Source organism: Grus americana, chromosome Z (assembly GCF_028858705.1).
Source record: "Grus americana isolate bGruAme1 chromosome Z, bGruAme1.mat, whole genome shotgun sequence".
Classification (NCBI taxonomy): domain Eukaryota; kingdom Metazoa; phylum Chordata; class Aves; order Gruiformes; family Gruidae; genus Grus; species Grus americana.
This window is the reverse complement of record NC_072891.1, coordinates 67,494,912-67,617,825: the sequence shown is the minus strand read 5'-3', so window position 1 is coordinate 67,617,825 and position 122,914 is coordinate 67,494,912. Positions and strand designations below refer to the sequence as shown.

Here is a 122,914-nt window from a genome sequence, read left to right as displayed (position 1 = left end):
ATTCTTTAAAAGCTGATATATAGGAAAAGCTGATATAACAGGAAACGCCACAAGAATGGATTTTATCAAAAACAAGGACTGGGCGAGCCTGGCAAGTTGCAAGGTATCAGTAGCCAAAAGATTATCATTCCCTAGTGGATTAATTTTTATAATACCAACTCCATTTTATTTTTGCTCTGGTGGAACATGAGCTATATGCCGTTGCTGGGAAGGGATACTGTAGTTTGAAAACAAGGACAAAAGCTCCATGGCAAGCAAAAGGCTGTTTGCTGAGACTGAGTTTTGGTTGTTTGGAGCACTCCAGGAGATTCTGATCTCAGCTCTGTCACTAGGGTGCCATTTAACTTTACAGAAATGTAGTGCTTCAGTTTCCAAGTGAGATACTACCACTCAGCCTTCCCAGTGATCTTATTTCACATACATTAACGAGGGGATTGCAGAAGTTTTGTTTACAGTGCTGCTGTTGTTAGTCACGAAGCATAACAAGCTAAAGTCATACCACTTTCTGGTGCCACTGAAATGACCTTTTCCATTCTTTAGGGCCTAGAATTTTATCTTTGTATCTGTTGTGCCTTTCTGTAAATAAGTCTTTGTAGCAAAAAAACCTAAAGCTAAAATCCCGACCCTAGAAGCCAATCAAAAAAAAATTTGCCATTGATTTTGTTGGAGGCAAAAGATTCTAGGGCATTTACCTGAACATAGTTCTCTAATTGAGTTGTACTGTATTAGTTGATTATTCTGCAAACATTAAAATAATATTCTGTGTTTCCAGCAGGGAAGTAGCCATCATTTTCTTCTGTGGCACGGAGTTGCAAAACATCTTGGCTCATCACACAAAAGAAGTTATGATGTGTTAACAATAAATGCTTAACTGAAGCAACTCTTTAGATCTGCAAAACAATACTCATAATCTGGTTATTTTTGAAGGTTCAAATTCTGCTTTTTCCTGTGGGTCCAAATTTCTTGCCTTATCATTTCAACCAGTCTTTTAAAAATTGCTGTAATTATCTTACCTCATAAAGACATGTAAAGTGTTTTGCCTATGTGAATAGTTGCCCCTTTAAGCCACAAATTCAAATCCTAGAAGCATCAATTCACCTCTTCTTTCCAAATCAAACCAGAATTTCATGCCCTTTTCTTTGTTAGAAGACAATGAGTTATATTAATCATTTTCTGGCATTTCACGCAAGAGATTTTTCAGTACCTTTGATCAATCTTCCTTTCTTCTCTTTATTGCCTAACGTATTTCACGTGCATTAGTTTTCTCTCCTTCATGGCAGAGAAATAAAACAACTGGTGATGCTGCACAGCTATAATCCCTAAATTGCTTTGTAATAAAACACAAACAAAAGAGTCACTGCTATGTGAAATAAATGTACAATACTGGTCTGTATTAAAATGTTTTTGTGGCACATTAAGAAGCTTCAAAAAGAACATTTTTAAAAGGCAAAACAAAAGAGGGCTGGTGAAAGATTATCTCAGCATTTTCCCAATGCACCAGTGCCCTGTATGACTCATGCCAGCCTGTAAAATACAGTTCTGATTTCATCCTTTTTATTAGGCTTTTTTATATTCCTAATTTACCAGTGTGTATAGGAATTGTATTCATTAAAGGTTGGAAATGAGTTAGACTTGTTTTCCTTTTATGCTTATACAGTGTTTATGCTGCCTTGGAATGTTTATCCAAAGCATACTTGTTTCCAAAGGATAATGGCACTTGGTCCTTCCTTCAGTGAAGAGGGCAAACCAAACAGCATCATTTTTCACCATCAACAAAAATAAAAATATAAACATTCTGTGGAAAGTACCTGATTTCACTGTTCAGTCATTCTGACTCATTCCTTTTAGGAACTCATGTTCCTTTCTTCTGATTTGAATTTATGCCCACTAAGACCTCAGTTCTGCAGTGCTCTGTGTTCAGGCACCAACCCACAAGAAAATGTTAGCACAGCAGAAGTCATAGCACCCTTTTTCTCTATATGCAGTATTGTGCATGTACATTAGCCTGTCATATTTGAAACACTCCATTTACAGCATATGAATAAAAAGTTTTATAATTGTGACTAACGTCTGCATTTTGTGGAGACCAGTGATGAGTGGCATTCCTCAGGGGTCGTTACTGGGACCGGTGCTGTTTAACATCTTTGACAGCAACATGGACAGTGGGATTGAGCAAGTTTGCCGATGACACCAAGCTGTGTGGTGTGGTGGACACGCTGGAGGGAAGGGATGCCATCCAGAGGGACCTTGACAGGCTGGAGAGGTGGGCCCGTGTGAACTGCATGAAGTTCAACAAGGCCAAGTGCAAGGTCCTGCACATGGGTCAGTGAAATCCCTAGTATCAATACAGACTGGGGAATGAATGGATTGAGAGCAGCCCTGAGGAGAGAGACTTGGGGATGGTGGTAGATGAAAAATTGGACATGCCCCAGCAATCTGCACTTGCAACCCAGAAAGCCAACCATGTCCTGGGCTGCATCAAAAGAGGCATGACCAGCAGGTCGAGGGAGGTGATCCTGCCCCTCAACTCCACGCTCATGATACCCCATCAGGAGTACTGCGTCCAGCTCTGGGGGCCCCAGTACAAGAAAGACATGGACTTGTTGGAGCAAGTTCAGAGGAGGGACACAAAAATGATCAGAGGAATGAAACACCTCTCCTATGAAGCCAGGCTGAGAGCATTGGAGTTGTTCAGATTGGAGAAGAGAAGGCTCTAGGGAGGCCTTATAGCAGCCTTCCAGTACCTGAAGGGGGCCTACAGGAAAGATGGTGGGGGACTGTTTGCAAGGGCATGGAGTGATAGGACAAGGGGTAATGGCTTAAGCTGAAGGAGGGCAGATTTAGATCAGATACTAGGAAGAAATTCTTCTCTGTGAGCGTGGTGAGGCACTGGAACAGGTTGCCCAGAGAGGTTGTGGATGCCCCCTCCCTGGAAGTGTTCAAGGCCAGGCTGGATGGGGCTTTGGGCAATGTGATCTAGTGGAGGGTGTCCCTGCCCATGGCAGAGGGGTTGGAACTAGATTACCTTTGAGGTCCCTTCCAACCCAAACCATTCTATGATTCTATGAGTCTATGATTTTGGCAGACTTTCAATAAGAATTACATGGAAAATAATTCACAAAAAAAAATTACTCTCTTTTTTTTCTAGATTTGGAAACCATTTCCAAGATTCCTAGATGAGAATTTATATTATTGCCATGGCCCTCATTTAAGCTACGAGACGTGCAGTTATCTTTACTCCAGCTAATGTCTTCCCCTGGAGTGGCCAAAAGCATTTTGTGTGAACAGAATTAGACTTACTGTATAAAACATTAAGACCAGAGAGTAAAACCTGTCCTGCAGCTCCTTTGTGTCAAAGTACTGATACAAAATAGCTCTAAAGTTGCTGTAGCTTATCACAGAAGCCCAGTGTCTAGTACTTAAGAATGACAGGCAAGACTTGACATCATCCTAGCTTGGATGGACCTAAAATAGATGAACCCAATAAAGACAAATATATTTGGAGTTTTCTTGGAAAAAAAAAAAACAAACCTCCATACTCAGTGTTTAATATTTCAGGGTGTGTTTTGTAGTTAAAAAAAATCCCAAATCAAACCAAAACCCACACTTGTGAGGAACAATGGATTTCCATTTTGGAGCGTTTTTAAAACTAATAAACCAGGAAAAGATATGACAGGCTGGGCTGGCTGACAGCATCCTTTCCTTATGGCAGCTCCATTAGCAGAAAATCCACCAAGACATAGCAGCTCAAGATTCAGTCATACCGCCTGCCTGCAGGGATGGAAACCAACAGTTCCCTTTAGTGTATCCCAGGCACCATACAATACAATACCTGGGAAGGCTGGAAAAGGGTTTGTGACCAGTCTTATTTTGAAGTCTTCCGCTTCGTATAAAGCGTGAAATAGTTGTTGGAAGACAAAGGTTCTTTCCTCCAACAGAATGTCAAAGGCATCCATGAATGCAAAAAGCATCTGTGTCCTCCTTTGCGAAGGAAGCATTCACACAACATGAATGGTCTCTCTTGGGAGGAGACGAACTTTCTCATTTGGCTAATCTTTGCTGAGCTGAACCCAAATTAAAATCTATTTTCTGCCTGAATAGTGTCAAGCTGAACTCATCAGCCATTTCAGGATGAGCTATATGATATTTGAGGGAAAAGGATAATACTACTCACTTAGTGCCACACTAATTGTGACATTGCAACCACTGATCAAATCTCTAGAATTATGCCTACTAGCCAGTAACAGCAGCAGCCAGGTGCCTGTGCTCACAGGATGCTGGAAAGGCACAACAAACCTTGGAAATGGGGAGTGAACAAAGGATGGAAAAGTACTCTGCTTTTTGTTTTTCCTTCTGATTTTGCAACATAGTTGAAAACCTATCATTTTCCTCTTTTATTATTATATTATTAAATAGGCAGTGCATAGATAAACTAGCTGTTTAAAATGTCAAGCTCCATCTTTTCCTTCATTTTCTGTGTTCAGGTCTTCAGTAAGTCTCTAACATAAAAGCCAGCATATCAAGTTAGTGCTTCTTTCTCTCAACCCAAAGGAAACTAATGAGGGTCTTGATTAAGCCCTGCCTGCCAGCCAGCTGACACCATACCAATGCCCACAGGCAAGGGGGAACCCAGCTGGGAGGCTGCCTCACACCGGGAATAGGTGGGCAGCTGCAGACCTGGGCGACAGACATGGAGTGCTGACCATGGGCACAGCAGCACCGAGGGTGTCAGGCAGAGCTGGGCTGAGGATCCTGAGCCCCTATCAAGCTGCTGGGCATAACGAGCCTTCTATCCCCACCAGTGACAGCAGCATCTGACAGAGCTAGAGAAGCCCAAACAAGTCCACTTGTGGCCTCCCATACCTGCTTTTAGGAAGTGAGGGAGCTCAGGGCAAAGGAAAGTCTCAGTGTACCAGCAGGAAGGTGGTGTTGTTGCTGCATGCTTCCCACACCATCCATCTCCTCTTCTCCCACTCTCATCCTTTCCACCTTGATCTATGGATCTGTCCCTGTGTTGGCTGCACAGTGGGATTTCTGGTCTGTGCTGGGTCAGAGGCACTAAAACATGACAAATAATATTACAATAATGTAGTGAGTAACATAAAAAGGACTTAAAAGCTGTTTTAACTTGTCCTGATATAACCAGGCACTGTAGATATTCCACATGCGAGTACCAAAATGACTGACATTAAAAGTATCTCAGTTACGACATAATTTTATATAGTGTGTATACTGAAATACCCAGCCAGACCAGGGTGAATTAAGGATATGGCTTTGCCCTTTTAGGTTTCAAAGAGACAATTAACTTTAATTAGTATAGTTTTTCCTTACTTTTGCACATAGCATCTTCAGTAAACAAAAGACTATTCTTATTGCCGTTATACAACTTCCACAATCCAGAAGGATCAGTTATATCTGTAGGAAGCAAACCCCCTGCTATTGACACTGTATCCTGCCTGCAGCTTCTTTGGATCTGATACATCTGTGGAGCCATTAACAGTGAGTGCCTTTTATGAGACATTGCCTCTGATATTATTATCAGGCTCTCCAGACATGATATCATGAGAGCACTGTCAATGTGGTGCTGTGATACAGTATATCACCGAATTTTTCCATAACGTAGCTGAAACTGTCACAAGAAATAGCTTAGTATGGGTGGTATGTGAGTGCACACAGCTTGTATGCTGGGGGAGTTGTTTAAAGTAGTGAAAAGCATAATTTTGTAATAAGAACTCAGGAACTTAGTCTGCATTTCTGCTGTTGTTGCCAATGGCAGCTTCTTTTATCCAAAAAGATTAAAATATGCTTTTAAGTGCTTGCAAAGCCCTGGAATGTATGGTTTACAACAGCATTAAGAACTGACCTATAATTACAAATAGACTTGGCACTAGTAATTTATTTGGTAAGCTTCTGAAATGCTGACTGTTTCATTCCTTCTTATAGATTGAATTTAGGTTGTACAGAAGCAGGCAAAGCAGAAGGTCACTGTTTCCCCCTGCCTGCCCTTTCCCCAGGAATTCAAACAAAGCATGTTGTTTCTGGACGCAGTCTGGATCTAAATGTTTCCTTTCCTTCAATCCATGATACCAAAGCATCCCTGGCTCTGTCTAACCCAAGCCAATGCTGGTCAGTTGTTTTTTGTATGATACTTAATGGCAGGAGTTGTCCACTTTAAAACAATGGTGTCCTCATATAAAGAAAGAGGTCAACAAGGTAACTTTAAAAAGATTGTGAATAGCTTATTGACACCACCTTGCTTCAGAAGTCCTGTCTTGGTGGAAAGCCTTGCCACCTTTACAGGCATCAGAAAAGCCCAGACACTAATTCCTTTCTCTGTGCTGTGTGAAAAGACTTTAGCAGAGACTGCCAGCAGAGAATGGAGGCCTTTGTCTTTACAGTTCATTTGATGTACTTGCTCAACCCTTCGTGTGAGACTGAAATGTACCCATCATCACCTATGACCAGAGGACTGCCCTCAAAACAGAGTTTGAAGAGTAAAAGTGGGAATTCTGCCTCATATGGATAAACTGATGATTGACTTTATTGCTATTATTGTAAGATTTATAACTCAGCTCAAGTCAGTTTTTTTTAAGTAATCAAATTTTCAGTAGTATACCAAATATTGCGAAGTTAAATCCACTTGGCTTCTTTTAAATCAAGGTTCATGCAAAACCTGTGAAAAATTGTTGCAACAAAAGAAACTTGTAATTTTTCATCAGACTGTCGTTATACAAATGGCATTGATTCTTACATTTAATCAAGCTGTGTAAAGAAAAGGAATGAGAGGGGCTGGCCAACTGTGCTTTCTTGAAAGAATTTAGAAAATGTTATTTTCATTGCATATGTTGTAATCATAGAATCAAAGAATTGTTTAGGTTGGAAAAGACCTTTAAGATCATCAAGTCCAACCGTTAACCTACCACTGCCAAGTCTACCACTAAACCATGTCCCTAAGCACCACATCTACACATCTTTTAAATACCTCCAGGGATGGTGACTCAACCACTTTCCTGGGCAGCCTCTTCCAGTGCTTGACAACACTTTCAGTGAAGAAATTTTTCCTAACATCCAATCTAAAACTCCCCTGGTGAACTTGAGGCCATTTCCTCTTGTAACTTGGGAGAAGACACCAACACCCCCCTGGCTACAACCTCCTGTCAGGTAGTTGTAGAGAGCGAGGTCTCCCCTCAGCCTCCTCTTCTCCAGGCTAAACAACCCCAGTTCCCTCAGCCACTCCTCATCAGACTTGTGCTCTAGACCCTTCACCAGCTTCTTTGGGGACACTCCAGCACCTCAATGTCTTTCTTGTAGTGAGGGGCCCAAATCTGAACACAGTACTTGGAGGTGCGGCCTCACCAGTGCTGAGTACAGGGGGACGATCACTTCCCTAGTCCTGCTGGCCACACTATTCCTGATACAAGCCAGGATGCTGTTGGCATTCTTGGCCACCTGGGCACACTGCTGGCTCATATTCAGCTAGCTGTTGACCAGCACACCCAGGTCCTTCCCCACCAGTCAGCTTTCCAGCCACTCTTCCCCAAGCCTGTAGTGTTGCATGGGGTTGTTGTGACCCAAGTGCAGGACCCGGCACTGAGCCTCAATACGGTTGCCTCGGCCCATCGATCCAGCCTGTCCAGATTCCTCTGCAGAGCCTTCCTACCCTCAAGCAGATCAACACTCCCACCCAACTTGGTGTAATCTGTGAACTTACTGAGGGTGCACTACATGTCCTTGTCTAGATCGTTGATAAGGACATTAAACAGAACTGGCCCAAATACTAAGCCCTGGGGAACACCACTTGTGACCAGCCACCAGCTGTATTTAATTCCATTCACCACAACTCTTTGGGCCCAGCCATCCGGCCCGTTTTTTCCCAGTGAAGCACATGCCCATCAAAGCCATGAGCAGCCAGTTTCTCCAGGAGAATGCTGTGGGAAACAGTGTCAATGGCTTTATTCAACTCCAGGTAGACAACATTCACAGCCTTTCCCTCATCCACTAAATAGGTCACCTTGTCATAGAAGGAGATCAGGTTAGTCAAGCAGGACCTGCCTTGTAAATGAGCGTCACATTTGTCAACTTCTAGTCAACTAGGACCTCCTGGTTATCCAGGACTGATGAGAAATGATGGAAAGTGGCTTGGTGAGCACTTCCACCAGCTCCCTTAGTACCCTTGGGTGCATCCCATCTGGCCCCATAGATTTGGGTGTGTCTAAGTGGTGTAGCAGGCTTCTAACCATTTCTCCTTGGATTATGGGGACTTCATTCAGGGGACTGGGTACCCAGAGAACTGTTTCTGCTATTAAACTCTAAGTCGAAGAAGGCATTAAGTGCCTCAGGCTTTTCCTCATCCTATGTCACTATGTTACCCCCCAACATCCAATAAAGGATGGAGATTCTCCTTAGCCCTCCTCTTGTTGCTAATGTATTTATAGAAACATTTTTAAATGTCTTTTACTGCAGTAGCCAGATTAAGTTTTAGTTGGACTTTAACCCTTCTAATTTTCTCCCTGCATAACTTCATGACATCCTTGTTGTCCTCCTGAGTTGCCTGCCCCTTCTTCCAAGGGCCATAAACTCTCCTTTTTTTCCTGACTTCCAGTCAAAGTTCCGTGTTCAGCCAGGTCGGTCTTCTTCCCTGCTGGCCCATCTTTTGGCACATGGGGATGGCTGGCTCCTGCACCTTCAAGATTTTGTTCCTGAAGAATGTCCAGCTTTCCTGAACTCCTTTGCCCTTCAGGACTGCCTCCCAAGGGACTCTGTCAACAAGGCTCCTAAACAGGTCAAAGTCTGCCCTCCAGAAGCACAAGGTTCTGCTGACCCTCCTCCTTACTTCTCCAAGAATCAAAAACTTTATCATTTCATGATCGCTATACCCAAGATGTCCTCCAACCATCACATCACCCACAAGTTCTTCTCTGTTTGCAAACATCAGGTCCAGTGGGGCACCTTTCCTAGTTGGCTCACTCACCAGCTAGTTCAGGAACACACTCCAGGAACCTCTTGGACTGTTCTCTGCTGCATTTTATTTCTAGCAGACATCTGGCAAGTTGAAGTCCTCCATGAGAACAAGGGCTAGTGATTGTAAGACTTCTCCCAGCTGCTTGCAGAATATTTCACCTGCCTCTTCATCCTGATTGGGTGGTCTATAAAAGCATCCCACCATGATATCTGCCTTGTTGGCCTTTTCCCTGACTCTAACCCATAAATACTCAACCCTTTCATCACCATCATCAAGCTCTAGACAGTCAATGAAATTACACTAGTCAAAACTCTGACTCTTGCAAAATACTTTTTCTTTAAGCATGAGAATTTGTCTTTACAAATATTACAACAAGAAAAATTATAATAAAACTGCATGATCTGTTTAAATTGGTGTTTACTATAGGATTAAAGTGTCATAATGCGGTATGCTAAAAGTAGCAGCTGGAAATGGCAGATGCTCATAACATTAGAAAGAAAGCTAGAAGTGTGTCTTCTTATGCAGGTGCAAACCCCACTGCCTGTGACCCAAGATAGGTGGTGATGGGTCTGTTCCAATCTGGAAGTGATTTTAGTAGTGGTAGTCAAGTGCTGTAACTAATTCAGCAGGGCCTGCTGAGAGTTTTGCTTAAAGGCAAACATTATCTCAGGCCCACTGCCATGCTAAAGCACCATATAGCTTCAGCTATCCAGAGTAACCAGAGCAAGTATTGGTCTCCTTGCAGCCACTCATACAGACATGCTCTGAGAGTCAAACTCAGAAATGTAGACCTAATTTTGCCATTCATTTGGTATTTTTAACTTTAAGAAATGGCAACTAGTACATCACAGATTTTCCCAGGATTAAGAAAGAACAGAAGCCATTTGAATAGTAGAAAGGGTTTACAGAGAATAATTTAGGTTGGAAGTGAGTTCTGGAGGTGGACATGAAGAGTTTTTTAGGCTTGCCAAGTCTTAAGAAATTGCTGCTTTAAGTAATTTGGACATACAGACAGATAGATATAGATATGTCTATTTTAAGGACAAGAAGCAGTGGAAGGAGCAGAAAGTTTCAGTGAATTAACCATGTGCTAACCTACATAGCAATAAGACACTTTACCCCAGCCTCTGGCCAGAGACATGGTACTGAAAAGATGAATCAAGACACACATAAATCGATGAGCACTTCACTCAAAAATGACCAAACACTTTCAGAAAAGGGTACCAATTTTCATAAATGTGACAAGAGAAAAGTTAATTTACATTTTTTCTCTATAGATTTTTTTAATCTTGTTTTCAGTGATTCTTGACTTTCTGTCTCTCTCAGTTGAGAGGCAGAAAGGTGCTTTTGATTCTGATAATCATGTCATCAGACAGCATATAGTACACTTGCAGAAAAGGAAAAGGAAAAGCATGTTGTGTTCTTTCTGGTACTTACCTCCGTTTTATCTCACTTAAATGCTCTAGACCTCTCTGTGAATGGACAAAAGAACGGACTGATCACGTAACTCAAACACCAGACTGTGACTGTCAGATGCTTACAGCAGTCTTTACAGAGGACAATTCACAAGTAAGCTGTTGGCTGTAGTATCTTCTTACAAATCATTTTACATTGGTTACTTCCTGAACAATGGGCATATTCACATAGGGTTTTTAACAGGAAATTCACACCAACAAAAAAGAGCTGAATTTGATGGTTATTTGTTATAAATAAATAATGAAGATTGGCCAGCAGCAGCAGAGGAAAGACAAACTTCATCATCTTTTCTTCATGGATATAAAGGAGTTAGCATGACAATCTTTACAGAAAAAAAAAAAATAGATCACATTAAATTTGCATTTGTAAATGGGGAAGTAACAGGAGAGATTTAAGTTACAAAGAAAACATGTCAAAGACTTCCAGAGTCAAAGAGCTTTAGGTTCTGAAATATGGAAAAGCCTTACTCATTCCAGTTACAGGCATGAAGAAAAGCTGGGTGATAAGAACAGAGAGTAAATCCCCATGCCTTATTCCATGTGCCAAAGGGTAGTACACAAACAGCAATGCGGATATTTTTACCTCCATACTGTCCAACCTTGGTCTAAAATCTTCTATAATGTATTTTTTATTTGGTATCTTTTCTTTCATTTTACTTCCCATTTTGCTTGTGGCCTGCTTACTTTGGCTGGTTATCCCTTTAGTCTTCTCTACCACCCTATGAACAGAGATCCCTTCTTCTCTAGTCTATAATAACCTAGTTGTGATTGTATACTTCATGGATTTCACTCTGAATCAAATTTCATGGAGAATATAGTGAAAGACACAATGAGTCATTTTTTGGATACTGTAACTGGATATTTTATACTTTCAGAAAAGGTGAACTTTCCATCGTTGCATTTTTGTTTTCCAAAGGCACACCAGTTTGCTGTGGTTGTTACAGTTGACCAGAAAGTACATAAATTCTGCTGTGCTTGCAACACCTCAATACTCAGGGGTATTAACATTTCAGGAGGGGAGCTGGGGGAGGCAGTAGTGGTGTTCCTTCTGTTGTTTCTCATCAACCCCAATAACAATATGTGTAATGCACCAAACAATTAGGGTCTTCAAATATTTCAGCTTATCATAGAGTACAAGTTCTTGAGTTTGCTCTTCTTGTGTAAAAGCAAAATTCTTTGCAGCAAAATAAAAGATTGGTCTAATGTTCTGTTTTGTTGGGGTTTCTTTTTGTTTTGTTTTGTTTTTTAAATAAATTAAATTATTTACATGTTCAAACATGAGCTGATAGATCTAACTCCTGCCCTACTTTTCAGACTGTGCTAGTCTCCTAGAGTGAAAACCTTATATGATAAACTTTTCATGAATTGGACTTCCAGGATTATAACTGAGAAAAACACTGACTTATAATGGTGTTCTTTCATGTGTAAGGAGAAAGGTTTATCCAGCTTGATCCTATTATAGACTCTGTTAGCATAGCTTATACTATTACCATAGCAGTGCTCCCTGATACTTGTGTAGCTAAAAATCTGTCAGCATTTCTCCCAACACTTATCTCTTTCAACAACACCCTCCTATTCTTTTATCTCTCTTAAACTTCATAAATACATGTGTTTTAAACAATTTGCTTTGGCTAAACTAGGCACATAGATATTTATAACTGTAGCTGTGTGAGATTGTAGGCTGAGTTATGTACATTGAAAATGCGCAATAACATCAAAAGTATGTGAACAAAAAAGTATAGTGGTGAAGAACTTATTCCTTGGTTTTAGGAATGACAGCTTCATGGAATAAATAAGTGACTATTTCCATCAATTACCTGCTTTTTCTTTCATACCACATAATGTCCTCCCGAAATCTAAAAAAAAAAAAAAAAAAAAAGAGCACCTAGACTTATTTCACCTTGAAATAAAGCATTTCTTTTAAAACTGTTTGTCTAGCAGAACTTCAGGATTAATTTGCAAGCTAACCCCATTCCTACAAACCTGAACATGTGTTATTTTAAACAAACAGTTTGATTTCAGAAGTATAGAATTACATCAAATAAAAGATTTCCTATTTTAGCAGTTGTTGCACTCTCTGAATCCCTCAAAAAGATCTGAACTTTATGGGTCTGCCTCACAGGATATGCAAAAAGCAAACACAGGTTAAGTGGCAAATGACTTGACTTTTGCAATATGGAAACATGTCATCTTTCAAATAAAATTCTGACCCTAGTGAAGCCAGTGGAAAGCTTGTCTTTTTCTTTTCAGTAGAGCCAGAATTATGCTCTGCATGGGAGCTTGCAACACTTCAACAACCCACTTTGAACCCCTTTTATCTTTTTTTTTTTTAAAAAAAAGAAGAAAAAAAAAAACCCAAACCCAAACCAGAAAAGAAAAAGAAAAGAGCACACCAAAAAGGGTTGTTTTCACTTAGTTGGTCCCACTTCTTTTCACCATGGATTTAGTGACAGTGTGCAGTCTACTTTGAACAGCTGTGTCAAAACAACAAAGCAAACAACAATTAACAACAGAAAACTGATAGTAGGTAGTCCTTGAGAGGTTGAACTGGTCCATAAAATATTGAAGATGGAGTTATGTTACTATATGAGGGAGGGGAAGGGAAGGGCAAAGGGAAAGGGGGAAAAGGGAAGGGGAAGGGGAAAAAGAAGGGAAAGGGAAAGGGAAAGGGAAGGGAAACTCTTCCATTACCTTCAAGCATGAAAATATTCAGAAACAGTGTACTAAAATGCACCAACTGAAGATTAAGAGAACTCAAAGAAACTTTATATTGTTTTTGTGTACTTACTTTTTTCTTGAAATCTTAAAAATAATCAGGTTTCTGTAGCCATCCGTAACTCTCACCTTAAACCTTCATGCACCTACCTAATGGGATAGTTTTTCAGTGTATCATGATGTTCACAATATATGTAATACGTTCTGTACTCCTAACTGCTTATGTTGGAAGTCTAGTTTGGCTCTAGCTCAGAAAGAAATGGTGATAATGGACAGGGCTTTCCAATGGACATGAGTATCTAAAAATATGATGAATTTGCCTTGTCTGTTGTTGATGAGATAGTTGATGGAATAGTTGAAGTAGGTTAGAAATTAAATTTATTCCACTGCAGCACGTTCATCAAACACTTTATGCATCCTTAGCACACTTAGCTTAAGCCACTCTGAAATAAGAATGAAGTAGAGATTCAGCTCTAAGTGGCGTGCGTACTTCATCATTACATGACGTGTCATGATGCTAACTGTGCACGAAAATGCAGGATACATACAAAATGAAAGTATGGAAATGCAGGTTCCACAACTGAGATATCAAAATGCAAGGAGCTAAAGTAAGGAAAAAGAGAGAGAAGATGAGTGATTAATAGATCATGACCACCCCAGGGAAATTAAAAGTGGCAAGTAAATTTTCATTTTTATATAACTACGCAGCAATTACATGTGTAGTTATATACAGGTTTTTGGATCAGATGAGGTTATTTTCTTTGTTTGCTTTTTCCCGATGATAATCTTATTGAGGTTCCTTTCATGTTGTTTATCCCTGGTTAGTGTTACATATGAAAGAATGACATGAACTCAAAACAAGAAGCAAATAGAGCCAACAGAAGGGATACATCAAGTCAAGGATATTAAATCTAAAATAGCAGCTGTTTAAGAGAATGTTTGGCAAGGGGAAGAACAGCGCAAAGATGCATGCAGAACAATGCATCTCCATCCTGGGTCAGGATTAGTTCATATTCAACTGCATTAAATGTTTCACTATTTCCTTTAAGTCAATAAGCCATCCAGCAGTCCAGGGACATGCTATTTCTATGCAATGTCAGAATATATGGTTAACAACGAGCTAACACTGGCAATGACGTGGGATTGTCATGTAAAAAGACAAACAAAAACAATACATGGAAGAGTTCTTTATAGATGTCAGTTGGGTATCTATGCGGGCACTACTCTGTTCTCACCAACAAAAGAACAGGACATTTTGTAATTACTCCATATGGTCTGAAATTCCTTGAAGGTATTTCTCTTGCAGTTAACACCACTCTGACCTATTTTCTCTCTGGATTTGCTGACTGTACTCCCAACCTTCTTACATTACATAATCAAGTTCTCACCCACCCACACTAGACCCAGTATAATCCCTCTTCTGGGTGTTTCCTATTTTTTCTGTTCATTGTGCCTTCCTTTTCTGCTTTCAGGATTCTCTCCACGTTCATTTTCCAACCTATGCTTGGAAAATTTTTGCGAAGTCAGAGTGTTTAACCTTGATAGGTGCTGAGACTGTAAATTCCCCTGCTTTTCTTAAATGAGGTGGCTTCAAAGAGAGATGAGGGGTTCTGGCACCTATCAATGTCAGCTCAAAATTACTCTTGTTTTGTCTATTTTATCCTTAAAATTCACAAATCCTTCTTAGCTAATTCATAATTACCTCCATGATATCATAGAATCATAGAATGGTTTGGGTTTGGAAGGGATCTCAAAGATCATCTAGTTCCAACCCCCCTGCTACATGCAGGGACACCCTCCACTAGACCACGTTGCCCAAAGCCTCATCCAGCCTGGCCTTGAACACTTCCAGGGAGGGGGCATCCACAACCTCTCTGGGCAACCTGTTCCAGTGCCTCACCACCCTCACAGGAAAGAATTTCTTTCTAACATCTAATCTAAATCAACCCTCCTTCAGCTGAAACCCATTACCGCTTGTCCTGTCACTACACTCCCTGATAAACAGTCCCTCACCAGCTTTCCTGTAGGCCCCTTCAGGTACTGGAAGGCTGCAATTAGATCTCCCCGGAGCCTTCTCTTCTCCAGGCTGAACAACCCCAACTCTCTCAGCCTGTCTTCATAGAAAAGGTGCTCCAGCCCTCTGATCAGCTTCGTGGCCCTCCTCTGGACTCTCTCCAACAGCTCCATGTCTCTCCTGTACTGGGGCCCCCAGAGCTGGACGCAGTACTCCAGGTGGCATCTCACCAGAGTGGAGTAGAGGGGCAGAGTCACCTACCTTGACCTGCTGGTTATGCTTCTTTTTTATGCAGCCCAGGACACAGTTATATATGTAATTATTTATCCATTTGCCATCTCTGATGTCAAACACATAGTTATTTAATGTACTTTGAACTTAAGAAGAAACAATATCCATATCCAATGCTTGAACTTTCACTTAGATTTTACTTTTGCTGATATCATCCTTCAGTGAAAGAACTGACTTCAGACCCTTAGGTCTGATTCTAAACTTGTCCTTTTCATGCTTCACCATTACTAGATACCCAAAAAGCAATAGCTGGCAAAAGTACCTTGTTTTTTTGTGGTTGGCCAGGAGACAGCCTGTTTTGGCAGATGGAGATTTGGCTAGGATGACCAATGAGCTTGTGAGTCCTCAGGCTTCATTATTGCAGTGTACCATATCTGGCCTAGAATAATTTTCCACTGGGTGAAGGATGTGACAGCCTATCACTGTACAAATTCTTATAATACAGATACAGCATCTGATCCAGTAGGTTTCTGGGTTAAACTCCAAATTCTTGATGCACATTTTCTGAGGCATTCAATTCGGACTTGGCAATCACATAAAGGGGTGTGTGGGGAGGAGGGCTGAATAGCCTGATCCTCATGTTGGTCCAATGCCAGCTCCAAACAGTTTAAAGCGACCAAAAAGCATTTCTAAACTACACCAGCTGCTAGTTGCTCCAGAGGAACCATCTGCCAGGTTACCGCATCCCAATGCCTTGATTATGCATCTTCCAGTTCTTGCACTGGGAGGACAAATTGTGTGTAAGAAACAAGGCAGATGTTAACATGAGGTTTCCTTGGAAATTAGGAAATTCTGTCCTGGCAGCTGAGAAGTTTCAAGCCCCTTTGTACTCCTCTAATAAGGCAAAGACACTAGAAGGAGAGAAGATATAATTTCACATCTTCATTTTCCAAGTTCTCAACAGGCTAAATACTCTGGAGTTGTCCTCATCATGCAGGCACACCACAATAACAACAAATATCTAGAACAATGGCATTGTCACTAAGCACAGAGGCTGGTACTTTCATGGTGGCCCATGGGTGGGGAACATGCTGCCAAGAGAGATTCAGACAAATCTGGTTTTTTCTGAAGGAAAAAAATTGGAACCTGTTTCTTTGCCAGTTCAAATAACAATAATAGCTCAAAGGAAAAGGCACAAAAGAAAGAGGAGAAAAGGAAATGTCTGGAGAATAGAGAAAAATAACTCTAGTGTAGTGCACAATACTAAGAGGACAAATACAAAGAAAATACGAATACAATGTAAGATGTGTTATCATTGGCTACTGTTATGATCCTTACTGACACATTGGAAGGAAAAAAATGAAAGATCAGAGTTAGAATCTCTGCGGGTGTAAATCAGCATCATTCTTCTTTGACTGCAAAAAGCTATGACAATTTAGCACAGCTGTGATTTGGCCCATATTGGTTTTTAGAGGTTTTTTCTGGTTTTATTTTTGTAAGTCACAGTGATGATCATGGGACAGAGGATGAATTGACAATATGAGCTGTGAATCCCATGGGATAAGTCTGCTGTTTCGAGTTTTCGAGGTCTTTTGAATGTTTAATGAAATGCTATTTGAATAACTAACAAAGTTTTCTTTGGCAGTAACCCTATTTGGTATCAGAACAACTAAATGATGACTTCAAATGATAATTACCAAATTGTGTTATTGCTGATTCATAATTGCACGTTTGAGTGTTGGGAGAGGGAGAAATTAAATTCTGTATCATTGGTCATGTCAGGAAAACTGGTATTCTGAGGTTAGAAGGAGTTCGTTCAGACTTCAGATCAGCTTTTGCTTTGAAAATATGTTTTCTTCCTTGTGGAGAACAACATGTTGTTTCTTAATTAGGTTTTGGTCTATTTTGCCCACAGTCTCTATCCACTCGTCAAGGATATTTACAAAGAGTACTACAATCCAATATGCCTTTATAATTGTGATTCTTTTATAAATGTTTTATTGCAGACAAATAGGAATATTTATTACTTAGTAGCAATGGCAGAGTTGTAGAAAAAGGAACACAAATTGTTTCTTCTTAAGTTCAAAGTACTTTAAATAACTGTGTGCTTGACATCAGAGATGGCAAACAGATAAATAATTACAACAGTGAAAGAAAACAACTGTGAAATACAACATAGCATAGCCAAAGGAAAACGCCATCTGAAATAAGATTGATTGCAACTGCCTCTGTACAAGAGTAAGAAAAACAGGCTTTCCCTATATGGTCATCAAGCAGTCAGGTTGTCAGTCTAAAGATTCACAAACCAATTAACTTTATAAGGATAACACCAAGTAAAAATCTTTAATTCAAAATGTTAGTTATGGTAAATGAAAGCATGATTCTCCTGTGCTTTTCTTTGTTCACATTACTATTTCAGATCTTACACGCAGAAGTTCAGGCAGGGAGGTAGTTTTAATAAGCTCTGGTGAACACAGATTTGCTAAATAAGAAGTCATGTGAATGGGATTTTTTTTTTCTTAAAGTGAACTCTAATGCTCAGAAGCATCTTGTCAGCCACTGAGGAGGTGAAAACCCTCAACACCTGATCACAGAAATGAGACTCCTTTTACTCTGATGCTACAGGTGAAATGGCTGTTTTCCACAACACTTTTAGTGAATGTGGCTGTAGCTTCTTGTCAACGCTCATACACAAAATCATAGAATCATAGAATCATAGAATCATAGAATGGTTTGGGTTGGAAGGGACCTCAAAGATCATCTAGTTCCAACCCCCCTGCTGCGGGCAGGGACACCCTCCACTAGACCACGTTGCCCAAAGCCTCATCCAACCTGGCCTTGAACACTTCCAGGGAGGGGGCATCCACAACCTCTCTGGGCAACCTGTGCCAGTGCCTCACCACCCTCACAGTAAAGAATTTCTTTCTAACATCTGATCTAAATTGACCCTCCTTCAGCTGAAACCCATTACCCCTTGTCCTGTCACTACACTCCCTGATAAACAGTCCCTCACCAGCTTTCCTGTAGGCCCCTTCAGGTACTGGAAGGCTGCAACTAGATCTCCCCGGAGCCTTCTCTTCTCCAGGCTGAACAACCCCAACTCTCTCAGCCTGTCCTCATAGCAGAGGTGCTCCAGCCCTCTGATCAGCTTCGTGGCCCTCCTCTGGACTCACTCCAACAGCTCCATGTCTCTCCTGTACTGGGGCCCCCAGAGCTGGACGCAGTACTCCAGGTGGGGTCTCACCAGAGTGGAGTAGAGGGGCAGGATCACCTCCCTCGACCTGCTGGTCACACCTCTTTTGATGCAGCCCAGGACATGGTTGGCTTTCTGGGCTGCAAGCGCACGCTGCCGGCTCATGTTGAGCTTCTCATCAATCAATACCCCCAAGTCCTTCTCCTTGGGGCTGCTTTGAATCCATTCCTCGCCCAGCCTACAGTTGTGCTTGGGATTGCGCCAACCCATGTGCAGGACCTTGCACTTGGCCTTGTTGAACTTCGTGCGGTTTGCACGGGCCCACCTCTCCAGCCTGTCAAGGTCCCTCTGGATGGCATCCCTTCCCTCCAGCATGTCGACCCCACCACACAGCTTGGTGTCATTGGCAAACTTGCTGAGGGTGCACTCCATCCCACTGTCCATGTCACCGACAAAGATGTTAAACAGTGCCAGTCGCAGTACCGACCCCTGAGGAACATCACTCATCACTGGTCTCCACTTGGATATTGAGCTGTTGACCACAATCCTTTGAGTGTGACCATCAAGCCAATTCCTTATCCACTGAGTGGTCCATCCATCGAATCCATTTCTCTCCAATTTAGGGAGAAGAATGTCATGCAGGACAGTTTCAAATGCTTTGCACAAGTCCAGGTAGATGATGTCAGTTGCTCTTCCCTTATCCACCAATGCTGTAACCCCATCATGGAAGGCCACCAAATTTGTTAAGCACTATTTGCCCCTAGTGAAGCCGTGTTGGCTGTCACCAATCACCTCCTTATTTTCCATGTGCCTGAGAATACTTTCCAGGAGGATCTGCTCCGTGATCTTGCTATGCACAGAGATGAGACTGACCAGCATGAGTTTCAAAAGGAATGTCAAAAATGCCTGTACTCAACTTCTGTGCAGCTGCGATGTTTGTTTGCTATCATGCATCTCAATATGTTGAAACTCTGTTATTATTTTTACCCAAAGTAGTCCTTTGATTTTGACTGGAGTATTTTGAGAGGTTGTTTAAGAAGGCATCACAATGAGAGTGGTCTGTAACTGTGTAGTGTGGCCACTTCTAGCACCCTTACTTTTACAAGAAGCAAAGCAGACTCCTGTATACTCTTATTTATTGAGCTAACCCAACAAATGAATCCTATCTTCTAAGTGATTCACAGAGAATAAAGAGGGATAAAGAATTGGTGTTTACTTTCCAGGACTGATTTTCAGGGCTAGTTTTAGCTATCACTGTGACAAGTTCCTTTCATATAGACATAGATGCAAATAGATGTGTATGTCTGTGTGCATGTCTGTATCAGCATGAGTTGTCTGAGATCAAATGGAACAAGAAAACAGGAAACAGCCACTTGTCTAACTGCTTAGAAACTCCTCATCTTGTCTCTGTGGCTCCCAAGTTGCCTTCACAGAGAATTACTGCAGAACTCTTTATTTCAGCGGAGAAGTACCAAGCCCCAATAAAGGCATTTGGTCAACTCCCAAAGTTGAAGCTTTTCCACCCTAACTTTTTGATGAGAAATAATCTTCCTTTCTCATGTAGAGAATTATTATGAAGTAGTCTAGAAGTTTTACTTTGCCTTCCTTGTAGGCCTTTCTTATGCAATCAGCTGGTTTCCAGAGATTTCTCCAGACAGTTTTTTTAATATCATTATTTTAGCAATTATTTAAAGATGGTTTGAAATGTCTTGCTTTGACCTAATTGAGAAGATGCAGCCTTCTGCCAAGAGATTGACAGTAAGCGTAGATTTAAAATTTCTCAGAATAATGTTATCAATGGGGGCATCTTCAAAACAGTTGAATTAATAGTGATGTATTGGTTACAGCTTTAAAGTTTTTAATTAATTCGTAGGGTTGCTGTGATTAGAATTCACTTCTAGCACAATAAGTTTGTGGTGGCACAGATTTTGCTTGAGGCTCAAGTGAAACATAATATTTGGTCTTAATCCAATTTAATGTGCTGCCCAGTCAGGATTTCCTCTAATGACTCATTCATAGCCCTACTGAATTGAAAAGGATATGTGTAAATCGACATTGAACTTAAACTGCAAGACTTTTGAGTTTTTATCTTATCTCTAAATTGGCACCACACAACATCTTTATATTCTAATCATATAAACAACCAACTCTTCCTTTTTTCCTTGTTTTTCTTATCTAATGAGGTCACATTGAAGAATGCAGGTCACACATACAGGATGGGACAAAAGCAGAGTGTAATTCTGGACAGCCAACTGCCCATGTATTCCTAGTATAAACCAGTAATTGAGTAATCCCACAAGCAAACTATAATACTGTAAGCTAACACAGGATCTGGTGGGGTTCAGTTACTTTATGGGATCTGCTTCTGTGCATGCTCTTGCCTTCTGATGAGTGCAAGCTCACTTGCTCCTTAAGAGCACATGCCTTATGGCAACTTGCTTATGTGGCCATACCCAAAGGCGGTCTTTGTACACATAGCAGAGGAATAACAGATAGAAGAAAGAAGATATATTACCACCTGTAATTTTTTTGAGGACCATGCTTAAAAGCTTTCTAATTTGTGAACATTAATTTTCAGAATTAAATTCCATGACATCAAATATTCACAAATTCAAAGTCGTGGGCTTGTATTATTGTTAAAATATCAGGGAATTAAAATAAATCCTTTATAATCTATCTGCAAAAATTTTGAAATGGGGCTTGAAAATGTACTGGAAATACATGGATGGCAAGAAAATCTATGAGAATGGAGAGCTTCTTATTTACAGCAGGCAAAGGCAAAACTAAAGCCAGTGTCAGAATTTCAAAACTCAAATAGCTGAATGAGAAGCTGGACCAAGCATACATAATTTAACAGTGAAGCTAATTATCTATCACAACAATGTTGTTATGAGTGTAGTGATCAGGATTAGATCACTTTCTGAAAAACATTCTCTAGTTCAACCAGGAATTATGGAGCTTTATGCCAGAAACTAGAGTAGCTGCTGCTGATAATTGTCCCTGAACTTTTCATCCAGTAATGCCATGTACTAGCTTTCCAACCATACATACTACGTTCAGTTCTGCAGTTGTGGTGAATGTGTGAGCAGGATGTTGGATTCATATTGTGAAATTCTCTGTGCGGTTCACACAACAGAATAGATCAAATCAGTAAGCATTTAATAAAGCCTAGGTTTGAGACTTCTCTCTCCTCATGCCAGCTGCCAAGTAAATGGCCTCTTAAGACTGCAGAAAATACCTTCCTGCACAAGCCCAGAAACAGAGCTGCATGCACTGAAACATGTTTTCAAACTAATTATTCAAGTTTTCTTAATCCTGTTTCTTCTTATGGATGAGGATTAAACCTGCATTCCTTTTTAAGGCAATGTCTTGCTTTCTGAAATTTATTGACAGCAGATTGCCCCATTGTGGGCTAACAGATCAGGTTCAAACATTATAAACACTGAAAACAGTACAAAAACACAGCAGAAAAATAATTCCTTTTTATTGCAGTCCCAGGTATGCAGTCTCACAGTTCCTTCAGGTGTAGCAATTTCATGAATCTGAGATGGCAGACTTATTCATCAGCACGTGTGTGGTACTGTTTGTTGTAATCAAAGCTAAACAGTAAGTCAATACTTCTAACAGCCTATGCAATGTTGTTGTCATTCTCTCAGTCTAACAGAATTATGTCTATACCTGTATTTGTTTTCTTTTTCCATGCTTTTCAGAATGAAAATATTTTTCCAAATTGAATAAAATATTTGATATGTTGTAAAGCAAACTGAATATGGGAAAAAGTAAAAATTAAGGGTATTGAATATTAGAAGCAAGGCTGACTTGATCTGTGTCCTATTTATCTCCACTCAGAATCTGAAGGTGAAGACAGGAACAATGCACCTGGTTTGGGCTCACTCTTTTGAAATGAGTACATAAATCCAGTTGTGCTCTAAAAATGGTAGTTATTCATAGAATCATAGAATCTTTAAGGTTGGAAAAGACCTCTAAGATCATCAAGTCCAACCATCAGCCCAACACCACCATGTCTACTAAACCATGTCCCAAAGCGTACATGTTTTTTCAATGCCTCCAGGGATGGTGACTCAACCACTTCCCTGGGCAGCCTGTTGCAATGCCTGACCACTCTTTCGGTGAAAAAATTTTTCCTAATATCTAATCTAAACCTCCCCTCATGCAACTTGAGGCCATTTCCTCTTGTCCTTTTGCTAGTTACTTGGGAGAAGAGACCAACACCCACCTGGCTACAACCTCCTGTCAGGTAGTTGTAGAGAGCGATCAGGTCTCCCTTCAGCCTCCTTTTCTCCAGGCTAAACAACCCCAGTTCCCTCAGCTGCTGCTCATCAGACTTGTGCTCTGGACCCTTCACCAGCTTCATTGCCCTTCTTTGGGGACGCTCCAGCACCTTTCTTGTAGTGAGGGGCCCAAATCTGAACACAGTACTTGGAGGTGCAGCTTCACCAGTGCTGAGTACAGGGGGACGATCACTTCCCGCGTCCTTCTGGCCACACTATTCCTGATACAAGCCAGGATGCTGTTGGCATTCTTGGCCACCTGGGCACACTGCTGGCTCATATTCAGCTGGCTGTCAACCAGGCTCCTTCTTATTGGTTCTCAATGCTGAATGGGATTATTTTTTTTTTTAAAGAGAACATCTAAGTGCCCTGATGACTGCTTTGAATGACTGTGAGTCATCATGGATCATCATATGACTGAGTTAAAGCTTGCTCTTTGTTATTCAGGAGATACACTTACTCTGTAATTGCTAGGTTTTGCTTAATATAATGTTCGTGATGTTCCTTGGTGGAGACATCACACGTCAGCAGTCCTAGTTCATTATCTGGAAGTCCACAGGCTGCCTTCATGTATGAAGTACTTTTTAAAAACTGTACAGTGTTAGTGACTGTTTAACTTACCTGTACAGCAGAACACTGATTCCCAGCTTTGCTGCTCTGAAAAAAATTGGCAATCTACTGCACCTTACTGGACTCATCTCTTCCAGGCTCCTGCTGCCTCCTTTCTGTTCTGGCCCACCTTTTCCATCTCAGCACTGCTGCACATTTCCAGTAGCAAGTGTAGAGGCACCAGAGTTGGTCCTGCACAGGAACAGAAAAGCTCCTGCAGGATGTGGGACATACTCTATGGGCTTTGTGCCTTAACTAAAATGTGGTCGTGTCTTCATAAGCAGTATTATCAAGCACCACACTTTTAAATCTGTCTCAAGGTCATCTTTTAGAGGAGTTTCAAAATGATGGAGGGGTTTCTCTTGTATTCATTAACATCAATGGATATGATCACTCATGGATGCTGTGGTTGCTGGCTGCTGACCGCCATGGGCCCTTCATGGGGGCCACAGAATTCAGTTTTGCAAATGCTGCTAACCCACAGAATATCTGTCTTTTCCCATGTGCATCCAACTGTACACTGTGCAGCTGATGCAAACACCAGCCTCGGCTTCATCAAGTAGTAATACTGAGGTTCAGCAAATCATTAAATGATCTTGGAGAAACATACTAGAAAAACAATGTGCAACACATTTTCGAACCACTTTACTCCATTGGGAATAGGATAACCAATGAGAAGTTGTTTCTATTTCAGCAAAATTTTGTATCTGCACACACAGTAAGAAAAGAGCAAGTGTTCTGTGACAAAAAAGAGCTATGTTGCCATGTAACTGGCAGTAAAAATTCATCCTGAAATTCTTACAAGAACTGAAGCTGTAGATCATAATTTAGTTTTTGTATAGCCACATAGCCTAATCAGCACTTCTTATTCAAACAATATTTCCAGCAATGAGTTCAGAAGTAGATATATAAACAGAGTTATCAGCTCTAATTGAGATACTATCATATATAACACACACAAAGACACTTGGCAAGCTTTTATCTTACAAGATGTATTTGCATATGGATGGTATTTATAGCCTCTAAATTAAGATTTTTTTGGTTTTGGTTTTTCATCAACGCTGTTCGTCAAGCAGGCCGTACTCCTATATGACATTGTGTTCTGGAGCTGACCTGCATTCCTTTCAAACCATTTAATCACACACAGCTGACCAACATTCCTGTATAAAACCACTTAATCAAATGCATTACAAATACCCCAAATGGTTACTTAATCTCCATATATGTACAAGTGTGAAACGTGCAGTGTCCAGATATGCCCTTTCATAAAAGCGAATGACATAAAAGCAAAAGACTTTTCCAAAGTAAACCTTCCGCCCCACCACCCTCAATCAGCACAGACATTTTTAAGGTGGTTAAGATACTATTGCTCCATGTAGTTGGCCTTGCACATGAAGATTGGAGTTCACTGCAATTCATATTCGAGCTTATTTTTCACACATCTTAAAAATGCAGTTTAAGAAGAAATAAATATAACAGCTTTCCACTTCTGGGCAAGTATGTCAAATGAGCTGCAAAATATTTGAAAATGCATGATGCAGCAGCACAGAGATAGCTCAAGGAGCATATCACAGAAAACTGTATTTCCTTTCATCTCCAAGTCGCTGGGTTCAGATGAAAAGCTTCTCAAGGTTGTTACTGTCTGATGACTGTGTCTCGGGATTAAGTGGAATGAGGGGTTTTTTTATGTCCAGTAGCCACACTTTGATTAGCACTTTCACTAGAAATCCCTCTAGGAAAGACAGAGACCCACTGAGCTGGAGACTGAACTGTTTTCCCCGTTTCCAGAGATACTCGTCCAGAGCAGCGCTGTGAGCTGACTGATGTGAGCATACTTGCGGTACTGCTGAGTGTGCTCGATGTGTTCTGCAGGCAACAGTTTTCCAAATGCCAAACTAACATAAATTCACTTTAATTTCCTACATGCATCTTTTGGGCTTTTGCAGTGTTTGCTCATCAGAGATAATGAAATCTAAGTTCAGTGTTCGAAATGTAAAAGCACACAAAAGCAGGGGGACATGGAAAGGTACGTAAAGGGATACATTTAAGAGACTGGATGGAAAATGTGCCTACGAAGAGTAAAGGAAAAAAAAATCCCTGCTAATGCTGTGAAAGCACAGGACACAGAACAGGCTACATCACAAGGAAAAAAACCAGCCAAAGGTTCACTTTTCTGCTGTTCTCCCGTTGCCATCAGATGCCCGGTGGCAGGGTGTGACTTGGCCCGACCCGTTAGGAGGGCTCCTTTCCTGCAGCCTCTGCAGCGTCTGAGGAACAGCCGGCGGGTTTCTGGCGGGCTTGCCGAGCGTGCAGAGCGGCTGGTGCGGGAGCACCCTTTGCGGCTCCGCTGACGCGCAGCAGTGTAAGAGGGAACACAGGATTCTCGCCAAGGCAGGTGAGAGTCGCTCAGTGGGATGGTGTTCAGGGGTGCCACCGGCTCCACACGCGTGAACCAGAGGGAAGCAGCGACGCTTTCCAGGTTTTACAGCAGACCAACCCCCCCACCCCCACTCCCCAACCCACCAAGTTTTTATTTTAAACAGATGTGAGCGGATTGAACTCAATATTTTCAGGTATTTTTAGTGCAGCACAGTGCCACGCGCTTAGCATTTGACTCGACGGCGCAGCATTTTCCGATGCCGCGGGCATCGCTTTACACGTGCGTAAAACCCGCGTGGAGCACTGCCAGCAAGCCGCGGCGCGGGAGGAGGCACCCACCGCCGGCCGCGGGGCGGGAGCTCGCCCCGGGGCTCCCGGCGGGGCAGGGCTGCCTCCGCGGAGGGGTGCGGCGCCCCGGCCATCCCGCGCCGGCAGACGCGGCCCCGAACCCGCCCCCCGCCCCGCGGGGGCCTCTCACCCCCCCCCCCCCGCCCCGGGGGGGCGCCACCGGTACCGCCCACACCCCCCCTCCCCACGCCGCCGGTCACGTGGCAGCGCCCCCCGCGCCCCGAGACCGCGGAGCGCGGCACGGGCGCGGCGGCATTGTGACGCAGCAGGCCTCCGCCGTGGCGGCGGGAGGAGGCGCGGGCGCGGCGGGGCGGGTGAGTGCCGTCCCCGGGAGCGCGCCGCCGGGCGGCCCGGGAGCCGAGCGTGCGGCTGGGCCGCCCCCCTCCGTTCATCCCTCCCTCCTCCCGGCCGGTGGAAGGGCAGGGGCGGAGGGCGGGGCAGCGGGAGCCGGGCAGCTGCCGGAGCCCTGCCTGCACCGGCGGGGAGTGGCGGGGGGCGGCAGCCGAGAGGCGGCACCTGGGTCCTTCCCCCGTCTCCATCACCCCGCGGCTGCCGTGAAACAGCCGCGGCCGACCGGAGCGAAGGGAGGTGAGGCAAGCGGAGCGGAGCGGGCGGGGGGCTTTGTTGCCGCCGCCGCCGGAGTCCCCCGGGGCGGCGGGAGCGGGGCGCGGAGCCGGGCCGGGGTCCCCCGCGGGGGATACAGGGGGTGCGGGTAGCGCTGGGGGCGCCCGGCGCGGCTGCGGGCTGTCCCCCGCCGTGCTGTCCCCGAGCGGTGCGGGAGTGGGGGTGCCGGGGCGGCGGGAGAGGCGACTGGGGGGGCGGGAGCGGGGTGGGGGGACTCGCCCCGGCCCCCGCCAGCCCGCCCCGGGGAAGTGCTTTCCGCATGAAATCAGGGCTGAACGCGGGGGGGGTTTATTGGGTCTGAGCACATACGTGATGTCAGCTCTGCGAAGTGCTGCTGCAAAACCCCTTGTAGCGCATTGAAACCCTCTGACACCCGAAGCCGACGCAAATCTGCTTCTGCTCTGCTCGGAGCCGGGCGTCCCTGGCCGGGACGCAGCCTTCAGCACCCTCCTGTCCCACCGGGGCATACCTACATCTGGAAGAAAATCAAGTAGGACTTGCATGTTTGTAACTGTGGGGAAGCAAATGCAAAGTTGTCTAGTAGAAAAACTGCGCCTTGGTCAGTCCAAGATCGTGTTTTTGCAGCACCAGGGATCAAACCTTTTTCATACCCGTATCAGCGTTTTTGTGCAAGCAAATGCAATTTATATGAAGAACAGCTCAAGGATCAGGTCCTGATGGTACTGGATACAAACCAGCTCCTAAACAGTCTCAGTCTTCATTGTCAGTGTTATCACCTCATGGCATTTTCAATGGCTGGCTTTAAGCCACAGCTCTTAGAGAGATATTAAGCAGTCACAACTGCTTCTCAAAAAGCCACCCCCCACCCCAAAGCCCACCAAAAAACTGCTAGTTCCTATGGTTCCATAGAAAATCTTGTTGTACATCTCAGCGATCCAACCACAAAAGATAATGAAAAAAGTTTGTTAAAAAAAATATTCTGAAACAAATTACTCGATTGTTGGACCCTTTTGTGATATTTAAACAGCTGAAGGAATACAATTGTAGCACTGGAAAATCAAAATTACTTTATATCTTGTGCAAATAGCTCTGATCCTGCAGCCAGGAATTATGTTGAACGACGTGTACATGTTTAAGCCTTGCACAGCATGATGTAGCAGACTTTAATAGTGTCCTGCCCTTACTGAATTCAGTAGGTATATGTACTGCATGTACTCCCAAAGAGCCATAAATAGTATGACCTGTTGCCCTTCTACCACCCATAAACAAGAGCTTCTTCACCCTAAAATCCTCTGCAGCTAGCTCATGGGCTGCCCAGTGAACATGATAAGCCACTTCTCTCTTTGTACTGCTAAGCCTGTGAGTATGCCAGGTGCCATACTGGAGCCATGTTTTGAAGATTTTGCATCTAAGCTGGAAACCTGGTCTTGAGAGCAAGCTTGAGGGGTCACCCTAGAGGGAGTTCAAACGCAGTGAGAAGAGGTTTTCATGTGAATAAAACAATTAGAATTTGACTGTCCAGTCGTCAAGAAGAAACTTACCTTACCACTCTAGTTACAGTTTAAAATCGTATAGTAGCTTTTCTTTTAGATAACTCCTTCAGTTAACACAGAGGCATAGCACCCATGCCTGATGTGAAAAGGGTCCCTTTGTAATGTTTCATTTCTGCACGTTTTCATGTGGCAAAGACTGACTCACGCCAATGGACTGTTCCACTTCACTCAGTCACTAAAGGTGTCTTAAACCAGCAGTTCAGTCATTTTTCAGATCTTTGTGATTTCTGGTCTGTGTCATTGACTCAATGTGCAGCAGAAAGAAACTGTGGCTTGTAGCTTGTTGGAAAAGTGGGTAAAATAGAATTATATCAGAGTTATCTCCAAATTTGAGGAGCCTGCAAGGGACCAGTCTGCTAAAACACTTCCTTGTTTGAATGAGTAGTCCAGTGTGGACTACTCAAAATACTTCCGGTGGCATTTTGGCATAAGGAGATGGGCAATCTTTCAGGTAAGGAAGTCCTATAGAAGAGAGTAAATTATATTAGATAGAAACTGCTCCTCTTCTTAATGTTTTTTTATCTAATGTCAGCGATGTGGTAAGTACTATGTGATTTCTTTGCGGCCAGCTTCTGAGTTTACAAGGAGCCACATGTGAAAGATAGACGGTTGAACAGGGTGACTGAGTGGTACCTTTGGAGATGCAGTCTCTCTCCTGAGTACTGTGAATAAATGATAGGTCACTTTGCAGTTTGGTTTTTGGTTTGGGCTTTTTTTCTCCCCCGTGATTGGAAAACCATAATCCCAAATATCTACCCATTTTGTAACCATTTTTGACAAGGCATCAGCAGAGCTTCAAGAAACCAGAAAGTGCCTCTCACTGCCCCTCTGCTTCCCAATTGACCAGTCTTGCTGGGAGCTGAAACCTCTTCCCATACGAACTCTGTAGGTGCGAGAAGTCACCTCTTCTTCCCACATGTACTTGAGGGAAGTAAGTACTTGTGGGTACCATACCACCTGCACTGGTACAGCTCTCCTCCTTGCATAGTCCTCTTCCAGGATGTCCCAGGCCCCTGTTGTCTCTGCTCCTACAGCAGCTCCATCCTGCTTGGATACTTGCCTGATTACAGCCAGGAAGGAAAAAGCATGACAGCCCTGCTTTCCACTGTAGTTTCTGTCCTCTGAAATGGAGACATGGGTAGCACTGCCTCCACACTGTGATGAGATGCCAGCAAGAAAGAGGAGCACACAGACAGAGGCAGCCTTGTGGGGAGAGGACTTGACTGTCACAGAGAGCAGCACAAAACTCACATTGGCAATAATGCAGGGATGCTCGTACTCAAAGTTGTGGCGTCATTTGGTGTCATGTATGCATGGAGTGGCAATGTTGGTATCAGCATCCTGCACTTCACAGGCACAAAGACCAGTAGTTCCAGCAGCCTTTGTGGGATGCAGCATGTTATCTTGCCTCACTCGGCTTTCAAACGTTTCAGCTGGCTTGATGGGATGTGCAGCAGAGCTCTATTTTCACCCCTCTCTGTCTCTGATTGCCTGTATGAAGCTCCAGAAGCAACCTGTGAATCACTAGCATGGCTACAGGAGCAAGGAGACGAAGAGAGGGGAAAAATTAGAATTTTTATTTCAGTTTTATTAGAATAAACCTACATGTATTTCATGTTACAGTTGAAGGTAAAATGTCAGAATAATATTCTTATCCTTTGTTATGCAGCCATGTTAATTAATGCTAAGTAGAATAAAGAAAAGTTTGTATTTTTCAGGTGAAAGTCTTTGTAAGGAAGCTTTTTGCCAATGCTTTACTGTACAATGCTTAGAAAATACAGTGATTTTGTACAGTTGAAATGTATATGTTCACTGTCAAGATGAAAAATATGTTAAAAAGCCTTGAGAAGTATTGGATTTTGGAAGCGCAAGTAGTTGTTCTTGTTAACTGTTGTCAGACTAGGACCATAACTAAACTAAAGAAGATAATGCTTAGATAATTGGCAAGAAGACTTGGAGGAGTGCTGTGTCTGTGCTTTCTCTTTTTCTGGCAGATATGCCTGTTTCTCAAAGGAGGCAGAGAAGATAGGCTTACATGGAGCAGGTGCACAGTAAACACAAGGGAATTTCTCTTTAAATGCAAATGTGGTTGTATGATAGATTTATATGCACAGTGGAACCATTGGTAACAAGAAAATAGAACATATGCATCAGATATCTGATTGATTTAAGGTCTCAAGAGAGTTTTTTTAATGAGGGGAAAAAAATAATTATTGTGGTAGAAATATCACCTGCTGCTTACCTGTCTAAGGTGGAACTGTAATTTCATCTTCTAAGATAAAGCTCCAAGTGATTCAGAGGTCTGAGGGTCTTAGAGGTATCAAAGAGAAGTACAATTCAGCTGTCATACTTTGGCAGTTGAGGCAATCCTTCATTAGGTATATTTTGTTGTATGTTAAGGAGCATTTAGAAAAGCTTATTTTGAATATGAATGTGGTTGATTTGCACTTAATGAAGAATTACTGAGTATCACTTGAAAATGTTTTTTTCTGGTTAAAATGTAGCATTAGGTTTGTAAGATTTGCTCTAAGCATTTCCTTTGCAGTTCCGTTTCCTCCCCAGTACTTGTTTGCAGTCGAACTGCTGGCATTATTTTTCTTTGTTTATACCAGAGAAAAAAGGCATTGTCTCACTTATCTTTTAAATTCAATACAGTGTATTACATGACCTCTCCTTGTCTATAAATGCTCCCCCCCTCCCCCTCCATCTGTTTTATTGTTACTGTATCAATCTGGAACTTACCATTTAAAATTAAATTCTAATCAGGAACTTAACACTTCCCTTCAACCCCCCCCATCTTAGCAAACTTGTTTACATCTGTGAGTAAAAATCAGGCTGTGCTGCATAGCTTTCTCACATGTGCATGACAGTGTTATGCACATGATTATGATTTGAAGCTATACTGCTCTGCTGGTTATTCATCCATGTAGTTCTTTTGCAGGATTTGGCCATACTGACTGTCATTTTTCTTAAGAAATAGGAAATACCTTTAACTGTCCAGACTAACAACATATAACTGCTAGCATGTTTATACATGCATGTACATATCTCATGTTCTCTTTTACTAAAACACGACTGTAAATATTCTGCCTTTTGTATGGTGCACTGTCAGTTCCAGTTGAGTCACAGTAATAAATTTATGAAAAGCCCAAAAATTGCTTTTGAATTGGCTCAGATTTTAAATATTGAAGTTGTCAGAATGATGAGAGAGTTATTTTAATATTTGTAAATGCTGTGACCAAGATGTTTTTTAAAACAAACAAAGCAAAACAAAACTGGGAAATATGGTGTGCACAGAAGCAGAAGAGTGCAAGCAAGGTAAATAAGCCTCATGTTGTATTCTTTGATCCACACTTCTCATGTGGCTAGACTAAGGTTTACTCATTTCTCCTCTTGTACATTCAGATAGTCTTAAAGTATGTGTCGTAATTATGCTAAATCCTAGGATAGTATCATTTCAGAAACTCGTATGTTGAGCACTGGGTAAAGCACAGTATTTGTGCCTGTTGCTAGGACAAGGGCAAAAACTTACCTTGAGTTACACAATGGAATCACCAGGAAATGGAGTTATACTTACATCATTAATTATTTGCTTTTCATTAACCTAAACCAGATTTTAAATTAGAGGTAAAGGAATTTATGGTGGCTAAATGTAAGCAACTTTGAATAAATACTGTAATCTTGAATTCCACCAATGCTTTTCACTTCATATCTGCAGAATCATAGTTACCCAGGTCCTTGACTTAACATTGTTTGTGTTTAAGTTAATGGGCATCCTTGTGGTCGATGTGAATGGAGGGAGGCAATGTACCCCATGGAACAAGCAACAGCTTAGAAAAAGGAAGATTCAGCTTTTCACTGTCCTTTTGAATATGATACATTATACAACATCTTGATGTGATATTTGCTTAAAGCAATTTGATAGCATAATTTTCAGGAGGCTGAGGTTGTTTATATTCTTCTGTATACATCCTTGTATTAGATATTTGTGTCTGGCATCTTAAGTTTTACATAGGAAAAGGAGGACTACCTTTTGAAGTATAATTATGATAACAGTAGTTACTGTTATGATTGAACAGGCCAGATCTTGGGAAAAAATGCTGGCAAAGCAATTACCTGCGAGTTAAAAGAGAACCAAATTTGTGATATACTGTTACAGAGCACATGATGCAGTTCCAAAAATGAATGTTGGAGTTGTATGTAATATGCATGTAGTTCAATATGTTTCTGTTAATGTTTGTGTTAGTGTACCATGTTGTATCTTTGATAAATGGTAATGATACTGTTTTTGGTGATAAGTTGACCCTTAATTCTAGGTTCAGGAAGCCTTCGTTTAGAAATAGCTCAATACAACAATTCTTGGGAAAGAGTTTTGGGAGGACCAATATCTGAGATATTAATAAAAAAATCATTACTTATTGTTCAACATTGTGAACCTGCTGCTGATATATATGACACAAATTTAGCAGTTATCTCAGCTGCTCTCTAGTGCTTGAAAAGCATTGATTACGTCAGTCTAATGAGTAGGTTTTTCACACCATACTTGGCAACTTGAGCTGTCATTCTCTAAGACCGGACAGAGAGAGCAATTAAATTCTCACCCACCTCCTTGCAGTTCTTCTAGTGGGTCATATATGAAGCACCTTAGCAAACAGCATAATGGACATTGTATTTCTGCTCTTTACTGTGATGCTCCCAACGTGGAGGAGTTAACCACTGCCTCTCTGCGCTTCCTATTGAAGCACTCCACAAATGAGATCTGAGATGAAATGGCTGAAGCAGCACTGCCTGAGAGTTTCTGGAGGTTTAGCTGTGGTCATGTGTGGAGAGGCCCAGGTCCAGACAGCTCAGTGGAGCCCGACTGTGCACACGCTCAGGGTTTTCTCAGAGACATGGGCAGCAGCATGGAATTTTTATCCTTATGCTCAGAACTTTCTTTATTTCACTAGCTCGCTTCTTCCCATGGTAACTTAGCCTGTATGTAATCCTGATGCTGTGATCTGATTCCTACCAGAACGTTAATTGTCTGAGTCAAAACTAGCTTGTTTGTCTTTATCCTCTCCTCATAAGGCTGCTAAGCGTGCTGAAGAACTGCATTCCTTCTTGTCTTCTGGTTGTGATTTAGCAAAATGCACACCAAATCTCCCTGAAGTGAATCATTCATTACACAGTCAGTTTCAGCACTTATGCATAAATGCCTTTGGTCACTTGCTGGACAAAGGGTAGTAAGCCATCCTTGAGAGGATGTAGTGTATTGTAGCAGTTTGTAGCTTGTAGCTAGTAGAGGATGTAGTGTTGCAGCTGTACAGCAAACCACCGTTTGAGGGTAGGAGGTCCTGAATTTGAAGGACTTTATCAGCTGCTGGGTTTCTGCATTGCAGTAAGTTCTGCCCGTTAGCAGGAGTAGTGGATGAAAGCATTGTTGGAACCTTGATGTTCTTCTGAAATAAGTGGCCTTGAAACTGTAGATAACTAAAGTACCTCCTTAGGTTGGGGTTTCAGCATCCTACATTAGTACTTTTGAAGATGAATGAGTGCCGTTTACATGTAACACAGTTGCCTCTAGCTGCCTGTACAGTGTAACAGTGTCTCTTCATTACACAGTAAAGCTAGATGAGTTGCTGTACCTGAAGGATCAGGTTAATCCGGCCTGACCCTGTGAATCCCCGGAGGAAAGGCCGACCAGCACATGTTATGGTGTCCTCCAGGAGTACAAGGGCAGTGGGTTGTGTCGGGGAAGGAATTAGCCCAGCTGATACAATTTAGCAAAATGGACACTCTCCCCAGCATGTGTTCCTCATCAGGTCCCATATGCTTTAGGATGTGTTCCTAGACTTTGCTTTTTGCAAATGCAGTTTTTAGATGAACATATCTACAGTAGCACTATTTCTGGATGTGTCTACATGGCAGTCGAGTAATGTGCAGGACATGCAGACAGATCTATACTAGCTTTAATCTATATGTGATGTGAAGACATGCCAGCCTAGACTTAAGAGAGGGCTGTCCAAGCCTTCTGGACAGATTGTTAAGCCATGCTGAAGTCTGCTTTCATCTGTCTTCACTGCTATTTTTAACTGTGCTGTCTAGATTAGCACTACCATGAGTACTCCTACACATGCTGACATAAATTCACAATTGCATGCCCACTGCTTCCCTATAGCATTGTGGGTGGATGCTCTGCATCTGGGAGTGCAGCCCTTCTTCTTTCTACTGAGACACTCTAGTTTTCTTTTCCACTGAGTTTAGTTGTTTATTTCACAGTTTAATTCCCCCCTATAAGGAATTACAGAAAAGGCAACAGAGTGTAGGAGAGACTTCTGGCAATTTTCTACTCCAAACATTCATTTTATAGTCTCTATTCCACGTTTGATTATTAAGGTCAGCCTTAAAGAACCTCCAGACCCAGGCCACAGGTTTTTGCAAGTGTTAAAATCCAGATGAGAGACCAGGCTGATGGAGCAATGTTAGAAAGTTAGCATTTTTAAATGCTTTTAATGAAAGCATTTAATCTAGAGCACAATTATGTGAAAAATTTCGTGAAAAATATCAGCAATGACAGTAAGGTGGTTGTCATATATAAAACACAGTCCAACTTTATTAAAAGTTGAATGTATTTTTAAGAGAAGTAATGTGTATGGGTTTTGAACATTTCAAGGAAGAGCCCTGCACTGCTAAGAATTTCTTGTTGTTGTTGGGGTTTTTTAATGCAATAAGGGTAATTCTTGCTTTGTCAGTCAGATTAATTGTTAAGTTACTCCACAGTCTTGTCAATGAAGTGTTCTTCTAATTAAGGTACCATGTTGTAAGAGCAAAGTTTGATGACAACAGGAAGTGTACTTCCACATCAGATTTTAGTATTTTTTATTCAGAAATAGACTTTCCTTTCCTCACTAAACAAACAAACAAACAAAATGACAGAAAACAGCAAAATTTATATGTATCTAAGGATATAGTCTGGAACGATCTGTCAATTATCCAATTCTCTTACTGTGCAATTTTCATGCTATTTAACAAAGACAAGGGAGAAAACATGGCTTGGAAATTGAAGTTAGGACATAAAAAATGAATTAATGCAAATTTTTTTCATGCTACAAAAACATTTCACATGAAAGCGAGTACTGTCAAACAAAGAGGAATACAAAATAGACTCTAACAAGGCATATGTTTCTGTGACATGAGACACTGTAGAGGAGTAAGGTGAAGCTTGAAGCTGAGCTTTTCAGCCTTGTGGAATGTTGCAGCTTACTTATATGCCAAGAAAAAAATTGTTTCTGGATAAATGGTTGAACTGAAATAAATTAAATATTCCCTCATCTTTCCTTAAATAGTTCTTTAAAAAAAGTATTTCTTATGACTGTCCTCGACACCCTTCTGAGGAAAAAGAACAACCTTGATTCACCGCATGGAGTACAAGATGCAAGTGGAGACCTCTGAGTCTTGTTTTGACTTGGAAAATAAAGAAGCCATAGTTGGAAATTACATGAATACTTAAAAGATTTGTGATTGTTATGAAGTCAGGTGCTTTGAAATTAAAAAATGAGAGAAGTAGAGTTTACTGTGCAACTTCATGCTGTCCTCACTCTCCCCCTTTTTGGCAGGTTGCATGGTGCTCAGAGATAGGTAGAAATGAGACGGGGAATGTCGTTAGAACATGGAAAAAGTGGAAGTACTGAGTGCCGCCTTTGCCTCAGTTTTGACTAGCAAGACTGGCCTTCAGAGGGGAAAGGTTGGAGCAAGGATGATGTACCGCTGGTGGAAGAGGATCAGGTTGGGGAATACTTCAGCAACCTGGGCATATGTAAATCCATGGGCCTTGACGGGATGCACCCATGAGTACTGAGGGAGCTGACAGATGTCATTGTGAGGCCACTCTCAATAATTTTTGATCAACCATGATGACTGAGAGAAGTCCCTGAAGATGAAAGGAAAGCAAATGTCACCCCTATCTTCAAGAAGGGCAAGAAGGATGACCCAGGGAACTACAGGCTGGTCAACCTTACCTCAATTTCTGGGAAGCTATTGGAGCAGCTATTCCTGGAAACCATTTCCAGGCACATGAAAGTCAAGAAAATCGTCAGGAGTAGTCAGCATGGGGGGGAGGTCATGCCTGACTGACTCAATAAATTTCTATGATGAAATGTCTAGCCTGGTACATGAGGGAGGAACAGTGGATATTGTCTACCTAGGCTTCAGTGAGGCCTTTGACACTGTCTTCCATAAGATCCTCACAGAGAAACTGTTGATGTGTGGTCTGGATGAGCAGACAATGCGATAGATTGAAAACTGGCTGCATGGCCAGGCCCAGACAGTGGTGATCAGTGGCACAAAGTCTAGTTGGAGGCCACTGACTAGCAGCGTACCACCAGGGTCAATACTGGGTCCAGTTCTGTTTAACATGATCATTAATGATCTGGATGGTGGGGCAGAGTGAACCCTCAGGTTTGCAGGTAACACAAAACTGGGAGGAGTGGCTGATATGCCAAAGGGTTGTGCTGCCTTCCAGAGGGACCTCAACAGGCTGGAGAAATGGGCTGACAAGAACCACTTCAGTGCAAAATCCTGCACCTGGGGAGGAGCAACCCCACACATCAATATAAGGTGAGGGCCATCCAACTAGAAAGCAGTTTGGCAGAAAAGGACCCAGGGATCCTGGTGGACATCAAGTTCAATATGAGCCAGCAACGTGCCCTTTTGGCAAATAAGGCATAAGATATACTGGGCTGCATTAAACAAAGTATTTCCAGCAGGTCAAGGGAGGTAATCCTTTCCCTCTACTCAACACTAGCGAGGCCACACCTGGAGTGCTGTGTCCAGTGCTGGGCTTCCCAGTGTGAGAGACACAGGCATATTGGAAAGAGTCCAGCAAAGGGTCACAGAGATGATGAAGGGACTGGAGCATCTCACATGAGGAAAGGCTGAGTGATCTGGGAGTTTTCAGCCTGGAGAAGAGAAGGCTCAGGCGGATCCCATTGATGTATATAAATACCTGAAGGGAGGGTGCAGGGAGTGCAAAGCCAGGCTCTTTTAAGTGGTGCCCAGTGACAGGACGAAAGGCAATGGGGCACAAATTGAAACACAGGAGGTTATGTCTGAACATCAGGAAACACTTTTTCACTGTGAGGGTGACCGAGCACTGGTACAGGTTGCCCAGAGAGGTGGTGGAGTCTCCATCCTTAGAGATATTCAAAGGCTGCCTTGATGCAGTCCTGGGCAACTGGCTTTAGATGTCCCTGCTTGAGCAGGGGATTGGACCACATGACCTCCAGAGGTCCTTTCCAACCTCAACTGTTCCGTGATTCTGCGAAACACTGCGAAAAGGCATCATTGGAATTCATATGAACAAGGCAACACTGACTAGCCTGTGTCTCTGCCTCTGTGATGCTGATCTGGTATGGTGCTAAGCATGAAACCCAAATCATTATATGGCAGGTAGCCAGAAAAGCTGTATGCTTTCAAGTTTGGGTTGTCTATGTTGAGCCTTTTGGCGTATGATACGTAGAAGAACGGCAGTGCGAGCTGTCTCCCACTTCTGGCAGCGATGAATGCAGTCTGGAGATATGGACAGATATACAAGTACTCCCACGTGCCATTTCTGATCCTGTGTTATCCTGTGGCTTCCCGTAAGTCCCTTTGTTTCCAGTTTCTGGATGAGGATGATAATGCTTTCTCATCTTGTAATGGAGAGTGAATGAACTAATGAATGTTTGTGAAACATTTTGACAATACTGATGAGCGTCCTTGAAAAAGCAGTAAAGATGAAAATGATCTTCCATTCACTGTAGGGCTTAGGCTAAAATAAGTAAGATTTAGACTAGCTAAATGCTGGGTGGGGGAAAACAAGAAATGGAAATAGCCACCTGATATTTCTGACTAGTTTTGGTTGTGCCCTGCATGAGGTAGATATCCTTTTGTAAAACAAAGTGTGATCCTTCAGTTAGACTCTGTATCAAAATCAATGCAAGGAAATTAATGTTTCCATACATAATTTTTGTAACATTGTGGGTTTTGATGTAGTGAGATTTATTGCTTTAACATAGTTTCAAAAAGGTAATTCAATCTTTGTAAAGGGTTTTAGGAATCTCTAAAAGGAGACACTACAATATTACAGCTGTTCTTCACTGAATTTTCCAGTTTCCACCAAACTTTGACTGAAACAAAAAGTTCTTGTTCGACAGTCTTTAAATTTACAGTATTTTGTGCTGTTTAACTTCTAAGAATTTTAGCAAACAATATTCTAGGCTCTGTCTAGAAAATGAGGTACGAAAAATTGTCATGTTTTTGTCCTTTATCAATTTTAATTTTATCAAAATATAGATGTTAGTGGTCAAATGCCATTCCTAATTATGAGAAAAATTAATATTTGCAGTGAAATTTTTGAATGCTTTTTAATAGTATTTGTTTGCTTTGAAAGTATATACCTATAATATATGCATACAGTTAAATTTGTGTAATTCATCAAGTAGTCTCAAATGAAAGTGGGATGATCTGAGTGACAAGGAGAGTGAGGTTTTATGAGTGAGTTTTTGACTTCAGGGTTTGGGGTTTTTTGGCCTGCAGCCACCATATGTGCAGATAGATGCTCTGCGTAATGTGCCCTGCCTGAGACAGACCCACGTACCAAATGGAGGTGTAATGCTCTTTTCCCACCAGTGCCCCAGATCATGACCATGAGTAAAACCCACTTTGCATCAATGGGAGGTTTGAATTTGAAATTTGGAGTATTACAGTTTCTTACAATTTAGCCGTTGAGTATCCTAGTGAATTTCAGTGTGCAAAGGATGGGACAGTAGACTTGATTGTCCAAAGATTAAAAAAGAGGGGAAAAAAGGGTGCAGGTAGAAGATAGAGTAGGAGAGAGGTTTGGCCCTCGTTGCAGAGAAACAGGTCTTCCAGACGTGAAGAGGGCAGCGCAGAGATTTCACACAAATGGTGGATATACTCGACTTATTGTGACCCTTGCGGGGAATGTTACTTACATACGAGTTTTCCCTTGAATTTATAATTAAAGCTCACATGAAGCAAAAAAATCATCATGGGACTAAATGCAGGATATATGTTTTGGCAGGCAAATGTAAATGAGGCACGTTCTAAATTTCTAACTTCAAATACAGCATTCGAATGTTACAAACTTAAGAGAGTACTGTTTGGCATTAGTTCTTTCCCAGGATATTTCTAAAAGTAATTGAACAGACCACTATGGGAGTACAAGGTGTTGAAATTCTAATGGATGATTATTGAATTCGGGTTGAGGAATTTAAATGAGAAAATGAAAGATGCAGGGAAGATTTTGAAAAATGCCTTTTTCTTATTTTAAAAATAATAATAAAAACCCAACGTGACCTAACATGCTTTCAGCATTCGAAATATATTGAGCAAAGATATCTCAGATTACTTGGTTTATTGAAACAACAGTTATAAATGAAATGTGTTCTTAATGAAAAAAGCAGCTTAGGAAGATTTATGGGGGTGGTATACTGATTAAATTAATTCCACATTTTCCTGTGATCAGTGCCACTGCAGAAGATAAGGTGAATAAGGGTGTTGTGTGGCTTTAAGGAGACAAACCAGGGCTGGGGTTTGAGCACTGTGTCACAAAACTACACTGTCAGATACTATGTTTTAATTGAACTGATTTTACTGTGAGTGGAAACTTCCAAAGGATCACTGCACTGGTGCTAGTGCCCCCAGTGCTGCTGCCGTTGATTCAGTGGAAAAAGGAGACATCTCAGTTTCTGATTTTAAATGAGAGTGCAATGAGTCACATCTGCTTTATTAAAGACGTTGACACAGAATTCCCCACCTCCCCCAAACCAACGCATGGTTTGGAAAGGCTGAGCTCTGCTATGCTTGATTTCATCCTAACATAAGTGCTGGAGCCTACATTAGCAGTGGTAGTTGCCATAAGCCCTTTGCTGCTCTGTCTTACTTTGGGGCCAAGTATCTGGTTCCTTGTGGATGCTGTTACTAGGGTGTATTATTTTTGGATTTTTACAGAAGAACTAGGTTACCAAAAGAAGGCATCTTTTTTTATTTCTGTAGTTCATGAACTTGCAACAGCCCTGCAGATGTTGAATATTCATTACCTTTGCCAAAAGACTTTAGAAGTTGTGAACGCTCTTATGGCACAGTACTTTTCAAGCTGTACCTGGAGTAAACTGTTGTTAAAGCAAAATATCGTGCGTATTTGTATGTATCACCTTCTTCTCAAGTTGATTGGAAATCATATGTAACCATTCATTTCCTGAATGTTATGTGTAATTCTCCTGAAAATGCATGTGTCTAAAGTCTTACTCAAGTCAATACAAGGACAGTATGTGTGCTCACACACGCTTTCTCACATGGTGTTTCTTTACTTTGGTAAAGTTTTATGGAGTAGTTTTAGGCCACACATAGGCTTTGTACTTTCAGGAGCCATTCAGGATATAATGGTTGAATTTGCATTTTTCTGTGTGTTTTCCATACAGAACGAGTCGTGGTGGTAGTCTTGTCGTGATGGTAGTCTTGACTAATGGCTTGATAGGGAATGTGGAAATGCAAAGCAAGATATTGTTAGTATTCCAATAGTTAATTCCTTCTTACTTGTCAATGTTACCAAATAGTTGCACAAGGCTCTGCTGTTTCTTTGGTTACATTATCAGTGTACTGATTGTGTCAAATAATTTAGGAGTCCTGTCAACTGATCTCCTAATTGTCATTTAGTAGTTGCCTCCTGAAGTAAGGAAAAGGAATAAGCTTTGGCTTTAATGTGGAGTGCACTGTATTTCAGTCACTAGTATTCTTTGAAATAATGAAGTGAACTGCAAACGGTCTTGACATGAAATAGCACAGCATTTTATGTCTCTCTTTCACTGTTCCAAGCAACCATGACTTGATCCATATAAGTCTTTGGTTCAGTCTCAAATCTAAGTTTAATGGAGGATTTACAGAAATGTTGAACAGCACTAGTACTTTTACATGATTGATGCAGTGTTCTATATATATTTTACAGTTCTGCATTATAAATTATTTGGTGTTTTAGTATTAAAAACAGATGACAACCTATTGCTTTAGCATTATGTATGCATAGAAGATGGATATATACCCATACATACTCTCTGTATTTGTGATGTTGAACCTCTATACTATATTAAAATGTATTATTCATTTATGCCAACAGCCATGAGTCAGTGGAAAATAATGGGCGCAATCATTTGAAAAATGCGCATTCACAATTCGCTTGTATTCATCTCAAAGTTCAGACTGCAGATGTGTAACCATTCATTTTACTGTTCTCAGTGATGCATGTAAGCCTCCTGAGGATTCACATTTATGAACTTCCTGCATTGCCATTGGTATTTAAAGTAGAACAGATAGGTAACATGAAATAAAATTTATTTCTGCCATAGAATTTACTGATACAAGAGGTAGTTATAAAAAAACATTAAGACTCAACCCGATTATATAAAATACAGCTGCTATGTTTTCACTTGTAAAGTCATAAATTCAATTTGCAGTGGGCTTTGTCTAGTAATTGCAGATATTATATGTGCATTTTCTCCTAGGAGTCACACTTTGGATTAGAAGCAGGGTTTTTTCCTAAAATTTTGCGGAAAGTAGAGAAAAAAGATGAGTATCTTTTAAGCTTACTCTGTTAAGCAAGCTTTTCTGGTCAGATTTCACATTTCTAAAAATGATTGAAGAACAGAATTGTTAATTCCTGATATTTCTGCTCAGTTGTAATTTTCCATGGAAAGTTATGTCATACACAATCTCCTGATCTGTATGTGAATGTATTATTTTAACCTGGGTTTAGTGTTAGCGTTAAATTACTGATACTCAAAACAAATGTATTTGAAGACGACTTTGGGTAGCTCTGCTTAAGAAAATATTTTTAAAGCACAGAGGAGGTACAATGAACTATTTACTAGCTGCCCAATTTAAACTTGAGCTTTTGTACATTCAGTGCTTCAAAATACATTAATGGCAGATTTCCCACTGTTGTGCATGTTCTTTTTTATTACTGATTGTTCCAGATTGTGCTTCTGGTCTAATTTAATCTTATTCATACCTTGATAAGGTATGTAATTTTTTTTCCCTTTGATTCAGTTGTTTTTGTTTTGTTTTAGTACATTTTTATTATGTCCTTTATGTTTTTTCAGCATTTCAATAAGCAAAGGAAAAAGCCCTTTCATGGACATTCTTAACAGAGCTGCTTTCTACTTATTGTTGAGATCTTGCATTTCAGAGGTTGTTTTGATTATGGGGATAGTGCAATGTGATGAATCATAAATTCAATCTTATTAGAACCTGCATAAGAAAATACTGCAGTATCAATCCATTGCTGGAAGTTTTATTCTTGAAACCATTCAGAATCCAAGTTAAATTTTTTTTTTAATTTTTTTTTTTTTTTAGTTTTAAAAACATGTTCAGGTTGATTGCTGTGATGGGGGAGACGCTGAAAATGATGTTTTAACTACAGGTATAGTATAATATAGTGTTTCCTACGTGTATTTTAGATCTACAACTGCAACGTGAAAAATGTGAGTTTTGCCAGGACCAACTGACACAAAAATTCTTTTCCCGTAAATGGAGTGGTTTAAACCAAACAGGATGCTTGAAAAATTACAGCACTTACAAAATCTTTTAAAAATATTTGCAGATTACAGTTCTTCTAGACATGGGCCTCCAGGATGGCAACATAATAAATAATCTACTTTGAGGGAAATTCCTTCCATAAAATTGAGAAACTGAAAAAATCACCAGTGCTGTATTTACATCACCATAATTCTGCAGGGAGAAGGAAGTAATTCTCTTTCTCTTTCTAAATTTGAAAACTAAATTTAGTGTACATTAAGAAAGAGAGAGTAATCTTTTTTTTTGCACCCCTTAGTCACAGTCTATGGTGTACTCTAAGGTGCCCTGTCCTGGCTGAGAGAGGTGGTGATTTGGAGCCAGCACAGCTGATGCCAGAACTGCTACATTATTCATTGGTGAAAGCAGGAGGATAATCAGTGCTTGCTCTTTTCCAGAATCATAGGGAGCTTTTCAGATTTCTGAACTGAGAAGTGCACATATGGCATGACCTCTGGGGACTAAATTATCTTCCCTGGAGTTCAGGTTTGGAGACTGGCTGATTTCACAGCACTGGTTTTCAGGCCGGTAGGTGAATCTCATAGCAGCAAATCCTTTCTGGTTGTTCAGTGTAAATCTGAATTGTAGGCTTTGTAGTATATCAAATAGAGCATGATATTCTGTACAATTTTTTGTTATGTACACTCTTAATTTCTGTATATACACAAGTATGCAATGGTGTATATTCTGTCCTAGTGAGACTTCTGTTTCTGAAAGATCTTACTTAGATCTGACTTCAATTAATGTTCCTTAGCATGGGAAAAACTGCTTAAAAGGTCCTGCTGCATTTTTAGAGAATTTATACAAGCCTTAACTAACCTGCAGGCAAGTGTGAAGTTAAGTAATCTTGCAGGGAAGAATGTGGCTTCATAAGTATTTTGGTGATGGGCTCTGTCACCGTTCGAATCTGTCAGAGGAGAGATTATTGTCTTTACCAGTTACAGTTCTACAGATGTGCCTCATCTCTTATCTAAACTCCCCCATAAGCTGCTTAGTAGTTTCTTTGTGTGACTTTCCAGCACTTCCTATGGCTCTGCATGTGTTTCTGCAAATCCACAGAGAATGGTACTGCTACAAAACTCAGTTTCTTATCTGCGCTTATGACTGTGTTGGATCTTTGAGCGTTTGAACAGCGAAGTGACTGAAATTCTTCATAAACGGTCAGAACTTTGCGAACTCAGCTATTAGGATTGGAGACTCTGTTGGATCCAGGAATTCAGGCAGATTCAGAATTTACCTGACCGTGTTATTCTACCTTCTCTAAACTTAATAAAGTTTTAGGACAGTAAAGTTGCAAAATTTATATCTGAATAACTGCCTGTTCAGCACAGTATCTGTTCTGTCATTCACCTAAGGTTTCAGTATGATATTGCAACTATTCACAAAAAAAAGCTGATGATGACGACATGAGGGACATTCATATTTTATGTGAGCCTGAATCAGTAATTAGCAGAGTACTCTGACAGCTGCAGACAATGCAGTCTTGTCTTTGCCGAGCCAGGGTTCTTCTGGAATTATGAAACATCATCTCTCATCTTATAAGAGCATTCGTGAGAGCTACAGCTGACTTTTGAGTAGCAAAAATACGCTTCTTGGAAGATAGATTTGCTAGATAACAAGCAACCTAGGATCATATTCATCAGTAGCAGCTAAGTGCTGAACTGACATTGCAACCCAGAGTTCCTTTTCAGACTGTACAGCTATGATAAAGATCAGTGAATCATCTGTATAATTGAAGCACCATATGAACATAAGGTTCCTAACTTTGACAGTATTCCACAATGCAAATTCTGGAGTTGGCAACACTTTCTTATGTGTAATAGGATATATGAACCAGGAAATCCGTGTTCCTCCCTGCTCACCAGATGTAATGCCCCTTTACCTTGCAACAAGTGAATGGAAACGATTGGAGCTGGCTTAAAAGGAATAATCTCTTGAACAGTTGCAACCGGCACTGATTTGTTCTGAACAGTATTAAAGCTGTCTTCTCTTCCTGGAACTGGGACAGATCCTACCTGGAGTGTTGTTGCTTTTTTCAGTGTATGCGTGCGTGGGAAAAAGAGGCAGTAAAAGAAATATTCCTTTGTTCAAAAAATGGAATAACAGTCATACAACACTGACTAGCCAACTGCATTTAATCCCAGTGAAGTAATTACACTTGTACCTTGGTCACGTGCCAGCACTGATGATGTGCTTTATAGATGCAGAAAATTATCTTAATAAAACTACAAATTATAGTGCTACTATCCACAAGCGCAAGCTTTCCTCAGACAATATTGTTTACTTAAAAACTAAACATCGTAACATTGATGCTAAATTACTTACGCAGATTTTAAACCAAATCTAGCCAATCAGTGTTTCTGCTTACTTGTCAGTTGCGGATAACTAAATATTTGCTTGTGAAGCTAAGCTGCTGTCTGCCAAATGTTCTCAGTTTGTTTTTTTTTCCTCAGTAAATAGATGTATTCCCAGTTTCTAATTTTATTCTTTACACCCTCCTAGAACTAGGAGAAGAAATGTTGGTTGTTATAATTTTTAGTGAAAAAACAGAGATTGTGGTATTTGGCCGTACATTCTTCCAATAACCCCTGTCAACAGATTGTGCTAAATGTAACAGCTGTTTCTGATGGGCCCAATAGTCATTACTAGAGAAGAGTTCAAGAGTGCAGTACGGGCTATCTCAGTGGAGGTGGAGGAGTTGGGAGGACTGGAAATGGAGATGGTAGCTCAACAGTGAGAGCTCAGTCCTTCTCTTTGTATGATAAGCAGCTCAGGCATACAGTTTCTGTATCTTAAATTACAGTCTCTTTCAGAGGTCATCCTAAGTGATATGGTTGCATAATTTCACTTGCGAAGGCTGGCAGCTAGAAATCAGAATTGGGTATTAGTAAATAGTTACCAGAGATCAGAACCATCTGGTTTTGGCATGCTTTCTTGTTGCCTTGAACAGAAATGTAGTTGGTGTGGAGCTAAAATGAAGCTACCGCTGAGTAAAAAACTTAGTTACAAATCAGTCAATACTTAAGTGTATTTCTGTTGTCCCATTCTGGTTCATCACCAGGCCCTATCTGATCATCATTAGCTATTAAACTTCCCAGTTTTCACTCTCTAGCTCACTACATGGTTTGATAGCTTTATGAATCACTTCTTGTTCAGTGAAGTTTGAGTAGAATATATAAAAAGAAACTAAACTGTGTTTTTAACAGTTTTGATAGGCTGATCCTTGTTAATATTTTTGTTTTTCCATTACCTTTGAAACTTTGAGGTCATTGCCCCAATTTTTCATTCATTTGAGGCTGATTTTTGAGTCATTCAGCTTCTTCGTATGCTTGAACAAGAGGCACTAAACAGTTTCTCTCAGCTGCAAACATTTCCTGTTATCCAGCTCTGATTTCTCCTACTGTTGTCACCCATATCCATGTATTCTGGTGTTTTTCCAGACAACAAGGCTGCTTTTTGGCTCCCTCATTTCCTTTCCATGTGTCCTTAATTAACAGTGACACCCACAGAAGTAGCTAGAGTCCTTTAGGCAGAGCACTTAAAATCTTGAACTTTAAAAGAGTCACATGTATTGGAGCAGGGGAGTCTGAATAGTTGTCTGGAGAGTAGACTCCTGGATGGAAATAAACAGAAGTGCAAATGAAAAGTTTTTCTGTTTGTTTTAGTAATTTATAGTGTGGAGTCAAACCCAAGAGATAGATTTAAACTTTAGCGGTAGGACATCTGTGGTCTGGTTTCCAACTGTAGTAGCAAGTCATTGTGGCCAACTGACATCCAAAAAGTTAAAAATACTATTGCAATATTTTTGCATGTGGTAGAGGAAAGCATACTGGTTTAAAAACTAATCGTATCATCTGTGATCCTTCCACATGGAGGACATTAGTTGTAAATTTCTGTATGTTCATTGAAGGTCTGCTTTTTCCTTTCTCTCTCCTGTGTTTTCGGCAGCTATTTTTACCAATAAAGTGTCAGTAAAATACTGGTAAATCAGAATGGAGGAGTTCTAAATCCACTTTTTACAAATGTAGTAAATTACACAGGATGGAAGTGTACCCACTCCCTTTCCTTATCTGTGTTGTCTTTTAAACATGTATATTAAAGTTGCACAAATCATAAAGGTCGGTATTATTCCAGTGAGTGGAAGACAATGAGGCGTGCTTTTTCATCTGTCTGGTAAACAATTCTGGAAAAAATAGCAGTTGAGAGAAGAGATGATAGATGCTTTCAGAGACAACATAGACAGTAGTCCTAGCAGAGTTCTGTCTGCTACTGGTTCTGGTTTTGGTAAAAATAGATAATTACAGTAGGTTATACAGGATCACAGGGCTCTTCATGAAGACTAATTGCTAGGTGTCTGATTTGGAATATGAAATAACTATATTTGGAATAAAAAGTTCAAGATATTTCTTACATTTTCCTATAGTTGCATTCAGAATGTTTCCATGTCTAGTGTGATCTCATTTTCTTTGACTGAATTGCCTTGTTTGATGCAAGAGGATTAAAACTCAGAAAAGAAGTAGTGAACAAAAAATAGCTGAGGAAATCATGCTGTCCATTTTAGATTGTAAAGAATGATCTGCGTTTTTAAACTGGTGAAGTTTTCTAAAATTTTCATCAATGTTAGTGTTCCCCATCCAGAAATTTGTGACTTTTATATGTCCCTAATGGCTTATAGATATTTAGCTGAATGACAATTAGTAGGGGAGCTGTGTTGATCTGTTTGTGTTCTTTTTGACGTATCAGTCAATAGTAATAAAAAAATGGTAAGATCAATTTCAAAACCTCTTAGCAACCACATAAAAAATAACAACTGTATTGATTTTTCTGATAATTGTCCTGGAAGAATGGTGGGAGCTTAATGGTATGAATGTAATGAAATGCATTTATCAATAGACTGTGTTGGATATACTGCATTAGAAGCCTACAGTAAGATGCTGTCAGTGGGGGGTCTAGATGTAAACTTTCATGGCCTCTTTCACAGACTGATGAAAGTGCAGAAATAATGAAAATAGGAGAGAAAACAAATACTGGAAATACTTGTAGCAAAAGGCAGACATTTGAAAGGAAACGCAAGAGTAAGGCCCTCTTCATTAATCTAGCAAGTTCCTTAAAAGGACGTGAAACTTAGTCTGTCATACATATGTTCTAGATTTTATAGAAGAGACTTTGTGAGAAATATTTTCAGAGCCTGCTGAGACGTAGTCAGGATTATGGCAATTTCCCATAAGAACATGTGTTTACCAGCTCCAGCTTCCTTTTGAAACACTGTAAAGAATTGCTTTCATGAATAGGGTTTGGGGTTTTTTTTCTGTTTCAACAGGCAGAACAAACAGGATATCTTGGTCATAATGAGCAGCATAATGAAATGATAAGAACATCCTAATTGCAGCTTGTTTATATCATGATTATGCAAACAATTATTTTGATAGGTATTTCTGTTTCTATACACCCTAAAAAGTCTTTAAACAGTATTGTCTCTTTGTTGTTCTTTTCTCTGTTAAATACTTCAATATATAAGAAGGACACTAAAATTAAAAAGCATTGAAGCCATGCCAACCTGTAAAAATGTATATAAAATGCAAAATTAGTCCTCGTCTCTCCCTCGGATTTATTTCTCAGTGTTGGATATCCTACATTACTAGCATTATGATATGCAGTGTTTGAAATGTAAGCTTCCTTTTATTTAGTTTCACACAAATTTATAAGCTTGCAAAGTAATAGAAAATAAGTACTTAGAGAAAGAAGTCATTGTTAACATAACAGCCACCAATACTAGTCCGTACATCTCTTCAGAGACCTGCTTGGAAGAATCCCATAGTTTACAGCCCTGGAAAGAAGAGGAGTCTGAAAGCACTGGTTGATATACAAGGATCACCTCCAAGCTCAAGAAAAATCCATCCCAACAAGCAGAAAATCAAGCAAAGGTGGCAGAAGTCAGTCCTGCTTGGTGCATGGATGAACCAGGAGGTCCTGACTGAACTCAGACATGAAGTGTACATGAGGTGGAAACAAGGGCAGGTAACCCAGGAGCAGTAGAGTTGTTGTCTGATTTTGCATGGATAGGGTTAGGAAAGCCAAGGCTGACTTGGAGTTGAATCTGGCAAAGGATGTCAAGGCTAACAGGAGGCTTCTACAAGTACATAAACAGCGAAAGGAAGACTAGCGAAAACATAAATTTTAAATTCAATCTTTGCTGTTAAAATTTCTGCTTATAAGTGTACTGTTTGCCTCAAGTGTCCATTTTGTGGAAACCGTTGGAACATTTCATATGAGAAAACCAAGTGTATTTCATGGGGAAGATGCTGATCTTTTTTGTGAGTGGAAAAAGTGGTATTTTTATACCTGAATGATAAGAATGTTGCACTTTAAGTAGCTTGCTTTAGCCTTTTTTTTTTTTTTTTGGTAACTATTTCATATACCTCTAGATGACTGGGTTTTAAATTTACAAGTAGATAACTTTAAATGCACATTAGTATTTCTCCTGTAAGAGAGATTTGAGAGCTATTACTCTCTACATTAAGCAGAAACACTTTGTCATTTAGAGTCACACTGTCACAAAATGTTTAGTGGGAAGACTGAACAAATTCATTTTGAGAATAAGTGGTAGCTGAAGATAACATGAGGTTAAATACATATTCATAGAACAGTTTAAGGGAAGAAGTAGAAGTTCGTTACCATTTAAAGACCCCTTTTAAAGTGAAGGGAGCAGCCATCATGCCCAAATAGGGTCAGTGGCTGGCAGGAAGTAGTACTCCGCAGCTTAGGTAAGTGGGATGAAAGTTGCATTGGAAATAAGTAGAACTACAGGATATTTTCCACACTTGACTAGTTTAATGTCCTTTAGCAAAGAATGGCTGAGAAGAATGAACATTGCTTCATTTTATCTTCCCTCAGATGTAAAATCTCTTTTTTATATGGAAAATCACTAAATAAGGAATGAGGTCCCTGTGTGCGAGAAGTATAATAACATGTCACAGTGGAGAGGAAAGGATGCTGCGGCAGTGCTTTCAGTCAGTGGAAATGGTACCTCTGTGCGTGGTACCTCAGTTAAAGCACTGCTTTTCTTACTAGCACGAGTTGGCAAATGGATAAATGGCAGAGACAGACCAGATTCCACTTCTATTGCAAAAGTTAAGATGTTAGAAGTTGGAGTAAATCCCACCACCTGCTTTCCTTACAGTTTGGCTGCAGATTGCATCCAAGGCAGCAACTGTATGTTCCACTCCAAATGCTCACTGAGCGTCCAGTACAGCTACTGTCCCTGCTCTGGCCTCTGTTATCACTAGATCACTACAAACAGTGGCATTATAAAAATAAGTTATGGTAATGGAACTGCATGTATTCTTGCTGTGTGTTCTAATGAAGGTTTCTGTCCGGTCTTTCCCTCCATTTATGCAGATGTGTACATACGTAATTTTCAGAGGGGAGTTGTTTGATCTGGTTTTGATCTGCATGTTGGTGAGTCTTAAAGCCCGTAGAAAGAGTTAGCTGGTAGGAAATAACTGAAACAGTTGCCATATAAGCTAGAGTACAATGAAGTAAGCGTATTAATATTGCATGACTGTAGGATAATTCATAATAAGAGCAAATAGCCTTATAGTAGTTCAAAGGGAGTAAACACATAAATTAATCAAATACAGCCAATGAAGTATCTCTTTTTCAACAGATTAGCTGACCTCTTATTTGTTTTCATCCTGTCATTAAAGTTAAGCACACAGTGCATTAGCTTTTAGCTTTTGTACAGTGCTTGAATCACATATGCAGTTTCATTTTTGAAATAACAGCTATTAATTTCCAACTCCAAAGGTTTCTCCTTCAAGACTAATTGAAACAAACAAGTTTATTTTTCTAGGCCTCATTCCAGAATGCCAAAGTACATATATTCTGTCTCACTGCTTGGAGTCCCGTTTTCCTTATGCTTGAATCTTAAAGGAAATACAAAAGCATGGGGTGGAAAGGATGGGTTTTTTATGAGAAATCTGGGGTGGTTTGCAGTGAGCAGATGTCTTTCAAGTTCTGTTATAGTAAAAACAGCTCTTCAGTTAGATCAATCAGTAGCCTGAATATCGATTTATTTTTGTTAGATTGCTGTTTTTCTTTTGGAAATGAAGAAGTAGAATCACTCTCTTTTAATATTAAATGTAACGGTTATTCATGAGAACACTAAATGGAGTAGTATTTAGAAAAGTAAGAAGGAAGTACTTCCTAACAGCCAAATAGACACTCCTTGCCTTAAAGTGGGTGACATCTTAGTCACACAAATATTAATGGCAAAGGCTGCTTGTACTTTAGTGGAGCTCAGATGTCATCCTTGGAGTAACACTTCACTTTTGCAGTAAGTTATGTGGACTACTATTCAGTGTGCTAAAAACCTCCCAACAAACATGAGCAATGGTGTCTTAATAAGCATTCTGATGTACGTATTTCTTACAGACTACATAGTGTCAGTGACTGTAATTGTTAGAAACACTTGATGTTAATATGTCTCAAGTTGTGATGAATTTTCCGTGCAATTCATGGGGGTAGAAGAGTAGGTGAATGACACACTATTACCTACCTCCATATGACTTCTTCAAGATCATCCTCCTTAAGACACCATAGGATTGCTTTATATCCAAGCAATAAAGATGAATATGTGATCTTGAGGTCTAGGTAGATGATGAAGAGAAGTTCAATTACGTTTGGCCAGAAACAAATACATTTGTTCTTATCTAAAACCAGTGCTGAATGTGCATTGACTTCATTAGGAACAGACCTGGGCTCAGTACTTGTGCCTCTTCAGGGCTGCGGGTGGATTGTTTCTGCATGTCTGGAATGCAGAGTTTTTCTGAAGTTAAATTTTAAAAATAGCATCTTTTGGTCTAGGAAAATTGTTGTGCTTTGCTGCATTCTTTCTTCCTGTCCTATCAGTGTAGCTTGTGCAGTGATGGTACTTGTGTGATGATTAAAAGCAGTGCTTTTATGTTGACTTGTTTTAGAAGTATCATAATATTATGAATTGCTGCTGTGAACTTTTAAACTCAGGAAAACTTCTGAATAAATGTGATAACGGATAAGGTAATTCTGGTCTCAATTCATTCCTTCACTGAAATAAATCACATCATTTTTCAGCCTCACTGTTAACTTTCCTTTTTTTACAATAAATTGTTATTTAAAATTCATCTGTACTTTTAAAAATCTCTCCCTGCTCCTATTGAGCCTTCTCTTTATATTTTTATATTTTAAATTTGACTGAACAGATAATTTCCTTTGCATGATATATTTTTCTTGGCTTACATAGAAGGAAGAAAAGTAAGTAAAACAAACTAGTACAATGGACGTGCTCAGTCAGTAAGAGGCAATCCAGACACTTAGCATGACAAGTAATAGAAAAAATGTTACTTCATGTAATTAGAAAAAAACAATTTGGGAGCCCTAGAAGGTAACAAAAATTGGTTACATAATGCACTGCATTATAATATCATAAACACTTATATGACTTAAAAGTGTCAACATAGTCTAACTATGAAGCTAAAGTGGTGTACTTAAAAGCAAACAAACCTCCATTTGAGTTGCAGTGTTGCTCTTTACATTCTCAAAGTCATATGCTTGAATATTTATTGATTGTACCCAAGTAATTTCCCCCTTAGAGATACTGAAGAGAATGTAAATATGAATGAGAAGCTGGGGTCTTCTAAGAGTGCATATGTGTATAGTATTGAAGTATTACTCATGACTGGATGATCATTGTAGGTCTTCCAATTGATCTATTCTACTCTACTGTATTCTATTCTATTCTATTCTATTCTATTCTATTCTATTCTATTCTATTCTATTCTGAATAGATGAAACTACAAGCTTTCTGTCTTCGATGCTTTCTCGTGTTCTCCATTTGTCACCTGTGGAGGTGCCATCTGTATTTGGTGAATAGAGACTTTCAGTTGTCCTGGAAATCTTTTACAAAGCTTCAAATATGACTTCTTCCAGAGTCCACTGCAGTGTATTCACATCATGTTTATTATTTAATTGGATTACTCTTGTACAATGGAGCTCTGTTAACAGACAGCACATAGGCTATGCAAAAAGCCAGACAAATATAGAGTGACTACACAATATCTGACTTAAAGTCTTTAATATGAGACAACACACAGCTAGGCACTGAGGAGCATGAGAAGCAGTAAGAGGTGTGATAGCTGGAAAGGCGGTGGTGTTAGCCCAGACTAGCTTTGCTAGGGCCCAGTGGCTAAGCTTGCTTTCTTTCAATAGTGCAGTTCCCATATCCCCTAATTATGGCAGTGCTCCTGAACATACTATATACTGCTTTCCTTATACTGTGTAGTAAATACGGTTACAAGGCCAAATTAATATTTGGTAGAACTTCACTGTCACAGTGGAATATGAGGATGGAGGAACTGAATTCAAAGTTCTGGATATTTCCTACTTATGACAGATGATGTGTCTTCCTGAGCTATAGGTTTTAATGGGCTGCTGGGCTTTTCACCGCATGCTAAATAGATTTAACATACTGTAACATTGAACTGTACTATTTGTTGGAAAGTGAAGAAACTTGGTTTTATGCTCTTGGTGTTTCTTAATGTTAGGGAATAAAATTCAGACACTTACCAGATTTCAGGCATTACGTGAAACACATACTGTGTGCTGAAATTAAAGATGTAAAGTCTCTCCCTTCTGCCCTAGAACCTTGTTCATCTTGAGCTACTATAGCCTCTGATGCTTAGGAAAGGGCAATATGTTTATTTTGTTATCTCAAACCTATAATTGTAAAATGTAACCTTATCCCCTAATTAAAAAGCAGCCGTCATGGCATTCTGGCATTTAAAACCTGAATCTTTAATATTAACTGTTCTTAAGGAAACAGCCTTTTGCCAACCACTATAGAAGTGTTTACATCTGATTTACTTTATATTTGATTGAAAGTTTAAGTAAATCCCCAAATATTTTGGTATAGTAGTTCAGAGATGTGGAAAATAAAATCTCATGTGGCATTTAGTAGGATTTCTTAGAGTTACAACTGAAATTGACAGCAGACCTTTTTATTGTTATTTGTTCTTGTTATTTCTGTATCCATAAATAATTAAACTGATGCATTCTCAATTAGTTGTTTTGTTTTGGCCCAATAAGGACATTTCCCTTGTGCCCCCTCTTAGATTTAGTCTTTCACATGCAGCACTGAGACTGTTTTTTGGCTGAGGTACTGGATCAGATTCCTTTCTGAAGCTACCAAATTCACTACAACCTTGTTGCAAAGGGGTTACTACAAATCAGTTATGCTTTTTTTATTCCACAGTTTTGCATTGAGCAAATAGAACAAGAAACTGAACCTGATGCTTGCTTACTTTCTGCCTGCCATGCCAGTCTCTTCATTCACTCAATTAATTGACAGACAGCAAATGCTCACCTGTATGGCCTTGATGTGCATTAGTGTGAATAAGGCGATGGCCATTGGCTTCACAATACAAAGTCAGCAGGAAGACTGGCTTTTAAAGCATTCCTGACATTCCTACGTTGAGTCTTATTCATCCTCAAAACGCACACCAGCCCCTAGGTGTGACTGTTTTTTGAGACTCTGTGGTGAGACAAATCCAAGGCTTGATCTAGCTTTACAAAGAAATCTGTGAACCATGTAAGCATTTCACCTGTAGGTAATGCATGCCCTCAGTCTAGAGCGGAGTTTTAGTGTTTGCAGAAATTGATGAATTTGTTCCCTGTATCTAATACTTCATTGCCTTTTTTATTATTACTATTTTTTTACTGAGAATTTCTTTCTTTGCCCCTTTCTTCCTCATTCACCTATTTTGTATTGAAAGTCAGTTACAGGGTTTGAGTTCAGACAACTAGTTTTAGCTGAGAAGGATAAGAGCAGAGGACATCTATGTTTTGAAAAAACAAAAAGGATTGCTGCTGTTGTATGAAAAGGAGAAGGATGTTGGGGTTTTTTCCCTTCATTTTACAACCTAATCCCTATTTAGTATGTGTTGCAATGCAACATATGCAATACGTTATTATACTGATACTAGTATTACCACATTTCTGTATGGTAATTTTTCACTGGATGATTTCTTCTGGTGGAACTGTTTCATGAAACTATAAAAAACACTTTTTCTTCAGTACATATAGGTGATATTTATGTGATTTTCTTCTTTTAGCTGTGAATTCTGAGAGCAGACATGATTTCTTTTACCTGTGTAACATGTAAGTGTGTGTGTATATGCCTCTGCAAGCCAAATTGCCAGACAAGAAATATCCCTTTTGGGGTTAAAATATTGTGGAATATTTAATGACTAGGTTCCAAAATACAGTTAGGAAAATTGATCAGTTAAATTTCAGACATTTCTGCTGGCAGGCTATAGACAATCATCTGTATTGCTTTGGTGTTGATGCTGGAAATATATTATTTATGTCATGGCATCCATTGCTGGCCGTTGCAATTTTGGTTGCAATTATTTTTACCTTGAAGTTACCCAGTTGTGCTTATGATCTGCTTGCAAATGCTATTTGGATTGTTTATATTTCTGTTAATAGGCTGGATTCAGCCATTGCAAAGGTCTCAAACTAACCACAAAACTGAGTACTATCCTTACCATATGGTTTGCATTATACATAGTGTAGTTCTGCTATATGAAATAGTATCAAAAAAGAGCACCTTTTGAATAAGACTCTAAGTACAGTCATGGGACATCTTATTTGGTCATAGTATTTGTCCTGAGTTGCTGTCTAGTTTTACCTTGTCCAGAAAAAACCCAAAAATCTTATAGGAAACACAATGCGTGAGTCTCTTGCCCTTTCTTTACATATAACTGAACATTATCTTCAGAAAGAGAAGTTTTCCATACAGAAAATGTGTTTGTTTTGGTTACCAACTTTCTCTTCAGCCTTTATGTTTTTCATAGTCTTCTGTTTTGAGAAGACAGAAGATAGCATTTTGGGGAAGTAATGTTGCAAGACCTTGGACTGGCATGATGAGTTTTGTACATCTCTAGGTGAAATGCAGTCCTTGTGTCAGCTGTGGATGGATGCAGCATTTTTTTGTCTTAATGGCTTCTTGCAGTTTAGAGCAAAAAAATAAGTTTGAAAGGTTGAAATCTTTTTGTTCTAAAATCTTGAGATATGCAGTACCTAGGAATAGTAGTTCTTTTATTAAAGCTATGGAGGTTTTTTTACCTGAATAAAATAGTTTTAATTGCAAAATAAAATCTTTAGGTCGCTTCATGATTCTAGTTTAGTATGTAGCATGTTTAGGGTAGCTTTACTTATCTCTTCCATTGATTTTTAAACATACTGGATGGAGTTTTTTTAATCCATTTAATTCCAGTGAAAAACTGAAACTCGGTGAAACTTTGGTTTGTGTTTAGGCTATTTGTATGTGATACAGTCCTGATGTGGTTTAGCCCCAGCCGGTAGCTGGGTGCCACGCACCACTCACTCCCCCCTCCCCCGGCGGGCTGGGGAGAACGGAAAAACAACGGCAAAGCCTCGAGGGTTGGGATAAGGGCAGTTTACTGGGACAGCATGGGAGAGGGGAACAATCAACAACAGTGCTGATAACAGATATTCACAATGGGTGATAACAAAGAACAATTTACCGATCCCACGACCGACCGGACGCTCAGCCTGTCCCGGAGCCACACCGAACCCACCCCTGCCCGACCAGCCCCCTTTTATGGTGAGCATGATGTCACGTGGTATGGAATAGCCCCCGGCCAGCTTGGGTCACCTGTCCTGGCTCCTTGTGAAATTAACTCTTTCCTTGCCAGAACCAGGACAAGTCCACATATGTCTTTAACCTTTAAACTTTTACATTTTAATTCTCATTCTTGCTTCATACAGGTATAAACTTATGGAATGATACTGGGTAGATTTTACAATCCTGTAATTTGTGAAGGACAGTACATATACAGTTGGCATTTATCTTGCTTCTAAAACTGACTTTATCATTTGGCTTGAGCTGATATCAATAGTCACAGTGATAAACTGACAGCTAGTCTTTACCTCTGTGGAGGGACATTGTAATAACCTTGGCTGGTGGTCAGATGCCCACCAAGCTGCTCTCTCATTCCCCCTCCTGAACAGGACAAGGGGAGAAAATAAGATTCATGGGCTCATAAGATCATGAGATCAAGACAGGGAGGTGGCTCACCAATTACCGTTGCAGGCAAAACAGACTCAACTTGAGGAAAATTAATTTAGTTTATTGCCAATTAAAAATAGAGTAGGATAGCGAGAAGCAAACACAAAAACTAAAACACTGTTCTCCCACCCCACTCTTTCCACGTCCAACAGGGGGACGGGGAATGGGGGTTGTGGTCAGTTCCTCGCACGGTGTCTCTGCCACTCCTTCCTCCTCAGGGGGAGGACTCCTCACATTCTGCCCTTGCTCCAGCGTGGGGTCCCTCCCACGGGAGACAGTCCTCCACCAACTTCTCCAACAGGAGTCCTTCCCACGGGCTGCAGTTCTTCACCAAGTGCTCCAGCGTCGTCCCTCCCACGGCGTGCAGACCTTCAGGAGCAAACTGCTCCAGCGTGGGTCCCCCACGGGGTCACAAGTCCTGCCAGCAAACCTGCTCTGGCCTGGGCTCCTCTCTCCATGGGGCCACAGGTCCTGCCAGGAGTCTGCTCCAGCGTGGGCTTCCCATGGGGTCACAGCCTCCTTTGGGTGCATCCACCTGCTCCGGCATGGGGTCCTCCACGGGCTACAGGTGGATATCTGCTCCATCATGGACCTCCATGGGCTGCAGGGGCACAGCCTGCTGCACCATGGTCTTCTCCAAGGGCTGCAGGCTAGTCTCTGCTTCGGCACCTGGTCCACCTCCTCCCCCATATTAGTGTCTGCAGGGCTATTTATCTCACATATTCCCACTCCTTTCTCTGGCTACAGTTGCTGTTGCACATTTTATTTTTTCCACCTTCTTAACTCAGTTATCACAGAGGTGTCACCACTGTGGCTGATAGGCTTGGCCTTGACCAGTGGTGGGGGCTGGCATTGGCTCTGTTGGACATAGGGGAAGCTTCTAGCAGCTTCTCACAGGAAGCTTCTCACCCCTGTTATCCCACCCCTCCCCCACTATCAAAACCTTGCCACGCAAGTCCATTACAGTGAGAGTGCACTTTGCCACAAGTAAGCTGTAATGTCACATTAAAGCATAACATTGAGCTGTTGGAGTGAGTGCAAAGGAGGGCCACGAAGCTGATCAGAGGGCTGGAGCACCTCTGCTATGAGGACAGGCTGAGGGAGTTGGGGTTGTTCAGCATGGAGAAAAGAAGGCTCTGGGGAGACCTTATAGCAGCCTTCCAGTACCCAAAGGGGCCTACAGGAAAGCTGGAGAGGGACAGCTTAGAAGGGCATGTAGGGATAGGACAAGGGGTAGTGGGTTTAAACTAAAAGAGGGTAGATTTAGATTAGATGTTAGGAAGAAATTCTTTACTGTGAGGGTGGTGAGGCACTGGAACAGGTTGCCCAGAGAGGTTGGGGATGCCCCATCCCTGGAAGTGTTCAAGACCAGGCTGGATGGGGCTTTGGGCAACGTGGTCTAGTGGAGGGTGTCCCTGCCCATGGCAGGGGGTTGGAACTAGATGATCTTTGAGGTCCCTTCCAACCCAAACCATTCTGTGATTCTATAAACCTTAAAATAATATACTGATATTCAATGTTTCTGTTAAGAAAGCAAAATCTCTAATGTGGAAAAGCATCTGTAGACTTGAATGTGTCATGCCTTTTCACAACGGCTAATTCCTTTCATTGCAAGGATTTTGTCTGATGTTAGTAGTTCCCTCTAAGAATAAATTCAGCATTTGGGAGTTGTGCAAAATGAAAAACTTCCAATTAGTTTCACATTATAGCCATTTCTTTTCCTCATATCAATTTGGACTGAGGGCTTTATTCTGTTTTTATCTTTTTGTAGCCATCTCCTTTCACACTGTCTCACTCAAGTCTAACAGCCACAGTGAGAGCCCATAACGGGTAGCTGAGGTTCTTCTCACATGCTGCCTTCTTCTCCAGTTTCTCCTTCCCAGAATTTCCTTCTCATATTGCAAGGAGCAGAAATATCCTAACACATTAAAGAAATGTATGCGTTTTTTCTTTTTTTCTATTTAAGAAGAAAATGATGCTTAATAGTCCTTCACCTTCAGTAACTTGATGAGAAATAAAAATATACTTTTCCATCTCTTTCAGCTTAAAAATGTAGATTTGCCTCTTGGTTCTTCTTCTAATAACTTTTCAAGAACAGGTGTCTTAAGATTAGCTTTGTGCTTGGGTGGGGTGTTATGAAGGAGATTAATGACTGAGGTTTTGTTTGCCAATAAGTATAACACCTGCAGAAAAGCATTTCATTCAAACTCCTTATCCTAGGGCATTCTTAACTGTATATGTATGTTTCATACAGTGATTTTATTTTGACCTACACAGCTGGCTTCATGATTCATAAACATACTTCTTGGCAGTTGCTATATGAATAAACTGGGCTTCCATTTTTTTTTTTTCTTTCAGACATTTTCTTTTCTTAGGTGCAAGTACTAGAAGGATTTAATTTGCTTCCATAATACTTAACACTTCTGTAGTGCCTCACATTATATAGAAATGCATTATCACTTTTCTTTTTCAGCTTCCTTTAAAATAGCTTCCCCTTTTACTTCTGTTGTACTAGTCTGTAGTGGTGATGCACACCTTCATTTTAGTTGGGATTAAGAAAGCAATGAGGAATTTATTGTCTTTGATCTTCTCATTTTTTAAGCTTCAATTTATTCAGAATTACATATTGAATTTTCCAGCCAAATTTCTTGCTTTGCAAGAGAGTTTTCTCTTCTTTTTCCCTTGCTGTGAAGCCCCTGATAATCAGTACACATTGATATAATTCTGTTTTTTGCCTTGGTTACTGTTTTTGGGGAAGTGCACTGGCAGGCTGACGAGAGAGAAATTATCCATCTGTAAAGCATTGACTGCATTGTGTATTAGTCTGCTTGTATGGAGAAGTGGAAATAAAGCATGGTTGGATTTTGTTTTCTGTGCACAGCATGATTCTCAGATCTTTTCTGCCTTCTTGAGCAGAGGAAAACTACAGTCACAGAAGTTGCTGTGTTCAGGGCAGTAAATTAATAGCATCCTTAAGAGAAGATACATCATTAGTGCAGCTATGGTTGCAGGGTCATGAGAATGCTCAACAGCTTGGGTCTTTACACCTATACTGAACTTCAGGAAGGACCCAGTGATGCTGAATCAAGTATTTTTGACTTCCAGTTCAAGTACCACTGTTGTGGTTTAACCTGGCCTGCAGCTAAAACAACCGCACAGCTGTTTGCTCACTCCCCCTCCCCCCTGCCCAGTGGGATGGGGGAGAGAATCAAAAAGAAAAAAAAAGGTAAAACTCGGGGGTTGAGATGAAGATGGTTTAATAGGACAGAAAGGAAGGACAGTAATAAAGGATAATGATAATAATAATAATAATAATATACAAAAAAAGTGATGTACAGCACAATTTCCCACCAACCGAAGCCGATGCTCAGCTAGTTCCTGAGTCATGCTGCCACCCAGCCAACCCCCCAGTTATACACAGAGCATGACGTCATATCGTATGGAATATCCCTTTGGCCAGTTCGGATCAGCTGTCCTGACTGTGTCCCCTTCCAGCTCCTTGGGCGCCCGCCACCTTCTCGTTGGCAGGGCGGTATGAGAAGCTGAAAAGTCCCTGACTGCTTGGCAACAACTAAAAACATCCATGTGTTATCAACATTCTTCTCATCCTAAATCCAAAACGCAGCACTACATCAGCTGCTAGGAAGAAAAGGAACTCTATCCCTGCCAAAATAAAGAAAACCACTTATCTATTCTCCCTAAAAATTGAAAAGGCTTCTTCATAACAGCTAATCATTGCAAGGATTTTGTCTGGTGTTAGTAGTTCCCTCTAAGAATAAATTCAGCATTTGGGAGTTGTGCAAAATGAAAAACTTCCAATTAGTTTCACATTATAGCCATTTCTTTTCCTCATATCAATTTGGACTGAGGGCTTTATTCTGTTTTTACCTTTTTGTAGCCATCTACTTTCACACTGTCTCACTCAAGTCTAACAGCCACAGTGAGAGCCCATAATAGGTAGCTGAGGTTCTTCTTACATGCTGCCTTCCTCTCCAGTTTCTCCTTCCCAGGAGTTCCATGAAATGATAAGAGTTTTCGATTCTCGAAGCAGTAAGGAGGTGGTTCAGCAGAACTGCCACCTTGGACTTTGGGAGGGCAGACTTTGGCCTGTTTAGGAGCCTGGTTGACAGAGTCCCTTGGGAGGCAGTCCTGAAGGGCAAAGGAGTCCAGGAAAGCTGGACGTTCTTCAAAAAGGAAATCTTAAAGGCACAGGAGCAGGCCGTCCTCATGTGCCAAAAGACAGGCTGGCAGGAAAGACTGGCCTGGCTGAACACGGAACTTTGGCTGGAACTCAGGAAAAAAAGTAGGGTTTATGGCCTTTGGAAGAAGGGGCAGGCAACTCAGGGGAACTACAAGGATGTTGTCAGGTTATGCAGCAAGAAAATTAGAAGTGCCTAGCAAGCAAGTCCTGTGAGAAGCGGCTGAGGGAACAGGGATTGTTTAGCCTGGAGAAGAGGAGGCTGAGGGGAGACCTTCTTGCTCTCTACAACTACCGGGAAGGAGGTTGTAGCCAGGGGGGTGTTGGTCTCTTCTCCCAAGTTACAAGAGGAAATGGCCTCAGGTTGCATCAGGGGAGTTTTAGATTGAATGTTAGGAAAAATTTCTACACTGAAAGTGTTGTCGAGCACTGGAAGAGGCTGTCCAGGGAAGTGGTTGAATCACCAACCTGGAGGTATTTAAAAGATGTGTGGATGTGGTACTTAGGGCCATGGTTTAGTGGTGGCCTTGGTAGTGCTAGGTTTGTGGTTGGACTCTGTGATCTTAGAGGTTTTTTCCAACCTAAACAGTTCTATGATACAGAGAGTAGACCTGGCAAATCATATTTAGCTTTTAGAATGAAGTTATAAAAGACTTTACAAGTTAGATCTTTTCAGTAATCTAACAACTATATTAAACCATTTCTGTGTGCTTTTGACTCTATAGTAGACAATCCATTTCTCTTTTCTTAATTAGGTCTTTACTACTGTGCTGACTCACCCAAAATGTCCATAGAAGAATAATGGAAGCCCCTGAATACCTTGATTTGGATGAAATAGATTTTAGTGATGATATATCGGTAAGTACTAGTCTTACTTTATTTGCTGAAATTGAGTCATTCTTAGATATCTCAATCCTGATACAACAGACAACACTATTGTTAGAAGCAACATTCCTTTTTACTCCTACATATATAGAAATGCTTAAATAGGTTGAATCTAAAATAAAATAAGGTGTTTTGTAAGTGAAATCTTTAATGAGCTTGGAAGGAAAATTTGATTCCTGTCCTTCAGGAAGTGAAAATAACTTGCAAATCAGATTAATAAATGAGTTTTATTTCTTGATTGCTTGTCTACTGTATTGTCTTGAATGACTTATCTGCTCTGTTATAATGTTAGCCTTAAACACCAAAATGGTAAGTTTACCTTTTTTGTAATTGAATGCATTTCAGTTGTAAAAGATCTGCCTTTCTCACCTCTGAGTTGCTCCTTTTTCATGTAAGTTGTTACTCTGCCCCTTCTACCAGTAGCCATCTCCAAATACGTAAAAATTTATGAGTAGGTGTAATGTAGCTACCTGTGACATGATAGAGTACAGAAAGAGGCAGAAAGACTTCACGGGGTTCATAGACAGCACTGATCCTTAGTGTCACAACTGAAACAACTGCAAGCAAAAAACTGGTCATCTACATTGTTAGGGGTTCTTATAGGAAGCATTGATACAGTATATTCTATTATTCATAATAATACTCCTACTGCCAGTGTTGCTGCTTTTTGTGTAACAGGGTTGCTAATATGTTGAATGTCTGATTAACAATGGACTTGAATACATAAATCCGCTGTAAGAAAATTATTAATTCAATTTTCAGATCAAAGAAAGTGTGTCACCATCTCTTTCCACTTTCTTCATAATTTTATAATTTTATTTCTTTCTTTTTTTTCTTTCTTTTTTTTTTTTTTTTTTACAAAGGGCTTGGTTTTCCCTTTTGCATTTGGGACTCTTGATTCATTTTAAAACATTCCAGATGCTTTATTCACAGACAGATTCCTTTCTGAGAGGATTTTATTTTTACCTATTGTAACATTGATTTTTTATTAAAGAGGAGTATGGCAAATGCCCAAAATATTACAAGACCATGAGCCAATTTTGAGCGAATACCTTATTCTGGGCAACTTTCTTTTGATTACTGTTATTTGTTAGATCATGTCCTGGTATCTGTTTCTATACTCAGTTTTGTAAAACTGTAAAACATAATAGATGTAACCTCTCCGTGTCTCTCCCATTGTGGCTGTTGCTGCATACTGGTGGGTTAGGTTACTCACTTTTCCGCTGAACAGCTCAGGCTGCCTGTTTTAATAGGCTGTTCTTTCGTTGGAGACTGAACCTTGAATAAAAAACCAGCACAAATTATAGAGGTAGCAGTTTTACTCCCTGCTTTAGCAGGTAAGAGAACAAAGGATTTGTTGCCAGAATCCAGATTAACAAGAGAATTCATGGTTATTCTAGTGCTCTACTCATATCTCACCATATACAGTTTAGAGATACCTGACCTTCACTTTTTATCATTAGCCTGTCATGGAAAGAGCAGCTGCACAGCATCAGTGTTAGCAATTTATATTGTTCCTGTTAGCCCCCTGGTTCTAATCCAGTCCAGAAGAGAACTGACTAAAAATAATGGCAGCAAGAAGGCTGTTAAAATGATGCATTTATAAAAGTACATGAGTTAGAAAGCCACTGTGTATAGTCCAGGGACTTGTAGACCATTTCAGCCAAAATGACCAAAATATAATAGACATAGAAAATAGACAGGAATTTGTTTTAAAAGGCAAATAGATATGTGAGTTAGTGGGTTTGGATTCTTTTTTTGTTCTTGTTGTTGTTTACATTGCATTTGTACATAATAAAATTAAACTGTACATTTCTTCAAAATCAAAGACTCATAGAATGGTTTTGGTTGGAAGGCACCTTCAAAGGTCATCTAGTTCCAGCCCCCCTGCCATGGGCAGGAACATCTTTCACTAGATCAAGTTGCTCGAGGCTCCATTTTGGTAGGTTGGTGTTGGCTGGCCACCAGGTGCCCACCAAGCTGCTCTGTCACTCCCCCTCCGTCAACAAGGTGGGAGAAAAATACGACAAAAAGCTCATGGGTCAAGGTAAGGACAGGGAGATCACTCACCAATTACCATGACAGGCAAAATAGGCTAGACTTGGGGATGTTGATTTAATTTATTGCCAATCAAACAGTGTAGGATAAAGAAAAAAAAGAACATCTAAAAACACCTTTCCCCCACCCCTCCCTTCCTCCAAGGCTCAACTTTACTCCTGACTTCTCTACCTTCCGGCTGCAACCAGCAGAGATGAACGGGGGGGCATGTGGTCAGTTCATAACACTTCATCTCTGCTGCTCCTTCCCCCTCACACTGCTTTGCTGCTCCAGCATGGGGTCTCTCCCATGGGATGCAGTCCTTCCTGAACAGCTCCTGCATGGGTCCTTTCCACAGGGTGTGTTCAGGAATGGACTGCTCCAACATGTGTCCCCCACAAGGTCTCATGTCCTGCCGGAAACCTGCTCCTGTGTGGGCTTCTGTCCACAGGTCACAGCTCCTTCCAGGAGCCTGCTCCAGCATGAGCTCTCCACAGGGTGCAGGTTTCTTCAGGGCTCATCCACCTGCTTTGGTGTGAAGTCCTCCACGGGCTTCAGGGTGGATATCTGCTCTACCATGGTCTTCTCCATGGGCTGCAGCGGGATCTCTGCTCCAATGCCTGGAGCTTTCCTTGTCCTCGTTATTCACTGACATTGGTGTCTACATAATTGTTTCTCTCACATTTTCGCACTCCTCTCTCGCAGCTGCTGTTGTGTTGCAATTAGTGATTTAGGATCCTGCCAACTATGCCAATTTGTCGCAAATTGATTTTGCACAATTTTGAAGTAGCAGCAATTTAAGATCTATTAACTCTATTATGGTAAATCACAAGATTAACTTGTATGATATTTAATGACTCTCAATTATCAGCCAATTAAAAATAAGTGATTCAACAAAATTTGTTGTAATCAAAATTTTGCGACTTAGTTAAAGATTTGAAAATGGCAAGGTTCACATGAGACTCATGACAGAATTTTCTAAATCAAATCACATACATATAAACACATACAGGTACAAACACAGATACAGATACGGACACAGAGTTTAACCTATGATCAAGATTTTTCTCTCTTCACGAATTGTGAATTACTCACTTTTTCCTTCATTAGCGTTTGTCAGTGGACAGGCTTTGAACCTGTTTCCTTTGTCAGCCTCTATCAGCGGACGATCTTCGAATCCTTGTGAAATCTGCCCTGAGAGGTGTCCCAGTTCAGGGGGAGGTACTGGGTCACAGCCTGCTGTGATTCCAGAGAGCTCAAAGGATCTCATGTAGCAGAGAAAGCCAACCCCAGAAAGCCAACCATATCCCAGAAACCCAACTGTATCCTCAGCTGCATCAAAACCAGCATGGCCAGCAGGTCGAGGGAGGTGATTCTGCCCCTCCATGCTCATAAGACCCCACCTGGAGTATTGCGTCCAGCTCTGGGGGCCCCAGGACAAGAAAGACTTTGAACTGTTGGAGCAAGTCCAGAGGAGGGCCATGAAGCTGATCAGAGGGCTGGAGCACCTCTCCTATGAGGACAGGCTGAGGGAGTTGGGGTTGTTCAGCATGGAGAAAAGAAGGCTCTGGGGAGACCTTATAGCAGCCTTCCAGTACCCAAAGGGGCCTACAGGAAAGCTGGAGAGGGACAGTTTAGAAGGGCATGTAGGGATAGGACAAGGGGTAATGGATTTAAGCTGAAGGAGGGTCGATTTAGATTAGATGTTAGGAAGAAATTCTTTACTGTGAGGGTGGTGAGGCACTGGCACAGGTTGCCCAGAGAGGTTGGGGATGCCCCATCCTTGGAAGTGTTCAAGGCCAGGTTGGATGAGGCTTTGGGCAACGTGGTCTAGTGGAGGGGGTCCGTGCCCATGGCAGGGGGGTTGGAACTAGACGATCTTTGAGTTCCCTTCCAACCTAAACCATTCTATGATTCTATGATCACTATTTATAGGATTGCAAGATGATTGACTTTGGTCAGGGTTTTTTTTCATAGAATCATAACCAAGACAAGAACACAATGTTGGGATCACAAAGTGGCCCAGGGGAGGGGGGGAGGAGGTGGAGGAGTGGGGCTGCACCACCACATGTTGTGCAATGGTTTTTACCTTTTGTTAAATATGTTATCTGAGAGATGCTACCAATGTCACTGATGGGCTCCGCTTTGGCCAGCAGCGGGTCCATCTGGGAGCCAGCTGGAACTGGCTCTGTCCCACATGTGGGCAGCCCCTGGTGTCTACTCACAGAAGCCACCTTTACAGCCCCGCCCTGCTAGTTTGCCACATAAAGTCAATACAGTCGTCAATGATGGGTGTCCACCAGTTACCTGGGCAACCTGTTCCAGTGTCTCACCACCCTCACTGTAAATAATTTATTCGTTATATTCAATCTAAATTGACCCTCTTTCAATTGCCCCTTGTCGTGTCACTACAGACTGTGGTAAACTGTCTATGTTTCTTATAAGGCCCCTTTATGTATTGAAAAGCCATAAGAAGGTCTCCCTGCAGCTTTGTCTTCTCCAGGCTGAACAACCCCAACTCTCTCAGCCTTTCTTCTGAGACTAGAGTTGAGGGGGAGAATCACCTCCCTCACCCTTCTGGCCATACTTCTTTTTATGCAGCCCAGGATATGATTTGCTTTCTGGTCTGCAAATACATGTTGCCAGCTTATGTCCAATTTTTCATCTACCAGGATCCCCAAGTCTGCTCCAAAGGGCTGCTCTCTGTCCCTCAGTTTATATTGATACTGGCAGTTGCCCTGACCCAAATGCAGGACCTTGGACTTATTGAACTTTATGAAGTTCACATGGATGCACTCCTCAAGCCTGTCAAGGTCCTTCTGGATGGCACCCCTTCCCTCAAGTGAATCAGCTGCACCATTCATCTTGGTATCATGAAAATTTTCTGAGGGTACACTCAATCCCACTGTCTGTGTCATTGATGAAAATATTAAATAGTATTGGTTCCAGTATGGACCCTTGAGGGACACCACTCATTACTGGTTTCCACTTGGAGATTGAACTATTGACTGTAACTCATTTGACATGGCCAATTCTTTATCCGTCTAACCATCCATCCTTCAAACTTGTATCTCTCCAAATTAGACACAAGGATGTTGTGTGGGACTGTGCCAGAGGCTTTACCGAAGTTGAGATAGATGACGTCTGTAGCTCTTGTCACTCCATTGTAGAAGGCCACTAGATGAGTCAGGCACTGTCTGCCCTTTGTGAAGCCATGTTGCCTGTCTCTAATCACCTCTCTGTCATCCATATGTTTCAACATAAATTCCAGGAGGATCTGTTCCACAGTCTTACTGGGCACTGAGGTGAGGCTGACTGGTTGGTAGTTCCCAGGGTCCTCCTTTTTACCCTTTTTAACAATGGACATGATATTCCCTTTTTTCCAGTCACTGGAGACTTGGCGTGACTACCATGACTTTTCAAATATGATTGAGAGTGGCTTAGCAAGTAAATCTACCAATTCCTTCAGGGCCCTGGAATGCAAATATGATGCTTATTTAGCAAACTAAGATGGTACTATTCCAGATCCATCTGGTATAGTATATATGAGTGTAGTTTAGACAGCTGTAAAGGTTTCTGGGACTCCTGTTTATATTAAAAATAATATTCTGTCTGCAATGATGTTAAGCAATCAAGCTGAATAATTTAATTTATTTCTTCATGAATAACAGAAAGGAAGACAAAAAAATTACTACCTTTAAGTTGCATTAAATGATAGATACACTATAAAATTAAAAGCATGTTTTAAATTTTCCCCTTTTCCCATTAGTACTCTCGATTTTGCCCATAAATTTATTCCTGCTTGTAAGTTGTACACTACTGTTATGGTTACCTGAAGTTTTCCTAATCCTTTAATTAAAATGCAGGATTTTTGTTGCACTGGAAAATTGTGCAAATTGAAACTATTTTATTTCTTGGTTTACAGAAATAATAACAAATGAGCAGAGCTCCTAGTGCTAGATATTTGTAAACTATTTGGGCTTGAGTGTGTAGATTATTGCTCTGATCATTCAGATAGCTCTGTATGAATAAAAGTCTGGCTCAGTGGTGCTAAAAGGACTGGGCCTTAATTGAAAGTTTGTGAAATGTATGGAATATTGCATTGGCCAGTTTGGGTCAGCTGTCCTGGCTGTGCTCCCTCCTGGCTTCTTAAGATGTTGATCACAGCCATTAAGTGAGGAGTTTATTTTGGGGGTGTTATTTCTCACAGGCACTGTGCCAGCCTAATCCCTTTCCTCTACTTTTTTGCCCTGGAGCTGCTTAAATTAACACTACTATTAAGAAAAGTGTTCCTGCAGCCTCAGGCCAATTATTGTTACTTTACTTGTTCTCAATGTAGCTTACTACTCCCAAATGAATGTCTAGCAAAAAGTGTGGTGTTGCACAGTTATAAATGATTAAGCAAATGTAATATAAAGGGAATTTAATGTAATGGGATTTGAATATTAATGAAACAGGTTTTTTTACACTATAGCAAATAAACTGAACTGAGAGTGTTAGATGGCTGACAGTAATAATAAGGCTTGGAAACAAATTAGCTATAATGAAGGAAGGTGTTTTCTCTATCTAAGTGAAAACAAGGACCTGTGCATTTAAGAGCAGGACACAGTCACTGGTTGTCTTGATCCAGTGGAGGTGCATTTGTTGAGTTTTGATACTGACTCTAGTTGGAGCATGACATGGTCCTTAATGTTTTGGGGGTGTCATGGTTCTGATGACATGGTCTAAGAGTCACACTATGTGTCCAACTTTGCACTTTGACTCCATTTCAGGAGACATTAGAGGTATTGTCTACAACAGAATGTTAAAAAATGCTTTTTAGTTTACATTTTTTTTTACTATTTTGTATATACATTTCTATGCTACTACTTGTGATCCAGTATTTCTTCTTTCTGATACTTCTCAGGCACAAGTGAGTCTGCAACTGGCAAACGAATGGCACAAGACAGAATGGCCTTGCTAGACATTGAAGTGGTTTTTTCCCATGTGTTGGGTTTAAAATTCATTGCATTAAAATTTGAGAACCATGTGACATTTAAAAGGTTGACATTTGCATTCATTCAAATTCTGTAGTGCAGTTCTACATGACAAGCAAATGTGTTGTATGCTAAGGGATGTTTGTTTTCCCCTGAATTAATAGTGTCTGTTGAAGAAAATTGGGAATCTCTTGCATGTGCATGGAATACTTATTACTGCCTCTTGTCTGTTGTTTGCTGTTCATACTGTTCTTCCATCTTGCAAAGTTCTTAAGGGGTTTGCTGAAATTCACTATGTCGGGTTCAACACAGGCATGCCTTAAATGCAGAAAAAGAACCCAAACCTCAACCAGCAACCAAAAATGCCATTACATGCATTAGTCTGGAAAGAAATCCTTAGTTTTGTTACTGAATTTCACTGTCAACCACAACACACTTCTATTAAATAGCAAAGATCACAGTGAGCATTGACTAACGAAGCAATCTGATGTGCTTAGTCTCATACTGTCATGTACGCCTTTGGGCATGGCCCTCAACTCTGGTTGACTTGGTTACTCTAATGGTGGAATGAGAGAAATGGAGTGTAATTTTGTATGTAAAACATTTTAAGATTATTGAATGAAAAGTGAGAAATCATGAATTTTAAATGCCATTGAATAACCAATGAGTCTAAAATTATGTTCCAGGGAAGGGTTGCAATCAATCTCTTTTGCTGTCTCTCTGTAATACCTCTAGTAACCTTGAAATTTTTGATTGAAGAAAAGCTAACAAACATTACTCATAGATCAGAGCTGGAGCTAGAGTATGAGAGAAAGTAGTTAGAGAGGGAAGAGCTGGCAATGGAATGTGCTTATGATTGGGAAAGGTCCATTTTAAAGAGTAATATTAGTTGCTTCCTGGACCAAAAGCCAGTTCTTCACATCTTCACCACAATACAGATGGCAGAAATGTAAATGCTCAGAAGTCTTTTTGAGGACAGAGGTGAGTAGGAGGAAATCTGTTAACGAAATCAAACCAATATGCTTAAAATGCATAATCAAATTTATAACATTTAATAGGTTTTTGGTGGTTGGAGGTGGTAACTGAATATTTTTTAGTACAATGTTGAAACAGAAAGAAAATCTATTCTTCCAGAAAAGAACAGGAGAAAAGACAAAAAGAAAAATGGCTTTCTGCTTTTGAGGTTGTCTGACGAAACACACAGCAATGGAGTACAAAAGGTCTCATTCTAATTGAGTTACAAACTGTGTAATAGTTTAAACTGCACCAGCTGGTCTTGTGAAGCTACCATATTCCTTGGAGACATGTTCCTTGGATTCTCTTAAGAATCTTACTAGACCAGTTCAATATTGCCTTCTGAGTCTTCGTGCTGAAATAGCAAGATATATAGCTTAACAGCTCGATCTTTATTAAACAATAACTAGACTGAAGCACACCACATGGTGTTTGTGCATCTGTGTGTTTAACTTGTATTAATTCGTATTTAGTAGCATCTTTCTCCCTGTCTCTGCTCTTCTGCTCTTTGTTGCTGTAGGCTGTCACATCCTGGAGCAGTCACAGCCTTATAGACAACCCCTTGTTTAATCGGGATTGGAGTCACTGGGTAGGTCTGTGGAGTGCTGCCACACATTTTAATTAATAAGTTCAGTGTTGAACGTGGGAATACTTGCGAGAGATTCTTGTAGTTGAGGTTTCTCAATACACCCCTGAATCAGGTCAGGAAGGGAGAAAGTAAGGCATGGGAGGTTTTTGAGGCTTAATAAAGTAATGACAATCAGTTGAGCAACAGACTTAAACTTGCACCAGAGAAGTAAATTACTTCTGCAGTTGGTCACATGAGGTCAACTTTAGATTATTTTGAAGTAGATCGCCATCAAACTTTGAATGACAAACTGTCAGCAAAAAACAGTACAATCTACGACAGTTTCCTTTTTTGTGTGGAAAGCTCATGTGGTTTTATATGTAGTTGTTTTGCTTCATTGGTCAATAGCACACCAGCTAAAAATATCTGTTTCTTTGAAAACATATGGTGCTTATATACTTTTTAAAAATTTTCAGTTGTGCTAATCCTAACTGCTTTTTTCTGTTTTAGTTTCCAAAACACTGGTTTTAATAGGTTTTTTTGTATGAACAAAGGCATTGATCTTTCACAGACATAATGATTTTCATTTGTTTAAGTGAAGATTCCTGTAACTTTTAAGCATTTGATTAAGGAAGGCTTGCTATTAAGTAACTTAATTTCTGTATGTCAGAATGTGTAGTTTTATGACACTGGGTCACGTGTCTTACCAAGGGTATTCCACAAGTTTACAAGAAAAAGATTTCTGTTTAGTAAGATACATACGTCACCCCTGGTTTGGTTTTTTTTTTTTTTTTTTTTCCTTTTTAATGCCGAATTCAGAGAATATCATACTGATTAATATCAGGCATATCCTGTCACATCAAAGTAATAACGCAAGTTTGCTTTAATAAAGCCTAGTTTAGAGAAATGAACCTGTCATCTGGTATGTGTATGTACGTGCATCCCTCTCTGAAATCAGATCTCTAAGGTGCAAATATTCTGTATTACTTTTACATGCTGATTTGTGAAAGCTTGAATTCTAATTTTTAAGCAAGAAGTATCTTGTGATATAATCACCATAATAGATACCCAGGTGGGTGAAGTGAGACCCTTGACATTTACTGTGAAGCCTAGATCTGTTCTCACCTTTGACGTATCTTTCGTCTCATGGAAAGGATGCATATATAAAATGTATTTTTGACTTGAATAATGGTGATCTGCAGGAAGGAGAAATCTGAGGTGGGGGTACACTTTGCTGTAGCTTTGAAAGCCTGTTTGATATCCCTCAAGGTGGGACACAAAAGCAGATGCCATCTGCTTTTATCATGCAACCTGAGAAGACCATCAGATTGCCAGAAGTACCCTTGGGCTAGTAGATTTAGGCTGTGCCTATGACATCAGGACCTCTTGAAAGTCTTTGTATCTTTTTAAATGAATTACTTCATATACATTTTTTCCTTTTTTACAGTATTCTGTAACTTCTCTCAAGACCATCCCAGAATTATGTAGAAGGTGTGATTCACAAAATGAAGACAGATCAGGTATGATACCCGCTTCTATCCACCCACTGTATTCTAGACTGCTTTTTATCATGCACAACTTGGCAACAATAGCTTCTTGGCAGTGTTCTGTTGTTTTGTTTTCTCTTCTCTCATTTTTGTACAGCTCTCTGGAAACATAACTTTTTTTTTTTTTTTTCAACAGATGTTAGTTCATTAGAAAGAGAAAAAGTTCCAAAAAAGGATTTGGCTGTATACAGATAAATGTAGGGCTTCATCTCAGCAACTCCAAACCACAGTATATGCAACAATTTACTTGAAAACCCAAGAAACCATTGGTGACAAGACGTAATAATGTAGGCGCCAATGAAAAAATGTTGGATACATTTACTACCCATATGGCCACGACTAGTTTGAGGGATGATGGTTTGCCAGAGTCTGAAACTGTATCAAGGATGCTACATGATAGAATCTACTCTAAGGCATACTGTAATAGTTAAGATTAAAGCTGAGTTTTTGAATTTAATAGTGTAAACTAAATGAAGAATCATGACATATAGATGAGAACCAGCTGGAGACCTTCCCCTTGCCCCCCTGACAAAAAGTGCATTCAGTGTTGGTTTTCGCTCTGTAAATCAGATTAATCCCCTTTTGTTTTTCTCTTTCTGATGGAGGAGAAATGAATTGGTGAGAGGAGCATTTTTGTTGAGCTATGAAAAGTTTATTATGCTTTCTGATGTATTAATTGAACTTTTGTTAATGTTGTTTAATCGAATACTTTTATAACAGAAATGGGAGACCTGGAATCTGTGGGACGATAGAAGGCCTTAAGAACTGTACTATACTTTGGCAACTTTTATTTCTGTATTTACTTCCAGAGAGTTGTGAATTTCTGAGGTTTGTAACAAAGTTGGAACTTTCTGAGAGCTACTTCTTCCACCAGAGTCATTAAAGGCCGGGTCATCACAGCTGTACACCGCTGCCCTTGGCAATAAAGGGAAGCAAAGCTTTCCTTACTGTACCTGCTTGCCATGTTACTGCCCTCACAGGGCACAGCAGTGATTGTGCACACAGTATTACTTGCTGCAAGCACAGATGGGGAAGAATTGGAAGGGGAGAGGACCCCTGACTCACCCCTTCAACTTGCCCTATCTCATCCTACCCCACTCTTCCCCTGTCCTCCCCCATCCTCCCTTCCATATTCCCCCCATCCTCCCCATCACACGCCTCTGTCCTTGCCCTGCCTCACTACTATCCTTCTTCTTCTCTCTTCTTCTTACCTTCTTTTTCCATCTTCCCCCCTTCCTCATTTATTTCTTCCTCCCTTCTCCCCCTTTTGTCCTCTCTCCTTCCCCCTTCTTCCCCTCTTCTTTCCTCCTTCTTATCCATTCTTACTGCGTTTTTCCCACTCTCTCCTTATTCTCCCATTCTCACTCCATTTCTCCCCACCATTCTTCCCACCATTCTTCCCTCATTCTTCCTCCTTCCTTCCCTCCTCCTTCTATCTTTCTCCCCCACTTCTTCCCCCTTCTACTCATTCTTCCCTGCCATTCTCCTCACCATTCATCCCTTCATTACTCTGCACATTCTTCCCCCCATTCTTCCCCACATTCCTCCTCCCATTCTTCTTCCCCCATTCTCCCCACCATTCTCTGCCGTTCTTCCCACTGTTTTCCCACCTGTTCTCCCTACCATTCCTCCCCACCATTCTTCATTCCCATTATCCCCAACGTTCACCCCACCATTCTTTCCTCCCATTTCCCCAGAGCTTACGTTTTCTTCCCCCACATTCTTCCCTCCCCCGTCTTTCCCACCATTCTTCCCCACAAGTCTTTACCCTATTTTTCCCCCCAGTCTTCCCCAATATTCTTCTCACCACTCTTCCAGACCCTTCTACATGCCATTCTTCTCACCATTCTCCTCCCCACCATTCATTGCCCTTCACCATTGCCCCCTTCATTCCCCACTCTGTACCCCCCTCATCTCTTCCATGTCTCACTCCCTCCCATTTTCTCCCCACTGCCATTCCCCACCTCCTCCTCCTGCCTTCTGCCTATCAATATTAGCAGCTGATCATGTGGCGACAGGGCCTTATCTCATCTCGTAAAAAAAGTCAAGGCCTCCAAGAGCAAGGTGAACCAAAGGAGAGCAGGAATAGCCCCAAAGGTATATTGTACTGGGTGGTCTGTTCATGAGGACTGCTCAGCCACAGTGGCAGCATCAATATCTGTTTTCAGGAAGGAGAGTACATTCTTTTTAAAATTCAGGTAGTAGTCTTAAAGTAAAATGCAGACCAATTAGCAGGGCTGAAGCAATGATTATGAGCTCTTCCTGAAGACTTGTGGGATATTGACAACTTATTTTGTAGCTCTGTTGTTCCATGGTTGTCTCTGCAGTCAGACATTTTTCAATGATTATTTTAATTACATCTGCACTCATCTATTGCCTTGAAAAGGGGTTGACAGGAGCAAGTACAGGCTTCGCTGGAAGACAGTAGTAGCACTGGGAGTCTGCCAGTGGAAGTTAATTCACAGCTTTGTTTAAAAGTCCGGAGTCGAAAAAGAGGTCTTTAGCACTGATAATAGTATTGGCAAACTGGAAACAGTACTAAAATCTGTTTTTTCTCTCTACTTATCATTTATGAGTTTTGGTGAATTGGAAATAGTACTCAAATCTATTTTATTTTTACTCTGCTTAATCACTGAGTAAACATATAGTGCTGAACAGGAAGGTATCACTTTACATCCCCGTAGAGACTTCAATATCTGAAGTATCTTGAAATATCAACAGAGCTGCATCAGTCAACATTGTGTAAGGCCCCATCTGTTGATGTTTCATAGTTGCTTTTGATGCAGTCTCTTGCCTTCCTTATATTGTAGACCATTAAAAAAATGTTCCCAAAATTATTGTTGCTATATGCTATTTTTGATGAAGATAGATTATATCATAAATCTTTCCTCTGCATGACATTCATGCTATTCTATATCTGCATTCCATTGGAAATTTAAGTAATTACACTGAGAGGTTTTGCAAAGAGCTGATCCAGCTTTCTACCTCATACTGACTCCTGCTTAGTTAGAGGTTGCATTTCTTCTTTAAAACAGAGAACAATGTGGAAGTAGAACCTTCCAAGAATTATTTTTTAAAAGAACTAAAAGTTAATCATGTTAGCCATAGGATTAGATGTGTCAGGACCTTAATAAACTAAAAAATAATTCTCTGTCAGCTTTGTCTCAGAAAAATATTCAGTTCACTAAGACAGTTAAAACAAAAGCATAGAGAAAATAAAATTTGACTTTATACTTAAAAATATGTATAAATATGCAGACAGCCATTTTTGCCAACAAGATTGTTAGAACAGATTTAAACCAGACAGTTCCTCTTTGGGGAATTACATTTTTTGATTATATGACTGATATTATGGAAGTCTTACTACTCATCGTTCAGAGATAAGTTTAGTAAATAGCCCTGTAAATCCCATTTTCTTTCCCTATTTTATGTAAACGTTGAATAATATGTTAGTAACATGTGAAAGTGTTTGGTTACATTGCTTTCAAATCACTCTAAGCATTTTTAATCCTAGGCAAACATACCAGTGTTTACCAGTCGGTGGGCTTTCTCAAGCATTTGACATAGACTTTTCAACAGATTTCTTTTTTTTTTTAACTGTTTCTGTCTGCCTGTAGCTTTTGCTCAAATTACTTGTTCCTTTGGACAAGGAGAGATTAGAAAGTCTGAGAAAGGATTTCCATACGTGTAGTTTTTCCTCCCTGAATTCCAACTGTCACCTCCCTTTGGTGGATAGCACTGGCCAGGGAAGGTCCCGTGGTTCCTTCCTCAAACGTTGGCAAGATGTGCATGAAAGTCATGCAGTAAGTACAGTCTCAGTCCTGGCTCCTCCGTATCCTTCCTTGGATTTAGGGAATTCTGACTCAGAAAAATTCCAAGGGATCCTTGGAGCCAAAGTATGTGTGTCAGTACCCCCAGATTACAAGGTAAAAGATATATAGGATTGGAGAAAAGGTGTAGGGCAAATCCTAGTTTATCCACATTAAAGAGTGATTAAGGGTAATTATTTTCTCTACCATCATGCTTCAAGAAAATGATTTTTGTAGCTAGCGTAAGATGGGCGTTGTTCTTCTTCAAAGATACAAAATTAAAGAGTGTAGTTTTAAAATGGATCTAGCTAACTCAGTTTTCTGAAATGAAGTGTTAGCCAGCCTAAATCATTGATTTCCAGCATTGTCTAATGTAGAATGATGAATTGAAACAGAAATCAGTCCTTTATGCTTTTTTTATTAAGCATGAAATTGGTTGCTTTCTTTCTGGGCGGATTTTCTAAGGCCACTTGAGCAAATGGTTCAAGACATCTGTGTTCAGCAAGCTTCACTGAGCCATATCGTTGTTGAAGTATATTCTGTCAGCTGCGATGACTTTTGGTTGTCATTAAATGTATGTCTCAAATGAGGACAATATCCTACTCTATTCACAGGTTAATAAAAGCAAGTTCATCTTTAATCTCCAGCAGTTTTCCTTCTGCACTGCTTTGTTAATTCCCAGAGTAACTGTCATTCACAAAATTATTCAGAAGATTAGTTTCCTATTTGAGAAAAATAAATAAATCAGTGAATAAAAAAACTGCAGACAATTTCTGTCTTAAGCTCTTGGTATTTTTTTAACTATAAGAGAAATTAAAGTAAAATTTGATTTGAGGGCAGTGTTTTATGGCATTAAATTCACAGAGTCTGTTGTGCTCCAAATACCTCCCAAGTTCATATGTCTGAAACAATACAGAATTGATTGGATAATTCCTTGTAGAATACTGAAGATTTTTCTCAGAAAAAATAATAATTAGTATGCAGTGACACTTGTGATAGCTATATATAAGCTCTTTTCCTACCTCATTTTCATGTCCTCCTTCGTCTTGTTTTACACATTTTGTGCCAGAATGACCTCTTCTGATTTTTCAGTAGAACTTTAGTTGCTACCTCCCTTTTACATCCTTAGATCAGTCTGGACAAGGATAAACCCAATTTATTAATTTCGAAAATGTCTTTGCCTCTTCTTTATTCTCCACTTTAGAAATGACAGCTTTTGTAGTGTTCTTCCTCAAGCAAAGATAAGAAGACTTATTCATTCACTGAGGCTCGTATTAATGTTTGAATTACCTGGAAAAGATGCATTGTTATTTAAAAGGATGAATTATTATTTACCTTGTTTAGCCTTTCTTTCTTCTTTAGAGTGGCTTCAAATTCCATTTAAATGGGAACAAACCCCCTCTGTTCTTATCTGTGCAGGGTTGTTCTTTATTTCAGGTTCTCATGCTACAGAGCTTTCATTAAAGAACCCTAAAATGTACTCCTGGAAGCTATTAATATATTAAAACTGTAAAACAGTGCCACCTTCAGTTAAAATTGTTAAATATGATTTCAGTGATATTAATAAAACAGTAAATACATATTCAGAACTGGTTTTGATTATCCATTGATATGTAAGGGACATCCCTTCCTCCATGTCCTGGAGCCCCAGTATTGCTGCCAGTGTTGGAGATAAATTGGTGTTAACAACCATGAGGAATTTTCTAAAACTTTCCCTAGTGTAGACAACATGTCGGTGTCTGTATACAAAGTTAGAATCACAGTGCTCTAAAAGGACCTGGAATGAGTACAAGTCTTAATTGATTCAAGAGTCTCTGCTGAAGTCATATCACAAGTAAGAAACTCAGACATTTCTTTCAGAGGACAGTAAAACTCCAATTGGTATATACTTACTGCAGGCCCCAAATGATTATATAGTACATGAGCAATACAGTGAAATACTGCATTTAAAAAATATATTTAATAGGTATGGGCAGTTGTCAGTGCTAATCCCATGCTTCCTTAATGATGATGATGGAAAGTGGAGTAAACTCCACAGTAAGTGAATTTTTAAAGCAAGGAGGAAGATTTTCAGATCAAGGAAAGTCATTTGAATGCATTCATCATTTGGTAGCAACAGAGTCAACCTAACAGTTTGTTCTCATTTATAGAATGATAGAATAGTTTGAGTTGGAAGGACCCTTCAAAGATCATCTAGTCCAATGCCCCTGCCATGGGCAGGGACATCTTTCACAAGATCAGGTTGCTCAAAGCCCTATCCAGCTTGACCTTTGAACACTTTCAGGGATGGGGCATCCACAACTTCTCTGGGCAGACTGTTCCAGTGTCTCACCACCCTCATCATAAGGGTGTACTTGGCCTTGTTGACCTTCATGAGGTTCACATTGGCCCAGTCCTCAAGCTTGGTCAAGGTCTGTCTGAATAGCATCCCTTCCCTCAAGCAAACCAATTGTGCCACTCAACTTGGTGTCATCTGCAAATTTGCTGAGGGTGCACTCAATCCTGCTATGTCATTAATAAAGATATTGAACAGTACCAGTCGCAGTACAAACCCCTGAGGAACACCACTCATTCCTAATCTCCATTTTGATACTGAGCTGTTGACTGCAACTCTTTGGATATGGCCATCCAGCCAATTCCTTTTCCATGTAATAGTCTATCCATCAAACCTGTGTTACCAAATTAGAGGCAAGAATGTTGTGGGGGATAGTGTCAAAGACCTTACACAAGTTGAGATAGATGATGTCAGTAGCTCTTTCCTTGTCCACTGATGCAGTCACTCCATTGCAGGAGGCCACTAAGGTTAGTCAGGCATGATTTCCCCTTGGTGAAGTCACACTGGCTGTCTCTACTCACCTCTCTGTCATCCATATGCCTTCACACAGCTTCCAGGAGGATCTGTTCCATGACATTGCCAGGCATAGAGGTGAGGCTTGACTGGTCAGTAGTTCCCGAGGTCCTCCTCTTTACCCTTTTTAGAGGGTAAACAATTGAAGTTTCTTCTTGTGTTATCAGCAAGGATAGAGAGTACCTCCCAGTATTGTGTACTGGGAGTTTCCAGGTACATGCTGACAAGGTCTTGAGGTAAAAGTGCCCAAACAGTGTCTTCTCTTGTCTCTTTGTCAGTTTTGCACTTTGTTTCCAATCTTGCTACTACCTGCAGGCAGACTATGTTCTTTCAGGGTGGTTAGGTCTTCATCATAGCATAACTTAAGTCTGAAATGACCTCTGAAGGCCATTTTGTCTACCTGCTTGTGCCCAGAGCAGTTCCAGTTACACCAAATTGCTCAAGGATCTATTCTCCAAATGAATGCTGCTATACAGAACATTGCAGCCAAGTTACTTTGGGCAAGTGTTATTAGGGAAGCAACCATAGTGCTCCCCTTCTTTGTCAGCAAGAAATAACCATGATTTGACCTCAGTGGTTCGTAGACCACTGAACGATCTATTAGTCATGATAAAATCAGCAGATAGTCTTAGCATAGCCCAGGACTATCAGCTCCAGGGCCCAAGCAGCATATTGTTCTCCATTATTCACAGTTTTACTATGGTTTGTGACTATGCTGATATGGAGTTCATAGAAAACAAAGGTTGTAATATACAGAATTTAGGGTTAGCACAGTCTGGATGCAGGTCAGGTCATTAGGCAGAAGCATTAATGGCACTGATGACTGATAACTGTTTGGATAAAGGGAAGTCATCCAGTTTTTCTCCTGGACAGTGGTTTAACACAGTTGACTATAAGATACTGCTCTCCATCCTGAGAAGGAACAGAGATAGGAAACTAAAAATGCTCAAGGATTTTACTGAGGGATGTAGCATAGCAATGGGGATCACTGGTTGTCACCTATGGAAGAACAGGAGTGAATTGATACTCTTTCACTCCTGTTAAACCATTGTGTGGGAGTCAAGCGACGTAGTAGAGCAACATGGGCTCAATTGCCAGCTAATCCGCCAGTCACTCAGATCTTTACATCCATTTTCCTGCTTGCCTGCACCACTGCCTGTTGTATGTCCCAGCTGTTCAACAGCAGCATTCATGACTACAGAACATTGGTCAAAGCGTAAACCTAAATGAATCCGTGGTGATGGTGACAGAAATGTACTGTTAGGAGTTTGACCATTTCCTCCGTCAATCAATGCTCTTTGAATGTGAGTCATTCTGGTTTTGTGAAGGTCTGGCATAGCAACGTCTACAAATACCACTCTGCAGTATGGTCAGTTCGTTTTACAGTGGTACTAATGTGTGATATACAGCCTTTTGCCACCTCCTATTTGCATCACCAGCGCTGTAAATGTCATGGAGCCATCATAATTTAAAGAATGTCATTGTACCCATAGGTACCCATATTGTCATTTAAAGAATGTCATTGTACCCATAGCCAGGGAGACAGGCTCTTGCATGCACACCAGCAATGAATTTCAGTGGTAGTTTCCTTATAGAGCTGAAGTAAAAGCTGAATTCTTTGTTATTTTCATTATACTCAGAACAATTTAAAGGTATTCTGATGTTTGACATTAGATTGTATGTATCACAGAAACTGCCTGTCACAAGGGTAAAGTTTCATCTGTGCATGAGGTAGTCTTGATGGTTGGACAAAACTCATATTGTTACCCTATAATTCTACAGATGCTCATATACCAGATAAAAATCCCTCTCTCACTTCCCCACGCCCTAGATACAGAGACAATGTTGAGAAATGCTCAGAAGTCAACAGATGCTTTCAACTGGAAACATGCTATAAGGATCTTTTTTAGAAAGTTCAAGGTAAATTTTGATTCCTAAAATTAAATCTGATTAAGTGATTAAATTGCAAGAAAAATTGGTTCCTAATCATCCCTTTTTCTCATTATTGGCCCCCAGTATTTCTAGGACATCAATAAATAAATCAATAAGTGAAACTATAAATAAGCCTACAGGCCTCTTTATTCACATTTTGCATTTTCTCTTCCTCTAGAAGAGCATAGAGCACAATATGTGGTGAAGAACTAATTTTGCAAATTTGACCCTTGCGTGTTTTCATCAGATACTGCTTTCTTTAGTGCCAAGGAATTGCTTTGGCACCTCGGATCACGACAGCATGACACTTCTTTACTGATGTGAATGAAGTCTCTCCAGTTTTTGTGTCCCTCTCTCTTTTTACAGGAACACAACACAACAGGATCATCTATATCTCTCATATTAGTGAATAAAATTAAAGAAATAATTTTGACAACATGGTTGGAAAAAAAAAAGATTTGTCTTCATCTTTTTACATTTGAGACACTGGTGCACAGAAGAGATAGGGCTTATCCAAGATTATACCAGAATTATTTGTCAGGTTCTGGAAGAAAGTTAACTGCTCCACATTCTAGTCCCCTGCCTTAAACTCAGACAATCCTTTACTGTTTTTTCTAAAAGAATCAAACAGTATTTATTTGACCCAGACTTTTGATGGGCCCTGCCTGAGTTCATAAATATGGAGGGATGAGCAAGAGGCTTTTCCCCTGAAGCAGCTGTTGAAGACTACTCACATCACTCCTGCTGTGCTGTTGCTTTGGAGGACATAGGCAGCACTTGGTTTTGCTTTGTCAGGGAACAAGCATCGGAAAACAGAATGAAGAAGGTTCAAGCCATGCCCTGGTCCACTCTGGCCTATGGTTTCAGTGTTGTGTAGGGGGAAACTGTGCTGTAACTGCCTAAGCACTGATGCAGCCTGTACAGCACCCTAGTAGAAAATAGAACAAAGAAGGATTGTGGCTACACACAAGTTTGACTTGCTTTCTTCCTTACCGCTATTTGGTTAAATGCTATATTCTAATCTTTTATCAAATGCAGTGTAAAGTCATCATCCCAGTTAAGGGAAGAATAAGTTTGTAAAAGTCAGTAAAAATATTGCTAACTGTTCTCGGTGTTCCAGCTTATTTTCTAGAAAAACAGTGTTTGTAAAGAGACGTTGGGAAGAAAAACAATGTAAAAAATGGAAGTACCTTACTCTGCTCTAACTGTAATAAAAGAAAAGAGAAATACATGACTTTACAATAATATAAGACAGATTTGTAACAAAGGTCATTGCTTCTTTGCGGTGTGTGATTTTACAATTTTATCGTCAGTAGTTTATGTAAATACATGTTATTAAGGTTAGAAGGAGAAAACCAAGCAACAAAATAAACTTGAGCTTAAATAAAGTGACAACAAACAAAATGTTGATGCCTTTTCCTCTGTCTAGACCCCTGTGTTGAAAGCAGTGTTTTCATAAAACTCAGACAGAATTCATTTCCATACTGAGTGCTTAATAGTTCCTGTCAGAACAAAACAGCTGGGAAACATATGGTATCCATTTCCCTGTATCACTTGGAAAAAATTTCACATGTAAATAAAACCAACATAAAAGTGTAGGCCTTTGAACCTAGAATCTTATACAATACATAAATAAGTCAGTACAGTGCGTTCTTTGTATTGGCCCCCTAAGTTACATGTCTTTTGATTATTATTTTTATTTCTTCTTCGGAAATGTATTCTTAAGTGCTTCCAAAAGTATTAAGGTAATTTTCAGACATCCATAACTTGTAAGCTATACTAATCTTTCACTTCAGACATTAATGTTACACTGAAATTGTATATATCTGTTTCCTTAGGAAGGTGTTCATGGCAAATTGTATGTTTTGACCACAAATTAGATCCCACTGATATGCAGTTAGCACATATAATAAATCTGCTTTGTTTAAACAGTATTCTTGACTTTCTGAATGCATTAACTCTTCATGTACATTGAAAGGGGCATAGAAACTGCCTAAAAGCTTTAGTGGTTTTAGTGCTGTCCCTCAACTGTAAATAACAAAATAAGGAAAACTCTTCGCTAGAGTTCCACTGATTATGGACATCATAAATGTCACCAGCTGGGACTGCATGACAGACTGCAAGCTCAGTAGGATCAAGAGTTCAGGTGCCTTGAGCTCCCTTTCTTCTCTGCAAGTCAGATTCACTGGTCAAACTCCATATCCTGCAGTATGCTGAAATAATGGTCTGAAAGGTCCAGAGTCATATATATGTGTGTGTGTATATATATAAATACAGGATATATATAAAAGGGATGGAAAATTTTACAGAGAAGCCCAACATACAGAGAAGTGGAAAAGGAAACATCATACCTGAATAAGTAGGCTTAATTTTAAGATCAGAGAATTGCAAAATTGTTCATGTTGGTAGAGACCACTTCAGATCATCTAGTCCAATGGCCCTGATTAAGCAGGGTCATCTAGAGCAGTTTAAGCCCAGGACTGTGTCCAGTCAGATTTTTAGTATCTCCAGAGATGGAGGCTCCACAATGTCTCTTGGCAACCTGTGCCAGCGTTTGACCAGCCTCACAGTAAAAAAGTGTTTTATTCAGAAATGGAATTTCATGTGTATCACTTCATGCTCATAGCCTCTTGTCCTGTCAGTGGGCATCCTGGAGAAAGGTCTCACTCCCTGTTCTTCATTGCTTCTCATCATGTAATTATATACAAGGATAAGATTCGTCCTGATCTTTCTCTTCTCAGGGTGAACAGTACCAGCTCTCAGTCACTGTTCATATGAATTTTCAGCTCTTGTACGAAAAATACATCTCCCAGAGATAAAAGGCCTTAAAAATTAAATTGTTGTTACTGTTGTTAAAATAAATTCATTAAAAAGTTTTGACTAATCCTTTTGTTGACCTCCCAGAAAATCATCCTAGTCTTGTGATGCATCTCCATGCAATAAAAGAAAAAAAGCAGAGTGCACACCAGCATAGTTGGCCAGGACCACTGTAAATGCCACTAGGCTCTTGTTGGTGTCCATTACTTGATTAAAACTACTTTATTTGTAAGTGGTTACAATGTATGTCCTGTTCGAAGAAAGCTTCTTTTCTGGAGTGACAAATTCTTCAGCTGTTTTGATAGACATGCCATTAAATCTGCTTGATATGCGTGTGGCATGTTGCCATGTAATTCTTGTTTCCAGTGTTTACCCAGGTATATTTCTAAAGCATGCTACATCATGTCACGTGTCTAACAGTAATCACTTCTAAATCTTATTGCTGTATTTCTCTAGTTTCCAGCAGCAGCTGGAACTGTGGAGTGTCAACTCTTATCGGAAATGCACAGAAACCAACAGGAATAGCAGATGTGTGCAACAAATTCAGACCAGTGAAGAGGGTTTCTCCATTAAAGCACCAGCCAGAAAGCTCTGAGAACAATGAAAGCGACGACCAGAAGAACCAGAAGGGAGAATACCAGAAAGGCAGCGATTCACAATCCGTACCTCCAAATGATGACCAGAGCCCCGGGGAAGGAGAGAGCCTTAAAAGCAAAAACATCGAGCCCACTGTTCTGCTTGGGGAGCTGGAGCACTATGACCTTGATATGGATGAAATTTTGGATGTGCCTTACATTAAATCAAGCCAGCAACTTGTTCCTTTTACAAAGGTAGCTCCTGAGAAAAAACTTTTGGGTGTGTGTTCAACAGTGAATGGTCTTAGTGGCAAGACCTGCTCTGCGGGGAACACAGAGAGCTCGCGTGCTGGTGGGACACAGTTCTGTGTGCTGTCTCCTGTGAAAGGCTCTCAGCTGAGAAAAACACAGCCCATTGTCCTTGATCAGCACAAGCATTTAACAGAAGAATTAGAGCTTTCCCAGCCTTTAGTTAAGTGTAGCTCAGCCCATGAATCTGAAGCCCAGGGCAAGGGCTTCCTCAGCAGGACATTTGTTGATCCTCATGCTCACAAAACTGAGAAGACTATGCCAAACTGCCACCTGAGGACTTTCCACCTGCAGACGGCAGTGGCAGAAGGCAAGCAGCTGGAGGAACTGACTATGAACTGGAGCAGTGCAGGTGGCCCAGAGGAGAGGAGTGAAGAGGTGAAAAAAATTAAGAGCATCTTAAACATTGTAAAGGAAGGCCAAATATCTTTACTGGTAAGTACCATCTTTTTCATAAAGCACATAGAATAAGGGCGATCTGTGATGTGGTTTATTAAGCTAGCAAACCTGATGTGTATTTTGAACCATTGCCCTTTTTATCTTGTACGCTCCTTAGAAATTGAGCATATGGGCTTCCAAATGGAAAGTTTTAATCTTTAAATCAAATTTGTAGCAAAACCAAGATACTAATTTTGTGTGAACATGGTCAAGGTTGGTAGTTTATACAGTACAGTGAAATCATATAGAAGGCAGACATTTTAACTATTGAGATCACTTAAATATCAAATTTAAATCTTAATTGAGTTTTGCCTTTCACAATGTTTGTGGTTCACTTTGTTCAATTATTGCTGGTTTACCTCAGTTGTTATTTAGATGCTCATGATGGGAACAGAGGGGCTTCTGTTGTATTCTGATTATTATTCAGGAGCGTTTATGCTGTCTTGTTGCAGCAGCATTCTCAGGCAGGAGCCTTCTCTAAAGCCTCGTTGTCCTCTGACCCATATGAAGTTTTTTAGTAAATTCTAGCACTGTGATCAGGCATTATCAATGATGGTTTCCAAAGTAACTAGATGCAAGTTAACACAATGATGCAGGACATGTGATCTCCACTCAGAATGGCTGGTGGAGGCACAGTGTATGTATAAGAACTGTTTTTGTTGGATTTTTGTTTAGCGTCTCTGTTTACCAGTCTAGCTCAAGCACAAAGGCACACTATTAACATAGCAGCAGGAACAAAGGCAGATATTCAAAGGCTAGACAGAGACACAAGAGAATATTAGATTGCTCAATAAGAAATAAAAGCAAATTAAATTCACCCCAAAATAGGCAATTGGGGGGTGGGGGAAGAAGTCACCGTAGGTAGGTAGATGGAAAGAAAATGCGTATTTTTTACAAACAGGTCAAAACCTCTAAATGAAGGAGACTTACCGAACAGTACTTTGGCAAGTCTGCGCATCTCTAGGAACTTATCATTGCTACTCCTTAATTCTGTCTTCCTTCTTCTGTTTTCCTTCTGGAGTATCTCAATCCAATTGTTTTGTCTCAAAATTAGATTTGGGCAGAAATAATGTGCTAGGTCATAGTACTTTGGGTAAATATTCCATCAAATCTTCTCATGGAAACAAGCTATCAAATAAAAGTCTTCTGTCATGTGTTTTAACTACATTTTAGATTGTGCTTAATACAAGCTGCTGCTTTTGTGATGAGCAAAATTAATCAGGAACTTTTTTAGGAGTCGTGGATGTTTCCTGTTCAATTACTCATTATTATAATGCCAAAAAAAAAAAAAAAAAAAAAAAAAGGAGGGGAACCAAACACAAAATAGGCAGAAAGTAGGAAAATGTGGGTATTTTTGCAGCTACTTCATTGATCAAACTAGTACAAAGACTTAAAGCTACTCAAGATCTTGCACTGTTGCATGACAATTGCATGAGGAAACTCACTGAATCAAGCCAGTGAACATCCCGCCTCTATTCTTTTGCTGATAAGTGTCCATGTTCTGTATATTGAAGTGAAAAGCTCCTTGTTTTGAGCCATAAAAGAGCATGCCTGTGGGGGAACATCTTTGTATTTGGCTTGTGTCTTGGGCTGTGAGGCTTAATGTTCTGTGTATCTTTTTATACTTAGTTATAACTAAGATAATGCCTTTTTTTTACAGCCACATTTAGCAGCAGATAATCTAGATAAGATCCATGATGAATGTGACAACAATCTGTTGCATGTAGCAGCATCAAAGGGACATACAGAATGCCTGCAGCATCTCACTTCTTTGATGGGTGAAGACTGTTTGAATGAACGGAACATTGAGCAGCTAACTCCAGCTGGATTAGCAATAAAGGTAACTTAGTCTCTGTCTCTACAGTATCATGACATAAAAGTAATTTAGTTTCTTTCTGTGATGGCAGTAAGTAATATATCCAGCAGGATGTTATTTTTCAAGCATTTTGTTAAGTGAGAGCAAAAAGAACTGTTGTCTGGTACCACATAAGCAAATAAAATAGTGGATTACCATGCAGGATACAATATCGGCTGTATAACACTGACATTTTATACGTTGTTGTCAATGCATATACATTGATTTTTAAATCAGTTAACTGATTCTGAAAAACATTGTTATATTTTAAGGAACTTTCATTTAACTCAGACTCAGTTGATTCTTTAGAGAGCATAACAGTTTATTGGCTTTTTACAAATACAGGTATAATCTTGTTAGACAAGTGTAAGAACATGTTTACGAAGCATAAAAAACCTCTGATCCACATCTGGAGGTGAAACTTCTTGGTTGTCTAGAACAATCAAAATGTACATGTTACAGAACAACCTGTCAGAAAATGCAAAAATTAATGTCAAAGCTTACAAGAAAACCTATTATATAGGAAAATGTGAAAATTATTGGTGTTGCTGCACTAAAATAAAACATAGTGGTGTATAGGAAGGTGGATAATTTAACCATATTGATTCTGGTTCTTTACTAAATGAGATTCAATGTTTGAGTGCCATTCCTTTTAGCCACTAAGTACCTTAAGAAGAAACAAAGAAAGGGGTGAAATATAATACAGGATTTTCTGTTTCTTCTGGGGTTTCATTGATATTTTCTTCTTGGGAAAACTAGAAACTGACAGAGGACTGGTGGACTCCAGCCTGCAGGTTTGCATCTTTGGGACATCATTTCAATGACCTGGGGTCCTGGTGCAGGTTTCAGCGTTGTGTTTGGTTTTTTGGTTTTTGGTTTTTTTTTTATTTTTCTGGGACAAGCCATATGAATATAAAATTAAACTGATATCTAGTTGTACTAATGAAATGCTATTATAAAAGCAAGGTACTTAGCTTCAATACCTTGGCCCACGTTCAAACTGAATAGTTACAGTCTGCCAATTTAAAGTCTTACAATTTTAGTTCGAAATTGTTTTCTTTCTTGTTTTTTTTAACTGAGGTGCATAATGTGTTTATAAGCCAATAAAACCTTTTGTCTTTTTAACCAGAAAGGTTGGCTTTTTAAATAATTGTTTCCTTTAGTTTCTATAGTACTTGAGCATGCTTTGACATTCATAGAAAAGTGTGTAAATGTAATGGAGTTCTTCGTGTAAGTGGGAGTGCTCAGGTCCAAGCATTTCTAATGATGACCTGCATGGCTGGACTTGTCCTGGACTATTTCAAAGTTTTGTGAGAGGCTTAATGTAATCTGGTGTAACTAAACTTTGTAGCTCTTGATCCTTACTCCCAAAGTGGTTTTGCACTGATAGAATGGACTTCATTCTTTTTGCTCTTACTCTATACCATTATAAACTCCCATAATGTTATACCATGTGGGATGTGCACCTATGTTCCACAAGAACTATGACGGTCATTCACTGAACAGAAGAAAACTTATATGCAGGAACATAAGTTTCCATGGAAGAGAATTTCAACAATTTAGTGATGATGCTTAACATTTCCCAGTAAGGAATGAACTAATTAAAACTAATTCTTTTGATTCAAGACCTCTTTCTGACCTTGAGCTAGGAGCTAGAGAGTGAAAATTGTTCAGTATGTTACAGCCAGTCGCACTGTCATATTGATAGTTTATTTTAACCAACTGTAGAGAAATCCTGTCCACATTAGCAAAATTACTTTAATTAGCATGTACTTAATTTTATTAGTTCTTTAATTTTAAAGCTACAAAAATATTTTACTCAGTTGTGATACAAAGGAAAACAAAATAAAAAAATATTAGTTAGTCATACTTACCAAAATATTTGAATCCCAGATATGATCAGGAGGGTATTTCTAGTGTAATAAAAAGAATACAAATAGTTTCATTGTTTTACGTCATTAATGAAATTGAGAGAAATAGAGAAAAGTAAGTAAAGTAAAATGGTGTGCATTTTTGTGTTCATATAAAGACATTGCATATGGAAGGAATAAAACAAATATCAAATTAGTTTTATTCTGATTTTTCTTTCTCCCATATAATTTTAAATGGGTTAATATTTATTACATTCTTGTTGTTGTTTTTATAAACATAAAACTGAAACTTGAAATGGATATTTCTTTCTTTCTCATGACGGCTTTTTTTCATTTCATACACACAAACAACTTTTTTATGTATGTTAGCCTCTGTGAGGTTTTGACTGAGCAATTGAAATACTTGTTTCAGCTATAAAAAATATAATAGCCTTTATGAACATGAGACTTGAAAAATGAAGTAAGAGCAGGCCAAAATGTAGGGTCATGCCAAACTGCATTTGTCAAGGTACCATAGCTGAAAAGGGGCCGCAGCAAGAGAAGCTGCTAAAACCTCTTGCCTTTACATTGGGCCACAAGCATGTTCTTTCAAGATGAAGAAAATGTTCATCTATTTCCACAGCACCTACATCCCACTTTCACAGTAGCTTGCAAACTACTAAGAGTGTGCGTAGCAGCTTGGGAATCATGCGACGAGGCTGTAAAAAGTGTTCAGGGCAAGAACCATCTCCTTGTTGGTGTTTGTACATTATCTATTACAGATAGGTCCTAATCCATAAGGATTAGGGGTTCAGATACTACATATATAAGAATAATTTAGGAAGCATGCATTTAATTAGCGATCAGTGAAGACTTCAGTTTGTAGGGAGACAGTTCACTCTGCTCCAGCAATTGATCTCATTGAGTCATTAAGCCTTGCTGTTCAAGTAATGGAAGCAGAACTATGGTTTTGCTCTGAACAATCTGAGAGTAGGGACCGGATTGTGTATGTAACACTATTTGACTGCCACTTTTACATTGCCACTTTCGCTATAATCAATAGCCAAACTATAATTGATCCAGGACAGAAAGATAAAAGAAGTGCATTACATGACAGCAGATAAATGGACACATTTTCAAACAAACTGGAAATTCATATCACTTTAATAATTCTGATAAGCTTTTCCCTATTTTGTAGATGTGTTTACAACTGAAACAGCTGGAATTTATTTTTTTTAAATTTGTTTAGAATGGTCAGCTGGAGAGCGTTCGATGGATGGTGAGTGAAACAGAAGCTATTGCAGAATTAAGTTGCTCAAAAGACCACCCAAGCCTTATTCATTATGCAGGTTGCTATGGCCAGGTATGACTTTCATTTACTTTCTCAAATATATTATTTAGATGCTCATACGAGAATTTCAATTTAAAGCATGTTTATAATATCGTGGCTTTTAATTACAGATGTTCTTAATTAGTTCAAATATAGTAAAATCACAAAATCTTTCCCACTTAATATGTATATTTTTTTCAGTATTTTCCCTCTTAATTTTTTTTTTTTTTAATAAGCTTTAAGTAATGGCTAGGAGAAGATTAGCTGGCATATTAGGCCAACCTATGAATCCCAAGAACATGAAGGGAGATTAGCTGTCATGTTCCCCAGAGGGCTCCTAGGACACATCAGAAAATCATCAAACATTTTTGGATAGTTCACGTTCTCCTTCCAGGAGAGACTAATCTCAACAAATTTTGGCAAATTGTGACAATTTAGGAATTCAGTATATTGGCAGTGAAGTGTGGCGAAATTTGAACATCATCTGTCTAGCCCTAGCCAGTTTTACTGAGAATTACGTGTAAAAATATGTTGTAAACCAATCCTGTTCCACACCTAACTTATCTATAAATCTGATGATGAGAAACCACAGAAGTACAGCATTTCAGTGCTTTGCTAACGTCTGGGGAAACATATACCACTTAATCACACCACATTCTCTTCCCACAAAGTCTGTTTTTCCTAAGTAGACCTTGCAATAACCCCTCTTCAAAGGACCTTCTCCAGGATCTACTACACAAGTGATCGGTTATTCTTCTCTAATCTCTTTGGCAGATGGGCCACTTTATCACCCAGTTTCTTCAACAGACATTAAGGATAAACGCAGAAAACACACTATTTTTGTGCTAATGCTTTTTTTCTCTTACTTGTTAAGAGAGAACAAGCAAAGTGTAACCACTAAGAAAATTATCTTGTTCTTTCCTGTACAAGCGTGGTTGTCTCATTCAGTGCCATCCCATTATTGTGGTCTATTTCTGCTGTTAACTGATCCTGTCCAAGCACGAATTTACTGGAGGGGGAGGGAGAGGGGGGGGGTTTGGGAGGCTATGGAGCTGGAAGTCTACCCTTTCTCTTGCTGTTTCCATAGGCACACAGACACTCTTGTTTTTATGCTGTGCAGAGACTTCTGTTGCCTTTTCTCCACTCACCTACTATGCAGATGTTACTGGTGCAAGTTAGGACCCTTCTGGATACACTGATTGATTATGTCCTACTTTCCGTAGCAAGTCTGGCCTGTAAAACCTAGCACTGAATATAGGGAGACTGGGAACCAGATCAGAACTGGATTTGAGAAAGGCGTATTTGCTACTGGGAAGAAAAAGTTTGGAAGAGAAAGTTTCATGTGAACTTACATTCATATCTTCAATTGATTAGCCTAATTTTGTCCTCATCTCTGAAGATATTTATACAATCTAAAGCCAGTGAAGCTTTGTTTTTTTTCAGTGAGCTATGCTGTCTACTGCCAGGAACAGATCTGGCACACTTTATCTAGATTTTTTTCAGAGCAGGATGGAAGCTTTACCAGTTAAGAAACACCAGCTATAATCAACCACCCATGAAATTTAAAAAGGTGATATATAAATTGCTGCCAAGTTTTCTTAGTTAGCTGAATGCCAAAGAAAGTTCACATGTAATGTCAATTAACTTTTTTTTTTTTTATAATACATAAACCTCTTGCAAACATGAGGGAATGTTGAGGCTGAAGGGATGCCAGATTATCTTACCCAACTGTGTTAAGAAGAAAAAAACTTTGAAAAATTCAAATGCGTTGTTGGCGCTATCCTTGAAGCTTTAATTTATTTTACCATTACTTACATGAGAGATAATCCATGTAAACACTGGTCTTGGCAGAATTACAAGAGTAATATTTTTACAGGGAAGACCTGTTATTGAATCATTTTCTAAAAGAGTCAGTCCATCCATTGTTTCCCCAGCCATTAGGCATGTGCACCATATTTTTCTTCAATAAATATCATTTAGAATGGGCAGCAAAAGGGAGTTCATAGCAAAGCTCCTGTGTTAAAGGTCATGAAACCACAGTCATGGCCTGACTCCAAAGACATCTTGACAATATATAATTGTCCAATGAGAGAGGGACCACATAAGTTCATCTGATGGACGAGGAGAAGAGCTAAAAGTCAATCTGTAGCTCGGTCAGCATACCTCCTACCAAGGGCTTCTTTAAGCATGGGATTGTGCCCCTGTACTCAGCTCTTGTGAGGCCGCACCTCGAGTACTGCGTTCAGTTTTGGGCCTCTCACTACAAGAAGGACATTGAGGTGCTGGAGCGTGGCCAGAGAAGGGCAACGAAGCTGGTAAAGGGACTGGAGCACAAGTCTGATGAGGAGCAGCTGAGGGAACTGGGTTGTTTAGCCTGGAGAAAAGGAGGCTGAGGGGAGACCTTCTCACTCTCTACAACTACCTGACAGGAGGTTGTAGCCAGGTGGGTGTTGGTCTCTTCTCCCAAGTAACTAGCGAAAGGACAAGAGGAAATGGCCTCAAGTTGCGTCAGGGGAGGTTTAGATTAGATATTAGGAAAAAATTTTTCACCAAAAGAGTGGTCAGGCATTGTAGCAGGCTGCCCAGAGAGGTGGTTGAGTCACCATCCCTGGAGGTGTTCAAAAAATGTGTAGATGTGGCACTTCAGGACATAGTTTAGTAGACGTGGTGTTGGGCTGATGGTTGGACTTGATGATCTTAGAGGTCTTTTCCAACCTTAAAGATTCTATGATTCTATTATTCTATGCAAGAAGCAACCGTGATTGTTGGCAGGCTTCTCCATGCCAGACATACATCATGGGAACATGGCAGATTGTGTACCAGCGGTGTCTGGCACAGTCGCCATGTGACAGGAAGGAGATGGTGGTGCAGTCCTAGGTGCACATAGTAGGTCCTGACTAAGAGCTTCACAGGACTGTAACTTCTTTCCAATATGGATGCTGTGGTAGCATGAACTGCACAGGTAAGAGGCAGAGGGTGGGTAGTGCCAAGGGTTTGCTGCCTCTGAGCTCCAGAGAGTCTAGGGGGTCTTCGGGGACCCAGAGCTACAGCATAGCTGAGGACCTAGAAAAGGGTTCTTTGCACCATGTGGCAATGGTGTAGTGCTGGAGAGTGCAGTGGGGATGAGTATGTGACATGCAGTTATGCAAATGCCTAACAATACACCCTTTTTGTACCTCAGGATGTTTGCCTTCCTGTGAATTTTGCAAGGATAATGTGTTGTTTTCACTTACTCCTCTACTGTGAAGGGATACTGGGAAAGGCAGCTTATTTAATTAATATCGAGTGATGGGGCTAGGATTAGCTGTCCAGTCAGTACTTTTCACCATGCTAATCCTTCCATTTGTACTCCATTTAATGATTTAAATGGTCTTTGTTAGTTGTTCTTTCTGCTCCAAAAGCCAGCTAATGAAGCCAAAGTCTGCAGCCTGTCCCAAAACAGAAATTACATATTATGACATTTTCCCAGAATCTTTTTTTAAGGAGGTTTGAATTATTGTAGGTCTAGAATATGCCAGAGGGATATTAACCACTGCTACAACATAAGACCATCGTAGGTCTTAAAATTATCAGATATACTGAATAATTCATCAGTATTTCAGTTCCTGTTACATAACAAGTATGTGATTATTTGCCATTATCTTAATCTCATGAATTTTCATATTATCCTTCATTTTGTCTGAATAAATTGAGTTGATGACTATAAACATATTCCTAAGAATACTTTTCTTCCAACTACATAATGTGTAACTAAAGCGATGTATGATATATTTTGATATATGATGTTTTCATTTTTCCTAGATGTAAGTGAAAAATATAGTTGTGGTTTGGTTTTTTTGTTTTGGTTTTTATTTTGTCAAGGATACATTTATTAAAAAACATCGTGATTTGAGAGAAACACAGACTGAGTAGGCCTCTGACTTTGTGCCTGTGATCAGTTGATACACAGACAGTCCTATGTACAGATGAGTGCATTTAGCCATCCAGGCACTTGATTTCTGTGTTGATTAGATAAATGACTAGAAAGCATCATTTGCTCCACGCTGATTGTGATCATAAAATTACAGAACATGCTTAACATTCTGGTCCCTATTATGTTCCAAAGAAATATATAATTTCAAAGCTATAGTTGTCTTCCAATTCTGCAGAGGAGTTTTGCTAAAATATTTTTCTTTTAATTATTAAAACATAAGGGCAATTCATAGGAGCAGTGTAATCCTTCTTCACTGCTGGCCAACACCACAGGCATCTCAAGAAATTGCTCAGAAGTATTTTAAAAGGGATATGTGATCTGAAGTCATCTCTCCATGCTGGCTGTCAGCTGTATTGGGCATTCAGCCAAGGAGAAGTAAAAATACCTATCCCTTCACCCTCTAATAAAAACAAAATTGCTGTTAAAGTGGAAATATGAAGAAGATAAGTTCCAGACAGACTAGCCCTCTGAATCAGTAAGCAGAGTAAGAGATCCAGGTGCTTGAATGGGCAGAAACATTTGGAGGAGACCTATAAGTCTGAGGATCCATCTCCTTTTCCTTGACATTAAAATTTCTGTGGTACTTTTATACAAAAAAAAAGAGGTTTATACCCAAGAATCCTAGCTAGAATTTTGTTTCCTCATTTTTATTCTTTCCTTTTCCTACCTGATTACTGCTCAGAGTCTGAGGCATGCTTTCATAGAATCATAGAATGGTTTGGGTTGGAAGGGACCTCAAAGATCAGCTAGTTCCAACCCCCCTGCTGCGGGCAGGGACACCCTCCACTAGACCACGTTGCCCAAAGCCTCATCCAACCTGGCCTTGAACACTTCCAGGGAGGGGGCATCCACAACCTCTCTGGGCAACCTGTGCCAGTGCCTCACCACTCTAACAGTAAAGAATTTCTTCCTAACATCTGATCTAAATTGACCCTCCTTCAGCTTAAACCCATTACCCCTTGTCCTGTCACTACACTCCCTGATAAACAGTCCCTCTCCAGCTTTCCTGTAGGCCCCTTCAGGTACTGGTAAGCCACAATTAGATCTCCCTGGAGCCTTCTCTTCTCCAGGCTGAACAATTCCAACTCTCTCAGCCTGTCCTCATAGCAGAGGTACTCCAGCCCTCTGATCAGCTTCGTGGCCCTCCTCTGGACTCTCTCCAACAGCTCCATGTCTCTCCTGTACTGGGGCCCCCAGAGCTGGACGCAGTACTCCAGGTGGGGTCTCACCAGAGTGGAGTAGAGGGGCAGGATCACCTCCCTCGACCTGCTGGTCACACCTCTTTTGATGCAGCCCAGGACACGGTTGGCTTTCTGGGCTGCAAGCGCACGCTGCCGGCTCATGTTGAGCTTCTCATCAATCAATACCCCCAAGTCCTTCTCCTTGGGGCTGCTTTGAATCCATTCCTCGCCCAGCCTGTAGTCGTGCTGGGGATTGCGCCGACCCACGTGCAGGACCTTGCACTTGGCCTTGTTGAACTTCATGCGGTTTGCACAGGCCCACCTCTCCAGCCTGTCAAGGTCCCTCTGGATGGCATCCCTTCCCTCCAGCATGTCGACCCCACCACACAGCTTGGTGTCATCGGCAAACTTGCTGAGAGTGCACTCGATCCCACTGCCCATGTCGCCGACAAAGATGTTGAATAGTGCCGGTTCCAGCACCGACCCCTGAGGAACGCCACTCGTCACCATTCTCCACTTGGACATTGAACCGTTGACCACAACTCTTTGAGTGCGACCATCTAGCCAATTCCTTATCCACCGAGTGGTCCATCCATCGAATCCATGTCTCTCCAATTCAGAGACAAGAATGTCGTGCGGGACAGTGTCAACTGCCTTGCACAAGTCCAGGCAGACGACGTCAGTTGCTCTTCCCTTATCCACCAATGCTTTAACCCCATCACAGAAGGCCACCAAGTTTGTCAGGCATGATTTGCCCTTAGTGAAGCCGTGTTGGCTGTCACCAATCACCTCCTTATTTTCCATGTGCCTGAGCATAGTCTCCAGGAGGGTCTGCTCCATGATCTTGCCAGGCCTGGAGGTGAGACTGACCGGCCTGTAGTTCCCTGGGTCTTCCTTTTTTCCCTTCTTAAAAATGGGGGTTATGTTCCCCCTTTTCCAGTTGGTGGGAACTTCGCCGGACTGCCAGGACTTCTCAAATATGATGGTGAGTGGCCTGGCCACTTCATCCGCCAGTTCCCTCAAGACCCGTGGATGCATCTCATCAGGTCCCATGGACTTGTGCACCTTCAGGTTCCTTAGATATTCTCGAACGTGATCTTCTCCTACAGTGGGCGGTTCTGCATTCTCCCAGTCCCTGCCTTCTGTGACCTGGGCAGTGTGGCTCAAGCATTTGCCAGTGAAGACTGAGGCAAAGAAGTCGTTGAGTACCTCAGCCTTCTCCATATCCTGGGTAACCAGGTCACCCGTTTCATTCCAGAGGGGACCCACATTTTCCCTCGTCCTCCTTTTATCACTGACATACCTAGAGAAGCTTTTCTTGTTGTCCTTGACATCCCTGGCCAGTCTAATTTCTATCAGGGCTTTGGCTTTCCTAACCTGCTCCCTGGCTGCTCGGACGGTTTCTCTGTATTCTTCCCAGGCTACCTGCCCTTGCTTCCACCCTCTGTAGGCTTCCTTTTTTTGTTTGACTTTGCCCAGGAGCTCCTTGTTCATCCACGGGGGCCTCTTGGTGTTTTTGCCTGACTTCCTCTTTGTTGAGATGCATCGCCCCTGAGCTTGGAGGGGGTGACCCTTGAATATCAGCCAGCTGTCTTGGGCCCCTCTTCCTTCCAGGGCTTTGTCCCATGGTACTGTTTTATTTAGGTACACTTCACTCTTACAGACCCACATATCTAACTGTGGGCAATTATGTACTTATGTATCACTGAAACTAATGAAGTGCTGCAGGTTAAGTCTGTGCATTGGTAATTGCCTCACCAACACTAGAATCTACAAAGCTTTTTTGAACTAGAGCTCCTAGCCAGTATAATATGTGATAGCTATCAATGGAAGCTAAAAAAATACATGTTTAAATAAAAAAGTATTAAGCTAGAAAGTAGTTTATTCTTTTCAGCTATTCAGATACAATAACTAGGAGGACAGCTGTAGTCAGCTAACCTTGAATGGACCTCACTTTTTTATGAAATCTATAGATTTATTCTAGCTTTTCAATATGTATCACATTCAGCAGGGCACAATGAAATTTAATCTGGAGAGGCGTGGAAGGTTCCTAGAAAGAAGAAGATTTTTCCAAATGAGCCTATTGGGGAAAATAAGAAATAAAATAAGCTTAGTTCACATATAAAAACTCTCCACTGTTAGAAAAGAATACCCACATAACTGTGTATTACACCTGCATACACACACAAAAAGCAGTGTAAAAAGGATTAAGTTGGCTTCCAGACTTTCACTTGCAAGTTTTGCAATCCAAGTCTCCCCGTCCTTCCAAACATGCAGGCACATACAAATGGTCCATTAGTCAATAACAGAGCTCAAGAAGGAGAGATTTCCTGGTTTTAGTTGTGTTGCTTCTCCTCTTGTACAACAGCCCAGAGCTGGGGCATGATGATAGATTTGAAGAGTCCAGCTGCTCAGCTCTGTGATCTGCTGTGCTGGCTTGACCATGGCTGGAGGCCAGGTGCCCCCCAAAGCTGCTCTATCACTGCCCTCCTCAGCTGGGCAGGGGAGAGAAAATATAATGAAAGGCTCCTGGGTTGAGATCAGGACAGGGAGAGATCACTCACCAGTTACCATCAGAGGCAAAACAGGCTCAACTTGGGGAAATTAATTTATTACTGATCAAATCAGAGTAGAGTAATGAGAAATAAAACCAAATCTTAAAAACACCTTCCTCCCACCCTTCCCTTCTTCCCAGGCTCACCCACACTCCCAATTTTCCCTACCTCCTCCCCGCCAGCGGCACAGGAGGACGGGGAATGGGGGCTGTGGTCAGTTCATCACATGGTGTCTCTGCCACTCCTTCCTCCTCAGGGGGAGGACTCCTCACACTCTGCCCCTGCTGCAGCCTGGGGTCCCTCCCACGGGAGACAGTCCTCCACCAACTTCTCCAACGGGAGTCCTTCCCACAGGCTGCAGCTCTTCACCAACTGCTCCAGCGTGTGTCCCTCCCACGGCGTGCAGACCTTCAGGAGCAAACTGCTCCAGCATGAGTCTCCCACAGGGTCACAAGTCCTGCCAGCAAACCTGCTCTGGCCTGGGCTCCTCTCTCCATGGGGCCACAGGTCCTGCCAGGAGTCTGCTCCAGCGTGGGCTTCCCATGGGGTCACAGCCTCCTTTGGGTGCATCCACCTGCTCCAGTGTGGGGTCCTCCGTGGGCTGCAGGTGGATATCTGCTCCACCACGGGCTGCAGGGGGACAGCCTGCCGCAGCATGGTCTTCTCCAAGGACTGCGGGGGAATCTCTGCTCTGGTGCCTGGAGCACCTCCTCTCCCTCCTTCTGCATTGACCTGGGTGTCTGCAGGGCTGTTTCTCTCACATCTTCTCACTCCTCTCTACAGCTGCAATTGCTGCTGCCCAGTTTATTTGTCCCCCTTCTTAACTCTATTATCCCAAAGCCACTACCACTGTGGCTGATGGGCTCGGCCTCGGGCAGCAGCAAGTCTTTCTCGGAGCTGGCTGGCAATGGCTCTGTTGGACATGGGAGAAGCTTCTAGCAGCTTCTCACAGAAGCCACCCCTGTAGCCTCACTCGCTACCAAAACCTTGCCATGCAAAGCCAGCATCTTTTTCCATCTGTGCATACTCCTGTTTTAATTTTCCAAAGAAGCTTGTGAAGGTTCACCAAATTTCACAAGCTGATTTTCAGATAGACACACAGGCTGTTCGGCCTCAGGTGTCCTCTCCAACATACAGGCAAGCATGCTTCTTAATGTACAATTTCTCAGAATGTATTACAGTACTCACATTTATCCTGTTATGTCTTTTTATAAAACAAGTTAAATATTTTGGCTTATTTCCTTCTGGGGTAAAAAGAAACAAACCAAAAACAAAAACAAAAGGAAAAAGAAAACAAAACAGAGGCAGACCCATGATACACAAAGTCCTACAAAGTTAGGAGAGACTGAAAACACGGAATTATTGGACAGTAACAGATGACAGTACCAGTATTCCTCCAGTACATTTAGATTTTCATTATTTCTTATCTTTTGTGACATCTCTTTCCCCTTCCCCCTAGGAGAAAATCCTTCTGTGGCTTCTTCAGTTTATGCAAGAACAGGGAATTTCACTGGATGAAGTTGACCAGGATGGAAATACTGCTGTTCACATAGCTGCTCAACATGGCTATCTAGGATGCATACAGGTAGAGTGATAGCTATATCAGAAACCTCTTTACATCAAGCTTGAATGACAACAACCATTAAAATGATTGTAGGAGATCTTACAAGTAGGAATAATTATTGATACATTAAAATATATTCAAAGGAAGAACTTTAAACTAGCAGGACTCAAATTGAAATACTGAATTGCTCTGTTTTCTGGATTCTGTTCTCAATTATGCTATTGTTAGCCTGAAGTAAGTGTTGTATAGCAAGAAGAAGGTGTGATTATATTGTTTATACATAAGCAGCTAATATGTATATTACAAAAGGGCAGCCAGTGTAGATATGCATACTCTTCTTTCTGTTCTATTTTCCTTCTGTGTCTTTTTCCAATAAATAGTTGTAGCTCTCCAGCTTAGAGGAAGTCTAACATAGTTTCTTCTATGTTGAAGGATTTCCACCTTGAGTAAAACATGCTTTCCAGACCTGTATTCTGTGAATGTATCTATGCTAAACAATGCAGCATGATGGTGATTTCTAACTAATTCTCAATGAACCAGCTTGGCCACTGAAAGTAATATAGTTCTATTGTATAGAGCTGTTGAAAAGGGTAATTTGTTTTACTGAGAAGGCTTACACAGCTACAGTAATTTTGGAAGCCAGATCTGAATAAACCAGTTTGGATACCTCTGTGCAGTACCAGTGTTCAATGCAGACATGTCAAAAAAGTCATGGTGTTGAACTGGATGGCTAGGTGAAGCATCTCAGCTTTGCATTGAATTGCAGATGTACCTTCTGTCCATCAAAGTTACTAGAACCATAAGTCACGGTACATTTCAATATTTATTATTGTCAGCAGTTTGATTGAAAGCTGTTTGAAGAAATAATAATAGAATTATTCCAGAAGATTGCAGAAAAATATTTGAGAAACAAATGAATCAGTGGAGAAGAATAGATAAAAGAAAAAATAACAACGTGGCAGAAAGGCAAGAAATAGAAATCAAAGTGATCAAGTCAAGTAGAGGAGGAAAAGATGTCTAAGAAGGAGTAGTAATTCTCAAAGTCTAAGGACTCAGATGTATATCAGTAAACATATTAATCCTGTTACCACACAGGAACTGATCCACAGCACCTCTTAGGCCACTGCAAATACAGAACATTTGTCTTAGTTCAAGCCTAAAAGAAATACAGCTAGTCAATTCTCATTAGCTAACCTCTTCAGAGAGCTAAATATATTTGTGCACACTGTTATGTTGAATCTAGAGATGCATAGCTCCTTATTATAGCAGTCTAATTATTTATCCGAACACAGACAAGACATAACTCCATAAAAAAACAGTTTGAGAGTCTCTCACAATTAAAAAAAAACAGGTGTCAGCTAAGCTGAATGAATAAACTTGAAAAGAACACAGTCAAATAGATTTGGAGGACATGACCATCTCTGCATTTTCTCATTGGTGGAACATATCTTTCTTTTACAGATGTCAGGAATGGACCCTGTACAAACTCTTATGAGTATAAAATAAAAAAATCATCACATCTGTGCTAAATCTTTTTATTACAATAATAAATGTTGTTATTATTGTATTGTAGAAAATTGCTGTGAGCAGTTGGAAAAAATTGGATAGAAGACTTGTTTATTTTTTACTGGTGAGGAGCACCGTTGTGGTAGGATGTGTGCTTAGAGTTACTAACTCAACAGTGCCTCATCAAAATGTACAATGCCTTTGAAAGAGGAGTGGGAGTAGACGATTTTGAACAGAGTGGTGACATCTGCAGGCTGTTTTCATGGACGAAACTAAACCAAAAAGAGAATAGCCCTGCTTTCCTGACGAAGAATGAACCTTAATAAATGGCTTAGAATTCTCAAGATTATTTTATTGTAGATAAATATACAAATCAACAAGTGTTTTGTGCTGAAGTGAAGCCATGAGAAGTAAATCATGAAAATGACTAATGACAACAAAAATATGTTAGCAATGTCACTTCGTTAACAGCTCACGGCCTTAAGTGTAGTTGATGTTTTGTTGTGCTGTGAAACAAAATAAGCCCTCTGCACAGTGATCTCATGGTCTAATGTAAAACAATGTACAGTGGATGATCTGGTAAAAAGAAAGAAGCTTTAAAGGAGGCAGGGAGATTATAAGTAGCAGCACAAAGGATGGAGGGTCACAGGCTGTCAGTGATTCCCCGGCCCTCTCATTCACTGAGGAGCTGAAACTTCTATCATGTTCCAAGCTATAAGACTGCTTTCTGCAGGGTCATAACTCTCCCTTCTTTATTTTCTTTATTGGCAAATTAAACCAAATTTATTGACACAGGATGCAGTGCAAGACTGTTCATAAGTTTCCTTTCTCTATAGATTTAGCAAACCAGACAGACCACCATTCCTCTTTTCTGTCAGCAGATGTAGAGGGCTCTGTGCCTGCTGTTCTGAGTCAACAAGGCCACTCCAGTCCTTGGTGGCTTACTAGCTCTGCTTGGATAAGTCAACCAAGAGCTAGCCATGCAATTCCTCTTCTGCATGTGAATGTGTAATGTTAATGATGTGAAAGTTTTTGGAGGCATTATGATTTTGTTCAGAATTTTTCCAAAGTACTGTTAGCATTGTGTATTTGAACATTGCTGCGAATATTTAGGTCCTATTCTAGGCTCTCCAGTAAAGTGAATAGTGCATAAAACTGATTATCATGAACAGATCAGAAAGAGTGAAGGTTTGGTCTCAGTTCTTGCTTGGATGTCTTGAGTACTGCGTGCAGTTTTGGGCGCCATGGTACAAAAAGGACATAAAACTATCAGAGAGTGTCCAAAGGAGGGCAGCAAAGATGGTGAAGGGTCTAGAGGGGAAGACATGAGGAGAGGCTGAAGTCCCTTGGTTTGTTCAGCCTAGAGAAGAGGAGACTGAGGGGAGACCTCATCACGGCCTACCACTTCTTCACGAGGGGTAGCGAGGGGGCAGGCGCTGATCTCCTGCCTGTGGTGACCAGTGACAGAACCCGAGGGAATGGCATGAAGCTGCGACAGGGGAGGTTTAGGTTGAATATTAGGAATATCCCTTCACTGAGAGGGTGGTCGGGCACTGGAACAGGCTCCCCAGGGAAGTGGTCACAGCACCAAGCTTGACTGAGTTCAAGAAGTGTCTGGATAATGCTCTCAGTCATATGCTCTGATTCAGCTGGTCCTGTGTGGAGCCAGGAGTTGGACTCGATGATCCTTATGGGTCTCTTCCAACTCAGGACATTCAATGATTCTATGATTCTATGTCTTCAGGTCAGCCTGACAGGCTTCTTTTGCCCTTACAACACTCTGGATTCAAGTCCCAGAGGTAACTCAAATGTCATGGCTCACAACCTGCACGATTCTGCAGCAGCAAGCTAGGGTTCTCCACTAGTACTGTGAGTAACACAGGGGTATACATCAGACTATAAGCCATTATTTTTCTTAAAGACTAAAAGCTGACTCAGATTTGAGTATCTCTTTAAAATGGAATAGGGGGTAACCAAGCAAGTGCAAAGCAATGAGACTTCTTTCAGCATTAAAAAAACCCAAACTCCCCCCAAAAAACCAAAAAAAACCCAAACAAGAAAAAAAACCACCAAGACAAACAAACAAAAAAACCCCCACCCAACCAGACTGAAAAAGTCATTATACAGATTTCTTTCTGCAAAAAGGAAATTTGGGCCTGTCTGACCTAAAGGAGTTGTTGGAAAGTATCTGCCAACATCCAAACATCACTTGGCTAAGGAATCAGGACATTGAGACTGCTGTGTTGAATGTTCTAAACTCAGGGATTCTGCTGTGGTAGGAAATAGAGAGCTAAACCACAAAAGGAGTCAGCAAATATTATAGCAAAGACATTCCTAAAATGAGATTCTAAGGGTGTGTTGCAATACCTTGCAGTGCAGAGATCCCAAGAACAGCAAGTACCAGGCCTGGTAAGCCATTATAGCTCATCACCACCCTCTATAAACTGGCTAGCAATGTGTTCACTCTGCCCTGGTCCCTGATGTTACGTAGCACAGATGTCCTTTGAATTGCACTTGCCTGTGTCTTCTTTTCTAGGTCTACCATGTGCAAAGTTAGCACAATGTTTAGTAATGCATAGACAAGTGCATCTGAAAAAGTTTGTTACTGTGACTCAGGAGAGAATCAATAGGTGCCTAAATGTAAGTCTTCTGTTTTCATTTGGTGGTCCCACTGTTTTCATTTTGGTGGTATGTGTTTTTGAGTTCAAGCTGCATACAGACTTGTCATTGAAATTATAAAAATTATTGGCTTAGACCAACATTTTCAAGCATTTTATTCAGGAGTGCTTTGCATCCAGCCATTACTGCAATTGGCCAGAAGTGACAGCAGAGACTTACACTTACAGATGTCAATGTTTCCTTTTGTGTTTTTACAGACATTGGTTGAATATGGAGCAAATGTCACCATGCAAAACCACGTGGGAGAGAAACCCTCACAAAGTGCTGAGCGACACGGGCACACCATGTGCTCCCGCTACTTAGTAGTTGTGGAGACATGTATGTCATTGGCCTCTCAGGTTGTCAAGCTAACTAAGCAGCTGAAGGAGTAAGTGTTTCATTGTTAGCAGAGGGATCATTCTTAAAACAATACCCTACTTTGTCTTCAATTTATTAGCAGTGTCTGTTTTCTGCTTCTTATATATGATATTTCCAAGTCATATTTCTACCTTATTTTTCCACTCTTTCCTGCTCTCAGGCATTCACCCCTTCACCTTTAGCAGCTCAGCTTTTCAGCTGTTCTCTTTGTGGCAGTTTGCTTGGAATGTAGATGAAGGAAGTGGGAGTGGAAAAACTTGTGTATGAAGCAATCCCTTTGCATACCTTGGGATCACATCATTGCTGATCATAACTTCTGTTCACATAGCATGCTTTTATATACCATGGGTGGCTCTTCCCAGTTACAGTACTGAGTGTTGATGTTGGGAGGAATAATGGAAATAGTAGTTGAAGGGGTTTTTTTGGACTTGGAAGGTCACCAAAGCCCACAATGGTTACTTAGGAAATATTTTATGTTCTGTTTTTTCTTCATAGGAGCTGGTTTTAATATTTTAGTATGGTTTTTAATAAACGTTCTGTAAAAAACCTGTTACTTTGAAACATGAATTTATGCAATTGCTTGCTTTTATTGTAGGTGCTGTTAGTGTCACTTAGCATGTCAATAGACTCATAAGACTCAGAAACCATCAGCACTGACCTAGCTTTGTTCCAACTTAGAAACATGATCAAGAAACATTGTCAACTACCTTGTAGTAGCTTCTGATAATCCCATGTTTAGAGGAGACCATATCATTTTATGCAAGCAGCATGTGGGTAATTGTACTAGGTATAAATTACAAGACTCTGTTAGCAGGGGAGGTGCAGGGGTGGCCTCTGTGAGAAGAAGTGAGGGGCTCTCCTTTGCTGTACACAAGTGGTGCCAGCCAGCTCCACAACAGACCCACTGCAGGACACAGCTAAGCCCATCAGGCAAGTTGGTGGCACCTCTGTGAAAACATATTTGTGAAGGGACAGCAAATGCCAGAGAGGAGGAGGGAACAGAAGAGTGACAGAGGGAACACCAAGGTCAGAGGAGCAGGAGGTGCACCATGGTGGAGCAGGCACACACGCAGAGGGACTGTGGCCCATGGAGTACCCATGCTAGAACAGGTACACCCCCTGGAAGTACTGCGGCCCATGGGTAAGCCCACACCAGAGCCAGTGCTTCCCCAAATGGACTGCAGCTGGTAAAGGACCCACACTAGAACTCCAGAAAAAACTTGCTTCCAGAGAAGGAAGCAGCAGCAGAGGGGAACTGCTACATACAGATCCTGGCCTGTGCTGCTCGTTGTCTCACTGAAAAGACTGGGAGTAACCTGCAGCTATGACAAGAGGGGAAGAGAGGAGTCTTGAGTGAAGCCTGAGAATGGGGGAGAGGAGAGGCTTGTAGTGCAGATGAACCTGGGAGTGAAATTGAGCCTGGAAAAGGGGAGGATAGATCTTTTAAATGTCTGTCTTTTTGTGTTTCCCAATACCTGAATCAATAATGAAAAATTTATGCTAATTGGCAATGAATTAAGTTAAATTCCCTAAGATTAATCTCTTTTGCCCATGACAGTAACTGGTAAGTTATCTCCCTGTCTTTGTCTTGACCAACGAGCTTTTTTGCCTCTGTTCTTCCTATTTTCTGCCCCCGTCCCACTGAGGAATAGGGGGAGTGAGAGACCAGCTGTGTGGGTGCTGCCAATTGCGGCCAATCCATTATAGTGATACAATCTTTGGTTTCAAACTGGATGTCTTGAAAATAAGGGTAAAAATTCTCTATATTGTTGATTTGCCCTTTTGGTATAATCAGGTATTTAATTTGTTGCGTTTTTACAGCAAAAGGAGTAGCAGTGTGGTGTAGAAGCAGTCCTTTCTGTCATTACAGAATACCTTCCTGCATCTGAAGTATGCTTAATTTTATGTTTGTTCCTCTAAGTTTTATATGATACAGGCATTTTCTCTTTGTGATATCATCACTCTTCTTTTACATTTATACTCCCATAAATGCAAACAGTAAACTAAGGATTATTATAATTTTCACAGTTTTCATAATTTCACATTCTAACACTGTTCACTGGACATTTCAAAGAACCAGGTGTTTTGTAGTTGACTCATTTACTGAGAAATACGAAAATATACCAATCAACTGATATATAGGAAAAAAAAAAAAAACCAGAATATAGGGTATTTCCTGAGTAGCTTGCATTAGCACCTGACTCATCTCAATATATAATGAAATTGATTTTCCCCATAACCCAGCAGAAAAAAACCACACACAGTAGAAAGATTCTCCGTTTCAGTTCTCTTCAGTGCTCACCCAGTACTTGATATAAGTGTTACCTCTCATGTGGAAACAAAAGACTTATGTCAGTCAGCAGGCTGTTTAACCCCATAGAAATAGTGTAGTTCTGACTTTCCTGACAAAAGCATTAACACTTTTCCAAGTCTCTTCTTTGTCATCTCACAGACTGCATGCATAGGAAGTCATTTAAATGATTTTTTATCTGGCTCCTGATGGTTCCTTTGCTTGTCTCAGCTGGAGTTAAATCTGCTTCCCTTCAGCAGCCTGTTTTTTCAGGCTTTGGATTTAGCTCCAGTAAGTGCAGCATCAGCCTTTTCTTCCTCTTCTACCAAGAGACATAAGAGCCCTGTGTAACCCTGCTGCAGTTTACTGAGACAGTGAAATATTCTACTTTCTGCTTGAAGAACAGCTTCTGCATGGCTGTCTGGGCTGCAAGCCTCAGGCCATGAGTGGTTCTGATAGAAGCAATGGACCATGTTCAGAGGCCCCTGCTCAGGAGCCAGAGGGGATGAAGACTCTATCCCTGTTTTGCAGCCCCATCCTGCATAAAAGTCCAAGGATGTGCTGTTGTTCAGCCCCAGCTGGCAGCTGAGCACCACGCGCCGCTCACTCAGCCCTTCCCTGGCGGGATGGGGAGGAGAACGGAAAAACAAAGGCAAAGCCTCGTGGGTTGGGATGACAGGTTACTGGGACAGCAAGGGAGAGGGGAACAATCAACAACAGTACTGATAACGGAATGTTCACAATGGGTGATAACAGAGAACAATTTACCGATTCAACAACCAACCAGACACTCAGCCCTCTCAGAGGCACACCACACCCGCCCCTGCCCGACTAGCCCCTTTTTATGGTGAGCATGATGTCACAGGGTATGGAATAGCCCCTGGCCAGCTTGGGTCACCTGTCCTGGCTCCTTGTGAAATTATCTCTGTCCTCGCCAGAACCAGGACAGGATGGTATGAAGTACATGTCTGGGACAGCTTCTCAAGGTTTTTAACTTCTGGAATAGTAGGAGAATTCATTGGCTATAGCACCCCTGTAGATCCTGAAAGCATCAGATGTCAACAGATGGAGGTCCAGTTTACAGTCTAAGTCACTTCAAATTGTTACATAGGAATAGCTCCAACCTGGGCAGCTGAGCTGGCTTTCCTGTATTTTCTCCACCCACTTCTGCTGGTGTTAGTGGACATTGTTCTAGAGACAGAGGAGTTATGATTGTATCATGATGGATTACCTGAATAGTCAATATCAACACAGAAAGCCCTTATGTGCTTCCCAGCCTTCCCTCAGCTGCTGTAAATACGAGCTGATTATGCAATCTTCTTTTATTCTGGGTGCCTTATTAACCAGTGATAAGAGCCTCTCCCTGATAATACCGTATGTCCCCAACCACAGGAAGACGGGTGGTTGATATTGTGCAAGAAGAACAGCAGCACAGAAACTGTCTTAGACCAGCACCTAGCAAGACCTGTCTTCAAAGGTCCTCAACCAAAGAAGGAAGTACTGTCTTTCATTCTCTTTTTGAGTTCTTCCAGTCATCAAGGCAACACAGAGCAGTTTTAGAGAGATGTTATCGCAGTCCATCACAGTCTTTGGAACCATTCCTGAAAAGAAGGCACAAAACCAAAACAATAAAATCACATCTGGCCAGAGTCTTCACATCTTTCAGCTCTTTGATCCAAAGCAGCTCAGATGACAAATTCAGAGGAGTATAGCAAAACCTTTTGAGTTGGGTCTAACTCTCCATTCAGAAAGAAAAGCATTTATATTAGAAAGAAGGAAATAAGTGGTAGCTACAAATGTTTCATCAAATTTTCACAAGAGGGTTAACTGAGACTTTTCCCCAAAAGAGAGAAGGAACCAAGCAGTTCTTTCCATAGGTAAAAGGAAAGCGGCCCACAAAATCTGCTATTACTGGCTTCAAAATAAAAGCTTTGGTTTATGTCTCTTGCTAATTATAGATGTTTAGTCAATCCAATAGGACTTTCTGAACTAAACAAAATGCTTAGGACAGTCACAAAAGTTTCTCACAAAGTCTATACAAAATCTTGGCTTTCATTTACTTTATGAGGTCTCCATAAGTCTTACAATCTTAGTTATTCCGTCACTAATTCATCTGTCTAAAAAAACCTTAGTTGCCAGTGTAGAAAATTCCTACCTGCACAAATACATGGTTTCTAGCACTGATGACATTAGCGGTAATGACTTGTATTTTTTGGGCTTTCCTGGCTTGATGAGACCAAGTCAGAACTAATGACATAAAATTAATGTTTCCCTAGTCATCTTTTACAATGCTGCTTGAAGACAGACCGTTCTACCTGCATTCCCAAAGGGTTACACTGTCCTATGTTTATGGACCTGGATGTGCAAAGCTATTAATGAGTGAGACACTTGTTGATATTTTTGATACACTGTAAAGCCAAAATCTCTGGCAAGGCAAAGATTAAAGCAAACCATGAGTCAAAAGATGAAGATGAAAAAGTGGTTGAATATCATCTGTTGCCACCACTTTTCTCTGTTCTCTAAACAAAACTCATTATTTTCCTGAAACTTCATAGGAATAGCTGTAAAAATAGCTGAATAAAAAATTATTATAGTGGTATGATAAGGTATGTGTATGTTACTGGTTTATTTGTTGGTTTGTTTTGTTTTGGGTTTTTTTTTGTGGTAGTGTTATATAGGCATATAGTAAGAAACCCAGTAGAAACTTTACAATGTTCATATCTTTTTTATTTAGTTAAGCTGTTTTATTTTCTGCTTTATAGAGTGGCCATTCTTGTTTTATTTGAAACAAAACAGAGAAGTAAGGCAGCGTACTATGAAAGATACTTCAGTAGCGCCCAGTGCCTCAGCCTGTTCCCTGTTCAATTACTGGACTCCCTGATTACATTAGGAGGTAGCTGGGGTCCACAATTGTCTAATTAGACACAGAAGGGTCCTTACATATTACTTACTGGGAACATTGTCTAAGCCAAGACCTTCAGAATTTGGACATTAAATATCATAAAGTAAGTAGACCTTCTCACCTGTGAAGCTACAGTCATCTTGTATCCTAAATCTTATACTTAGCAGTATTACTATTCCAAGAAGTTTTGATCCCTTGTTTTCAATGTTGTCTTAGTTTTATATTTGTATGTTATATATCTTTACGGATAGTGCTGGCAAAACATGCGGGTTTCTGTGAGCTATTTACTAACTAGTTAAACTGTGAAAATGGAGGAAACTTTAATTGTTTTATCACAATAAAAATGTTTAAGTAAGTGGAATGAGAACATTAACTCAGCAGAGGAGGTGTCAGAGATTTCCATTAAAGCTAAAAACATAAGAAGCTGATATCTACATTATTTAGATATTTAGAAATAGAGGTGAAAGAAGCATAAAAGGCAAATAAAACAATTAAATTGCATCAAAATCTAATCTCAAATGAAAATTTCCCTGGCTCTTAAAAGAGGGTATCTGGGGAGTTGCAATTTAAGCCGATTTTGACAGATAGTAGGAGTAATTTTAAAATAGCCTAAGGAAGTGTGTAGGCAAGAGGAGGGAAGATGGAAACTTAAAGGAAGAAATGATCTACATAAAGCACGGTTGTATTGTAGAATATGATGGCAAGGCAGTATATCAAAACCCCACCTTTATTTCTGTAGCACTTTTCAGATCCACTCTTGTATGTTAAAAGTAAAACATTTCTTTTCTGCTAGCTGTGCAAGTACAACCCTGAGTCTAAAAAGTAATCTGGATTCTTTCTGGCTTTGACATTGCCAGTTAGAAAGACTGCCTTTGGAACTCAGCTAACTCTTCTGCTGATGGCATGTGAGCTAGGAAGGAGTCCAGCTCACTGGCAGAGAACTGTATGAGTTCTGCAGATCCAATAAGAATAAAAGTACTAAAAACATACTATCTCTACAGCAACAGAAGCAGAGCCTGGGAGAAGCAGATAAAAAGTCATTTTCACATGGTCATTTGATCAGCTCCAGGGAATAAAACCAAATGTACCAATTGTATGCCAGGTGAAAGCATATGTACAGCAACAAAAAAACCTGTAAGTCTCTTGTTTTCTAGTAGTTTCCCAATAATTCTGTCTGTGCAGAGGCACTGGACCTTAAGGTCACTAAACAGGATTGAATGTTACCTGCAGTGGTGAACAAGCTAAAGGGGTGTTTTGATGTTGGAATGGAAGGTCTTAATTGGATGGGAACAGGGAGAGGGAGAACTTTTTGTGGCAAATTGGTCTATTCCTTCATTTTCACAGAACTACTTGAAGGTTTGCAGGTTATCTTGTTCAACTGAGTCCTTCCTATGGGAATAAGTATGACATAGGACAACAGAGATTGTGATTACAGTTCTATGGTAAATGGAGTTTCTAGTATGGATGTAACTTTCGTATTACTAATGATTTATATCTACTAAAATTCTGCAATTTTTAAAACATTGGTCTCTAAAGTTATTTACAAAGCAGTGTACATCAAAACACTGCACTGGAAATGATAGACTGCATTAAGTACAGCACTATTGAGTATAAGGTGGGTGCAGAGCACAGGTAGGACCTTTGATAAAGTTGGGCAGCAAGCAGATGTGGTTTTTCCTACTGCCCTGAATACACAGAGGTCACACTTAGCCCTGTCTTGCAGCTGAAGTAGCTTGGACCAGCCCTTCCCAGTGGGCAAAGGCTCCTCCTTTTGCAGATAGAAAAGGAGAGAGCAGTTGCCTAAGCTGTTTAGCTGAGTAAAAGCCATCCACCAAATGTAGGAGGAGACTCCTTAATGTGTCCTTTTCCTCTTCCTTAACACAAACAAGTAAGAACCAAGTGGCCCTAAACTCACTCTGCCATATCTTTGTTTCTGGACTATTATCTTCTGTGAGTCACTCAGTTCCACTAACTGCTGCTTATGATCCCACACTTGTCCTTGTATGAAGTATAATAAATAATCTCTAACAAGTAAGCGTCTCTTCATTGGTTTTGTACAGTGATCACAAAATGTCCACAGGGATTCAGATACAAGTGCAAACTCTCTGTTTATGCTATTATTTATTATTTCTCTTTTTATTCACTATGTAAAGTATAGGTGAAGAGGGCTTCTTTTTGAATACAAAGTTGAACGGGTAGTATCAGTTATCTTCTAGCTTACTAACGCTGATAGTTTTACAATTCAAGGTGAAGTCTTGCATTTTCTTGCAGGCAAACAGTGGAACGTGTGACATTACAGAACCAACTCCAGCAGCTTTTAGAAACCCAGCGGTCAGAGGGCAAGTCACTGCCCACATCCCCAAGGTAAGGTGACTGGAATTGTGCTGCAGCCTGGATTTGCACAGTTTCATGGTATCAGTTATCAGGAGAAGGTGTGACCTGTCTAAATAGTAGATGTGTTCTGTAAAGTAAATGTGGTTTTTTACCTCATGGGCTTGAAGCTGAGCTTCTAGAATTTGACATTGGGTAATGTTGTATAAATATTGGAAATTTTGAGTATGAAATGAATAGTTCCTATTTCCCAACAGAGTGAAAATCAGATTTACAGTGGAATAAAATATATTTTCTATTAGATGAATAGCAGAAGATCCTAGAAACCCCTAGGAAAGTTGTACAGTTTGACCTGTGGTGGTGCACCATACATTACTGCCAGCAGTAATTCATAAAGCCAGTTACCCACAAAACCTGCTTTCAGATTAATGAGACTCCTTGTGCTCATTAAATCTTTTGCCTGCAGTAGCTTGTATAAAAAGTATAAAGCCAGCATAAAAGCTTCTGCAGGCATTGATGGTCAGAGCTTTGGGTCATCAAATATGAACCAATAGGATCAGTGACTGCTCTTTTTTTTTCCATTCTCACAGAATCTCAAGCACTTTTCTGCACAAATGCTCCATGTGCCTGAATTTCATGTGTCAATGTTTCAGACAAGTGCAAATAGGTAGAAAAGTAGATAACAAAGACATTGGGATTGAAGGAGTTGTTTTGTTCTTTTTTTTAGAAACATGGTCTTTGTCTTCCCTGTCTGCCAGCTTGGCAGGGACAATGGGACCAAACACTGCCTTCCATCTCATTTTGTTTCTGTGATTTTTGCTGCTTGGTCTCTCCAAGTGGTCTCACATCTGAGTACTAGTGAGCATCAGGGCTGTTTTACTTTCAGTGTCAGATAAGATCATGTGAGAGCAGATCTCTCATCATTCATTATTCCTGTGAAAGGGTAGGTTTCAACATCGTCTTAGTTGAGTGAGCAGGTCTGAAAATTATATTCTATTATTAAAAAAATTATTTCATAGTTGGCTACTAATTTTCCTTCCAGCTAGAACTCACTTGTGGTTATTATCACCATCCAAGGAGCCAGTAGCAGATTGAAGAGATTCTGTCTCTTTTACTAGGAATGTCTATTGTAGATACATACATATTCTTCGGTGTCTGTTTCAGTTTGCCACAGGAGAAAAAGCACAAAATGAATTGAACATGAGGTTGCTAGTATAGGCATGTGAATGCTGTACACTGTGAGAACTATGGACTCATTAGAGTATTTTGCTTTTGAAAAAAGAAATTAAATTGATGAATTCACCGTCTCACACTAACCTTAATTTTGTCACCTTACCCTTGCTTAGAGAAAACGTGGTTTAAAATAAGAATGTGGAGTATTATGAGCTCTGGCATGTGTCATGGGGAAAGAAATGGTGTCTGTAATTTATGTTCTTTGAAAATCAGACTTACTAGAGATTGCTGTTTCCTCACTATATAACATTTGGGATTCTAAATTTAATTTATTATTCTAATAGTATTGAAATAAATTCATGTCACCTTTCCCATGCTTTTCAGTATTTCATATCTGAAAAGGTTTTGAGTGCAAATGGCCCTGACTTTTTATGAGGTCTTATATGGCTATTGTTAATACCAGATGAAGTTTAGATTTATGAAATCATTGCTATGCAGGGAGCTGGTACTTTCGCAGTATTTAGAATAAGCTGCTTTTGTATTATGATGTGACTCGCATAGTAGGCATTTGGCCTTGTGGGGTTTTTTCACCTTTTAAAACATGTCAACTCCCACAAAGAGGAAACAGTAGTTTCTCTAAAGTTTTCCACAGAAACTCAACTTTGGCATTGAAATAATCATTCTAAGTTTTGATTCTAAGGAATTTTCTTTGTGAGAGAAAGTGCAGAGACTCAAATCTTAATTAGGAGTGGAAGCAGGGTTACATCCTTCTCGGTAATCTTCACTGTGGCATCATAGTAATGAATTCCATGTGAGTAGCAATGAAGAAGTAAAGTAACAATAAGCTGAGACAGACACGTACACTGTAAATGGCAGTTTCACATTTTATATTTGCATTATTTTGGCTGTGGTATTTCCTCCTCCTTTTTTTTCTTTTTCTTTAAGCTCACCATCATCTCCTGCTTCTGGCAAACCCCAGTGGAAAACATCTGAAGCAGATGAATTGTCTCCACCAAAAAGTAAATTGAACACCCAAGATGGGATTCAGATTCTTGGCAGCTTGGGAACTTCTAGTCGCAATCGAGCCAAGATAAAAGATGAGGACTCGGATAAAATCTTGCGCCAGTTGTTGGGGAAGGAAATCTCTGAAAACGTCTGTATGCAGGAAAAGCTGACTTTGGAATTTCAGGATGCTCATGCATCTTCCAAGAACGTGAAGAAGATTTTGCCAGAGAAAAGGGAGCTGAAGTTAGCCAGACTGAGGCAACTGATGCAGAGGTCACTCAGCGAGTCTGACACAGACTCAGCTAATTGCGAGGACCAGAAGAACACCCCTGTGAAAAGAACTGACAAACCAAGGCCTCAGCCCATAGTGGAGAGTGTTGAGAGCACAGAGAGTTTGCACCTGATGATTAAGAAACACACTTCTGCAGCAGGACGCCGCTTCCCTTTTGGTATCAGGGTCTCTAAGTCTGTGGATGGCCACAGTCCTTCCCCTACTTCAGAGAGCAGTGATCCAGATAATGAAGCCCCGTATCAGTCTGGTACTGTACCTCAGAGCCAGTTTTGTGGAGACAACTCTTCATCCTGCACGGACAGTGCCACTGCTCAAAAGGTTGCCACCAGCCCTAAGAGTGCTCTCAAGTCTCCATCTTCAAAGCGCAGAACCTCCCAAAATTTGAAACTCCGAGTCACTTTTGAGGAGCCTGTGGTGCAGGTGGAGTTGGCAGAGTCAGACCTAAACGAGGAAAAGGATAAAGACCGAGGCAAGGGACTCGTGCGGGCTCCACCCAGCTCTGGAGAGCCAGGGGGAGACCAGCTGAAAAGGCCTTTTGGAACCTTTCGGTCCATAATGGAGACACTGAGTGGCAACCAAAATAACAACAATAACTGTCAAGCAGCAAACCTGATCAAAACCTCATCAACGCTGCCTTTTACCTCATTAGGAAGGAAGACAGCAGACAGCAAGGGAAATCCTGCAGCTGGCACAAAAGGAAGAAACAAACCAGTGAGTGCACTGAAAGGAGAAAGGGCCTTGTTTTTCTCTTGTCTCTTTAAGTAATGAATAAGTTTGACAGCTTCTTCCTCCTGCCCTTCTATAGCAAAAGGATGCACACAAATGCTTTACTGTATTTGACCTGTAGAAAGCCCATCCACTGTTTTAATTTTGGAAGGCTTTTCCAAGGAGTGGCAGGTGTTGCTTGTGTACAAAGTCTGTAGTCCTAGTGCACGTGAGTCATATGTTGAAAGCTTTCCACAGAGATATGATTCACCTGGAAATGATATTTGGTGTTGCTCTGAGTGACAAGTTGTACAATGAGAATGTCATGCCTGAATCTGTGGGATTTCTGAGGAGTAAATAACTGAAGGACTAGCCCTGTCCTGTCCTATAGCCAAGACTGACGAGGCCAACAGGATAAAAATAAGTGATAGAATATAAAGAGGAAAAACTAGCAGAAGTGGTGCTTCCTGTTTCTGAGGGAGCCACAGCCATGCCCTAGCCATTGAGGCTGTGAGTACCCAGACTTCTTTGCCCACCGTTTCCTGATGGCCCACAGTCTTCTCATGTCAGAGCATATGGATGGTCTGTAGCAAAATGTACTGGATCCAGATCATCCCCTCTCTGCAGTTAACGGAGTGCCCTTTTTGGGATCCCAACAGAAAGAGGGCTGTCTCCAGTTAGAGGCTGGCTCTCCTGTTCAAAAGAAAGGAGAAAATACTTTGAACAAATGTATCTTCCAAGAAAAAAGAAAAAATATTGAATGAAAGAGACAGAGGTAGGAAATACTTTGAGCGCAATGTGTTTGTGGAGCAGAGAGGAGAAGTACGAGCATCTGGAGATACAATAAAATTTGAGTGAGAGGGAATGGTAGATGATTTAATCCTCTGTGAAAGACAGGGTGGGAGGGAAGGGGTGGATGGAAAGCCATGAGGTGAAAGAATAATTTCAAGATGAAAAAAAAGAACATAAAGCAGGCCAAGAGGAGGAATAGTGAATTATATACTGTAAAAAGTATGACAAGGTAATGGGAGAAAAACACAGGAAAATCTTAGGCACAGAGGAGGCAAAATGAGTATGGAAAAAACCAGTGGAAAGAGAACTAGGAAACAGTGAACAGTCCATATTAGGGGTACTGCTAGAACAGCAGTGCTATAGCAGAATGTGAAATGAAATGAAAAATTCAAAGGAGACGTAATAGGCTAAATTGAAGTGGGACTGCCTTTATTGAACTTTACTCAGAACCACAGTATGAACTACTGATTTGAGTCTTTAAAGACATGCACCATCTAGTCCAACAGCCAATTTAACGTAGAAGTATGTTCATAAGACAATGGCATTTTTTTTTCAAAGGAGTGATCCAGATTTTATAATGACATAGGAAAAGACAGTCTGTCTTCAAAGATGTTCTGATAGATTGCAAGGTCATGAGCAGTTTTCATAGTTCCCTAAGAAATTTGAAGAGTTGGATGGGGTAACTCTAACAGTATTGAGGCTTGCACTGTAAAATGCATGTTGCCTGTGGAAAGGCTGTGTTTGCATATCATTGTTGCCAACATCAAAACTGCAGAAAGAATACATTTTCTTACCAACCCAAAGGACCACAGCACACATCTCAAAGAGGTAACAGATTCAGCCTCATTTCCTAGCTCAAGAAGAAATCTGTTAAAATGTTATTGTGGCTATTTGCATGTTTTGGTAGACTTCCATGTTATGCATGTGGTAAGCTCAGTGCATGTTTTTAACCGTTACGATGTTGTACTCCCTTAGGGTCCTTACTTCAGCTACACCAGTCTTTCCTCTAGCACGTTGAATGAAGAACTTCTGTGTAACTTTGCTTGGTATGTGCTTATGCATGCTGATGTTTAGCATCTCTTTTGCTTTGTTTTCTCAAATTCATGTGTTTGCTAACATTATTCATAACTGAAATACTGGAATTGATTGATGCATACAAAGGGAATAGATGAACAGATGAATATCTAAATTCCTAGAAAAGCAGAAATTTATGATGGATTTCTGCTGATGTCACTATTGAACTGGCTACAGGATTTCAGTTCCAAGCCAGTATAGAAAGTATTCATACTCATAAATCCACCGGGGACTATAGCGCACTTTGGCTGAGTATTCAGCCTCTGTTGAATGAAAGTCAAGTACCAGATGAGAATGGAAATTAAATTTCCTCTCATGAGCAGAGCAAAAAGACCGTGGTTCATCTCTAAATGGAGAGTACAGAGAACATGAGGCAGAATGCTGTGCTTTAAGTCTAGTACTCTCCTCTTTTCACATATTTTTCTTACAGTCCCTTAGACTTTGAAGTTAAATCAGTTTTTTAAAAGTTTGGTAACTTTAACTGTTTCAAACTCCTTAATTTAGACGTGTTCCATCAGGACCATTCAGGTAGATAGAGACTGGTCCTGCAAGGTCCATAAAGACATGTTGGAAAAAACAACATTTGACAAAATGTACTTTTATTTTATAAGCAAATGCTTTGTAAAAATTACCTACCATTTTTATTCAACAAAAATCCTTGTGATGATTTTTTTTTTTCTGTTAAACTGAGATTTAAATCCTTTCATTAGGCCTGGAAATGATTGCTATTCACACTAAAATTATACATTTGAAGATACTTCTGGGAAAATTATAAATTAGTCATTCTGTAGTTTGGGAGCCTAAATTGCTTTCAAGTTACTCTTTTTCAAACGTCTAATAAATTTTTTTCTTAGCTTGTTTTCTAATGCCAGGACCTTCCCATACTTAAAAACTCAATTTCCGTAATGGAAATGGGAGTCTTGTTCTGAAGTCATTGGCACAGTGTATATGAAACCAGAAACAGAACTGTAAGGTTTCCAAGAGGTTTAATTCTCTCCTGAAAACAAAGCGGGAAATTCCAGTGCAGAAAACTGCCGGCACAGCAACAGTGTGAGGGAGCATCAGTGGGCAGCCTCCAGTCAAAACACTCAGCTGCCTGTCCAGACCATGGAGTAATACAAAACCCATTAATCTCATCCTTATGTTAAAGCCATCTCCCACATGTAGCCAGTTGTCGTAACTCAGTATTGCCTTGTGTAAAGGCTCTTGAGTGAGAAATCCCTGGCAGCATGGCATTTCCCGAGAAGCAGCGAGAGATGGGGAAGGTCTGGCTGCTGCTGCAGAGCTGCAGAGTCACCTGCTGGGAGGGTGAAGGTTAACCCTGGACTCCTGGCTATGCCTCCTGGACTCCTGGCTATGCCTCCAGGCACTGCTGATCCAGGTACCTTGTCCTGAAGCTGCCCCCGTGGCGATGGGCACGTGGAAAACCAGAGAGTAGGAAACAAGGAGCAGAGTGCAGTAGGGGCACAGCTTGAGGAGACTGATATTGTACCCACAGATTAGGACAGAAGTGGGCAAATTGTGTGCCAGAGTCTGTGGCATGAAATTTCTAAAAATCGCAGAAGAATGGAAGAAGAATTGTGCTTTTCAGAAATCAGAATGCAGACCTGAAGGCTCTCAGAGCTTCTAAACCAGCCTTCGTCATGCCTTTTAGCATGTGTTGTGATTTTTGAATGGCAAAATGGGTGCCTGTTGGTAGTCCACTGCATGCTGCCCTGTAGCCTGTGAAATTTAAATAATAGAAGAACATCAACATCACGTGTACTACAAGCCCCTGGACAGTGTCTGAATTTTCCCTGAATGGTCTGGGGAGACTGTAATTGCCATTTCAGAGCTATTTTGAAAAAGAATTTTTCTGGAAAACAGTGCACTCTTTGGTATTTTAAGCCTTTGTAGACTGTTATATTGGGGGTTATATTTCTGGGTACAGTCCCAAAACCATTGTAACTGTAGAACTTTATATAGCAGATTTTATTAGCAGCTTCTGAAATCTAAAGTCATTATATAAAATCTACCTTCAGTCAGATGGCATTCCTGTCCACCAGTTTCCAGCTTCTTCAGCCTCTGTTGATTTTGTTGATTTTATTTTTTCATTCATTTCACCCAAGTACATCAAGGCTTTGCAGTTTACTTTTTCAAATTGGTCATAGCATAATAGTAGAGGATTATTTTAAATTTTCTAGTGTCCTTTTAAAATTTGATACACTCTGTTTTTCTTAAGGCCCTAGATCAAATTTCAGATGTGCAGGGTGGATTGGGATATTTTTTCCCTTTTTGGAAGGATTTGCTGGTTTCTTGCATATAACAACTACAAGCAAGTGCTTGTAGTTTTTTTCCATCCTACATGTACGCCAATGAATGGTTCTTTCCCACACTTTAAATCATCTGACATCTGCAGTACATTAAAGTAAGCACTAACTCACCATATCAATACAAAACCCTGTATTAGCTGCAGCTATTAGGGGCAAAAACTGCTTCATATGTCAGGGGCAATCAGCAGAATCTGCCATCAGGTTTCTGTCAGATAGTAAACTGGGCATGCTTCTAAAGTAGAAAGTGGATTTAACCTAGCAGATATCCCACTGCCAGACCTAGTGCTGGATAAATTACAACTTCAAATATATACTCTAGAAAAAGGGTGATTATCTATATGTCTAACAAAACAGTTACGATTCAAACTAGAACAGTATAAAATCAATATGAAAGTATTTTAGGCCTTGTTCCAGACGATTTACAGTTGTTCTGTTGTGAACTGTTATGATCATGCATCAGTGCCTGTTGCATGAGGGGATGTTTAGTATTTCTGTGGTGACACAGGCACCATAAAATATTAGGAATTTGGTTTGCAATTAGTAATATTAGTAATACATTTCCTTCAGGTCAGCAGGCACAGTTGTAAAAGGCATATCTGTTCAGGATTGCCACCTAGAGACATCTGCATTAGCTAAAAAATTATCCTATTTGAGGTCACAATGCAACTGCAGAGCTGCACAATGGGGTCTTTGGAGTACCTAGTGAGACTCTACATGGAGGACTCACCCACAGGGTCTTTCAGCACTGTGAGTCTAAGCTAATACAGTAGTTAATTGAAACAAATTATCTTAGCCTTAGAAAGCATCCTTTAATAAAGCTCCATGGTTAAAGCTAAACATACTGCTGATAACAGCAATGCATATTAAGTGCCAAAAAGTTATGACAAAAAATTAAGTGCTCCTCTTTTACCTCCTTAGACTCAGTCCTACAAATTCTGCCTCACCTAGCTCAATTCTATATCTTTTGCTCTTGCTTTGAGTATGTGGCAACAGTAATTTAGATGAATGAAGGGGATTTTAAAATAAAATGATCCCTCGTGCTGTCTTGTTAGGTTGCACAACTGTGGTCCCTGAGAAGGTCAGCTTCTGTTAAGTCCTGAAGTAACCACAAGGTTATCTAAGCATCCTAAATATCAGTCTCTTGCGTATATGAGGTTCTTTGTGGTCATTGTAGACTGGAATAAAGCTATTCTGGTTTACAAGAATCATGCTCAAAAAATATGTGAGTTTAAGGCAAACTTCTTATCCACATACACTAGCTCTTTGCTGTGGGTTTTTACCCTCCTGCTAGTATCTGTCCTTTGCAGCAACAAACCAGCTAGTCATGATGGTATTGCAGGAGTTTTGCTGCTCAGCGATAATAACTAAAAATGAGTCTTTCAACCTTTTTGAAGTTGCGGTGAGCTGGATTCTTAATCAAAAATCCTTCATCTGGAAGGTTCATTGAAGAGAGAGGGAACATTCTGGGGCTTCAGGACAAGGACATGTGAAAGGAAGTGAAGAAACTGAGTGTTACAAATATTTAGTGTTGAATTTTTCTGCTTTAATTGGCAAGCTATCATTTGAGTCTCATACACAATAGATAGATTTTTTTTTTTTTTTAATTTAAGTTTACCTAGTGTGGAAATGAAGACACACTATAAAGAAATTATCCTTATCTGTGTATCTAACAAAATCTTAATGTTTTGAATTGAGATTTTACCTAAAATACAATGTTAAAAGAGATACAAGCCCCATGTCAGAAAGAGAATTACTGCTTGTCATTTTTCTTATGGCCTTTCCCACCATCTTCTACTTCTGCATATAAAGTAACTCCAATGAATCACCTTCTGAAAGTGTTTATTTCTCTCTGATGATCATTAATGGAGACTAGATGATTCCCTTACAGGTAGAGTCAGAAGCAAGCAGGCTATGTCTAATGTCTGCTTTAGTGGATCTTTTTATCACTATGGTACTTTTCCCTAAAGGATGAGGAATTTTTGTACATTGTGTCCATTATTACCGGAACATTATGACAGTGTACTAATTAATGTCATGACTTAAAAAGGTCCTCATCGTCCCATCTGTAGCCAGTTTTGATTTCAGAATAGGAGCTACAAGAAAGTCAGTAAGAATCCACAGTATTAAAAAATATTTTGTGTAGTACTTATCTAGAGAAATAAACTCAGAGAGAAAGATTAGGTCAGAGCTCAATACTTGCAAATGGAATAAAACAAGGTAAACAAACACAGGGCAAATCCCTCTGTATTGTTAGTGTTACCATGAGTAATTTTCTTCTCTTTCTCTCCAGGCATGATGACATCAATAGGAAAAGCTGGAAATCCGACAGTAAAAAGAGTACTGAAGAGCCAGAGCTGCAGGAATTCTTCCTCTAAACCACATCTCATGACGTCTCACTTTGTTTGAAATACCTGAAATATATCCTTTTGAAACACTAATATGAGACATACCCCTCACCAGCAAAACAGCAGCTGTTAGGATGCCTTAATTTGTAGCAGTTAGACCATATACAAAACTTTTTTATGATATATGTGTATATGTAACTTGTTTGTAAGCTGTGCTGTGTAAAGGCATGAGTGAGCAAAAGTAACAATTTGAAAATTGTTATGACACAGGCAACCTCCAAAATGTTTGTTGGGCCACAGAACGCATTTTGTACTTTGTGTCTTGCATGGATATATTGTCATGTATCTTTATTTCCCTTTGTCAATGGCATATACTGTCAAAGTTTCAGCCAGGACTCTGCCTGCCCAGCTCCTCAGTGAGACCAAGGCAAAAGCATTGATTTTTTTTTGCATATGTTTTGTCTGTTGTTATTTCTATTTTTTGTAAAAAGGAAATAAAGACGGTGTTAATAGGACACACTGAGTGCAGATACTTCTCATACTTCATTGTTTCATCTTTTGAACTTTAAGTGTTTTATTGGTCTTTTTGGTGTTCATTTGATAATGAGACAGTGTCCAGTACCAGGAGTTCAGTTCAGTCAATCAGTTGATTGAAGAATTGTTTTAATGTTTAATCATCCCTTTTCAGCTTTAAAATGTGTAGAAATAAAAAGAAAGCATAAATGCCATTTTACATTACCATTTATTGTTACTTGCAAAACACTGGCAATGTACTCAGCTCTATTCAAATCACTGAGTAATCTGCTAAGGACCTAGTCCATAGTCTCTCAAAGCTGTCATGATCCTTCTATGGAATGTTCTTTGAACCTTTCAGAGAAAATGCAATCTCTTACCAAATTCACTTCATTTCTGGTAAACTATGAGTACATTCTGCAAATGTGTCATACAGCACAACATCCAAAAGCAGACTACTAGACAATCGTGATGCGTTTATTTATATCAAATATGGTTATATATATTTGCTTTATTTTTATTATATTAACCTATTTCCATTTGAAGACTGCTATGGTTTGATGAGAAGGATCCACATACATGAGGATTTATTTTACTGACTATTCTAACAGAACACAGGGACGTCATAGGAAGTTTGCCAAAGAATTTTTTTAGCACAAAGACAATCCTAGAATCATAGAGTGGTTTGGGTTGGAAGGGACCTTTAAAGATCATCTTGTTCCAACCTCCCTACAGTGGGCAGGGACATAAAAAAAATGAGATTATGCAAATTAAATTCCTGTAATTGCAGAACTAGTAAGTAAATAATGTGGACACTCAAGAGGATTTTGACTAAGTACAATGGAATTGCATTCTGTGCAGTTTCTCTTGCCAGTTCTTTGCTGTGTTCATCCTGACCATTGGGCTTCCTTGTTGGTCAGCGAGAAGAGAGGGACTTCTGAATGTGATTCATCCTACCTATTATAGATATCTCATTTACAGGAGTACTAGTCCATTCCTACTTACTACAGGGAAAGTTGAGGTAGTAGAGCTCTTGGAAGAGTTACTTAATATTTGGATACCTTTAGTTAAGTCAGATGAATGGGTTACTCTTCAGAGTGATGTCATGTTTGGCCATACAGCTGCAATGGACCAAGATGACTGAATGCAAGGCACCTTGCTTGTAGGCTTTGGATAAGCACAGAATACTACTGGATAAGATGGAGCCAACTGAAAGATCAGCAAAAACCCCCACAAATAGAAATAATAAAAGTGCACACTTACAGAAATGAAATTCTGGGTTT

General features: G+C 40.4%; 1 protein-coding gene across 3 annotated transcripts; it reads left to right on the top strand.

Annotated features, from left to right (window-relative positions):
• The first annotated feature begins 26,677 nt into the window (after positions 1-26,677).
• Positions 26,678-121,633, top strand: SNCAIP (synuclein alpha interacting protein). 3 transcript variants are annotated; one of them, XM_054810363.1, is made up of 12 exons: positions 26,678-26,806; positions 62,048-62,150; positions 72,220-72,292; positions 84,182-85,044; positions 86,708-86,887; positions 90,002-90,031; positions 99,251-99,376; positions 103,738-103,907; positions 111,361-111,453; positions 113,539-114,601; positions 116,363-116,433; positions 121,064-121,633. In XM_054810363.1, the coding sequence occupies exons 2-12, from the start codon at positions 62,094-62,096 to the stop codon at positions 121,146-121,148; spliced, it is 2,811 nt and encodes a 936-aa protein (XP_054666338.1). In that variant the 5' UTR covers positions 26,678-26,806; positions 62,048-62,093; the 3' UTR covers positions 121,149-121,633. The 3 variants fall into 3 exon arrangements, with proteins under 3 accessions (XP_054666338.1, XP_054666337.1, XP_054666339.1); XM_054810362.1 differs by having other exon boundaries at positions 90,002-90,115; XM_054810364.1 differs by lacking the exon at positions 116,363-116,433 and having other exon boundaries at positions 90,002-90,115.
• The last annotated feature ends 1,281 nt before the right edge of the window (positions 121,634-122,914 follow it).

Coding starts and splice junctions, on each gene's coding strand:
- SNCAIP (XM_054810362.1), top strand. CDS start 62,094: ATGGAAGCCCCTGAATACCTTGATTTGGATGAAATAGATTTTAGTGAT. Junction 62,151..72,219: donor ATTTTAGTGATGATATATCG/GTAAGTACTAGT, acceptor CCTTTTTTACAG/TATTCTGTAACTTCTCTCAA. Junction 90,116..99,250: donor ATGCAGGTTGCTATGGCCAG/GTATGACTTTCA, acceptor CCTTCCCCCTAG/GAGAAAATCCTTCTGTGGCT.